General features: G+C 42.2%; 3 protein-coding genes and 2 long non-coding RNA genes across 8 annotated transcripts; 3 read left to right on the plus strand and 2 right to left on the minus strand.

Annotated features, from left to right (window-relative positions):
• Positions 1-2,923: 2,923 nt before the first annotated feature.
• LOC142381825 (L-rhamnose-binding lectin ELEL-1-like) lies at positions 2,924-9,502 on the minus strand. The gene is made up of 6 exons (XM_075467081.1): positions 8,983-9,502; positions 8,362-8,397; positions 6,543-6,593; positions 5,739-5,880; positions 4,919-5,073; positions 2,924-3,167 (listed from the first exon to the last, which is right to left on the minus strand). Exons 1-6 carry the CDS (start codon positions 9,011-9,013, stop codon positions 3,139-3,141), a joined length of 444 nt encoding a protein of 147 aa, XP_075323196.1. The 5' UTR covers positions 9,014-9,502; the 3' UTR covers positions 2,924-3,138.
• Positions 9,503-24,327: 14,825 nt separating this feature from the next.
• On the minus strand, positions 24,328-43,415 carry LOC142381823 (uncharacterized). 4 transcript variants are annotated; one of them, XM_075467078.1, is made up of 8 exons: positions 43,290-43,415; positions 42,483-42,570; positions 42,265-42,308; positions 39,572-39,628; positions 39,058-39,111; positions 36,685-37,314; positions 31,857-33,014; positions 24,328-26,977 (listed from the first exon to the last, which is right to left on the minus strand). In XM_075467078.1, exons 3-8 carry the CDS (start codon positions 42,281-42,283, stop codon positions 24,909-24,911), a joined length of 3,987 nt encoding a protein of 1,328 aa, XP_075323193.1. In that variant the 5' UTR covers positions 42,284-42,308; positions 42,483-42,570; positions 43,290-43,415; the 3' UTR covers positions 24,328-24,908. The 4 variants fall into 4 exon arrangements, with proteins under 4 accessions (XP_075323193.1, XP_075323192.1, XP_075323191.1 ...); XM_075467077.1 differs by having other exon boundaries at positions 42,265-42,361; XM_075467076.1 differs by having other exon boundaries at positions 42,409-42,570.
• A 13,569-nt stretch (positions 43,416-56,984) lies between these two features.
• Positions 56,985-90,016, plus strand: LOC142381833 (uncharacterized). The gene is made up of 8 exons (XR_012769903.1): positions 56,985-57,000; positions 60,504-60,524; positions 62,554-62,574; positions 64,404-64,424; positions 77,635-77,655; positions 79,676-79,696; positions 82,927-82,947; positions 90,002-90,016. It is a non-coding gene; the product is annotated as an uncharacterized LOC142381833 (long non-coding RNA).
• Positions 90,017-96,254: 6,238 nt separating this feature from the next.
• On the plus strand, positions 96,255-108,337 carry LOC142381835 (uncharacterized). The gene is made up of 4 exons (XR_012769904.1): positions 96,255-97,147; positions 98,968-98,988; positions 106,038-106,052; positions 107,864-108,337. It is a non-coding gene; the product is annotated as an uncharacterized LOC142381835 (long non-coding RNA).
• Positions 108,338-127,737: 19,400 nt separating this feature from the next.
• Positions 127,738-141,468, plus strand: LOC142381836 (GTPase IMAP family member 2-like). The gene is made up of 5 exons (XM_075467090.1): positions 127,738-127,774; positions 132,972-132,989; positions 136,889-136,909; positions 137,397-137,444; positions 139,195-141,468. Coding segments are annotated over exons 4-5 (549 nt in total). The 5' UTR covers positions 127,738-127,774; positions 132,972-132,989; positions 136,889-136,909; positions 137,397-137,443; the 3' UTR covers positions 139,743-141,468.
• Positions 141,469-144,179: the final 2,711 nt, after the last annotated feature.

Consider the following 144,179-nt stretch of genomic DNA (forward strand, 5'->3'; position numbering starts at 1 on the left):
TGGCTCTTTTGGATTAAATAAAGAGTTTATGATAATAATAATAATAATAATTTATTTATATAGCACCTTTCATACACAAAATGTAGCTCAAAGTGCTTTACAAATAAGATCAATATACAAAGTAAATAAAGTAAAATAACTACAAGAATAACAAAATAGAGTACAATAGAACATGTTGCGGGGGGGGGGGGGGGGAATAGATATAAATTAAAGATAAAGTACTAAAAATAGAAAAATTAATTTGCCAATAAAATAGAGAAACAATAATGTAATATATAAATAGTAATAATAATAATAGTTTGACAGTTTGATTCTATATAATTTTTGTGATGTCATCCTTTTTATTTTCAGATCTGTGAATAATATTTACATGTTTTGTTTTTAGGAATACGTTAAATATGAGCACAAATATTAAAGGATTAATTTGCTTTTTTCCCAATCTTGGTTATCCTGCTGCTTAACACAGCAAAAAAAAAGGCCTCGAAATCAACGACAAAAAACACTTAAACATGTAAATAAGATGAACCTGAAGTGGGGGAAAACGACTGATCTGAAATATGATTTGAGGGGAGACGGTTCTCCTCCATCAGGTTTAAAGCAGCAGGTGGGGACATTAAATGGGACAAAAAGTAAGAGAGTAAGTAAGTAAGAGAAGCAACACATCTGGAGTTCAGACTCTGGTGATGGATGAGCCCAGAGTAGGAGGCCCACATCGGACGGAGGGTGTTTCCTGGGGGTCTTTCTGCCTGCTTCTGACCCCCGGAGGAGGGCACGGCTGCAGGCCTCTGCCCCATTAAACACATTTCATGTAAAACCTACATTTTAAAGGGATGAACATGAATATTTAACCCTTGTGCGGTCTTAACATTGTGTTTACTCCCCTTGTCCTACGGGTCAAAAATGACCCGCCCTACCAAAGCCCCAAAATAAAGCAACTTAATTGAATTTTAAATCCAAAATCTATTTTGTATGATGAAACCACCTGTTATTTATCTATTCAACTCAATTCAATACATTTTTTTATCATGTATTTTATGTTACACAATACAAAAAGACAATCACCAGTTTTCAGGATTACACTTTCTTTAAAAACCACAAACCAACTGACAGTTGGACCAACAGTTTTCTTGTTTTCTCAGTTTTCTTTTACATAATAAAGGTTTATTATTGCTATTATATGAATGTGAAGTAATTACTTCTGAATTAATTATATTGAAAGGGAAAAAAACAGTGAACTTTTTTCTGGTGTTTAAATGTTTTTATAATTCACGGGTTAAAAATGACCCATAAGACAATCTTTGTGTCCTAGTGGTGTACAGCCCACATGGAAACATAAACAAAAATAAAGTATGACTTTTTCTAATGATGGGGTCCCTTTAGGAAAAGGCATAACAATTCAAGTTGGAAAAAGATAGTTTGAGGTATTTTTTCTACAGCTAAACATTGTAGTGGCTCACTTTTTGACCCGCAAGACAACAGGAGGGTTAAAGGGACAGTTCGCCTCTTTAAAGGGACAGTTCGCCTCTTCTGACATGAAGCTGTATGACATCCCATATCAGCAACATCATTTATGAACATCTTCTTACCCCCTGCTGCGTCCTGTGAGCAGAGTTCCAGCCTCGTTTTGGTGTTGATGAAGGTAGTCCGGCTAGTTGGCTGGGGTTTAAAAAATAAAGCGTTTTGCTTCTCAAAACAATATGCGTTCAACAGAGTAATACATTTGCATCACAAAATCGTTACGGTGTTTGCTGCTCAGTCTGCACTTCGGTCTGCACGGTCTGCACAGCAGGCAGTGATACTAAGGGAGAGAAAATAGGGCCAAGCGATTGTGAGGTCTGACTTTTTCCTGGAGAACGATTTTGTGATGCAAATGTATTACTCTTATACATGAATTACTCTTATGTATTACGAATCTAATTTATTATTTAATAAATTAATGATTTTGTATTTATTATCTAATAAATGTTTTTATAATTTAACAAATAATATTAAATTATTATTTAATAATAATGATAAAAAATATTTTAATTGTTATTATTATATTAAAATATATTAAAATACTATAATATTATTATAAAATATATTATTATAAAATATATTTTATACATGCTCTAGCCGGATTAGAGAAAATAGCGCCAAGCGATTGTGAGGTCTGACTTTTTCCTGGAGAACCATTTTGTGATGCAAATGTATTACTCTGTTGAACGCATATTGTTTTGAGAAGCAAGACGCTTTATTTTTTAAACCCCAGCCAACTAGCCGGACTACCTTCATCAACACCAAAACGAGGCTGGAACTCTGCTCACAGGACGCAGCAGGGGGTAAGAACATGTTCATAAATGATGTTGCTGATATGGGATGTTATACAGCTTCATGTCAGAAGAGGCAAACTATCCCTTCAGTCAGTATCCACAGCTGTTTTTCTGTTTTTCTTCCTGTAGGAGCTCCTGATTCTCCACCCGGTTTCCCCACAGATGTCACCTGTGTTGGTGGTGTTTTCCATCTCCTCCTTCCTAAAAACTGATGAATCTGCAGTTTCATGCACGAGGATGTGAGACTTTTCCATCATTTGAGGTAAATAACTTTAACAGGTAAAGAAATGCAACTTAAAAAGAGGAAAAACTGTCTTTACCCTGTTAGAACAGCACCACCTGCTGGAGAATCTGTTACACTCTGAGTGAGTTTAAAGAAGTAAAAAACAGGAAGTTTCTTTATGAAAATACCTTTCAGTCGGCTCATATTGTTGGTAGTTGTCCTGCCGAGTTACTGTCAACATCAAACTGATTTAAATCAAAAGAATCACCTGATAATGAGTCTAAATGTGATCAGATCAACATCAAGCTGCACCTTTAATGAAGGGTTTTAGATTAAACACTGAGGTCACACTCTTTTTTTATATTAAAGTTTATTATAACTGCTGACTGAAGTCATTCAGACTGAAGATACAAAGTTAGAAAATAAACAAAAATCACTTTATTTGAAAAGGTGAAACCCTTCTGGAGTAAATAAGCTCAGGTATCTTTTATGCATTTATAAAGTCAAACGGTCTTAATCTTTACAAGTTGGTTAAATAAATCTGAAAGCTTAGTCACAGGAATTTTGGAAAGAATAAACAGATGTGACGGGTGAAGTGGTGCTTCAGGCTTCCTCGGTTTCCTTCGGTTCACCTGCAGAGACACAAAGTAACTGTCAGCATCATTTCTTCCAGACTGCCTTAGAATCTCTAAAGTCTCCTGATCAGCAGTTCTCCAGCTTTCTAAAGCTCTTTCAGAGCTTTTCTTTGCACATTTTCTGCTTTTTCCCTCATCTTCACTCCAGGGTTCAGGCTGTGTTGAAGAATAAAAGGTGCTCAGAATTGTTCAAACTCACATTTTTAATCTTATTTGTGTTTGAACATGTTTCAGTAAATCCGACATAGAAAGAAATGTGGCTGGATCAGGACTTTTCCACTGTGCTAGACATGAACATAAACTAAATAGATCAGCTCAAGTCCTTCTCCTCTCAGTCCTCCCCCGTCACTTCAGGTGTTCCCCAGGGCTCCGTCCTGGGGCCCCTCCCCTTCATCATCTACCTCCTCCCACTTGGCAATATTTTCCAAAAAATTGGTATACATTTCCACTGCTTCGCAGATGACACCCAGCTCTATCTGTCCAGTAAACCTGACTCCCCTCTCCCTCCCTCCCTCCTCCCTCACCCACTGCCTCTCTGAGATTAAATCCTGGTTCACCTCAAACTTTCTTAAACTCAACAGTGATAAAACAGCCTCGTCACCTCCCGCATAGATTATTGCGACTCACTCCTTTTCGGTGTCCCTCACAAATCCCTTCATAAGCTTCAACTGGTCCAAAACTCTGCAGCCCGCATCATCACCAGTATTCCCTCCTTTCACCGTATCACCCCCGTCCTCCAGCAGCTTCACTGGCTCCCGTTCAAACTACTTTCAAATTACTTTCAAAACCCTACTTTACACATTCAAGGCCATCCACAACCTCGCCCCCACATATCTGTCTGATCTCCTCTCCGTTGTCATCCCATCTCGCTCCCTGAGGTCTTCCTCCTCCCTCCACCTCTCTGAGCCCTCTGCCCTCTCAGCACCCACCAAACATCCGCAATATTGACTCTTCAAATCAAAACTCAAAACCATCTGTTTCAAGCTGCATTCTCCCTCTAGCCTCTTTTTAACTTGTGTTATTTTATTTATTGTGTTTTTAATGTGTTGTAAAGTGTCCTTGAGTGTTGAGAAAGGCGCTTTTTTAAAAATTAAATGTATTATTATTATTATTATTATTATTATTATAGGTCTGTTCTCGGCCGCATTATGAAGGACAAACACCGAGTTTATTTACAGAGTGTGCGGTTATGCACTGAAAAAAGTGACTTTTTGGTGAAGTAAACTCTATTAGAGTAACTGTCATAATGTCTACCTTGTATTTTTAAGATTCAGTAAGAACTAGAGCTTCTTAAGTAAAATTAAACATTTTATTAACGTAATACATGAATTATGGGGGAAGAGTAAGTTTTACTTAGGTTTCCTCATACAATTTAAATGTTTAATAGTTGTATGTGCGTAAACCTAGAAATACTACATAAACTTTACTCTGAAAGTGTATCATTAAAATCTACTAAGTTACTTTATAACAGCAAATACTACAGATATATTGAATTTACTTAAAATTTTGAGTAAAATGATGTTCCTGCCTATGAAAAACAAGTATACTTTACTTAATTTGTTTAGATAAATATAACTTAAAACTTAGATGTAATTAAGTAAATGTTACTTAATATCTTCAGAACTGTTATGTTTTTTTTTATTTACTTGATATTGCAGCATTAAATATTACTTAAATCATTTGAGAGCAAATACTTACAAAGGTTTTTTTAAGTAAATCTTATGAGTTGTTTTTTTCAGTGTACGTACAGTCAGGTTTGAGCGGAGCCGGGGGAGGCGGCGGCGGCGGCATTGGCTCGACACAGGTGAAGGACACCTCCAGGTACCTGGTCTGCTCCTTACAGGGATACTCCCCGAACACCAGCTCGGTGTTGGGCACCAGGCAGGATCTCCTGTGACCACAGCTGCAGAAACACACAGGACCAGAGGATGCAGTCATCATGCAAATAACTTCTGCAAGGCAAGCACTACATTACCCATGATCCTCCACTGCTTCCAAAGAGAAGATGACGTCAGAGGCATGGATCAGGTTTGTAATACATTTAGAGATTTTTCTTTATCCGTATTTATTTTATATTTTATTCATTTCAACTTCGTAATGTGCAATATTATTTATACTAGGTCACGAGTACTTTTTGGTCACTTTACTTTTTAGTACTTTTTAGTACTTAATGTCGACATTAATCTCGACAGGCAAAATATTATTATTTTTTCTTATGCCTGGCCCTAATACTCTTCCGTAGTTGTTGCTACTGTGGCAAGTGAATTTCCCCGTTGTGGGATAAATAAAGTATAATCTAATCTAATCTAAACAGATTAAAATCCCTCCCACAGTTAAACAGAGTCAGAACAAAAGCAGATTAAATATAAATATGAAGCTCTGTGATTGGATGTTTTTTCCCAACTGTACGTTGGGAGTTGTAGTTCATTTCTCGCCTTCTAGCTGTTCAATTTCTGTTCCTTCAAAGACTTGAGGACAGAGAACAAAATGTATGGCGTGTTTTCCCCAAACACCCTCCCAGAAGCTGATTTATCTCTGTTTTCCGCTGTGTTTAATGAGTTTCCTTACAGATCCTCCACCACCATCTCAGCCCAGGGGAAGGAGCAGAAGACGTCGGGCCCGTCGTCTGGGTGCTGCTTTCCCTCTCCACACCTCGTCCCCACCCCGACCTTATACAGGATGTGATCCAGGTTTATTTTACTGCCGGCATCTGGAGGAGGAGAAGTCACAAGTAGTTGGGCTAACAGGAAACATAATGTTAACATAATGCTAGCAGGTGGGATGAGCTTCACAGAGTCGTTTCCGTTCTCCCTGATGTGCATCAAGTCGTCTTTGAAACAATAAGAAAACGCCTTGAGAAGTGTTTTCACTCCGTTTCTGTCTTTGCATGCAGGCTGAATAGAAACCCAGCTGATGAAACGGGTTCACAGAGCAGACTTTATGCACCCCCTCCAACAGTAAAACAGTTTTATTAACCATCTCAGGTTGAGAGTACACTTAATTATTCATCACAAACATGAATATTTGCCTTCTTCTTGGGGGGCCGAGGGCTGATTTATAGCACCACCCGGATGCTAATGTGAAGCTACGGCTAACAGCTGGTTATCTCAGCGTAGAATAAATACCTGAAAAGGTGGAAACAAGCTTTAAAGTGTTTAATGCGGACAGAAATCAAAGCTACACATGTTTTTAGCTCTGTTGCTGGTTTCAAACGGCTTTTAGGGTCAAATTTGGGTGTTTAAAAGAAGTTTTTATTTCTGATAACAGCTGAAGCCAAAACAGCAAAAAGAATGAACCAGAGCAGGAGATTCTGTAGCGTTTCCACTTCACCTCGTTGTTTTCATTTAATCCATATTTATTACACTGACTTACCACACGACATGTGAATAGTGTCATTGAGACAAGCGTAGACGACCTCTCCCTCTGTAAACAAACACAGAGGTCACAGGTCACAGCATCATCCATCTTCCTTTACTGGTCAGAGGCTGTGTTCAAAACCGCATTCTACATACTGCATACTACATACTACATACTGCATATTGATCGATCAGACAGTAGCGTTTACCCACAATGCATTTCGCTCCTACCCGAGCCGAAATCAGCCGGCCTGAAGCCGATTTCGCTTAAGCTCTAAACTCTGTAAACTTTAGCAACATTTGAAACATTTTCAGGTGAGAAAGTAGTCGTTTAGATCCCCAACGTGTTGAAAACCTGACAAAATACCGGCTGTTTACAATTTTGTTCCCATGAATTCGGTGCTACTAAAGCTAGCCGCAGTGAGCTAACGCACTTCTGGTTATTTTCACAAAATCAAATACCCGTTGCCTTTTATCATAGGGGAAGCCATTACGATACAATTGGTGCTTTTGTTTTGAAAACAGGAAGTGAACCTACCCTCGTTGTAGCTAGCTTGAAACTGCCGCTTTGACAGGAAATGACGATCGGCGACGTCACGTTACGTTGCATCTTGGGTAGTTTGAGTATGAGTAGTAACCTCATGATGCATACCCAACATTTTGGTGAATCTAGTATGCATCCGGGAACTTCTCGCTTACTCAAACTCACATACTAACTCAAAAAGTTAGTAGGAGAAGTAGGAGAAGTATGCAGTTTCAAACACAGCCAGTGTCTCAGTTTCTAACTTCAGGTCAAAGCATCACATCATCTTCAGTGAATCCCAAATTAATAAAACCTACAGATCAAAGTTCTTCATTTTAATAGGAGAATTTCTAACATTTATCACGTTGGTGTAGAGTCTCAGATTTCCAGGTCACAGTAATCAAAGAGCTCGAATAGGAGCAGCTGGACTTGTTCTTGGATCTTAAAGACTTCTTCAGTTCTTCGGGCTCGTGGAAACATTTATTTCTCTTCTTCATATTTAAATGAGGGGGTGTGGTTATGTGACTGAATCCCAGCTGCACATCTGGGTGGATCAGAGGCGAAGACTTTCCATCTTTTCTCTGCTCCTCTGATCTTTCTTTAACCCCCTCAGACTCAGAGCATTTTACTCATCAGCATCTGACGCTTCTTCCAACCAAAGTGGGCAGATCTCCTGCCACAGCTGGGCAGATGTGAGGAAGCTTTCCCTTTAAGTGCAGCTCTGACTCTGCTTTAATGTGACATCTTCCCTCAGGGCTAATGTTTAGTTCGGTTTACAACCAGTTAACAGATTAAAGGACGTTAGGAAGTCATTTTTAAGATTTTAGAGATGAAAATAAAATAAAAGTTTACAAATCTTACAATCCAACTTTAATTCAAAGTCAGTCAAACACCTTCAGTGTGTTTCTGATGTCAGCATAGATTAAACATCTAAAAGCATCCCGTCCTGTCTCTGCTTCAGTCAGATAATCACATCCCCGTGTCCCTGAAATGAATCAAATCTCTTATTTATTTATATATTCTATATATTTGTAGTTACCTCTTTATCTCTCTCAGGATTTATTTCACAGCTACGTGTATTTATTTATCAATCTATTGAAAAACATGACTCCCTCTGAGCTTCGTGAGTCCAGTTTAACGACATTTTGATCCGTTATTCATGAAAAACTATTAAAACTAAGATTGAAACTTCAGGACGACAAAAACAAACTTTCAGCTGTTTTCTTCAGAGCAGTCGAGCTTCATTTCTATAGTTTTAACTCCCAAAAACACAGCTGCAGCTACAACTTAATGTGTTGTGTGGAAAACTTACCGACAACGTGAGTGAAACACCAAGCTGCAGCCAGCACTGAAAACACAGCGTAAAGAACCGTGAAACACACCTGAGACATAATTTCTTCTGAATGAAACAACCGTCGCAGGGAAGGAGTCTCTTAGGAGCCATTAAGTTAAGAAGCTGCTTTAATAATTTCACTTTCTGCCGCAACAAATTATACTTTATACATAAAAAGCTAAACAGATATCAAATCAAATCAAATCAAATTTATATATATATAGCACATTTCATGTACAAACAGTTCAAAGTGCTTTACATGAAATAAAAACATTGCAGCAGGGAGTGGAAGAAGCATTAAAATACATAAAAGAATATAAAGAAAAACAAATGAAATCATTTAAATGAATTTAAAAACAAGCAACAGTCCAGATAAGTTCAAAGATATCGTGCAGATTTCATGCATAGACACATGAGAACAGAAATGTTTTTAACCTGGATTTAAAAATGTCTCCATTTGATATATGAAAATTGCTGGAACAGTAACTGTAGCCAAGCAAAAACCTTGTAATTAGGAGTTAAAAAAAAAGGTTAAAAGTAGAATTAGAAGAAGATGCGTTGCCTGGACACGACATGGAACCGAGCCGGGAGGATACTCACAGCCGAAGGCGACCAGCCTCAGAGGGACCATGTTGCCGTCTCTCAGCCTCCTCTTCTGTGCTCCACCTGCAGACGGTCTGACAGTGAAGGCAGCGCCTGGACGCCCACGTATTTATGCGCCCGTGCTGACAGCAGACATGCCGACGCCTGCCCCGCCGCTGGGGGCCCGCGGGGCCTCCGCTCCCAGATGTGACGAACCTGTAAAACCCTGCAGAGCTGCAGGAGACGCATCTATAAATCCACGGGTTCCAGGACCTGCGCCGCTTTGAGGCCCAGCTGCTCCTCATTCTCCTTCACATCTCTCATTAAGGAGCTCAAAGCTTAAAGGGAAAACATCTGGATGAGGGAGCCAGAGGTGGAATCTGTGCTGCTAACAGCCCGCATTTACGAAGTGAGCTTGTTTTGAACAGACGACAACTCTGTCCATACTTGAGCGTAAACAAGGTCTACATCTGGACTTTAATCTTTGTGAGAGTCAGAAACAGACTCTGCAGCAACACAAAGAAGAATCCTTTCCACCGGTGCCAGACCTCTAAAGTTCAGACAACAACTTTCTGTCCAACAGCTCCAACTGTGAGGCTGAAATAAACAGCAGTGAGCTCCGTGGATCAGGAGCAAGATCCAAAAAACCAATGAAACCTGACATTTCAACACCAAATTAAGTCACAACAGACTGGATTTAGGTTCAGTTTAGTTTGTGCCACATTAAAGTCAGGTCAGGTTAAACTGGTTTTAAACTGGGTTAAACCTCATCATTCTGGGTTAAACTGGTTTTAGACTGGGTTAAACCTCATCAGACTGGGTTAAACTGGTTTTAAACTGTGTTAAACTGGTTTTAGACTGGGTTAAACCTCATCAAACTGGGTTAAACTAGTTTTAGACTGTGTTAAACTGGTTTTAGACTTGGTTAAACCTCATCAGACTGGGTTAGGCTGGTTTTAGACTGGGTTAAACTGGTTTTAGACTGGGTTAGGCTGGTTTTAGACTGTGTTAAACTGGTTTTAAACAGGGTTCAACCTCATCAGACTGGGTTAAACTGGTTTTAGACTGTGTTAAACTGGTTTTAGACTTGGTTAAACTTCACCAGGCTGGGTTAAATTTGTTTAAACAAGGTTAAACTGGTTTAAACAGGGTTAAACCTCATCAGACTGGGTTAAACTGCTTTTAAAAAGGATTTAACTGGTTTTAAACAGGGTTAAACATCATCAGACTGGGTTAAACTGGTTTTAGACTGGGTTAAACCTCATCAAACTGTGTTAAACTGGTTTTAAACAGGGTTAAACATCATCAGACTGGGTTAAACTGGTTTTAGACTGGGTTAAACCTCATCAAACTGTGTTAAACTGGTTTTAAACAGGGTTAAACATCATCAGACTGTGTTAAACTGCTTTTAAAAAGGATTAAACTGGTTTTAAACAGGGTTAAACATCATCAGACGGGGTTAAACTGGTTTTAGACTGGGTTAAACCTCATCAGACTGTGTTAAACTGGTTTTAAACTGTGTTAAACTGGTTTTAAACAGGGTTAAACATCATCAGACTGGGTTAAACTGCTTTTAAACAGGGTTAAACCTCATCAGACTAGGTTAAACTGGTTTTAAACTGTGTTAAACTGGTTTTAAACAGGGTTAAACATCATCAGACTGGGTTAAACTGCTTTTAAAAAGGATTAAACTGGTTTTAAACTGGTTTTAAACAGGGTTAAACCTCATCAGACTGTGTTAAACTGGTTTTAAACTGGGATAAAAGGGTTTGTCTTTATTTTCATGGTGTTTTCTATGATGTGTGAACATATCAACACATCTGCTTTCATTATGAAGCGGGTAGTGTTGTTCTGGGAGAGGTCAGACCTGATTAATGATGAGCCAGTCTTTAGGTATATGGCACTAAGAGGTTTAAGGAAAACATGTGGACATGGAACTGAGATCTCTGGACTTTCCTGATAGAAACCCAACAACAACAACACCTGCAGACAGACGTGTTGTTCTGCAGGTACCTCAGAGAACAAAAAGGACCTGGTTCCTTTGTTCCAGGCCTGACCTCTGATGCACGTATGACCCGGTGTAATACAGCCGCCCGTTAAACCTCACACAAGTCTTTGATTGGATGATTGTATCATCTCTAACCCGTCTTTTTTTAGTTTTTTGTTATTTTCTCACTGTGAGGCTTTACCAGCTCCAGTCCTCAGTTACACCAACACGCTGATATTTAGCATTTCCCTGCAGGTGAAGCCGAGCAGAGTCTCAGTTTTAGAGACACGTGGTCATGAATGGCTGTTATTCTCTGGTGTTTTTACCTCTTAGAGACTGAAGCCACCTGGTTACGTTCAGAAAATCTAATATCTGGTTATGGTTGATGGGACCGTCAGAGGCTCTGATGACACCTGGTCATAAATTAAATGACGAAGCGACAGGAGATCAGCAGAGATCATCCTCTGGAATTTAAACATGTGTCGACACTTTCATCCCAAAAACAAGCCGAGAAACTTACAAAGTGTTTAACTGAATGTAGAAGATGAGAATAAACTGCAGCATGTTGAATCTATAAAATATGTTATTCGTTCAACAGCTGATGACTCAGGATGGAGGTCACCGGTGATTTAAGACTGGAAAGTGTTGAAGTTAAAGCAGTCAAAGTGATGGGTTCCCTTCAGCATACAGCTGAGCTGAAAGCCAAAACATGATCAGCTGCTGAGGAGCGCAGGGGGCTGAGGACCCACCAAGACACCAGGAAGTGTCCCAACATGCATCAGCAGCCCCTCGGGCTCTGAAATACCAGAGTCCAGCTCAGCAGGTCATAACTCAGCGACGTTAACACGTTCCACGTGTTGCACCATGTTGAGCTTCAACAGCAGAAACCAAACAAAGTGATCAGATTCTGCTTTCAGTCAGAGACCTGTGAGCTCAGCAGACCTGGTTCTGACCCGGGAGCCGAACCAAAGCCATGTGGACTCTCTATGCTCCGGATCCTGCAGGAACCTCTGCAGCAGGAACCTCTGCAGCAGGAGCCTCTGCAGCAGGAACCTCTGCAGCAGGAACCACTACAGCAGGAACCACTGCAGCAGGAACCTCTGCAACAGGAGCCTCTGCAGCAGGAACCTCTGCAAAAGGAGTCTCTGCAGCAGGAGCCTCTGCAGCAGGAACCTCTGCTGCAGGAAACTCTGCAACAGGAGCCTCTGCAGCAGGAGCCTCTGCAGCAGGAGCCTCTGCAGCAGGAAACTCTGCAACAGGAGCATCTGCAGCAGGAACCTCTGCAGCAGGAGTCTCTGCAGCAGGAGCCTCTGCAGCAGGAGCCTCTGCAGCAGGAACCTCTGCAGCAGGAACCTCTGCAGCAGGAACCTCTGCAACAGGAGCATCTGCAGCAGGAAACTCTGCAACAGGAGCATCTGCAGCAGGAACCTCTGCAGCAGGAGTCTCTGCAGCAGGAACCTCTGCAGCAGGAGTCTCTGCAGCAGGAACCTCTGCAGCAGGAACCTCTGCAACAGGAGCCTCTGCAGCAGGAAACTCTGCAACAGGAGCATCTGCAGCAGGAACCTCTGCAGCAGGAGTCTCTGCAGCAGGAGCCTCTGCAGCAGGAGCCTCTGCAGCAGGAGTCTCTGCAGCAGGAGCCTCTGCAGCAGGAGCCTCTGCAGCAGGAGTCTCTGCAGCAGGAGCCTCTGCAACAGGAGCCTCTGCAGCAGGAGCCTCTGCAGCAGGAGCCTCTGCAGCAGGAACCTCTGCAGCAGGAACCTCTGCAACAGGAGCATCTGCAACAGGAACCTCTGCAGCAGGAACCTCTGCAGCAGGAACCTCTGCAGCAGGAACCTCTGCAGCAGGAACCTCTGCAACAGGAGCATCTGCAGCAGGAACCTCTGTAGCAGGAACCTCTGCAACAGGAACCTCTGCAACAGGAACATCTGCAGCAGGAACCTCTGCAGCAAGAACCTCTGCAACAGGAGCATCTGCAGCAGGAGTCTCTGCAGCAGGAACCTCTGCAACAGGAGCATCTGCAGCAGGAGTCTCTGCAGCAGGAACCTCTGCAACAGGAGCATCTGCAGCAGGAACCTCTGCTGCAGGAACCTTTCCAGCAGGAACCTCTGCAGCAGGAACCTCTGCAACAGGAGCATCTGCAGCAGGAACCTCTGCTGCAGGAACCTTTCCAGCAGGAACCTCTGCAACAGGAACCTCTGCAACAGGAACCTCTGCAGCAGGAGTCTCTGCAGCAGGAACCTCTGCAGCAGGAACCTCTGCAACAGGAACCTCTGCAACAGGAACCTCTGCAACAGGAGCATCTGCAGCAGGAACCTCTGCAACAGGAACCTCTGCAGCAGGAACCTGTGTAGGAACCTCTGCTTTAGGAACCTCTGCAGCAGGAACCTCTGCTTTAGGAACCTCTGCTGCAGGAGCCTCTGCAGCAGCAGGAGCCTCTGCAGCAGCAGGAGCCTCTGCAGCAGCAGGAACCTCTGCAGCAGCAGGAACCTCTGCAGCAGGAAACTCTGCAACAGGAGCATCTGCAGCAGGAACCTCTGCAGCAGGAGTCTCTGCAGCAGGAGCCTCTGCAGCACGAGCCTCTGCAGCAGGAGCCTCTGCAGCAGGAGCCTCTGCAGCAGGAACCTCTGCAACAGGAGCATCTGCAACAGGAGCCTCTGCAGCAGGAACCTCTGCTGTAGGAACCTCTGCAGCAGGAACCTCTGCAGCAGGAGCCTCTGCAGCAGGAACCTCTGCAGCAGGAACCTCTGCAACAGGAGCCTCTGCAGCAGGAACCTCTGCTGCAGGAACCTCTGCAACAGGAGCATCTGCAGCAGGAACATCTGCAGCAGGAACCTCTGCAACAGGAACCTCTGCAACAGGAACATCTGCAGCAGGAACCTCTGCAGCAGGAACCTCTGCAGAAGGAACCTCTGCAACAGGAGCATCTGCAGCAGGAGTCTCTGCAGCAGGAACCTCTGCAACAGGAACCTCTGCAACAGGAGCATCTGCAGCAGGAGTCTCTGCAGCAGGAACCTCTGCAACAGGAGCATCTGCAGCAGGAACCTCTGCTGCAGGAACCTTTCCAGCAGGAACCTCTGCAACAGGAACCTCTGCAACAGGAGCATCTGCAGCAGGAGTCTCTGCAGCAGGAACCTCTGCAGCAGGAACCTCTGCAGCAGGAGCCTCTGCAGCAGGAGTCTCTGCAGCAGGAGCCTCTGCAGCAGGAGCCTCTGCAGCAGGAGTCTCTGCAGCAGGAGCCTCTGCAGCAGGAGCCTCTGCAGCAGGAACCTCTGCAGCAGGAACCTCTGCAACAGGAGCATCTGCAACAGGAACCTCTGCAGCAGGAACCTCTGCAGCAGGAACCTCTGCAACAGGAGCATCTGCAGCAGGAACCTCTTTAGCAGGAACCTCTGCAACAGGAGCATCTGCAGCAGGAACCTCTGCAGCAGGAACCTCTGCAGCAGGAACCTCTGCAACAGGAGCATCTGCAGCAGGAGTCTCTGCAGCAGGAACCTCTGCAACAGGAGCATCTGCAGCAGGAGTCTCTGCAGCAGGAACCTCTGCAACAGGAGCATCTGCAGCAGGAACCTCTGCTGCAGGAACCTTTCCAGCAGGAACCTCTGCAACAGGAATCTCTGCAACAGGAGCATCTGCAGCAGGAGTCTCTGCAGCAGGAACCTCTGCAGCAGGAACCTCTGCAACAGGAACCTCTGCAACAGGAACCTCTGCAACAGGAGCATCTGTAGCAGGAACCTCTGCTGCAGGAACCTCTCCAGCAGGAACCTCTGCAACAGGAGCATCTGCAGCAGGAACCTCTGCAACAGGAGTCTCTGCAGCAGGAACCTCTGCAGCAGGAACCTCTGCAACAGGAGCCTCTGCAGCAGGAAACTCTGCAACAGGAGCATCTGCAGCAGGAACCTCTGCAGCAGGAGTCTCTGCAGCAGGAGCCTCTGCAGCAGGAGCCTCTGCAGCAGGAGTCTCTGCAGCAGGAGCCTCTGCAGCAGGAGCCTCTGCAGCAGGAGTCTCTGCAGCAGGAGCCTCTGCAACAGGAGCCTCTGCAGCAGGAGCCTCTGCAGCAGGAGTCTCTGCAGCAGGAGCCTCTGCAGCAGGAGCCTCTGCAGCAGGAACCTCTGCAGCAGGAACCTCTGCAACAGGAGCATCTGCAACAGGAACCTCTGCAGCAGGAACCTCTGCAGCAGGAACCTCTGCAGCAGGAACCTCTGCAACAGGAGCATCTGCAGCAGGAACCTCTGTAGCAGGAACCTCTGCAACAGGAACATCTGCAGCAGGAACCTCTGCAGCAGGAACCTCTGCAACAGGAGCATCTGCAGCAGGAGTCTCTGCAGCAGGAACCTCTGCAACAGGAACCTCTGCAACAGGAGCATCTGCAGCAGGAGTCTCTGCAGCAGGAACCTCTGCAACAGGAGCATCTGCAGCAGGAACCTCTGCTGCAGGAACCTCTGCAACAGGAGCATCTGCAGCAGGAACCTCTGCTGCAGGAACCTTTCCAGCAGGAACCTCTGCAACAGGAACCTCTGCAACAGGAACCTCTGCAGCAGGAGTCTCTGCAGCAGGAACCTCTGCAGCAGGAACCTCTGCAACAGGAACCTCTGCAACAGGAACCTCTGCAACAGGAGCATCTGTAGCAGGAACCTCTGCTGCAGGAACCTCTCCAGCAGGAACCTCTACAACAGGAGCATCTGCAGCAGGAACCTCTGCAACAGGAACCTCTGCAGCAGGAACCTGTGTAGGAACCTCTGCTTTAGGAACCTCTGCAGCAGGAACCTCTGCTTTAGGAACCTCTGCTGCAGGAGCCTCTGCAGCAGCAGGAGCCTCTGCAGCAGCAGGAGCCTCTGCAGCAGCAGGAACCTCTGCAGCAGCAGGAACCTCTGCAGCAGGAAACTCTGCAACAGGAGCATCTGCAGCAGGAACCTCTGCAGCAGGAGTCTCTGCAGCAGGAGCCTCTGCAGCACGAGCCTCTGCAGCAGGAGCCTCTGCAGCAGGAGCCTCTGCAGCAGGAACCTCTGCAACAGGAGCATCTGCAACAGGAGCCTCTGCAGCAGGAACCTCTGCTGTAGGAACCTCTGCAGCAGGAACCTCTGCAGCAGGAGCCTCTGCAGCAGGAACCTCTGCAGCAGGAACCTCTGCAACAGGAGCCTCTGCAGCAGGAACCTCTGCTGCAGGAACCTCTGCAACAGGAGCATCTGCAGCAGGAACCTCTGCAGCAGGAACCTCTGCAACAGGAACCTCTGCAACAGGAACATCTGCAGCAGGAACCTCTGCAGCAGGAACCTCTGCAACAGGAGCATCTGCAGCAGGAGTCTCTGCAGCAGGAACCTCTGCAACAGGAACCTCTGCAACAGGAGCATCTGCAGCAGGAGTCTCTGCAGCAGGAACCTCTGCAACAGGAGCATCTGCAGCAGGAACCTCTGCTGCAGGAACCTTTCCAGCAGGAACCTCTGCAACAGGAACCTCTGCAACAGGAGCATCTGCAGCAGGAGTCTCTGCAGCAGGAACCTCTGCAGCAGGAACCTCTGCAGCAGGAGCCTCTGCAGCAGGAGTCTCTGCAGCAGGAGCCTCTGCAGCAGGAGCCTCTGCAGCAGGAGTCTCTGCAGCAGGAGCCTCTGCAGCAGGAGCCTCTGCAGCAGGAACCTCTGCAGCAGGAACCTCTGCAACAGGAGCATCTGCAACAGGAACCTCTGCAGCAGGAACCTCTGCAGCAGGAACCTCTGCAACAGGAGCATCTGCAGCAGGAACCTCTTTAGCAGGAACCTCTGCAACAGGAGCATCTGCAGCAGGAACCTCTGCAGCAGGAACCTCTGCAGCAGGAACCTCTGCAACAGGAGCATCTGCAGCAGGAGTCTCTGCAGCAGGAACCTCTGCAACAGGAACCTCTGCAACAGGAGCATCTGCAGCAGGAGTCTCTGCAGCAGGAACCTCTGCAACAGGAGCATCTGCAGCAGGAACCTCTGCTGCAGGAACCTTTCCAGCAGGAACCTCTGCAACAGGAACCTCTGCAACAGGAGCATCTGCAGCAGGAGTCTCTGCAGCAGGAACCTCTGCAGCAGGAACCTCTGCAACAGGAACCTCTGCAACAGGAACCTCTGCAACAGGAGCATCTGTAGCAGGAACCTCTGCTGCAGGAACCTCTCCAGCAGGAACCTCTGCAACAGGAGCATCTGCAGCAGGAACCTCTGCAACAGGAACCTCTGCAGCAGGAACCTGTGTAGGAACCTCTGCTTTAGGAACCTCTGCTTTAGGAACCTCTGCTGCAGGAGCCTCTGCAGCAGCAGGAGCCTCTGCAGCAGCAGGAACCTCTGCAGCAGCAGGAACCTCTGCAGCAGGAAACTCTGCAACAGGAGCATCTGCAGCAGGAACCTCTGCAGCAGGAGTCTCTGCAGCAGGAGCCTCTGCAGCACGAGCCTCTGCAGCAGGAGCCTCTGCAGCAGGAGCCTCTGCAGCAGGAACCTCTGCAGCAGGAACCTCTGCAGCAGGAACCTCTGCAACAGGAGCATCTGCAACAGGAACCTCTGCAGCAGGAACCTCTGCTGCAGGAACCTCTGCAACAGGAGCATCTGCAGCAGGAACCTCTGCAGCAGGAACCTCTGCAACAGGAACCTCTGCAACAGGAACATCTGCAGCAGGAACCTCTGCAGCAGGAACCTCTGCAACAGGAGCATCTGCAGCAGGAGTCTCTGCAGCAGGAACCTCTGCAACAGGAGCATCTGCAGCAGGAACCTCTGCTGCAGGAACCTTTCCAGCAGGAACCTCTGCAACAGGAACCTCTGCAGCAGGAACCTCTGCAACAGGAACCTCTGCAACAGGAACATCTGCAGCAGGAACCTCTGCAACAGGAGCATCTGCAGCAGGAACCTCTGCAGCAGGAACCTCTGCAACAGGAACCTCTGCAACAGGAACATCTGCAGCAGAAACCTCTGCAGCAGGAACCTCTGCAACAGGAGCATCTGCAGCAGGAGTCTCTGCAGCAGGAACCTCTGCAACAGGAACCTCTGCAAAAGGAGCATCTGCAGCAGGAGTCTTTGCAGCAGGAACCTCTGCAACAGGAGCATCTGCAGCAGGAACCTCTGCTGCAGGAACCTTTCCAGCAGGAACCTCTGCAACAGGAACCTCTGCAACAGGAGCATCTGCAGCAGGAGTCTCTGCAGCAGGAACCTCTGCAGCAGGAACCTCTGCAGCAGGAGCCTCTGCAGCAGGAGTCTCTGCAGCAGGAGCCTCTGCAGCAGGAGCCTCTGCAGCAGGAGTCTCTGCAGCAGGAGCCTCTGCAGCAGGAGCCTCTGCAGCAGGAACCTCTGCAGCAGGAACCTCTGCAACAGGAGCATCTGCAACAGGAACCTCTGCAGCAGGAACCTCTGCAACAGGAGCCTATGCAGCAGGAACCTCTGCAGCAGGAACCTCTGCAACAGGAGCATCTGCAGCAGGAACCTCTGTAGCAGGAACCTCTGCAACAGGAGCATCTGCAGCAGGAACCTCTGCAGCAGGAACCTCTGCAGCAGGAACCTCTGCAACAGGAGCATCTGCAGCAGGAGTCTCTGCAGCAGGAACCTCTGCAACAGGAACCTCTGCAACAGGAGCATCTGCAGCAGGAGTCTCTGCAGCAGGAACCTCTGCAACAGGAGCATCTGCAGCAGGAACCTCTGCTGCAGGAACCTTTCCAGCAGGAACCTCTGCAACAGGAACCTCTGCAACAGGAGCATCTGCAGCAGGAGTCTCTGCAGCAGGAACCTCTGCAGCAGGAACCTCTGCAACAGGAACCTCTGCAACAGGAACCTCTGCAACAGGAGCATCTGTAGCAGGAACTTCTGCTGCAGGAACCTCTCCAGCAGGAACCTCTGCAACAGGAGCATCTGCAGCAGGAACCTCTGCAACAGGAACCTCTGCAGCAGGAACCTGTGTAGGAACCTCTGCTTTAGGAACCTCTGCTTTAGGAACCTCTGCTTTAGGAACCTCTGCTGCAGGAGCCTCTGCAGCAGCAGGAGCCTCTGCAGCAGCAGGAGCCTCTGCAGCAGCAGGAGCCTCTGCAGCAGCAGGAGCCTCTGCAGCAGCAGGAACCTCTGCAGCAGCAGGAACCTCTGCAGCAGGAAACTCTGCAACAGGAGCATCTGCAGCAGGAACCTCTGCAGCAGGAGTCTCTGCAGCAGGAGCCTCTGCAGCACGAGCCTCTGCAGCAGGAGCCTCTGCAGCAGGAGCCTCTGCAGCAGGAACCTCTGCAGCAGGAACCTCTGCAGCAGGAACCTCTGCAACAGGAGCATCTGCAACAGGAACCTCTGCAGCAGGAACCTCTGCTGCAGGAACCTCTGCAGCAGGAACCTCTGCAGCAGGAACCTCTGCAGCAGGAACCTCTGCAACAGGAACCTCTGCAACAGGAACATCTGCAGCAGGAACCTCTGCAGCAGGAACCTCTGCAACAGGAGCATCTGCAGCAGGAGTCTCTGCAGCAGGAACCTCTGCAACAGGAGCATCTGCAGCAGGAACCTCTGCAGCAGGAACCTCTGCAACAGGAACCTCTGCAACAGGAACATCTGCAGCAGGAACCTCTGCAGCAGGAACCTCTGCAACAGGAGCATCTGCAGCAGGAGTCTCTGCAGCAGGAACCTCTGCAACAGGAGCATCTGCAGCAGGAACCTCTGCTGCAGGAATCTTTCCAGCAGGAACCTCTGCAACAGGAGCATCTGCAGCAGGAGTCTCTGCAGCAGGAACCTCTGCAGCAGGAACCTCTGCAACAGGAACATCTGCAACAGGAACCTCTGCAACAGGAACCTCTGCAACAGGAGCATCTGTAGCAGGAACCTCTGCTGCAGGAACCTCTCCAGCAGGAACCTCTGCAACAGGAGCATCTGCAGCAGGAACCTCTGCAACAGGAACCTCTGCAGCAGGAACCTGTGTAGGAACCTCTGCTTTAGGAACCTCTGCTTTAGGAACCTCTGCTTTAGGAACCTCTGCTGCAGGAGCCTCTGCAGCAGCAGGAGCCTCTGCAGCAGCAGGAGCCTCTGCAGCAGCAGGAACCTCTGCAGCAGCAGGAGCCTCTGCAGCAGCAGGAACCTCTGCAGCAGGAACCTCTGCTGCAGGAGCCTTTGCAGCAGGAACATCTGCAGGAACCTCTGCAGCAGGAACCTGACAGAACCGCCTTTCTGCTGTGTGCAGAACTCAGAAACTTCACCTCAAATGGAAACACAACCAGTTGGGATGATGTTTAATTGATTTAATTGAACCAATTTCATCTTGATTTATGATGTAAATTGAAGCTTCTGGTTGGTCCTCACAGTCGTTTCACTGCCGTTATTCAGTACTAAGCTAACGCTGTCGGTGCAAACTCGTTCTCAGCTCACACTGAACACGAGGAATAAAGGTGAGATATGAATTTATTAAGTGGAGGGGCAAGAGCAGGATCCAGGAGGACGTGGGACGCTGTGGGAGGAGGTGAATTTGTCAGATTCACTTCTGTCCTTAAGTGTTTTCCTGAGGGGTTCCAGGTAGGAGGGGAGGATGCAGACCAACAGAATCCAACCAAAGATGATGATACGGGGACGAGGAAACCAGAGCATGGGGGAAGGGTGGAGGGAGGCGAACGCTGGGAAACAAAAGGTAAGAATACAAAAACACTCAGAGTGAAGTAACGCACTGCAGTCAGACTAATTACCAAGAGGACCGGTCGCTCCGGCAGCTCCTATAAGGACGTCCTGATGAGGGCAGATGGGAGGCAGGTGTGACAGCAGGAGCCACCCAGACTCCGCCCAGGAAGCCTCAGACACCCAAACAACCACACAGCCAGCACCATGGTGACAGCATGAATGAACAGAACAGGGAAGGTCTGTTTTGTTTGAAGTCTTTCCATGAATGCGCCAACCGGTGATAAATTCCAACCAGCAAATGCTTCCACACATTCGACCTTATAGACCTGATAGACCAGAGATCCTCACTGCGCGGCTGCTTAAGGTTTAACTGGCGGCTCGCACTCCCATAGTAGCTTATAACAATATGGTAACAATAACAATACATTTTTACAAATAACATACAGCGAATACTGCACAGTATTAAGTATTTTTATTATGTTTCCATTTTTGTAGTATTAAGTATTTTTATTAAGTATTAATTAAGGCTTAATGGTGTTTCCTAAAGGGGGCACACTGTTAAACCTGGCAACGCAGCCCGCTTAAACCACCTCACACCTGACCGCAGAGCATGCTAGCTCCTTTAGGCAAGGCAAAAACCCATTAAAATAATCATTAATTAATTAAAAAGTGAAGAGTGCAGATAAAATACTTTCAGTTGCCATATGCACAGCTAAACAGAACTGTTTTCAGCCTGGATTTAAACATTGTCAGAGTTGAGGCCTGTCTCCCATCTTCTGGAAGACTGTTCCAGATGTTAGGAGCATAAAACTGAAACACAGCCTCACCTTGTTTAGTCCTGACTCTGGGCCCCAGCAGGAGACCCCTCCCTGAGGTTCTCAGAGCCCGAGTTGGTTCATATGGCTCTAACATGTCAGAGATGTACTTTGGCGCTTGACCATGAAGAGACTTGTACACAAGCAGAGCTGTTTTAAAGCGGCAGTAGGCAACTTTTTTTTAGTCATATTAGCTTGAACTGTCATGGGATTCTGGAAGTAGAATATTAAATAGGCTGTTTAGGAAAAATAACGAAATCTGTAGCTCCCTCTGAAGCCTGTGTAGGAACCTCTGCTTTAGGAACCTCTGCTTTAGGAACCTCTGCAGCAGGAACCTCTGCAGCAGGAGCCTCTGCAGCAGCAGGAACCTCTGCAGCAGCAGGAACCTCTGCAGCAGGAACCTCTTGCAAAAACCGAGCGCTCCCGGCTGTTTTTAACCAATCAAGCTAGGGTGGAGGAATCCTACCTGTCAATCACAGCTTGTGCACACGCTGCTGAGCGTGAGTCTGCCCCAGCTTGTGTGCGCTCACACTGGTGTGAACTCACGTGCACATCCTCGTCCACAGAGGGGGAGGGGTTTGGGGGGCGATTCGGAGCTTGTTAGAGGTTGGGGGAGGGACCTGGAAGTTGAATCAGTTCGAATTTTCCGACTTTAGACTCGGAATTTTGAAAACTTGCCGACTGCAGCTTTAAAGTCTATTCTCTGAGTGACAGGAAGCCAGTGCAGAGACCTGAGCACTGGACTAATATGGTCGTATTTCCTGGTTCTAGTCAGGACTCGAGCAGCAGCGTTCTGGATGTACTGCAGCTGTCTTATAACCTGTTTAGAGAGCCCAGTGAGCAGGCCTTTACAGTAGTCTAACCTGCTGGAGACAAACGCATGGATCAGTCTTTCTAAGTCTAGTTTAGACACTATTCCTTTGATTCCAGCAATGTTTTTTAGATGGTAAAAAGCTGCTGTTACAGATTTAATGTGGCTGTTAAAGTTCAGGGCCCTCATTTATCAAGCGTTCTTAGGAACAGATCTGTGCGTAAAGCGTGCGTGCGATCATTCCTGAGCAAAGTGTGGGATTTATGAACATGTACTTGAACTTAGAAATGTGCCTAAATCTACGCACAGTTTTGACCATGCCTACGCACATTGCCTAGTGGTAGAATTACGAAACTGCAAATGGTGTTGATCGCTGCACAGGGGAATATTACAATGTTCATTCAATTGTTGCATTACAGTATGTCTGACGGCATTTGGGTCCGCGTAGCCTATGCAATTCCAAAGCACGGTGCATTAGACCTTCCTGGCGTTCATTGCATTTCATTCAGAGTGTAACAATAATTGTTTCACCAGAAGACCTGACAATAATCAGCCTAGTTTAATTGATATGGGTATAAAAGGCACACGTAGGACATGCCATTCAGAACGCAACATGGCCCATCTTGCATTGCTTGAGGATCTGGAAAACCGCGCGCTACGGAGGGAGCGCATGTTTAGGGAGCGTGCAGATTTATTGGCAGAAAGTAGTGAGTGGCTTCTAAGCAGGTTCAGATTTCCAAAACATATATTGCTCGACCTCTGCCGTGAATTGGGGCCATCGATGCGGCATTTCTCAGCCGTCCATGAGCCGAATTCTGCCCACAGTGTTGGATGCGATTATTTCTTTGGCCCCGACATACATTCGATTCCCTTATGGGGGTCCACGCCAGGCAGACATTAAGCGAGGGTTTTTATGGTATCGCGCAGTTCCCCAACGTCATAGGAGCAATAGACTGCACTCACGTCGCACTAAAAGCACCATCACAGCACGAATACAACCTCGTGAATAGGAAGGGGAAGCGCTCCATTAATGTACAGCTTATATGCGACAGTGATATGCTGCTTCTCAATGTCGTTGCCCGATGGCCAAAAAATATTGGCAAAATGTGATTTCCCCTAATGATTTATGATTGCAGACGCGATGCATGTGTGGAGGTGTGGAGCCTGTGTGCGTAATTGGCATAAAGCTGTGCTGTCCGCCGCGTATGATTCTGTATTGCTTCTCATGTGTTTTCGAGATCCGCGCTCTGAGTCAAGCGCAAGCAAGCACGTTCCGGTGGCTTTTAAAGGGAATGTTGGTGCCATATATGGTTACTTGGGGGCGTTCCATGATGCAAATGAGTCTGCTCGTGCCCGCGCAAGGTGAACTGGCAGGTGTGGTATTTATCATTGCAGATTACCTACCAGTGTGCGTACGACCTGTCTAAGAACGTTTGATGAATGCCGATTTTTTTGTACTTGGGCACATTCTAAATTTCACTCCTACGACAGGATTTAGAAGGGATTCTACGCACTAATGATAAATGAGGGCCCAGGTCTGAGTCCAATATTACCCCGAGATTTCTAACTTGATAGTTAGGTTTTAGAGAGAGAGTCTCAAGGTGACTGATAACACTTTCTCTTTGTTTCTGTGGGCCACAGACAATGATTTCAGTTTTGTCTGAGTTTAGCTGGAGGAAATTGTTTTGCATCCACACACTGATCTGTTCGATGCTGTGACACAATGTATCTACAGGCCCGTGTTCTCCCGCCGTCAGTGACACGTAGATCTGAGTGTCATCTGCATAGTTGTGGTAGGACACATTATAGCTGCGTATTAGCTGGCCTAGTGGAAGCATGTACAGCTTGAACAATACAAATATCTCATTTGTAAAAAAAATTGTTTTACAGTAGATGCCATTTGTATCCAAAGCGCCGCTCACCGTATAAACACTGAATTCATAGACTGCAGCTGGTTGCCATCATATTAACAAACTGACTTTCAAACATTCAAACTAACAAAGTAAAACAATGTATAAGATAAGTTTAGTTAGTTAGTTTTTTAACCAGGAATTAGTTAGTTAGATCAAATACTATCATATTATACAAAATAATATTTTGTTTAGCATAGGTTATATTTAGCTGTTCATTTGACTCATAATTCATCAAATGTACCTATTTCTGAATCAGTCATCACACAGATGGGCTTCAGGTTTGTTTATTTCTACGAACAATAATACATTCCAGATTGTACGCTGAGTACAACATAAAAAACACAAAAGTACACGAGGAATAAATTGATCACAGGTCAGTAAATGTAGGACGGGTGAAGACAGCCTGAAACCTTTGCCAATTAAAAAAGCTGAATCAGTAGACACGGCTGTGTCACTGTCACCGGGATCGTACAAACTTGAGCACCTGTGAGCCAACTTGTTGATGGTGTTGAATAGTCAGCTGTGCTGTGTCCTCACACTGACTGCTGAGAAGCAGATCATCCCACCATCTCTCACATAAAACAAGCCTGCACAGGCTGATGCTGTTAAAGCGAAATCAGACTTACCATCAGGGCCTGATTTCATATCTACATGCATGAAAATGTCACATTTAGCTTTTCAGTGATGCTCCGTCTCTGACGGTGAAGGTAGCTCATGTCTTCACTTTCACGTGGTCTGAAAATGATCTAAGAAGAGCCAACAAAACAATGTGGTAAAAAGTTAGCTTTCCAGCACAGAGTCATTGTAAAGGACTCTATGTGTCTCTCAGCTGTACCACTTCAGGTTTGCTCATGCAACAAAGCAGGACGGTTTCTCCTCTCGAATCAAAAGTTTTCCTTTCAGCTCATTCATTTCTTTTTCATGTTTCTTCTGCAGTTCATCCAGTTCGCCTCTGCAATCTTCTTCATCTTGGGGCAACACTTGTTTTAACTTTTTAACTTCTTTTTCTTGTTTCTTCTGCAGTTTGTCCATTTTTTCTTTTTCATTTCTTTCATTGTCCTGCAGAAGCTTTTGTTTGAATTGGTCCAGTTGTTCCTCGTGCCGTTTCTGGAGCTGATCCACTGGCTGCTTCATGTTTTGTTGCTGCTGCTTCAGAAGTTTCAGTTTCAGCTCATTCACTTCTTGGTCCTGTTCTATGGATCGCTTGTCTAATTCTACCCTCGTGTCTTCTTTGTTTAGGTTTGAATATTCCTTTCCAAAATCTTGATTTTCTTCTTTGTGTTTTTTCTTTAACTTCTTGATTTCTTCCATCTGTTCTTTTCTGTTTTCAGCTGACAGGCCTTTTTTAAGGTTCTCCATCTCTTTCCTTTGTGTTTCCTGCATCGATGCTAATTTTTTCCTGTTTTCCTTCTTCTGAGTCAGAAGCCCCAGTATTAAGTCAGCCAGCTCTTCTTTATGTTTGTTTTGCAGTTGATCCAGTTTTTGCTTCAGATCTTTTTCTTTGTGTTCTGACAGATCCTGAGATCTTTTATGTTCCTCCTGCATCTCTTTCTGCAGATTCCTCGCCTCCTCCATGTGTTTTTCTATCTGAGCTGCAAAGTCTCTGTCTTTTGTCTCCATGAATTCATTGAATCTTTCAGCTTCTTTTCTTGCCTCCTCTTCAAACTCCTTCTGGAGCTTTTGAATTTCTTTCTTGTATTTCTCCTCCAACTCCTGCCGCTCCTTCTCTTCCTGTTCTTTTCTTATTCTATCCTCTTCTTTTCTGTTGTGTTCAGATTTTTTTCTTTCACACTCGTATTTTTCTTGGAGCTTTCTGAGCATCTCTTGTTTCTCGAAGTCTTCTTGCATTCGTTTTTCCTTTAATTCGTTTCCTTCCTTCTCCCAGGATTCCTGTTGCGTCCTCATCTCTGTTTTACACTTTGCCAGATCTCTGTCAATCGTTTCCTTTGATTCAGACTCCGTTCTGAGTTTTTCCTCCAGATATTCAATTCTTTGTTGCAGTTCATGGTGTTGGTTTTCTTCCTTTTTCTTCTTCTGCAAGTCTTCTTCAGCTCTCTTTTCTAGTTCTTGCTTCCTCTCTTCAGACAGCCTGTTGATCTCTTCCTGCATTTCTCTGAGTTGTTTGTCTGTCAGTTTTCTCTCGAGTTCAGTTTCTGCTTCTTGTTCTTGCATTCTTCTTTCCATCGCTTGCATTTCTTCTTTGTGTTTTGTTTCAAGTTCCTCCTTCAGACTCTTCATCTCTTCTTCCTTCTCCTTCAGGATCTTCTCCACCTCCTTTTTTATCCCTGCCTCAGCTTCTTGCAGCATCTCATTGGTGTAGAAGCTGCCTCCGTTTTTTTTCACCATGTTGTCGATCTTCATGATCAGCTCGCTGACTTGTGTGTTTTCATGATCTTCACGGTTATTAAACACATGGTATCTTCCTCCACAGTCAGAGATCAGCTTCTTACAGGAATCATCACATTTTTCAGCCATGTATTTTTCGATTGACAGCCCATCATGTTTCAGATCATCTCCTTTTGTGAAAAGAATGATGGTGAACTGGTCTGAATTTTTCCCAAAAACCTTCTTAATGAGTGTTAAAGTCTCCTTGTCCTCTGGTGTGAGTCGACCGATCTGTAACACCAGCAGGAAGACATGTGGTCCTGGAGCCAGAAGACTCATACATTTCACCAACTCCTCACCAACCTGTTCATTGGACAAACTACTGTCGAACAGACCAGGAGTATCAACCACAGCAACATGACGACCGTCCACTTCACTTTGTTCTTTCTGACAGTTCTTTGTGACTGATGTTTGACTCGGCTCAGCTTTGAACTCTTTCCTTCCCAGAATGGTGTTTCCTGAGGAGCTCTTCCCACTGCCGGTCTTCCCGATCAGAACAATCCTGAGACTCTCTGAGCTCTGCTGCTCAGCATCTGTGGAAGAAAACAAAGAGTGAGCTTTAAATGTAGATAATCGTAACAGCTGTAAAGGAATTTTATTATCCTGTTTACTGCATTATAAATCTCACGTGTGTATGCAACATAACTAAGTGTGAAAGCATTGTGTAAGCCTTTAAATGTATCAGCAGCCCCTTTCACACTGAGGAATAACCCACGTTTAATCCGCAAATTATTCCTGAGTTGACCCGGGCTGCCGCGTCAACTCGACTCGCCTTTCGACCCGCGTCGGACCCTAGTCTTTTTGCCGAGCCGAGTTTGATGTGAACACAATCGACGCGGGTCGGACGTGGGCGTGGCGTGACGTGAGGAGTTTAAAAGAGAATGGACAGCTGATTCAGAACAACAACGACAGGTGAGGACAAGTTTCACTCTGTTTTAGCCTACATCAAGTTGGAGACATTTTTTAATATGGCCAACTGGGGAGACAAGGAGGTCCGCGAGCTCCTCAGCCTCCAAGCAGAGGACGTTATTTACCGCCACATTTCGGGGACTATAGTGCTCTTGTATTTTCCGCATATCGTCGCTGTCCGATACAGACAACGTATCTCCATTTTTTTTGATTTTGAGTTTTTTCGACCAATAGAATCTCCAAGTTCATGTCCTTATACCGTACACGTCACGTATGTACATGACCAATGAAAGATTGTGAAATCACGTCACGAGTTTTTCGCGTAAATCCATTTGATGACAAAGCTGTCCGTCATGCCACGTAAGTCCCTCCTCCTCCTCCTCTCCCTTTCCATGGTGCGTGCGTCAAGCTGAAGCGAACGAAAATATTTCTCAGAAATTATTGTTTTAAATATTCACAAACCTCGTGTGTTGTTTAAGGTGATAAACTCTGCTCTGAATGCACCACAGACTGTGGGAATTGAGCCCTCCCCTTCTGTGTGTGAAAACTTTCTGCAATTCTTCAATGCAAAAGTCTCTTCTATCAGAGCACTTATTTCACTTCCTGCTTACGACCCCTCAGTTTTCGTCCCCTGTTCTGCTGTTTTTGAATCCTTTGAACCTGTGACCATCGTTTGTGCAGGAGATTATGGGACATTTAAAGCCATCAGGCTCGCCCAACAACCCTGTTCCTCCTCAACTTTTTAAGGAGGTTTTCCCCACTGTTGGGCCATATTTACTCTGCATCATTAACAGCAGCCTGTCCTCAGGAGTAGTTCCTGTACATTTTAAGCATGCAGTTGTGCAGCCACTGATTAAAAAACCTGGACTGGATCCTACTGCTATGGGTAACTTTAGGCCCATATCTAAACTGTCCTTCGTTTCTAAAATCTTAGAGAAGATTGTCTACTCTCAGCTCATGGACTTTTTAAATAAACAAAATGTTCTTGAAATTTTCCAATCTGGTTTTAAAACATTTCACTGCACAGAATCAGCGCTTTTAAGAGTTTTTAACGACGTCTTTTTAGCTACTGACTCTGGTCACTGTGTAATCCTTGTGCTTTTAGACCTAACTGCTGCATTTGATACAGTGGACCATGACATCCTGATTAATTGCTTGGAGCAGTGGGTGGGCATCAGGGGCTCGGCGTTGGAATGGTTCAGGTCCTATTTGTCGCATCGGACATTCTGTGTCAGCCTTGGTGACTCCATATCTTCCACTGCTCCTCTCCCATGTGGGGTTCCACAGGGTTCAGTGCTAGGCCCTCTTTTATTTTCTTTGTATCTTCTCCCACTGGGTTCCATTCTCAGGAAGCACGGCATTTTATATTCCACTGTTATGCTGATGACAGCCAGATTTATGTACCGCTTAAAAAGGCTGATTCTTTCTCCCCCAAGACTTTGTTAAACTGTTTAGAGGATTTCAAGGCCTGGATGGCTCTAAACTTTTCAAATTTAAATGAAAAAAAGACTGCAATAATGGTGTTTGGTGGCACCTCTGTGACCCCCTCAGTCGATTTGGGTTTCTTAGCACAGTATGCCAAACCCATACTCAATGATCTGGGGGTAAAAGTAGACTCAGATCTTAAGTTCGACTGCCAGATTAAAGCTGTGGTGAAAGCAAGTTTTTTCCAGTTGAGACAGTTGGCAAAAATAAAACCTTTTCTGCACAGACAGCACCTTGAAGCAGTAATTCACGCCTTTGTGACCACACGGCTGGATTACTGCAACGCACTATATATGGGGGTTAGTGGGTCCTCCATCGCACGTCTCCAACTACAGAACGCAGCTGCGCGTCTTTTAACTGGCACAAGAAAGTTTGAGCACATTTCACTGATTTTAGCCACACTCCACTGGCTACCTGTCCATTTTAGAATTTATTTTAAAATTCTTTTATTTGCTTTTAAATCCCTAAATGGTCTTGCCCCCATGTACCTCTCTGAACTCCTGCACCCCTACACACCCAGCCGATCCCTCAGGTCAGCTGACCAGCTGCTCCTGAGGGTTCCCAAAACCAGGCTGAAGCTCAGAGGGGACCGAGCATTCTCGGTTGCAGCTCCCAAATTGTGGAATGACCTGCCACTGCACATTAGACAGGCCTCCTCACTGTCTAACTTTAAAACTCTTCTTAAAACGCACCTCTTTTCCTTGGCTTTTAATACTACGTAGGCTGTTGATTTTATGTTCACAGATATTTTATTTGGGGTGGGGTTGTCAGTCTATTTATTTATTATGTTTTATTGTATTTATTTTATTGTACAGCACTTTGGAAACCTTTGTGTTTATTTAAACTGTGCTTTATAAATAAAGTGGATTGGATTGGATTGGATTGTCACAAAAGTAGCGTCTCCAAAAGGCCAGCTTTCACCACAGATAGCGAGCTAGCTATCTAGCTTGCTAAGGCCTGGTGAAAATAACACCGGTCTCGTTTAGATTTAGTCCTTACTCACACTTATCAAATTACTTTGTGTAATATTCGTGGATTAAAGTTTTCTGTTACTGTGACAGATTTCCGTCAACTGTCAATTTACTTTCCATCAGCTGAACTCAAATGGGATATCAGTGCTGATCGGAGACTGGGGGGCGAGAGGTGGTGACTGGTAGTGTTTACTTGTTTTAATCTGTTCTAGGTACAACATTGATGGCAGCATGGAGTACAAATTGCTCCACTCCGATCCCTGGCAGCCCTAATCCGTCCCATCGCTGAGGAAACCATGCCTCATGTGGTGCAATTGTTGAAAGTGTTTTTATACTTTGAAATATCCACATGTGAATGTTGTTTTGATGTTTTCTTAATAAAATGTAGGCAATTTATTTTATGAATGGAATGTCTAGCCTTAGTTTTTTCTTAAGCAATGTAATTGTGTTCAAGATAATGTAGCCAAACTTGTTTGATTGCCATCAACCAAGTGTTTAATGTCAGCCTGTTTTACCTTTTTACACAATGTGTTAGCAGTGTTGACCCTAATTTCTTGCTCGCTTTATTCACATGAAGTACAAATTATTCAACTCTGAATTTCCTGATGCAATTTCAATGTTACTCGTCTTGCAATAAGCGCAAAATAAATTACGGAGAGTCAGTTTAAAATTGCTAATGCCTTGACGTACGTTGACAGTGCCAAGGTTACTCGTCTTGCAGTACGAGCTAAATAAACGTTTCTTTGATTGTCCTGGACATAACTTTAGTCTAACTCTAAACCAGTCGATAGAAACATTTTTCATCCTGATGTCTGAAACCCAGGAGTGCCGAAAATCACGGTGAGTCAGTTTAAAATTGTCAATGCGGACGGCGCGCCTTTCCGTTATCCAAGTGCAGTGCATAAAAGCACATATTAGCGACCACCTTTGATTTTTTTTTAAAGTATATTTTAGCAAAATGATGATTATATTCCCACGCTACAATAGGCTACATGTAGGCCTATGACAGATTGATTTGTCATATCACACAGCGCAGCTTGACTACTTTGGAATACCGTGTTTTCATCAGGGGAAATGGATGTTATGGTTATACGTGTTTTTAATCGGACAGAAACAGTATCGGATGTGCACGTATATCCTTTTATACTCTATTTAGGTACAGTGACGATTAAATTACCACACCAACAAGAATATGATGCCAATTAAAGGCATTAAACCAAGTATGGCAACGCTGACCTCCACTGTTGTGGAGTTTCGCTGTTTTTTTCACCTCCTGAAAAGTAGCGTTTTTGGACATACGTGTTCTGCATCGGACAGCGACGATATGTTCTTCAGCGGCATCCCACGTTGTAACCATACACACCCCGTAAAATAACATCTCTATGAACTGCATATACAATTGCAAAAACAAGTCCTCAAGGTGTATTTAACCCTACCTCTGACGCAGTGCTTGTGCCTACGTCATTGTACACGCCCAGCATTTTCTGTGTTTCATGTGACGCTCTGCCACTAGGCAACGCCCCCTGAACTCGGCTTCAGGCGACACGGATCACCAACATGCCAAGCGTTCACATTGCTCGACACGGGTCGAAGGTGCAATTTGGACCCACTAAAGTAGCGGGTTGCGGTGTGAAAGGGGCTATAATCAGTATGGAACATATGTCTTCATGGTGTGAACTGTCTTTGGCCGACCTGGAAAGGCATGAGATGTAACGACTTTCATTACTCTCATCTACTATCACATGCACACACATCCTGTTTGCAACAGCTACAGAAAAGTCCATTCCGAGGAGCAGTTGTGCTGATTAGCAGATGTGGGACGCGCCCTGCAGTCACACTATAAAAGACCAGCATTGAGCCCACTTGAGCTAGAGATCTCTCTGCATGCTCAGTAATGAACATGTATCTGTGTGTTTAATAAATCTATGAATGCTGCAACGACTTTGTTAAATTCTTCTGCCGTGCATTGAAAATTCCTCAACACAGCTGAGCAGCAGCTTATACCCAACGAGTTTTTAAAGACTAATTATATAAAAGAAGAGCTTACCAGGGACTGTGTTTTGTGTCTTCAGGTCTGAAAGTTCAGCCTGTAGTCTGCTGATGTTTTTCTCCTGTTGTATGATTTTATCCATCTGGGCATGTGTAAACGTTTCTGATGTGTAGCTGTTTGGTTTCTTCTCTGACTGTCTCATCTTTTGCACAGCCTCCAGCAGCTCTGGGATCTGCTGCCTGTCTTTGATGTTCAGAACAACAGATCTTCCTCCACAGCTCTGACGGAGCTCCTGGATATCTTTGTCACCTCTTATAAAGTCAACAACAGCTGGAGCTGTAGGATCTGACTCCACAGTGAACAGAATCATGGTGAAGTCATTGACTCGAGGGCTGAATGTGTCCTGGATGGTCTGTAACTCTGCCTTGTCTTCATCAGTGAGGGGACCCACAGGGAGGACCAGGATGAAGGCATGGACGCCCTCAGGATCACAGAGGGAGACGCACCTGAGTGATTCCTCCATCACTGCCTCCAGAGGTTTCCCACACAAGGCAGGCAGCTCCACCAGAGAAACCCGACGTCCACACACCTCTGCCTGATGTTTAACACACTCTGATGAGTTGGAGCCTGAATGGAGCTGCGTCTGACCTAAAATGGCCTTGGCTGCTGAAGTCTTCCCTGCTCCTCTCCTCCCACACAGAACCAGGTTTAAAGATGGTTTCCTGTGATCCTGCACTATGTTCTCAATCTTCTCCATTAGCTGCTGATGGTTATTCTCAGACATTTGATACTTTTTTCCGCCACATTCATTCAGGAGCTGATTGATATTTGCTTCACTCTTCTTTTCTGTCAGGATGACCATTGAGTATTTAAAGGCATCTTCACCAAACAAACTCAGGATGAACTTCAGTCTTTCTTTCCTCTTCTCATTAAACTCAGAAGGCTCCACTACCAGCAGCAGAACATTTGGCCCAGGGAAGCAGAGACCCATGCACCTCTTCACTTCCTTTCTCACCATCTTTTCAGACAGACTGAACATATCTAGAGTTTTCACGACGATAATAGAATCTTCTTTCCACTCTCCACAGGTGGCCACGCAGTGTTTTACAGGGAGAAATTTCTGAAAATGAGAATCTGGATTCTTTAGGATGAAGTTGACAAGTTTTGCCTTTTTGTCCTCATTTTTCCCCACGAGTACGATCCTGAGAGCACACACTGGAATGAAAAAGATGACAACAGAGTTAGTGTAACAGGTAAAGGGCTCTGATTCACGACTCTTACACATCACAGCTTGGATGATTTCCCAAACAGAACTCTGTCAGATTCTGTCTTAGGAAGGTTTTGTCACATTAAGGCTGAATTCATGCGGTCGTGTTTCCGCTACTCATTCACTGTGAATTGACTGATGCCGTGTGTTACTGAACTGAAATCTGGGTCGGTTGCCTTGCTTTGTCAGCTAAGCTTGCAGTTGAGAACATTTCCACTTTTCAAATTGCCTGACGAATGATGTGCCTGATCATGACGCTGATTGTTGATGCAGTTACAAGCATCAGGCCAGCCCACCATTGACTGTTAAAGTGTTTTGTCTGTGTGAATCCTGCTTTAAGCTGGTATTTGCAGTTAATGGTGAGATGCAATTTGTGACCTGAGTTTTAAGTTTGTAAGAAGACATTGACCTTAGTTACAGCAGATACGTTTCTTCTTAGATCTGCATATAATGGGAAGAAGGGCTCGTATAGTTGTGTGGTTTAGTTTCTAACTGACTAATCAGTATGCTGTGATCAGCAGGGTCAGACTTGTACAGTGCAGCTGCTTCAAACTCAACAACAAGGTGTTAAATCCTGCAGCAGTAACAGGAATCAGTGTTTGTGAACGCCACAATGGAAGCTCAATTGTTTAAATGTTGCTCTGTTCCATATTCATTACTGTAGGTGTTATGGTGCCAGTTCAAATTGATCTGTCCTGGTACTGAATAGCATTTTGTTATCTTAAATGCTCTTTGTGTGCACTCTTATCTGTATCATGTTTGGAGGGTAATTCTTTTATAGAGTGAAATATTGGCTACAAACGTGTGTTACACAATTCACAAATGAATACAACAACTTGTGAGTAACTCTGGGTACTTGTTCAAACTGCACAAATACCAAACAAAGTGAAATAATTCTACACATGTACACTTTAAAAACTGTGCATACACATACGTGTGCGCACATGTCCTGATGCACAAAGACCAGGTTACATTTGGAAATGTATCAGCTTTCCTGTGCATGTGGACTTTGGATTCTCCTCACAGCTCCTCACAGATCCAGAAACACATGCTGCGTTTAGGTGCCGGTGGAAAGCTGGGTCATCTGGAGTTTAATCAGATTCCAGTGTTATTTCACTCTTCAGTTAACTCGAAGTGGGGGAAACGCAGGGGTGAGAGTAGTTTTCATTTCTTACCGGTGCTACAATGTCCGGTGTGTCCCTCACTGTATTATTTTTTAACTCCGTTTTACAGGGGGGGGGGGGGTGTTCAGAGGCGATTCACACCAATTTCATGACTTTTTAATATTCTTAACTACTTCACATTCTTGTGGGCCTACCTAAGTGTTCTATGTGAAAAAATGACAATACAAAATATTTCAGTTTGTAAATGTTTAACTGTGAGTACTTTATTTTCAGTACATTTGGAACTGGACTGAAAAATGCAAAAATGATGGAGAAAAACAAAAAAAATATTTAAAAAAAATCAAAGTAGGCCTAATTGTCTTTTTCAGGGTGCTGGTGAGCCATTCCACATGAAAACACGTGATAATGTAAATATTACAGGGAGTGAGAGGGCTCATATGAATACTTTTTAGGGTGTCAGGAAAACGCGTGCTTACTTTACAAAGCATGCTCACATTTAAATCACAAGCTTACGGTCCTGTAGCTCACTAAAGCGGACACAGGCCTGCGCTCTATGCTCAGCTGTGCCCCGTTACAAACAGCGTGAACAGCCTATTTGAAGAAGAGTAATTTATTATTTGTCCGAGTAGAAGACATGTCTCAGTATGCCAATCAATCACAAAAACATGCAGTTTTTGAAAAGCCGATTTAACATTTCGCTGATACAGTTTTAAAGACGAGAGTCGAGACGACTTCATTCACTAGAACTAACTGCGGAGCGAGCGCGGGCAGGAGATGGAAACAAATGGAACGCAAGCTCCAGAAAGGCACCAACAGAAAGACCAAAATATATGGGACATTTGCAGACGTTTTGAAAACTGATTACCATAGGCTACTGGATGGCTTTCCCATTAGTAAAATTTAGTACCATTATTTCCAAATATGTTTTGTTGGGGTCTGAATAGGGGTGGATTTGAAAGCGTCAGTCGATGCAATTGGAAGCTGGCGCACGCCGGAGATCCTTTGACTATTTTAAGCAAGCCAAGCTGTTATCTTCATCGGAGCTGGTCAAAAATAACATATTGTGGGTAGCCTAGATATGTTTTCTTCTTAAAAGGCGAGCGTTACTGCATTTTTTGTATTTTTTTTTTTTTTTGTATTCAGCATAATAAACCCTTATCAAATCTTACCGGTGCGCTGCACCGCCCCCAAATCTTTTACAGGAACGCAGCACCGCCTCGCACCAGCTTACTTTCAAGGCTGGGGAAACGTTTTTCCGTGGAGACAGAAGTAGGTAAGCAAATACTACATATGTATTCATCATGATGGTCAGACGAGTTCAGTACCGCTTTGGACCCATAGCCAACACTGTGTACACTGACCAGAGATAATCTCTGCGTCTCTTAAATCTGAGATAGTAGCGTGACAAATGAATTTATGTCTATATCTATGTCTGTCTCCACAGAAAACATATTTTCCACTTGAGATAACTATACAGGGAAATAATTCTCAAATCCAGTTAAAATACAAATAGCCCAGCTTTCCATCAGCACTTAAATGCAGCATCTGTGAGGAGTTGTGGGGCGTGTAAATAGTCTCTAAAACCCACAAGCAAACTGATCTGTGTGCAATGGAATGTGATCTGTTAGGACATGCGTGCACATGCTTTTAACAACGCGTACGCACAGGAAGCTTTTTTAACATGAAAATGACTGTTTCTGTGCGGTTGCAGGTAAAATGTAAAATTAATGCTTGTGCAGTTTGTAACGTGTGAGCTGATTTCACACGTCTTCAAATTACTACGTGTTTGTGGGTTACTCAAACTGTTGAACACGTTTGTAACAACCATGAAACTGATTTCACTCCATAATTCTTGGTTACTCAGGCTAATATCCTGATATCCCTGCACCGTTGCCGATGCACCACAGCTGTTACACTCTCCAATGCGTTTGTACTTGAGAGACATTTAAGCCAGAGAAACAGGTCAAATTTTGGAAAACTTTCTTGAAAGGATGTTTCAGTTCTTTTGGAGTTGGGCTGTGTGATGTCACCTTGCTTACTAACAGCAGTCTGAGCGCTCTCTGACTGCAGAATCAGAGGGTTTTTCTGGCACAGCTGAGCCACAATAACTCAAGCATCAAAACTTCATTTGAGCTACATTGTAGAGTTTTTCCTCTGCATTCAGGCTTAAATAGTTTTAGACCGTAAAAATGTGCTCTTATGACCTACTTCTCTGGGTAGCTTTAGCTTCTCCAAACTCTTTGACTGCTGTTTACTGCAGCTTCCAGTGACTACAACTCATCCTTAAAGAAACTTTAACATTAAAGGACTCAGTGAGTAAATCAAGGTGATCCACTGGCATTCACAACTGTGTTTTTATTCCTCTGGAAGGACCTATTCAAAACCAAAAAACAGTCATAACACTGTGCAGAGTCACTAAACTGGCTCAGGATGCACAAACCGAGTCACTACATCCAACACACTGGTCAGTGCTCATGAGTTTCCAGTGTCTTACCTTTAATCGGATCCTTGTTGATTGTGACACTTTGTTCATGTGTCAGGCTTTGGTGACCACATCGTACAACAGATGGCATGGTTTTAAACACGTGATTCCCATTGTTCTGCTTCACTATTTTGCCAATGGCAGTTAACAGCTCTCGTTGATTTTCAAGGTTCCTCTGCCACAAAATCTTGTGTCTACATAGTTTGGCAATGTCGTCCAGCTGTGGATATTGCATCTGTCTTTGAACAGAACCTGAACTCTCATTTCGTAGAGTTGGAACCAGCACCAGCGAGTGATGGACAGCTTTGCCACTGAAGTCTCCAAGGATTGACTGTAGCCTCTTTGTTTGTTGGTCGGTGAAGTGTTCAGGCTGCAGAACCAGCAGGAACACATGTGGCCCAGGAGCACAGAGTGCCACACAGTTTCGATTAAACTCTCTCAGTTTGTCATCAGAAATGTCAGGATGAAGCATATCTGGGGTGTTGATGAGAATTATATGTTTTTCCTTCAACTGTCCTCTGACTGTCTGACAACAGCTTGGTTCTTCTTCAGTGTTAAACTCTGTGGTTCCCAGTATGAGGTTCCCCACTGAACTCCTCTCAGTCCAGCTGTTCCCCAGCAGAACAACCCTCAGCTCAGACACTGGAAACAAAAAGTTCAACTATTTAAGTGGTAATCATTGTTAGCACAATAACTTTGTTATGCTGTAAATCTTTTCGGGGGTACTGGAGAGGAGGATCCGCCGGATAGTCGAATCTCGGATTCAGGAGGTGCAGTGTGGTTTTCGTCCTGGCCGTGGAACAGTGGACCAGCTCTATACCCTCCGCAGGATCCTGGAGGGAGCATGGGAGTTCGCCCAACCGGTCTACATGTGTTTTGTGGACTTGGAGAAGGCGTTCGACCGTGTCCCTCGGGAACTCTTGTGGGGGGTGCTCCGGGAGTATGGAGTGCCGGACTCCTTGATATGGGCTGTTCGGTCTCTGTATGACCGGTGTCAGAGTTTGGTCCGCATTGCCGGCAGTAAGTCGGACATGTTTCCTGTGAGGGTTGGACTCCGTCAGGGCTGCCCTTTGTCACCGATTCTGTTCATAATTTTTATGGACAGAATTTCTAGGCGCAGCCAGGGCGTTGAGGGGGTCCGGTTTGGCGACCTCAGAATTGGGTCTCTGCTTTTTGCGGACGATTTGGTTCTGTTGGCGTCGTCGGGCCGTGACCTTCAGCTCTCACTGGAGCGGTTCGCAGCCGAGTGTGAAGCGGCTGGGATGACCATCAGCACCTCCAAATCCGAGACCATGGTCCTCGGCCGGAAAAGGGTGGAATGCTCTCTCCGGGTCGGGAATGAGATCCTTCCCCAAGTGGAGGAGTTCAAGTATCTCGGGGTCTTGTTCACGAGTGAGGGTCGAATGGAGCAGGAGATTGACAGACGGATCGGTGCGGCGTCTGCAGTGATGCGGGCTCTGCACCGGCCCGTCGTGGTGAAGAAGGAGCTGAGCCAGAAGGCCAAGCTCTCGATTTACCGGTCAATCTATGTTCCTATCCTCACCTATGGTCACGAGCTGTGGGTAGTGACCGAAAGAACGAGATCGCGAATACAAGCGGCCGAAATGAGTTTCCTCCGCAGGGTGTCTGGGCTCTCCCTTAGAGATAGGGTGAGAAGCTCGGTCATCCGGGAGGGGCTCGGAGTAGAACCGCTGCTCCTCCGCATCGAGAGGAGTCAGATGAGGTGGCTCGGGCATCTAGTGAGAATGCCTCCTGGACGCCTCCCCGGTGAGGTGTTCCGGGCCCGTCCCACGGGGAGGAGGCCCCGGGGAAGACCCAGGACACGATGGAGAGACTATGTTTCTCGGCTGGCCTGGGAACGCCTCGGGGTCCCCCCAGAAGAGCTGGAGGAAGTGGCCGGGGACAGGGACGTCTGGGTCTCTTTGCTCAAGCTGCTGCCCCCGCGACCCGATCCCCGGACCAGCGGAAGATGATGGATGGATGGATGGATGCTGTAAATCATTTATGATCCCAGTCTTATTTACAGCAGTCAATTCTTAGTCCTCCAAACTTTCTGCTCTTCTCTTCTACCTTTTTGGCTTGTATGGAAATGTCACCCACCGTAACCACATGGACAATGACTTAAGTTACTGTGACTGCTTTAAAATCTGCATATGAAAGTACACTCGGTCATTACACAGTTGAGTTTTAATCAGTAAAGAAAGACTTAATGCAGCCTGAAAGATGGACTTCAGGGAGTATTTGGAGTTGAAAAACTGCTTTCACCAGCTAAACAAGTAGTGTAATAACTATAAAATCATTTTAACTCTCTGGAAAAGAACAGCCACAATTAACTGTGAATAATCAAACACTTGATTCAGTTTTAGTTTCTTAAGTTTGACTTACTGGATGGAGGCAGAAATTCATAGCTGCTGCTGCGCTTCAGAGGATGATCTGCAACTACACATAACCAGAAATAGGTTTCAGTGATGGTTTTCTTACATTTAAAAGTAAAATACTATTCCAAATTACTTCTGTGCATTACGTTTTTGATGATCCAGTCTAAAATTCCAGGCATTTATCAGCTTTAAAAGAAACTTGGTATCATTATGGCAGAAATGCCTTCATTGGGAAGCTTTTGTACCAAATAATCCAAATTCCCTGACAAAGGTGAGGTGAGAACTGTACTTTTAACAAAGCTGATGCAGGATTTTAAAACAAGTTGTAGAAAGCAAGACAGGAACTTTTTAATTTGCTCATCTAATACTGTTTCCTATTTGTTTTTGTGATACCAACCATGGAATCACTGAATCTGAAAATTACTGTGGTTGAAAGTTTGCACCTGACTTTTCTCACTACATGTTCTTATAAGCTCTTCTTTTTGTATTTACAGTGTTGTTGAAGGTAGAGTTTGACTCACAGTTGGGGCGTGTAAAGTCAGGGCTGCCACTTCGTTGGGATTCTAAGTCCTCATTGCCTGTAAAACCATGGTTTCCATGAGTACACCTCACACATATTCAAAAAGCTGAAGATTTTAAAAGACATTTAACTGTAGAAAATAGACGGAAAACATCTAAAATTTCAAGCAAACTCGAGGCACATTAGTTTAACTGCCAATGTAACACAGAGCGTTTGTGGAGTGTTGAAGCAGCATTCAGATGACACTCAAATGCATTTGATTGACGCTTCAGGCTTGATTAACTAAATCAGCATGTAGCCTACTCATAGTTAATCTGATATAAACATGACTCCTGTTCCTCTGTTCAGCTGAGCTGAAAGTTCACCGCATGGTATTTGTACAGCATAGCAGATACGTTCAGTCTGTGCTGCTATGTGGGGAATGTCAAAAATACGGAAAACCACCTCGAACGATGGCTACCCCTGTTTGGGGTCAGAGGTGTGACCAGAATGGCATGTGTGGGGGGGCAGTTAGCTTATGTGGGGGGTCAGAAAACAATACCTGAAATAAATCGGTAGAAAACCACTACTACAACTTCAAGCATAATAATAATAATTAAATTCGGTAATGAAAATATGGTCACACTAGCATAAATCATGACCGTCAGTTTTGTTTACAGTGTGCAATTTTTTCCAGGACTTTAGGATGCAATAGCTTTTGTTTAACATGCTCCACATTCTCCATTGAGGGTTTAAATTCAAGTAGATACTTGGGGCAAGACATCCAGCCAACTCCAGCTTTTTATTACCTTCATTAAGTCTACATTTCAGATCATTATATACAACAAAAACATCCGAAAATGTGAAAATCGCCTTTTTTTTTCAGCAGCAAGGGGTTAAGGTTACGGAGGGGGGGAAACACGATAACAAAAAAATAAATAAAGTTATAAACATTAGCCCCCCCGTAGGCACGCCCCTGTTTGGGGTGTTTGTTGGTCCTTTAGCTTTGCCCCGCCTTGGAAAAGACAGAAGTCACAGTGGACAGAAAGTAAAATGCACAGGTATATTGATCTTGTTCTTCACCGCAGCAAAAGCCTAAGTGGAGGTATGTGGTAACTGCCGTTTGTTTGTCTGTTTGTCAGCAAGATTATTCCAAAACGAGAGATGGTGAAATTCTCTGAATTCAGGGGAAAAGGAGCTTCGGTGCTTCTTTTATCTTCAACCAGGAAACACTGAAGCATCCTTTACGAAAGAGATTCCTGCGACTTTCAGAGGGATGAGATTCACGTAAATGAAAAGGAGAAAATGAGGGTGACTGTGAGAGGACAATGATGGATATATATTTCTACCTATGATGAAGTAATGTTTTCTATATATATATATATTATTAACACAGCTCAGGTTTCACAGATGCATAATAACAGCAGATTTAAGGTTAATGTTGTCAGAATCTCTTTGCAGTCTGGTCATCTTATCCAGAGTCCTTCCACCTTCCCTTAAAGGGACAGTTCGCCTCTTTTGACATGAAGCTGTATAACATCCCATATCAGCAACATCATTTATGAACATCTTCTTACCCCCTGCTGCGTCCTGTGAGCAGAGTTCCAGCCTCGTTTTGGTGTTGATGAAGGTAGTCCGGCTAGTTGGCTGGGGTTTAAAAAATAAAGCGTCTTGTTTCTCAAAATAATATGCGTTCAACAGAGTAATACATTTGCATCACAAAATCGTTCTCCAGGAAAAAGTCAGACCTCACAATCGCTTGGCCCTATTTTCTCTCCCTTCGTATCACTGCCTGCTGCCACCTGCCGACAGCCGCGCCTGTTACGGTGTTTGCTGCTCGGTCTGCACTTCGGTCCTCTCGGTCTGCACAGCAGGCAGTGATACGAAGGGAGAGAAAATAGGGCCAAGCGATTGTGAGGTCTGACTTTTTCCTGTAGAACCATTTTGTGATGCAAATGTATTACTCTGTTGAACGCATATTGTTCTGAGAAGCAAAACGCTTTATTTTTTAAACCCCAGCCAACTAGCCGGACTACCTTCATCAACACCAAAACGAGGCTGGAACTCTGCTCACAGGACGCAGCAGGGGGTAAGAAGATGTTCATAAATGATGTTGTTGATATGGGATGTCATACAGCTTCATGTCAGAAGAGCCGAACTATCCCTTTAACCCCATAACATTTGCTGATGAGATCAAGGAAAAGTGCAGAGTAAAAGAGGACATGAGGAAATCTGAAGAAGATAAATATTATCTTACTGTAGCCCAGAGGAACGTGCACGGGTATATCTTCATAGTCTGTGCAGTGATTTAATCATTATGCTTTTCTTGTTTATAAAATGCTTACTGAGAGACCAAAGTGTCAAAGCTTTTTATCGGCACCATAACACACAATATTCAGCTGTTTTACGTGAGTGAACAAGGGCCAGTCACTGAAACAAGCTGAATCATGGGACAATCCTTTGGGCATGTTTCCATCTAATCCTTTATAGATACAATCAGAAGTTTAGAAACATGTTTTAACTTTGGGTTTTGTGTTAAACCTTATCTGATCCTAAATGAAACAGTCTGAGTTCTGGTTAGTTTTGCTGTGTGGTAGAGCTGAGTCTGTCTGTCCTGCTGCTGTCAGAGTTAACACGCTGTGTGTTGGGTGAAACATGTGGGCAGTCAGAGAAGACAGAGAGTTATCCAGACAAACAGAGTCTGCCTGAACTCACCAGGTTCTGCAGCTGCCATGATGTCGCTTCTGAGACCCCAGAGACTGGACAGAAGGATGAACACACTTCAGCTTCTCTGGAACTAAACTTTTACTCACTCACACGCAAACAAATGTATATTTAGTGAGTGTTACTTTGATGCACCTCAGCAGTTGTATAAAATTCTCTCTCTGACTGGCGGTTCAGAGCGCTGCCCTCGTCTTATGTCTGTGTTTTACCTCCTCGGTCCTTATCTTCTCCTGCATGCGTGGCAGCTCAGACCAGAGGTGAGAACAAAGGCATGATCAGAGCCATCTGTCAGCAACCCTGAAACAAAATCACATCACAAGGACGTGGTTCTCCAGTTAAGGTTAGTTTCACAGGATGGAAAATGTAACCAGAGGGATTTCATTTGTTTTTTTGCTTCCTGGTTTTCACCCAGGCAGCCCGGGTTCGACTCTTGTAAGAGACCCTGGGTCTCAATGAGATTTTACCTGTATAAATAAAGGTCAATAAAAAATAAAAAATTAGATATTCATTTAAATAGTTTTCACATTTTAATTAAAATTCTAGAAATATTTTGTGTTCAATTAGTGGAAGAATGCATTGTTCCTCAGGCTGCTCTGTAAATCCCTGATATAGCTACTATTCATCCCACAATTAATGGATATGAAGGATGTGGAACGCACTTATTGTAAGTCGCTTTGGATAAAAGATGACCGTAATGTAATGTAATACTTTCATGATTTAAATCTGTACCGATCTCTCTTCCTGCTTTTTTAACCGAGGGGATCTAAAATGGCGGATAAGTCTTATAAGCTCTTTATCGACCTTTATTGAACAGTTAAAACTCTGATTTGCCCAGAAAAAAATTGACCGGACCTTCATTTTTAAAATAATTTCTGCGCAGTTTTTCTAAAATGAGAAACTTAAAACTGGTTGTTCGTTTCTCATCATGACATGCTTCTCACTTCAGCGCGCCTCAACTAAAGTCCGCCGATTTCTGTTTAAAGCAGCACGAGCTCATTTACTGACCAGAAACTCACCAATCAGTGACCACTGTGACGCAAATGTGTCCATTTAGCGACAGATTGTAGATGAAATCCTCCATTAAGCCAGAGTTTGGTGAAACGCAACAGCTCTCACATGCCAACACATGAAACTGAAAGTAAACGCCCACAGAATAAATAAAATGGAGAAATTCAGAGGTGAACATGGTCATATCTGTGCAGAGACAACATGAAGGTGGAAATTAAAATTCCATGTGAACTGCATCAGAGAACAAGTCGAATCTCTGAAACTAACTTATATACTTATATACTACAATACAAAGCCAGGGGTCACGTAATACAAAACAGTGATACATTATTTCATAAAAATATTATATAAAGTGCATAGTTCAGTGGTTTTGATGGCTTTTCTATTCATAGAGTTTTGGATTGTTGTCATACTGCTTGAGCTCCTTCTCAAAAATGAAAAAAGATGGTTTGTGATTACAGAATTTGGATTTGAAATAATTATCTGAAATCCCATTTAGTCCATAACCACAAACTCGAAAAGTATGGCACCACAACCAACCTGACCAGGGAGGAACGTTACAGACCAGTTATGGAGGGCATTAATCAGGGAAGCAACAAAGAGAACAGCATCCCCACAGTGAAGCATGGTGGTGGCAGCATCATGCTGGGGGATTGTTTTTCATCTGGCTATTGGTCAGCGTTGGGGGATTGATGGATGGTGCTAAATACAGAGAAGAAACAAGAGGACAAGTCTTCCAGAGACCTGAGACTGGGACGGGGGTTCACCTTCCAGCAGGAGGTGGCCCTCAGCATGCTGCTACAGCAGCACTCCAACAGTTTAAAAGGAAACGTTTAAATGTGTCGGAATGACCCATCAAAGCCCAGACCTCAATCCACCTGTTATATGACTAAAAGGCTGCTGAACACCAGCAGAACCCAACACGAATGCAGTTTCTATACATTTTGTTTTCAATTCTTTATACGATTTATTCTCGCTTCATGTCACTTAATCAGTTTGGACAATTTCAGATTTTTTGGGGGGGTTTTAACCCCCCACCACCAAAAAAATCGAATTAAATACAGTTACATTACAGGTTGTAGTGCAAAAAAATAGGAAGAACTTTTCCTCTGTATGGTTTTTATAGGTATAAGTTCCATATTTAGATGTTTCTATTCTCAGTGTAAATGTGTTTAATTTAGCATCATTCACTTTGTGTTGCTGTCATTACAGTGTCTGAGCTCAACATTGTTCTGTTGGGAAACAGCTGCTCTGAGAGGGAAAAGGTGACAGACTTCATAAAGAGTGCATCTGACGGGCAACGTGAGCGTGACGTCAGAGGTTGTCGGAGATTTGATTTCCAAGTGAAGGGGGAAGAAATATTTGCCATCAACCCCCCAAATCTGACATCAAATCTGAGTCCTGACATCTCCCAAAAGGAAATAGAAGAACATGTAGAAACCAGTCTGAGTCTCAGTGAGCCTGGACCCCACGTGTTGCTGCTGGTTCTGCAGCCTGAAGACCTCACAGAGGATCAGAAAGAGAAGCTCTGCGGAATCCTTAAACTCTTCGGCGATCCACCATTTGATCATTCGCTGGTACTGATATCAACACCAAGAGAAGAGAAGCCAGGATTCATGGAAGAGTACAGGCAGCGTCCGGCCCTAAAGGACATGATCAAAATGTGTAGCTACAGATATTTGTGGTTTAAAAACCTTGAAGTGCCAGAGCTGTTGGCACGAATAGGTCAGATTGTAAAAGAGAACAGAGGAGAGCATCTGAAACGTTAAGGATCTGTCTTCTGGTTTCAGTAAAACATCTCATCTTTACAGCCGATGAGAAGAAGAATTCTAATTCTTAGAATTTAACAATAATTCTGCTGAAAAGAGGAGATTCACGAGAACAGGCTGAGCTTCTGGTTTAAGAAAACACTTGTTTTATAACTTTGATTAATGCATCTATTTAATTTTCAGAAAACATATATTTACTTTGAGGTTTACTGTCATTTTTCGTATTTTTTTGTGACATAATGTCACTTTTTTAATTTAGTGAATGTATTTCCATCATGCTTTAATCATGTAAACAAACAAATACAATTTATTATGATTTTTCCTAAATGTAAATTTGAGTTATTAGTTGGACAGTAAATAAAGTTACAGCTACTTCTAAACTAATCAAAGAAAAAGTTGCTGCATTTTTTATTAGTGATAATAACAATAACAGTTTATTAGTTATACGTTTTAATGAGGTAAATGAACATTTACAGATGATAATTTGACATCTCTTGATGATCTTGACATACCACACAAAGGTTAAAATAAGCAAAGTCAGTCCGGAACATTGAATCAACTTAACATCAAACACTAATAAAAGTGTCTGTGATGAGGCGTAGAAACATCGATATCTGACCAAGAAGCACAGAGATGGAGTGCAGTGCAAGGTTTAAAAAACCAGAAGCTGCTCTGGATTCAGCCGGATGAACAGAGAATCTTCAAAGCGCTCACCCTCTTTGTCTGCCACAGGTCATGAAATGTGCAGGTGAGTAGAGTGAGACCACTCCTCCTGTGTCAGTTAAAGACAGGAACACGACCAGCTGTGCTGCCCCAACACATGAACACACAGAAACACCCACTGTGACTCCTACAGAGTGAAAGAGAAACAGTTTGTGAGGTGAAAAATGTCATATTTTCACATGTTTGGGTTGATTTACTCGTAACTAATTGTGTATTTGATGAAAAGTTTGCTTCACATCAGCACAAAGTACAGCCTTTAAAAGCTCCATCAACACCTCTGATGGAAAAACATCATTAAAGTAGAGCAGCTGGACACAGAGAGAACAAGCTCAGCTGAAAGCTTGTTCCTCCTCACATCCACCGAACCGTCCCTGCTGTGTCCAGCAGGGGGCGCTCAGCATCAGCTGAAGTGCGTTTCCGCTTTCTAATCCTGCAGTTTTACACTTATCTTGGATTTATGATACTTTTGGTGCATTGGAGTGGTCAAAGTAAGTTTATTAATCCCAGACAAAACATCTTTTTGATGTAATGTCCATGATCTGAGAACTGCTCACTCCATTTGATCTGTTTAAAAGTTTAAATATTAAGTTCACTGATCATAAAAAGGTAAGAAAATGAATGTTTGACAGATGATTTAAAATAGAAACTATTGAACACTGAAGTGATGCTCATTTATGTACATTTATACACAATATATTATTATTTTAACCAGATGTTTGCTGTTTCATTCTGTTATTGCTGTTGATATTCTTCATATTGTTGCCACACAAACTGTGGAAGGACACTGGGTTCTGTTCTCCTGCCAGGTGCCATGTTGGACTGATGGAGCTCTTTCTTTTTGTGGCAGAACACAGTTTCCTCCTCAAATACAGGGCTGATCAGACTATATTAAAAAAAGGGACATAAAAACACCCCCATAAAACCTGACATTATCAAGCTGTTTATTATGAGCCGCTTCTGTCTCTGCTTTCTCCTGCCGAGTTAAATATATGAACACATTAAAGCAAAAAAAGGTGTCAACAGAAGTCACAATCTCTTCCACATGAACTGTAATGAAGGAAGATTAAGGAAGCATGCAAAAACCAGACAGATACAGTTAGTTTATCCTGGTGCCAAATGAGGAGCAGATCCAGCAGAAAGAGTTTTAAAAGTTTAGCTTCAGAATCCAGAACAAACTGAAGACTTTCAGTCGAAGAAGGAAGAAACCAGAAAATATATATTTTAAATTAAAGTCTTCAGTGTGGCCGTTCGTGTTTCAATAAAACGAAATGATAGAAAAAGTAGGATCATATCAAGATGAAAAGGTGGCTTCTTCTCTGTGATGGTGGCTCCACAGCGCCCCCTGCAGGTAGGGAGGCCGCATGAAAATCTTAGATATTAAATCTGCTTTCGATTTCGTCCGTGGCGCATTTAGGACTGAGTTGGTGAGTAAAATCTCTCAAACTAAATATAGAAAGACATATAAAGTTATTCTGCTGTAACAGCCGTGTTCTGAGTGTGTGAAGTGAAACGGATGATGAATCCTAACTGATGGACTGAACTGAAAAGCTTCAGAATAGTTTAAACATTCAGGCCTATTTGCTCCGGCTGCTTTTCTTGAGGCCTTCATAGTCCTGCTGCACTGAAAAAAAGAGATTTTCTCAACCAGCTTAAATTAATTTTTTCAATTGGTGACGGGTAATCGAAGTGAATTCATTACGATTGTTTACTCGACTAGTTGAAGTCAGACTTACTCAAATAATTTAATTCTTTAAAAAAACAAAAAAAACAATTTGAATAACTGAGGCTCAATTTTATTGAAAGACAGCTTAAAACTTTAAAGTTATTACAAATTAAATATTTGCTGTAACTATAAGTAAGTGAATAGTCGCCCCACATTTAACCGTATAAATGCAATCAATAAGTACATTGAGTTAGTTTCTGATCACTCTCACACACAATGTTCCTTTTCTCTTTAAGTGGGGTTATGTTTGTCTCTTCACTTGTGAGTCACAAACAAGGCTCGGTGGGTTTCAGCTTCTTTTATTTAACACCTCGGACAGATCCCATTAAATTATATTCCCTGACTAGCAGTTCTCTCTGCTTATATCCATTCCTTGTGTCCCACTGCCTCCAGGCATCATGGGTAATGTAGTTCCTAGACAATAACAACAGGGGTTGAGAGTTCTGGGAGAATTCCTGATAAGAAAAGCCAGAAGTAGGAGTTGTTCATGCTTCTGGTACGAAACAGTTCAAAGCTCATAATTAAGCGTAATGTGGAAGTTTACGTTCACCTTCAGCATGTAACTATATTTTCTGATCCACAAAGTGCTGCTAAACCACGTTGCTGCCCAGATTCTGTTACACAGGCCGTCTGTTGCCAGAATGATGCTGAGTAACTATAAAGGTTATGGAGTTCAAACTGCTCTGACATTTCAGGTGGGAATGGTTTCAGATTGTGTGAAATGTGATTTTGTCCTGGCTGCGTTCCAGAAGCCGTCAGGTTTGGCTCGGCTCGCTGTCAGAAATCCTGAGGAGAGCGAGTAGCTCTAAATGAAGAGCTTTAGATTCTTTAACAAAGAAAGTCTCGTCTGCAGTTGATGCTCAAACATAGTGGCAGCTGAACTGCAACCTGTAGTGTGGACCTGTGAATCTGGAGAAGAGTGGGGTCATCACGGCGCCATGATGTCAGACGTAGGACAGTAAAGCCATGTTAGACTGAAGTGTTGAACTCTGAAAGTACAAAACTAACTTCAGGTGATAAACTGTGATTTTCATGTTAGCTGGATGCACAACAGTTAGTTGTTATCTCTAAACCAAAAAACAAAGTGAGATTCATGTAAAAAGCTGCTTCACATCCACTGCAGCCTGAATCCTCTTTTCATAGTGAGCAGCTTATAGTTCTGCTCACATCTTTTATATGTTCTCTCTGAACTCTGAGCAGGACTCAGGCCGCTCCTTTAGTGAATGTTTAAGCCATTTATCCACCACTCTTTACCTCCTGCATGGACTTTGTTACTCTGCTGTACTCACCTGATCTGGCCAACATGTCTTGTTACAGCACAAACTTTATTTGGCCTTGAGACAAAGCCAAGAGCAAATAAATAAATAATGCACTCACAGTTTGCCATAAAAAAGACTTTCCTTTGGAAGCAGCTGGCATCACTCTGCCCTGGACACATGGTTGCTTATAACATTAAAGGAGAGTTTCATGTTTTATTAAGTAAACATTTTGATTAGTCACAGCTGGAAAGTGACAGATGAAATTCATAACAATTTTTACCAAGTGTCACATTGAAAGTGGTTCATTTTACCGTCATTAACAGATGTTCAGAATCAGGCAGCCGCCATTTCATACCACAGCCAAACTACCGGAAGAGGACTCAGAAGACTTAGATAACGAGTTAATTATTGATGTTATTAACCCTCTGAACAGTAAAGATCTCAAACGTCTTCACTTGGATTCCACAGCCTGAACAGGATTAGTGTTATCAGGTAGTTTCAGGACGTCTTTATCCGATAAAGTTTATCCATCAGTTCAGGCCTTTCACTGACAAAAAGCCTGAGCGATCAGATATCACTGCGTTAAACATTCTGTCATATTAATATTATTATTACTGTGACCAACAACTGCTGTTTGGGACATTTAACAAAGACCAGACTTTTAAACACTGAGCTGTTTAAATATAATATACATCATGGCTGATTGTTCATATTGTTCAATGAAGTTGTACTGTACCCCTATTTCTGAGAGTGTATCGCACAAGCCAGGAGTTGGAGCTTTGCAGTTGTTGTTGAGTTTCAGTCCCCTAAATTGCTTTTATTGACATCCATCACAGCAGCAGGAGACATCTGACCACCCTGAGGTCTTATTTTCCTGTGACAGAGAACCTAAAGGGAGTCACAAAGACCACAAGAACACCTGCAACAGAAGGTGTGTCCCAGCTGGAGTCAGTGTGAAAATACATGAAGAGGCAGAAAGATCTGAGACAGCCTTCATGCACAGGAGAATTTGGACAGTTTCTTTCTGCTATCCATCTAGTTTATTCAATCTTTTAAAGTTGATGATTATAAAAATCATTGATATATTTTATATTGAACCCATGTTTGATAATAATCAGAGACCATTTTATCAGAGGATGATACCAGAGAGCTCCCTGGTTATTTATTTACTCATCCTTTCTTCTTCTGTGAGGACTCTGACTGCTGTGGTGGTTCTTCAAAAGAAGAAAAACGAGGTGGAAAAATAAATCCAAAAGACCAAACTGTAAATAACCACACGCCCACCCCGGTGCATGCTGGTCCTATACCTGCCTGAGAGCCCATAGCAGCAGATGGCACTCACAACTAAACCAGGAAACTGTGAACATTTTTCTCAGAACAAAGTTTCACCTGACTAACAAGACCTCATTTAACTGTAATAACACCCACTCAGAGTGTTGCATCACTTCTGATGCCCCTCTCATGGTACAACTCAAAGAGTCTTTGGGGTGGACGTCAGGTTTGCGTGCATGTTGGGTATTTATTGTTTTCTATTGTTAGAAAAGGCTGCAGCAGACAAATTGAACAACAGGTTAACATTTTATAACTCTGTGTTTCAGGTTTTTACTGCAGAGTGACACAATTGCAGATTCATCCTCTGGTGAGTTCAGTCAAACTTCAGAATGCTTTTACACTGAGGATGGAGGGGGTCCACCACCGCTGCTTGCTCTGGACGTCTGTTAGGTCTATAAGAGCTTTTAGGTGGTTCTGTTAAGATGGACCGCAGCAGTGTGTGAACTCAGCTTTCATTTTGATCTAATCTGTATGTGGCCGACACGTGCAAACGGATTGCAAATGGCAAAACAAATCCAACAGTAAAACGCTGCAAACTTCAATGCAGATGTCAGGTGGGACGTTGGTGACAGCCTGTTTGAGGCTTTTGGGTTCATTGGTACTAAGTGGTGACATTTCTTTGACGTTTGAGTGTTATGAAAAGTGCTATATAAAACTGATTCATTATTATTATCATTGCATCCTGAAAGGCAACAATAATTCCCAAGTGTTTCCACTGAAGCACACTATTTCATACAAAAAATAAGAAAAGGTAACACAATACACTTAAATTTAACACGAACCTAAACGAGAAGGATTTGCGCTTGACTCGCATTATTGTGAAACTTCAACGGTAGGCTACATCAAACAACAACAACAAAGACAGCAAAATTCGATTTTACGCCATTCTTTATTGAAGAACTGTTATGAACGTCTCAGCGCAGTTTTCTCTAAAACAAAAGTGGAGCAGCCACTAACAAGTAGCCTACTCAATAGTTCACCTGACTACTATAGCTTCCTGCAAAATAAAAACTCAAAATAAAAAAGGATACATATACTGGTCGACTGTATTTAGCCTATGTCAGCTGTTTAGAAGCGCTGTGGAGAAAGAGAATGGAATCCACGGTGTCTGGATTTAGCCTATTTCTGCGCGCTTCCAACACGCGACCTGCCGAACTGAACGCACAGCAGACCCACGGCATGAATGTCGTAGTCTGCAATGGTGTCATCGGACAGGACGACTTGTCCAAATTTATGCCACACCTTGCTCTTTTGGTCGCCATTTCGCACAACCTTTGCATCGCCTTTTTTTTTTATCTCTTATCAAGCCATTCATCCGAGTCCTCCTAGAAGTTTGGCGGTGTAGACAAAAACTACGGATAGCTGTTGGGATAAACTGTTCCAAACGAGCTGAAAAGCTCTTGAACTACCGTTTTAAAAGGTAACATTTTACAGAATATAAAGTATAGAATAAAATGTGAGGTGGACACCCAGGTTATGTAATTTAGACGACAACTGCATGAGTGAGAGCTTTGAATGCAATGACTTTGTGACAGCGGGATGTATGCAATTGATAAGTTCTGTAACTCAAAATTGCGATAAAAGACTCTTCAATGGAAAAGTTTTCTGTTTTTCTTGTTTTTAAATTCAGACATTCAAAATACACATTTTAGAGCTTTAATCATAATACTGTGAAACCGTGATATTTTTGCCTAAAGTTATCATACCGAAAGAATCTCATGCCTAGTTTCTAAGTCTTTGTTTTGTTCGGAAATCCAGTGTTGTGTAGATGGTCGACACAAAGCACATTTTATTCAAATATTTTCAGTTCTCTGAACAGTGATCAAGCTGCAACTTGATCAGAGTTTACAGATTCTCTTCAGTCCACCTTAAAGAAAGAGAGAGTTTAATTTCAGCTTGTTTATGGTGTGTTGTTTTTAATATGAAATATTCACTTTGTTTCTTCTTCTTTTCTCTCCATTTATGTGTGTCGGACCATGATGAACAAATACCTCCTGCAGATATGGGTGAGTAACTGTTTTGTTCTCCAGGTGTAACCAGCCCCTTAACTGATATAAAATGGAATATGTTTCAGTCTTCACCATCTTGAATAGGAGACATGATTTGGGTTATTGATCTATGGAGGAATGTTTGATTGATAACAGAGTAGTTTTTATGGAACTTGATATCCATAAGTGCTAATCATTTTCCACAGCAGCTGGTCCCAAAAACAGATGTTGCCTCCTTGTAATCCTCTATTGTAAAATATTTGCTGCATACAGAAGTTAAAGTGAACTGACTCAGATCTTCTTTTTACTTGGTGTGAGAGACAAAGTCCTGCTTTTTTCTTAATCCTTTAAAGTTCAGCAGTCAGTTATCAGGTCTGAAGTCCATCATGCTTTCCAGTTTAATTCAGTCCACCTTGAAGCATCTGGGACTGGTTGTTAGTCTAACTCAGTGGTCCCCAAACTTTTTCTAAAGAGGGCCGGCTCGCTCTGCATGGCTCTTTGAGAGGGCCGGAGGCCGGAGATTTTCCGTGTAAATTACAGTAAATATGCCTACTGTATGCAGCAGATCTATCTTAGCTGAATTTTAGCCCATTCAGTGTGGGCTGTTGTTATTATTTCTGTTAGGCTGCTATCATGTTAAAATGATATAACACAGTTTTAAATGGAAATAGCTGAAATCACAAAATAAGAATAATTAACATGAATAATTTTAGATAAAAGCCTGTTTAAACATTTTTAAAAATCATATTTTATTCCAATATTTGTGAACTCACACAATTCGATTTGGGATAAAAACTTCCAAGAATGAACAACAATTAAGAACATTTTAATGCCATATAAAACCATGGCTTAGAATCGTTTTGTTTTGACAATTGAAAGTTACAATCTTCTTTCACATTGTTAATCAATAAATCAATAGGCCAACATATTGCAAAACGAATTTTGCAAATAATTAGTCTAATTTACTATTACTCAGCTTATTTAAGAACACAACGCATTCAAACATTTTGCAAAATATGTTTTAATAAAATAATTTTTAAAAAAAGCTTTTATTTTTACACACAATACTGAATTGAGAGCAGTGTGAACGTTATGTTATGATGACTGCATAGGATTCTAAATACGGTGACCATAAGAGGACAAAAATGTGTTTATGTTATTACATTTGCAGCATTCGATAAATCGGCCAGAGTCCGTCTCTGAAAAAGGCTGCACAACAGCGCCAAAACCTACCAGTGGCCAACAAAGGAATTACACATGTACTCGCCATAGAGAATAAACAGGAAGAAATGAGATTAATGGTGTTAAAGTCCGGTGTGGGAGGGATGGAATACATTACGGACACATTTTGGAGGGCCAAAAAAATATGATGAGGCGGGCCGTAGTTTGGGGACCATTGGTCTAACTTAAAGAGGACATGAAACAAATCCCCTTTTTCTGTGCTTGAGAGCACATGTTTGGGTGTCTGAAGTCACTACAAGTCAAGAAGTAAGAAAATACAACCCTGTCACTTTGTTTTGGGCCCATAGATGTGAAAATGTGTCATTCAGTGTGTGGTTGAGATTTGAGTAGTGATGCTCCGATCGATCGGCTGCCGATCATGATCGGCCGATAATGCCCAAAAATAGCCTGATCGGTGATCGGAAAAATATGCAGATCAAAAAAATGATCACGCGACGTAAATTACTGGTGACCACTTTCTAATGTGGTACGTGACGTGCAGTGTTGTGCGTGAACGAGTTCAAAAGAACGCGTTCATTGAACACGCTCATTTTTTCGTGAACGTTGAACTGAACACATTTTTTAATAAAGAACTTGAACGTGAATTAGTTCACATTATGTGTCATGAACGGCAGACATCACTGTAAATGAACGTTGGAATTTGTTTTCCATTGAAAACTGAGTGACATCTGTTTTCTCTTTTGAAACGCAACGAGAGAAAGTTCCTCCCTCCTGTATTCTCGCTGGTGCCGCTTAAATCATGTATCACCAGACAGAAATGGTTTTGATTGTGTGCGCAATGCATTGCGGGCAACGTAGTGTCCGGCTGAGAATAGTTGAATAACATACTGGCTTCCACGACGTTACCCGTGATGAATTACAGCAGAGCGGGGTAGGCATAGCAACGCGGCGTAGCAGGCAACGACGAGAGCGCGGAGGGCTGGAGGAGCGAGCGAGAGAGAGAGAGAGAGAGTGAGAGAGAGAGAGAGAGAGAAAGCGCGCTGCAATTAAAAAAAAAAGGCTAGTGGAAGTGATGGCACGGAGACAGACACCGATTCTCCTTATGAACATTTAAAACAATTTTACACTCTTGCAAACCAAGACCCCGACGGCATTTCATATTATATATTCTTTTTTTAATTAAATGCTGGTAGATTTCATTGCACTAAGTATAGAACTGGTCTACCTTGTCTGTACTGCTGTAAGTTTCATCACCTGGTAAGAAACCCACAATTACAGTGTCATGAGCAAATGTCTACAATGAGCAGTTTCAAAGAAAGTATAGTGATTTCTAGCTCGTAGTGTGAAAAAAAGTATTTATTTGAATATCTCACGAAAAAAGTTAAATGAACTGAACTTTGAACTAGTTCAGAATTAAAATTGTGAACTTTGAACATGAACTGTTCACTTTGAACATGTATGAACTGAACTTGAACTAGTTCAGAAAAGCTGTGAACTGGCACAACACTGGTGACGTGTACAGAACCGAACAGGCAAAACCTCTACAGTGCATCTCGACAACATGACCTCTCCTGTCTGGAATTTCTTCAAAGTGTGTCAGAAAGATGTGAAACTTACTGCGGTCACGCCATCTGCGCTTCGGAGAGGCACGGTCGCGCTAGCTACACTTGAAAATCTAGTGCCCGTTTACATCGCGTTGTACGGTAAAGCGTGTGAGCGGATTTATGGTGCATTCAAGTGCACCCCGTAAACTCAGAAATCTATATCGAAGTTGATTTTTCATTTGTTGGAATACATACACCTGTCATTACTTGTTTTTTTTTTTTTACTACATTCTTTTTAATGATTAAAACAAAATGATAGAACAAAATTATTGAAGCATATTCTGAATCAAACTAATTTCTGCATAGTCAGATTTGACAACTTAATTTAGAACCAAATCAAAATGTTCTCTGCCGACTCCACCAGATTCTTGTTCTACATGTCCCCAGCTACCTCTGTGGTGATTTTCAAGTCATTTCACTGCATCATTGTTTAATAATCTGATGCTGAAATCATACCCAATGGATGATGTATATGGGCAGATTAAAATATTAATAGAAAATAAAAAAAAACAATTGTTTTCTGCAAACTCCACCAGATTCTTGTTCTACATGTCCCCAGCTACCTCTGGTGGTTTAATTTCTATAAATGATGCACTCTCTGCTAGATGAAAGGCATGGAAATGTCAGATTCCTTCCATGATCGGCAATCGGGCAGATCATGATTTTGGTGATCAGTGATCGGTCCAAAAAATGCTGATCGGAGCATCACTAGATTTGAGGGTAAAGTTAGGTCACTTTCCAAGAGGTGACTTTGTTCTTCTTAAAGATTGTATATTATGATCCAGGATATTAAAGGTCAGCAGTGGATAAGTTTCATGTCTTTAAAGGGGAACTCCGGGGCATTTGAAGCGCATTTCCATTGCTAGAGGTTGTCAAATACTGACAGTAGGACACAGACCGGTGCAAATCTGCGCTCCCTGTGTGAAGATAGCGCTGTTTGCGCAGCCTGTCATCCGAGGCTAATACGTGGTGGCTAAGGGGCAAGCTCTAACCCTTCCACGTAAAACAACAACTTGCACATTGCAGAAACGTCACACCACTTTATAAACCATCCGACAATAAAGTCACAAGCCTTACCATCAAAACCATATGCATGGTTCTCACATTACTGGCATGGGGACGTTACAAAACAACTTTATAAACAGCATGTAAGTCACCGGTTAGTTGTAGGCTCGCGCATGTGAAAGCCCAAAAGAGTCGATGGACGATACTCCCATATACAAAACAATTATCTTCTCTAGAAAAACTGCGTTCAAGTATTTAAAACATTACAACAATATTACTGGGCATGTATTGTTGTAATGTTTTAAATACTTGAACGCAGTTTTTCTAGAGAAGATAATTGTTTTGTATATGGGAGTATCGTCCATCGACTCTTTTGGGCTTTCACATGCGCGAGCCTACAACTAACCGGTGAGTTACATGCTGTTTATAAAGTTGTTTTGTAACGTCCCCATGCCAGTAATGTGAGAACCATGCATATGGTTTTGATGGTAAGGCTTGTGACTTTATTGTCGGATGGTTTATAAAGTGGTGTGACGTTTCTGCAGTGTGCAAGTTGTTGTTTTACGTGGAAGGGTTAGCGCTTGCCCCTTAGCCACCACGTATTAGCCTCGGATGACAGGCTGCGCAAACAGCGCGATCTCCACACAGGGAGCGCAGATTTGCACCGGTCTGTGTCCTACTATCAGTATTTGACAACCTCTAGCAATGGAAATGCGCTTCAAATGCCCCGGAGTTCCCCTTTAACAGCTGAAGGATTCCTTTAGTCGGCCTTTTAGCTGTTACTGATTCAGTTCAAAGTCATCCTGGCAGCAGTTTCATTTCCCGTCACCTCTCAGCAAATTGAACTGGAACAACTGGGAAAACTTCCCTGAACAGACAGAATAACAGTGTTGTAGATGGTCGACACAAAGCACATTTTATTCAAATATTTTCAGTTCTCTGAACAGTGATCAAGCTGCAACTTGATTAGAGTTTACAGATTCTCTTCAGTCCACCTTAAAGAAGGAGAGAGTTTAATTCCAGCTTGTTTATGGTGTGTTGTTTTTAATATGAAATATTCACTTTGTTTCTTCTTCTTTTCTCTCCATTTATGTGTGTCGGACCATGATGAACAAATAGGTAATTCAGGTTCTGGTGAGTAACTTGTTTGTTCTCCAGGTGTAACCAGCCCCTTAACTGATATAAAATGGAATATGTTTCAGTCTTCACCATCTTGAATAGGAGACATGATTTGGGTTATTGATCTATGGAGGAATGTTTGATTGATAACAGAGTAGTTATTATGGAACTTGATATCCATAAGTGCTAATCATTTTCCACAGCAGCTGGTCCCAAAAACAGATGTTGCCTCCTTGTAATCCTCTATTGTAAAATATTTGCTGCATACAGAAGTTAAAGTGAACTGACTCAGATCTTCTTTTTACTTGGTGTGAGAGACAAAGTCCTGCTTTTTTCTGAATCCTTTAAAGTTCAGCCGTCAGTTATCAGGTCTGAAGTCCATCATGCTTTCCAGTTTAATTCAGTCCACCTTGAAGCATCTGTGACTGGTTGTTAGTTTAACTCAGTGGTCCCCAAACTTTTTCTAAAGAGGGCCGGCTCGCTCTGCATGGCTCTTTGAGAGGGCCGGAGGCCGGAGATTTTCCATGTAAATTACAGTAAATATGCCTACTGTATGCAGCAGATCTATCTTAGCTGAATTTTAGCCCATTCAATGTGGGCTGTTGTTATTATTTCTGTTAGGCTGCTTTCATGTTAAAATGATACAACACAGTGTTAAATTGAAATAGCTGAAATCACAAAATAGAGACTATGTCTCTCGGCTGGCCTGGGAACGCCTCGGGGTCCCCCCAGAAGAGCTGGAGGAAGTGGCCGGGGACAGGGACGTCTGGGTCTCTTTGCTCAAGCTGCTGCCCCCGCGACCCGATCCCCGGACCAGCGGAAGATAATGGATGGATGGATGGACAAAATAAGAATAATAACTTTAGATAAAAGCCTGTGTAACCAACCTGCTCATCAGCATTGTATGGCGTTAAGCTATTAACGGTCTAGAGATGATTATTCACTTTACCAGAGGCCTGGGGTAAACAGTAGAAATGTTTACTGATGACTGCTGTGCGTTCTAAGGTTGTGCTCTCGAGCCCCCACTCTGAATTACACCTCAGAGATTCATTTAAAGCTATGGTAGGTAATCCTAGAGAGCTAGCAAGAGAGCTAGCAAGATTCGAAAGTGTCCCCTCCTCTAAGCTCCACCCCCCCCTCCCCATTCCGTCAGTGCTTCATCCAAAGCCGGTAGAACCGCATGCGCACATGGAGCAGGGAGCCGACAGAGGGGGGCGTAGGCAGAAAGCAGAGGCATCTGATTGGTTTTTGTAGGCGCTCCAATCCGAGATCAGCGGGACGCTGATCTCGGATTGGTCAGCTTTTTCTCAGTCCTGCAGCTGCCACAGAGGTCTGATTATTTTCGTCCCTTTTTCTAAATACATCTTGTATAGATTTCTCTCAGGACAGACGGACCATTTCACCCAGTATTACAAAATGTGTTTCTGAACAGGATTACCAACCATGCCTTTAACACACACTGCTCATATTTTAGCTGATAAATCACACATAAATAAAACAGAGTGAAACATTACATAAGTTATATTAAACTGATAATCATTTATTTGAGCCTATAGTTGAAAATGATAAGCCCAAACACAATGGCAAGAAATGCAGGACACTGACAAAACAATACACAAACAAGAAAAAGAAAAATACCCGGCCGGGGTTAAGCAAAGTTATTGTGGGTACCCTGATGGCGCGCGTTGGAGCTCATACCGTCTATTGACCTGAAGCGCTTACTCACAGAGAGCCGACATGTAATCCACACTCGTATCCACAAACGCAACATCCACACATGTCACCCGAGTACCGACTCCATGACCATCCAAGGTAACGGTTTTCTGACACGAAGAAGCCTCCTCTGTTGGTCTTAACCCCGCGATCCGGTCTTAACAGGCTAGCAGAGTCTCCGTTGTTGCCCGTTCGTTTGATAGCATTATCCAACTGTCAGTGTCCAACGGTAGAAAGTATCCAACTGTCAAACGGTGGAAAGTGAACTAAACTTCTCAAACGAAACATAACTCAAGAACTGAAACCAAACGGACACAGAAAGACAGTGTGTCGAACTGCTCTTTCTCCTAAAACGTCTGTAGTTGACATGTTGACTTAAAAATAACTCATTAAACTCTTTTCCAACTCCGTATCGTCCGATGTCTCTCCCGTTCACCTCTCCTCCGCACGCTTCTCCTTTCGTTTCCATGACAACCTCGTTACCCTGTCAACCGAACAGCAGGCCGTATAGGAAGCTATAATACTCCGTCAACAGAATAAAAGTTCATATGACAAGTTGTCTACAATGTTAGAAATACAATACATTACATTAGATGCTTATTAAAACTCTTGTTTAAAACATATATTAGCGCACCAAAACATATTAACACATACTTGGCTTTAGCCAATATTTCAGGTGTGTTACACCTGTTTAAGCATTTTTAAAAATCACATTTTATTCCAACATTGGTGAACTCACACAATTCTATTTAGCATAAAAAACTTCCAAGAATGAACAAAAATTAACAACATCTTAATGCCATATAAAACCATGGCTTAGAATTGTTTTGTTTTGACATTTGAAAGTTACACAACTTCTTTCACATTGTTAATCAATAAATCAATAGGCCTATATATTTCAAAACTTATGTTGCAAATAATGAGTCTAATTTTCTATTACTCAGCTTATTTAACAACACAACGCATTCAAACATTTTGCAATGTATGTTTTAATAAAATCTTTTAAAAAAAGCTTTTATTTTGACACACAATACTGAGGTGAGAGCAGTGTGAACGTTATGTTATGATGACTGCATAGGATTCTAAATACAGTGGCCATAAGAGGACAAAAATGCGTTGATGCTATTACATTTGCAGCATTCGATAAATCGGCCAGAGTCCGTCTCTGACAAAGGTTGTGCAACAGCGCCAAACCTATCAGTGGCCAACAAAGAAATTACACATGTACTCGCCATAGAGAATAAACAGATAGAAATGAGATTAACGGTGCTAAAGTCCGGTGCGGGAGGGATGGAATACATTACGGACACATTTTGGAGGGCCAAAAAAAATGATGTGGCGGGTCACTTTCCAAGAGGTGACTTTGTTCTTCTTAAAGACTGTATATCATGATCCAGGATATTAAAGGTCAGCAGTGGATAAGTTTCATGTCTTTAACAGCTGAAGGATTCCTTTAGTCGGCCTTTTAGCTGTTACTGAATCAGTTCAAAGTCATCCTGGCAGCAGTTTCATTTCCCGTATCCTCTCAGCAAATTGAACTGGAACAACTGGGAAAACTTCCCTGAACAGACAGAATAACAGTGTTGTGTAGATGGTCGACACAAAGCACATTTTATTCAAATATTTTCAGTTCTCTGAACAGTGATCAAGCTGCAACTTGATTAGAGTTTACAGATTCTCTTCAGTCCACCTTAAAGAAAGAGAGAGTTTAATTCCAGCTTGTTTATGGTGTGTTGTTTTTAATATGAAATATTCACTTTGTTTCTTCTTCTTTTCTCTCCATTTATGTGTGTCGGACCATAAAGAACAAAACCGTTGTGAAGAAGGTAGGTGTGAGTAACTGTTTTGTTCTCCAGGTGTAACCAGCCCCTTAACTGATATAAAATGGAATATGGTTCAGTCTTCACCATCTTGAATAGGAGACATGATTTGGGTTATTGATCTATGGAGGAATGTTTGATTGATAACAGAGTAGTTTTTATGGAACTTGATATCCATAAGTGCTAATCATTTTCCACAGCAGCTGGTCCCAAAAACAGATGTTGCCTCCTTGTAATCCTCTATTGTAAAATATTTGCTGCATACAGAAGTTAAAGTGAACTGACTCAGATCTTCTTTTTACTTGGTGTGAGAGACAAAGTCCTGCTTTTTTCTGAATCCTTTAAAGTTCAGCAGTCAGTTATCAGGTCTGAAGTCCATCATGCTTTCCAGTTTAATTCAGTCCACCTTGAAGCATCTGTGACTGGTTGTTAGTCTAACTCAGTGGTCCCCAAACTTTTTCTAAAGAGGGCCGGCTCGCTCTGCATGGCTCTTTGAGAGGGCCGGAGGCCGGAGATTTTCCATGTAAATGACAGTAAATATGCCTACTGTATGCAGCAGATCTATCTTAGCTGAATTTAACAAATTCAATGTGGGTTTTTGTTATTATTTCTGTTAGGCTGCTATCATGTTAAAATGATATAACACAGTTTTAAATGGAAATAGCTGAAATCACAAAATATTAATAATAACATGAATAATTTTAAATAAAAGCCTGTTTAAGCATTTTTAAAAATCATATTTTATTCCAACATTTGTGAACTCACACAATTCTATTTGGCATAAAAAACTTCCAAGAATGAACAACAATTAAGAACATTTTAATGCCATATAAAACCATGGCTCAGAATTGTTTTGTTTTGACATTTGAAAGTTACACAACTTCTTTCACATTGTTAATCAATAAATCAATAGGCCTACATATTGCAAAAGTTATTTTGCAAATAATGAGTCTAATTTACTATTACTCAGCTTATTTAACAACACAATGCATTCAAACATTTTGCAATGTATATTTTAATAAAATCTTTTTAACAAAAGCTTTTATTTCGACACACAATACTGAGGTGAGAGCAGTGTGAACGTTATGTTATGATGACTGCATAGGATTCTAAAAACAGTGGCCATAAGAGGACAAAAATGTGTTTATGTTATTACATTTGCAGCATTCGATAAATCGGCCAGAGTCCGTCTCTGAAAAAGGCTGCACAACAGCGCCAAAACCTACCAGTGGCCAACAAAGGAATTACACATGTACTCGCCATGGAGAATAAACAGGAAGAAATGAGATTAACGGTGTTAAAGTCCGGTGCGGGAGGGATGGAATACATTACGGACACATTTTGGAGGGCCAAAAAAATATGATGAGGCGGGCCGTAGTTTGGGGAACATTGGTCTAACTTAAAGGGGACATGAAAAAATCCCCTTTTTCTGTGCTTGAGAGCCCATGTTTGGGTGGCTGAAGTCACTACAAGTCAAGAAGTAAGAAAACACAACCCTGTCACTTTGTTTTGGGCCCATAGATGTGAAAATGTGTCATTCAGTGTGTGCTTGAGATTTGAGGGTAAAGTTAGGTCACTTTCCAAGAGGTGACTTTGTTCTTCTTAAAGACTGTATATTATGATCCAGGATATTAAAGGTCAGCAGTGGATAAGTTTCATGTCTTTAACAGCTGAAGGATTCCTTTAGTCGGCCTTTTAGCTGTTACTGAATCAGTTCAAAGTCATCCTGGCAGCAGTTTCATTTCCCGTATCCTCTCAGCAAATTGAACTGGAACAACTGGGAAAACTTCCCTGAACAGACAGAATAACAGTGTTGTGTAGATGGTCGACACAAAGCACATTTTATTCAAATATTTTCAGTTCTCTGAACAGTGATCAAGCTGCAACTTGATTAGAGTTTACAGATTCTCTTCAGTCCACCTTAAAGGAAGAGAGAGTTTAATTCCAGCTTGTTTATGGTGTGTTGTTTTTAATATGAAATATTCACTTTGTTTCTTCTTCTTTTCTCTCCATTTATGTGTGTCGGACCATAAAGAACAAAACCGTCGTGAAGAAGGTAGGTGTGAGTTCCTGTTTTGTTCTCCAGGTGTAACCAGCCCCTTAACTGATATAAAATGGAATATGTTTCAGTCTTCACCATCTTGAATAGGAGACATGATTTGGGTTATTGATCTATGGAGGAATGTTTGATTGATAACAGAGTAGTTTTTATGGAACTTGATATCCATAAGTGCTAATCATTTTCCACAGCAGCTGGTCCCAAAAACAGATGTTGCCTCCTTGTAATCCTCTATTGTAAAATATTTGCTGCATAAAGAAGTTAAAGTGAACTGACTCAGATCTTCTTTTTACTTGGTGTGAGAGACAAAGTCCTGCTTTTTTCTGAATCCTTTAAAGTTCAGCAGTCAGTTATCAGGTCTGAAGTCCATCATGCTTTCCAGTTTAATTCAGTCCACCTTGAAGCATCTGTGACTGGTTGTTAGTCTAACTCAGTGGTCCCCAAACTTTTTCTATAGAGGGCCGGCTCGCTCTGCATGGCTCTTTGAGAGGGCCGGAGGCCGGAGATTTTCCATGTAAATTACAGTAAATATGCCTACTGTATGCAGCAGATCTATCTTAGCTGAATTTTAGCCCATTCAATGTGGGTTTTTGTTATTATTTCTGTTAGGCTGCTATCATGTTAAAATGATATAACACAGTTTTAAATGGAAATAGCTGAAATCACAAAATATTAATAATAACATGAATAATTTTAAATAAAAGCCTGTTTAAGCATTTTTAAAAATCATATTTTATTCCAACATTTGTGAACTCACACAATTCTATTTGGCATAAAAAACTTCCAAGAATGAACAACAATTAAGAACATTTTAATGCCATATAAAACCATGGCTTAGAATTGTTTTGTTTTGACAATTGAAAGTTACACAACTTCTTTCACATTGTTAATCAATAAATCCATAGGCGTACATATTTCAAAACTTATGTTGCAAATAATTAGTCTAATTTTCTATTACTCAGCTTATTTAACAACACAATGCATTCAAACATTTTGCAATGTATGTTTTAATAAAATCTTTTTAACAAAAGCTTTTATTTTGACACACAATACTGAGGTGAGAGCAGTGTGGACGTTATGTTATGATGACTGCATAGGATTCTAAATACAGTGGCCATAAGAGGACAAAAATGTGTTTATGTTATTACATTTGCAGCATTCGATAAATCGGCCAGAGTCCTTCTCTGAAAAAGGCTGCGCAACAGCGCCAAAACATAGCAGTGGCCAACAAAGGAATTACACATGTACTCGCCATAGAGAATAAACAGGAAGAAATGAGATTAACGGTGTTAAAGTCCGGTGCGGGAGGGATGGAATACATTACGGACACATTTTGGAGGGCCAAAAAAAAATGATGTGGCGGGTCACTTTCCAAGAGGTGACTTTGTTCTTCTTAAAGACTGTATATTATGATCCAGGATATTAAAGGTCAGCAGTGGATAAGTTTCATGTCTTTAACAGCTGAAGGATTCCTTTAGTCGGCCTTTTAGCTGTTACTGATTCAGTTCAAAGTCATCCTGGCAGCAGTTTCATTTCCCGTCACCTCTCAGCAAATTGAACTGGAACAACTGGGAAAACTTCCCTGAACAGACAGAATAACAGTGTTGTGTAGATGGTCGACACAAAGCACATTTTATTCAAATATTTTCAGTTCTCTGAACAGTGATCAATTTTCAACTTGATCAGAGTTTACAGATTCTCTTCAGTCCACCTTAAAGAAAGAGAGGGTTTCATTCCAGCTTGTTTATGGTGTGTTGTTTTTAATATGAAATATTCACTTTGTTTCTTCTTATTTTCTCTCCATTTATGTGTGTCGGACCATAAAGAACAAAAACGCCGTGAAGACGGTAGGTGTGAGTAACTGTTTTGTTCTCCAGGTGTAACCAGCCCCTTAACTGATATAAAATGGAATATGTTTCAGTCTTCACCATCTTTAATAGGAGACATGATTTGGGTTATTGATCTATGGAGGAATGTTTGATTGATAACAGAGTAGTTTTTATGGAACTTGATATCCATAAGTGCTAATCATTTTCCACAGCAGCTGGTCCCAAAAACAGATGTTGCCTCCTTGTAATCCTCTATTGTAAAATATTTGCTGCATACAGAAGTTAAAGTGAACTGACTCAGATCTTCTTTTTACTTGGTGTGAGACAGTGTTGGGCAAGTTACTTCACATACGTAATGCATTATTTATTACTTATTACTGTCATTTCAAAGTAATGCCTTACATTACAATATTACTGTCTTTGAATTGTAAGGCATTACACTACTTTTGCATTACTTTTACATTACTTTCATCAAAATAACTGGAAATATGGATTTGGCGTTCTCAATAGATCTTATTGCATTCAATCCAGCTCATTAAGACATCCAGTAGGAGGTGATGAGGTATGGCATAATGAGTGAGCTAGGCTTAAGGCTAACCACAGTACAATATAATGGCCGCAGTTATGGCTCATGGCACAATACATATTGTGATATATACACTGTTACTTTATAGCCTGGCTGACGCGTCCACAATCTCGATGAGATGGTGGTCTGGGAACTAGGTGTGCATTTTCTCGTATTTGAGGCCTGGTTTACGAATGCTTAGAGCCGTTTATTGGGCGCTACGAATGTCTATCAAATGACGTCAGGTTCTTCCCATGCTGCTTTGCGCGCGATTCATAGCCAATTGTATCACTTATACCAGATGACGACAGAAATTCGACGAGGAAGAAGAAAAAAATGGAAAATAAAAGTAAACTTGCGCTCTAAGCTACTTAAATTGACAACAAAGTAGGCCTATATGCTATATTCTACATGAATTTTTATGTTGTAGAGTTGTGAATTTATTTTAATAATGGAGAAATTGAGCAGCCTTGCTTTGTTGTCTACAGTAGTAGATCAACCCTCATCTTACTTTGAAGCTCCCAGCTCCCAGAAGTGACGTCAACGAAGCTTTAGCAGCAGAAAAGCTATCAGGCTTGTGTTGATGATAATAATGAACTCCTGGACTATGTACAAACTTCCAAATGCATCGTTTTGTGAGTACAGACCATATTTGTACAACTGTAGAAGTTTGGTGTCATGACATGTGATTTTAGTGTGGTAATTTTGGAGATACTGCCAGGGTCCGTTAGCGCTTGTGCTAAGCTATTCGGGATAACTCGGTAACTCAGCTGATGTTCAGCCAATATCGGAAAAACTTTGGGTGGGCTACTTGGCTGGATGTCACGGTTCAAATGACCCTAGGGTGAATCTACTCCGAAACACTTTCTAAGGCTGCATTGAACGGTAACGTTGTGTCCGCTGTCATGTTGGATTAACGCTCTACAAGCTTCGGTGTAGCGCATAGACGTCGTCATCGTCTTGCTGCCCCCCCCCCCGTTCTGTGATTGGTTCCCAAACTCTAGCAAAAATAAGGGCGGTGGTTTCCAGGCTGACTTTGCAGTGAGAATGAAATCGAGCGCAAAGCAGCATGGGAATTCCCAGGCTAGTTACTTTAGGCAAATTCATATTGAAAGCTAGAGCCTACTACTGTATATTTGAACCTAACACCTAAAGACATGACAAGATGCACAACCCTTTTTACATTTCTCTCCCGTTATTATCTTTCATTCACAGAAAAAAACAAGTTTTTCCTCCGCTCTCGTCCTCAGTTTGCTTTCTTTTGGTTACTAGCTTGATGTTAGCATGGCACCGCGCTAGATGCTTCGTTAAATTACTTGTGCTATTTCGCGAGGTAGAGAGTTGTTTTGGTTTCGCACACAAAGTGCACTTAACTGTAATGTTCTTTGTATCCTCCTTGTCTCTGACATACTGAAAATAATGAGCGTATGTATGCCCATCTCCCGAATACTTCTCCTCAATCGATAGTTCTCTAGTAGTAGCCGGAGCAGGAAGTAAACATTGCGTGGATATTTCCCCCCCTCTGCTAATCTCGCAGGCTGGGAATTTGTATTTAAAAAAAAAAAATGCATTGTAACGTGCGTTACTGAGATTTGTACCGAGTAAAATATTACCAATATTATTTTTGTAATGCCTTACATTACCACGTTACAGCAAAACGTAATGCATTACAGTAATGCATTACTTTTGTAACTCGTTACTCCCAACACTGGTGTGAGAGACAAAGTCCTGCTTTTTTCTGAATCCTTTAAAGTTCAGCAGTCAGTTATCAGGTTTGAAGTCCATCATGCTTTCCAGTTTAATTCAGTCCACCTTGAAGCATCTGTGACTGGTTGTTAGTCTAACTCAGTGGTCCCCAAACTTTTTCTAAAGAGGGCCGGCTCGCTCTGCATGGCTCTTTGAGAGGGCCGGAGGCCGGAGATTTTCCATGTGAATTACAGTAAATATGCCTACTGTATGCAGCAGATCTATCTTAGCTGAATTTTAGCCCATTCAATGTGGGCTGTTGTTATTATTTCTGTTAGGCTGCTATCATGTTAAAATGATATAACACAGTTTTAAATGGAAATAGCTGAAATCACAAAATATTAATAATAACATGAATAATTTTAAATAAAAGCCTGTTTAAAGACCAACTTCCATCGTCATTTCATTGTGTTCACCATTGTTATTGAATGCATTAGGCGTCGATTCTGTTTAAAAAAACATTATGGTTGCTTTGCTTCAAGCTGTTTTTGTGGGCAGGAAGAATGGCTTGACAAGAAACGACAGGGTTTTCCGGTATTTCTCCTGCATATCCGTGACGCGATAATGAGGCGTCTCTGATTGGCTCCCCCCCAATGAATAAAGGAACCCCCCCCCCCCCCCCCTCACCGCTCTGTGTGTATCCGAGAGCGCGCAGCACTGAAAATTGCGCGATTGTTCGTGGCTGGAATATACAACCAAAATGAAAAGGCACAACCCTATTTTTGAATATTTAAAAGCAAAACAAGTAAAAAGCACAGCATCATCTGATGGGAAAGCTTTTTGCCGAGCGGAGTTTGATGTGACAGCAATTGACGCGGGTAGGAGTGGCGTGACGTAACGTGAGGACAGAATGCACAGCTGATTCAGAACAACAGCGACATGTGAGGACTAGTTTCACTCTGTTTAACATCAAGTTACACAGGTCACCTAACACGCCAAGCTTTCACATTGCTCGACGCGGTCGAAGTGGCAATTTGGACCCGCGATGGTAGCGGGTCTCAGTGTGAAAGGGGCTAGTGACGAATGTTCTTCAACTACTACGCTAATCGAACCAAAGCTCGCTGAGGCTAGCAATGGGCACTGTTCAAGTGAGTGCTGCAGGGATCTTACGCCTCATCAACCAAGCAATTCCGATGTGCTAAAAAGAACCAGGAAGGTGCAAGGGACAGGTTTTTCACAACGAGAGGGGCGCTTCGACCAGCGTGATTTCGGAGTAGTGGTGGACAACATTTTGACGCAGGCAAGCCTTTGGGAAGTTTTAAGGGTAAGTCAATGTTTTTATTAGCACCGCTGTGTGCCAGCCATTATCTGCCGCTTTTCCTGGGATCGGGTCGCGGGGCAGCAGCTTGAGCAGAGAAACCCAAACGTCCCTGTCTGTCCCTCTTCTTTTTATTCTGCATTGTACAAGCGAGTTTAAATTGAGTTAACATCTTACAGGACGTGCACTTCTCTGGGTTCAGTGTTTCTCATAGTGCTTTAGTACTGGTACAAGCAAGCAGCTTCAGTTGCGTTACTACCGACCATCGAGGTACCTTTCTGTGCATTTTGTTCTGCGCTGTTCCGTGCTGGCTGACTGATGGCATTACGTGCGTGTCTGTGTATACTGTGCAGAGCCTCGGCTATGCATCATGCCCGACCTAAAATTTTGGTGACCCCTGTTGTGTACGGGATCTAGCTATGCTAGGTTGAGGTTGCTACACGGACCTGTTTATGTGATGCACACTTGAGTTGAGAAGAAAAACATGAGTTAACTGAACTCCGCTCTCCGTCTCGTCATTGTTATCAGCCAATGTAAGAGATAACACAACATGGTGTCAGAAGTGGGATAGTGAACTCAGAGGACAAACTAAACCTGAAAAAAAAAAAAAAAAAAAAAAAAGAGGAGAGCGAGAACGAGGGAAATATGCAAGCAGCGGCAGCAGCGGCAACAGCGGCCGCACCGCCAGCCCCACCGCCAGCTCCACCGCTAGCACCACAGCTAGCCCCACCAGGCAAGTTTGACTTCAAGGACGCTAATGAATGGCCGAGATGGATGAAACGCTTCGAACGCTACAGAATAGCGTCAGGACTGGATAAACAGTCGGAGGAGTTTCAGGTGAATGCTTTCATGTATGCGGCTGGTGACGACGCCGAAGACATTCTGAATGTACTACCTCTGACAGACACAGAGAAAAAGTCATACAAGCGCGTCACAGAAGCTTTCAATGCGCACTGTGTCAGCAAGCGGAACGTTATATTTGAAAGAGCATGCTTCAACAGACGGAGCCAGGAGCCCGGAGAGAGTGTGGAATCTTTCATTACTGCAGTACACACACTGGCTGAACACTGTGAATTCGGGGTCCTGAGAGAAGAGTTAATAAGGGACCGGATAGTTGTAGGCATACGAGATGCCAGGCTATCAGAAAGCTTGCAGTTAGATGCAGATTTAACATTAGAAAAAGCCATTACAAGAGTGAAACAGAGTGCAACAGTAAAAAAACAACAGCCAGTGATAAGGGGGACAGAGCAAGCAACTGGACAAGTGGAGGTCATATATAAAAAGACTAGCAGGGGGCAAAAAGAGAAAAAATGACACACAGTCTTCAGGATGTGGCCGGTGTGGACACTCAAAGAAACACCTGTGGAAAGACTGTCCGGCCCGTGATGCTGAGTGCAGGAAATGTCACAAAAAAGGACATTTCGCAAAGAAATGCAGGTCAGGCAGTGTTGTACATGACATTACACAGGTGCAGATAGAAAATAATGAAAATGAGGATTTCACTTTCTTAGGAGAAATGTGCTCGAAAGAAGCCAGTGAGTGGATTGAACTGCTACATTTGAACGGGAATGAGACTGTTTTCAAACTGGACACTGGGGCCGAGGTCACAGCAATCCCAAGCAGCATGCATTCCATTAAAAAGCATGGGACACTGCAACCAACGCCAAAAGTACTGTATGGACCAGGCAGGCACAAGTTGGATGTTAAAGGCTGCTTTAAGGGGAAACTGACCATAAAAGGGAGAGCAACAGAACAACTTGTTTATGCTGTTAGAGATCTGTCTAAGCCCCTACTTGGCCTCCCTGCAATAGAAGCCCTCAAACTAATAAGCCGTCTCCACACGGTAGAAGGGAAAAAGGAGGATGTCAAAACTCAATACCCCACAGTGTTCTCTGGCTTAGGGAAATTAAAGGAACCCTACACCATTGAACTGGAGCCAGATGCAGTTCCCTACGCCCTGTCAACGCCACGCCGAGTACCCCTGCCACTTCGGGACAAGGTACGTGCAGAGCTGGAGCGTATGGAGAACATGGGCGTGATTTCAAAAGTGACACAACCCACACCATGATGCGCTGGTTTGGTCACGGTCCCCAAACCTCGTGAGAAGATTAGGTTGTGTGTGGACCTGACGCACCTAAATAAGTGGGTGCGACGAGAGAGACACATCCTCCCTACAGTCGACCACACACTAGCCATAATGACGGGATCAAAGGTGTTTACAAAGCTGGACGCAGCTTCCGGTTTCTGGCAAATCCCGTTGTCGGAGGAGAGCTCACTCCTAACGACCTTCATCACCCCATTCGGGCGATATGCCTTCAACCGCCTGCCCTTCGGGATCTCATCGGCCCCTGAGCACTTCCAGCGTCGCATGTCACAGATGCTAGAGGAGTGTGCAGGTGTGGTGTGTCATGCTGATGATATTTTGGTGTATGGAGAGGATGTACATCAACACAATGAGAGACTTCATCAGGTATTGAAAAAGCTGGAGCGTGAGGGACTGACCCTGAATGCTGAAAAATGTGAGTTTGCAAAGAGCAGCATCACGTTTCTGGGCCACAAAGTCACAGCAGAGGGTGTGATGGCGGATCCAGGCAAGATCAGAGCTATAATGGAGATGCCAGAACCAACAGACGTTGAAGGGGTGAAAAGAGTAATGGGGATGGCCAACTATCTCAGCAAGTTTTTACCCCACCTGGCCTCATACACCCGCCCAATCAAAGATCTGCTGTGTGAAAAAAATGAATGGTGCTGGGAGGCGCCACAGAAGGAGGCATTTCAGAGACTTAAGTCAGAACTGAGTTCCTCACAAGTGCTAGCCACATATTCTCCTACAGCAGAGACATGTGTTTCGGCGGATGCCTCATCTTTTGGGCTCGGGGGTGTCTTGACCCAGAAACAGACGGACGACACATGGAAGCCCGTCATGTTCATTTCAAGAGGACTGTCAGAGACAGAAAAACAGTACGCACAGATCGAAAAAGAGGCTCTGGCGGCTACGTGGGCTTGCGAGCGTCTCTCATCATACCTCTTGGGACTGAAGTTCAGGTTAGAAACTGACCACAAGCCTCTAGTGCCACTGCTCAGCACCAAAGCACTAGATGAGCTCCCGCCAAGAGTGATGAGGTTCCGACTGAGGCTGCTCAGATTCAGGTTTGACATTGTGCATGTTCCTGGTAAAAATCTGATAACTGCAGACACATTATCAAGAGCTCCTGCGAAACACACATGGACACAAAAAGAGAAAGACGATGAGGCAGAAGTCAAAGTGTTCGTGGATACAGTCATTCAAAGCCTCCCTGCAACAGAAGCGAGGTTAACAGCTATACAGGTGAAACAAAAAGCTGACCCTGTCTGTGCTAAGCTCATCAGTTACTGCAAAACTGAGTGGCCTGAAAAACATGCCCTCCCACCAGACCTGGGGCCATACTGGCCTGAAAGAGAAAGTCTCACTGTGGCTGGAGAGTTGCTACTCAGGGGCCAAAGGATTGTGGTTCCCCACTGCATGAGACAGGAAATTCTCCATAATCTTCACAGTGGACATCAAGGGATTGTCAAGTGCAGAGCTAGGGCCCGCCAGTCAGTGTGGTGGCCTGGTCTGTCTGTACACATCAGTCAGATGGTGGAAAACTGCAGTACATGTTCACAGCACAGAGCAGAACACAGAGAGCCCTTGCTGACTACACCAGTGCAGGACAGACCCTGGCAGAGAGTTGGCACGGACTTGTTTTTCTGGGAGAAAAAGACTTATCTTTTGATAGTGGACTATTTTTCACGCTACATAGAGGTGGCCCATCTCAACGTGGCCTCTTCTGAGACTGTTGTGGCGGCTCTGAAGGATGTGTTTGGGCGTCATGGAGTGCCGGAAACAGTCATGTCTGATAACGGGCCGCAGTACAGTGGGGCTCCCTTCAAGGCCTTTGCTACAGAGTATGGGTTCACCCACATCACCAGTAGCCCGCATTATCCTCAAGCGAATGGGGAGGCCGAGCGTGCTGTGGCTACGGTCAAAGGACTGTGGAAAGGAGGAGGTGAGAAGGCAAAGGCTTTGTTGTCGTACCGGGCCACACCTCTGGAAAGCGGCTACTCACCGGCACAACTTCTCATGGGAAGACAGATACGCTCTACCATACCACAGCTCCCAACATCTCTACGGCCTCGTTGGCCCAACATAAAAAGTTACAGGAAATCAGAGGAACAGGCAAAGAAGAAACAACAACAGCGTTACAACTTACGCCACAGAGCACGTCCTCTGCACCTGCTCCAACCTGGTCAAAATGTGTGGCTCCCAAGAGAGAACAAAAAAGGGACTGTCATACAACATGCAACAACACCCAGGTCATACATCATACACACTAATGAGGGACAGGTCAGAAGAAATCGCACACACATGCGCACCATACAACACCCTCAACCCTGTCAGACAACACCGGATACACCCGAAAAAAATCCAGAGCCGGGTAACACAGATACACTCACTCCTGTCGTCAGAGAGACTATCAGACACATGATTACTGATGGCTCTAATACACCATATGTCACTTTCTCAGGCAGAGTCTCACGCCCTCCAGTACGCCTGGATTTATAAGTGACTGTGTCAAAGAAAAGAAGAAGGGAAAAGTGTTTTATGGATGTTTATAAGTGTTCATAAATATTGTGTTCAGATTTGGAAATAACCGAGTTTACTGTAGGAGTCAGTACTACGTAAAAAGGTTAAAGAAATGGGGGTTCTTACTTAAAGGGGGAGGTGTTGTGTACGGGATCTAGCTATGCTAGGTTGAGGTTGCTACACGGACCTGTTTATGTGATGCACACTTGAGTTGAGAAGAAAAACATGAGTTAACTGAACTCCGCTCTCCGTCTCGTCATTGTTATCAGCCAATGTAAGAGATAACACAACAACCCCCTCTTGCGATTGTGGCCCCCCCTTGTTCAAACACGTTCCCCGGTCTATGTAATTTGCCATGGTGGCTGTGAAGTCTCTGTGTGCAGCGTTAGTATTAGGTTAGCCAGGGAAAGGTTAAACTAGTTATTTGCTTGTTTTTTTTTTAGCAACTCCTGAAAATAACATTCTGTATATGCTCAGTGTCAAATGTAGTTTATGGAAAGGTGGTAGTGAGAGGCTCGATGAGGAGGAATGAGGAGCCCCACAGACTACAGGTTTCTGCTTAGTTATAGGGCCCGTCCGAGGGGGGCGGGCATAATCCCAAGTGGGCAACGCCTTTTTTCAGTTCTACGTAGAATGTACAGGCTTTTCTGATTCGCTCGTGGCTCTGCATTGTTTCTGTAAATTCGGGAAAACAGCCTGTGGAGGTGACGCAACACTTGGAAGCCTAGTACGTGTATGTAACTAGGGGTGAGCCTCCCTTTTTCAGAAGGAGCGAGTAAAACCGGTTTTTAGTGGAAGTTGGCCTTTAAGCATTTTTAAAAATCATATTTTATTCCAACATTTGTGAACTCACACAATTCTATTTGGCATAAAAAACTTCCAAGAATGAACAACAATTAAGAACATCTTAATGCCATATAAAACCATGGCTTAGAATTGTTTTGTTTTGACATTTGAAAGTTACACAACTTCTTTCACATTGTTAATCAATAAATCAATAGGCCTACATATTGCAAAAGTTATGTTGCAAATAATGAGTCTACTTTTCTATTACTCAGCTTATTTAACAACACAATGCATTCAAACATTTTGCAATGTCCATCCATCCATCCATTATCTTCCGCTGGTCCGGGGATCGGGTCGCGGGGGCAGCAGCTTGAGCAGAGAGACCCAGACGTCCCTGTCCCCGGCCACTTCCTCCAGCTCCTCTGGGGGGACCCCGAGGCGTTCCCAGGCCAGCCGAGAGACATAGTCTCTCCAACGTGTCCTGGGTCTTCCCCGGGGCCTCCTCCCAGTGGGACGGGCCCGGAACACCTCACCGGGGAGGCGTCCAGGAGGCATTCTCACCAGATGCCCGAGCCACCTCATCTGACTCCTCTCGATGCGGAGGAGCAGCGGTTCTACTCCGAGCCCCTCCCGGATGACCGAGCTTCTCACCCTATCTCTAAGGGAGAGCCCAGACACCCTGCGGAGGAAACTCATTTCGGCCGCTTGTATTCGCGATCTCGTTCTTTCGGTCACTACCCACAGCTCGTGACCATAGGTGAGGGTAGGAACATAGATTGACCGGTAAATCGAGAGCTTCGCCTTCTGGCTCAGCTCCTTCTTCACCACGACGGGCCGGTGCAGAGCCCGCATCACTGCAGACGCCGCACCGATCCGTCTGTCAATCTCCTGTTCCATTCGTCCCTCACTCGTGAACAAGACCCCGAGATACTTGAACTCCTCCACTTGGGGAAGGATCTCATTCCCGACCCGGAGAGAGCATTCCACCCTTTTCCGGCCGAAGACCATGGTCTCAGATTTGGAGGTGCTGATGGTCATCCCAGCCGCTTCACACTCGGCTGCGAACCGCTCCAGTGAGAGCTGAAGGTCACGGCCCGACGACGCCAACAGAACCAAATCGTCCGCAAAAAGCAGAGACCCGATTCTGAGGTCGCCAAACCGGACCCCCTCAACGCCCTGGCTGCGCCTAGAAATTCTGTCCATAAAAATTATGAACAGAATCGGTGACAAAGGGCAGCCCTGACGGAGTCCAACTCTCACAGGAAACATGTCCGACTTACTGCCGGCAATGCGGACCAAACTCTGACACCGGTCATACAGAGACCGAACAGCCCATATCAAGGAGTCCGGCACTCCATACTCCCGGAGCACCCCCCACAAGAGTCCCCGAGGGACACGGTCGAACGCCTTCTCCAAGTCCACAAAACACATGTAGACCGGTTGGGCGAACTCCCATGCTCCCTCCAGGATCCTGCGGAGGGTATAGAGCTGGTCCACTGTTCCACGGCCAGGACAAAAACCACACTGCACCTCCTGAATCCGAGATTCGACTATCCGGCGGATCCTCCTCTCCAGTACCCCCGAAAAGACCTTACCAGGGAGGCTGAGGAGTGTGATCCCCCTATAGTTGGAACACACCCTCCGGTCCCCCTTTTTAAAGAGGGGGACCACCACCCCGATCTGCCAGTCCAGAGGCACTGCCCCCGATGTCCACGCGATGCTGCAGAGGCGTGTCAACCAAGACAGCCCCACAACATCCAGAGCCTTGAGGAACTCAGGACGGACCTCATCCACTCCTGGGGCCTTGCCACCGAGGAGTTTTTTGACCACCTCGGCAACCTCAGCCCCAGAAATGGGAGGTCCCACGTCCGAGCTCCCCAACTCTGCTTCCTCATCGGAAGGCGTGTCGGTAGGATTGAGGAGGCCCTCGAAGTATTCCCCCCACCGACTCACGACGTCCCTAGTTGAAGTCAGCAGAGCCCCGCCCTCACCATACACGGTGTTGACGGTGCACCGCTTCCCCCCCCTGAGCCGCCGAATGGTGGACCAGAATCTCCTCGAGGCCGTCCGGAAATCGTTCTCCATGGCCTCCCCGAACTCCTCCCAAGCCCGAGTTTTTGCCTCAGCAACCGCCGAGGCTGCGTTCCGCTTGGCCTGTCGGTACCCATCAGCTGCTTCCAGAGTCCCACTGGCCAAAAAGGCCCGATAGGACTCCTTCTTCAGCTTGACGGCCTCCCTCACCACTGGGGTCCACCAGCGGGTTCGGGGATTGCCGCCACGACAGGCACCGACCACCTTGCGGCCACAGCTCCGGTCGGCCGCCTCAACAATGGAGGCACGGAACATGGCATTTTGCAATGTATATTTTAATAAAATCTTTTTAACAAAAGCTTTTATTTCGACACACAATACTGAGGTGAGAGCAGTGTGAACGTTATGTTATGATGACTGCATAGGATTCTAAATACAGTGGCCATAAGAGGACAAAAATGTGTTTATGTTATTACATTTGCAGCATTCGATAAATCGGCCAGAGTCCGTCTCTGAAAAAGGCTGCGCAACAGCGCCAAAACATAGCAGTGGCCAACAAAGGAATTACACATGTACTCACCATAGAGAATAAACAGGAAGAAATGAGATTAACGGTGTTAAAGTCCGGTGCGGGAGGGATGGAATACATTACGGACACATTTTGGAGGGCCAAGAAAAATGATGTGGCGGGCCGTAGTTTTGGGACAATTGGTCTAACTTAAAGGGGACATGAAAAAAATCCCCTTTTTCTGTGCTTGAGAGCACATGTTTGGGTGGCTGAAGTCACTACAAGTCAAGAAGTAAGAAAACACAACCCTGTCACTTTGTTTTGGGCCCATAGATGTGAAAATGTGTCATTCAGTGTGTGCTTGAGATTTGAGGGTAAAGTTAGGTCACTTTCCAAGAGGTGACTTTGTTCTTCTTAAAGACTGTATATTATGATCCAGGATATTAAAGGTCAGCAGTGAATAAGTTTCATGTCTTTAACAGCTGAAGGATTCCTTTAGTCGGCCTTTTAGCTGTTACTAATTCAGTTCAAAGTCATCCTGGCAGCAGTTTAATTTCCCGTCACCTCTCAGCAAATTGAACTGGAACAACTGGGAAAACTTCCCTGAACAGACAGAATAACAGTGTTGTGTAGATAGGGTGACCAACCGTCCCGCGTAGCGCGTGCGCGTACAGCGTTTGAGGCCAAAATAGTCCGTCCCGCAAATTCAGAGCTTGTCCCGCATAATTGATTCTTGCTGGGGTTGTCACTTTCCCCGCGCCACCCAGATAGCCAAACGAGCGTTACTTGACATTTCAGAACAGCACAGTCGCCGCAGACTGTAGAGCTACAACAGATCCACACACGCGCGCACACACACACACCCCTTGCAGTCGCATCTGACAGGCTGGCTGTTATCAAATATTTGTTGTTGCCATGACAATTGACTCAACGTTCGCAGTGATGATGAACGTCAATTCACGCGCCTCATCACTAGGCACTTCAGTCAGTCAGTTGGCGCGGCATACTTGGCTAGAACTAGTTGTGGATTGTGGTTTGTGGATAAAAAAAACACAGGGGAAAATGGCAGGTGAGGCACCTCCAATTAAAAAGCGAAAATGTATGTACCGGAAAGAATGGGAAAATGTGTATGAATGGGTGAAATTCGTTGAGGGGTACGTACGCCGAGAGGGCATTTTGTGACTTGTGTAAATCATCCTTCTCAATCGGACATGGGGGTGAATACGACGTCAAACGCCATCATTGAATGTTCAAAATATTATTGTTATCATTATTATTGTTATATATTACATCACCAATAACAGAGGAATCAATATATATAGGCTATATATATATAAATTGATATACCATGTAAGGTAGTATGTGCTAGAAATGGGTAAACCACTAAGAGTCTGGCGGCGGGGCGGCGTCCCCCCTTGTCCCCCATAAACATACCCCTTGTCCCCCCTTGTCCCCCATAAACATACCCCTTGTCCCCCCTTGGGCTTATGAGCAGGTGGTCACCCTATGTGTAGATGGTCGACACAAAGCACATTTTATTCAAATATTTTCAGTTCTCTGAACAGTGATCAAGCTGCAACTTGATTAGAGTTTACAGATTCTCTTCAGTCCACCTTAAAGAAAGAGAGAGTTTAATTCCTGCTTGTTTATGGTGTGTTGTTTTTAATATGAAATATTCACTTTGTTTCTTCTTCTTTTCTCTCCATTTATGCGTGTCGGACCATAAAGAACAAAAACGCCGTGATGAAGGTAGGTGTGAGTTTCTGTTTTGTTCTCCAGGTGTAACCAGCCCCTTAACTGATATAAAATGGAACATGTTTCAGTCTTCACCATCTTTAATAGGAGACATGATTTGGGTTATTGATCTATGGAGGAATGTTTGATTGATAACAGAGTAGTTTTTATGGAACTTGATATCCATAAGTGCTAATCATTTTCCACAGCAGCTGGTCCCAAAAACAGATGTTGCCTCCTTGTAATCCTCTATTGTAAAATATTTGCTGCATACAGAAGTTAAAGTGAACTGACTCAGATCTTCTTTTTACTTGGTGTGAGAGACAAAGTCCTGCTTTTTTTCTGAATCCTTTAAAGTTCAGCAGTCAGTTATCAGGTTTGAAGTCCATCATGCTTTCCAGTTTAATTCAGTCCACCTTGAAGCATCTGTGACTGGTTGTTAGTCTAACTCAGTGGTCCCCAAACTTTTTCTGAAGAGGGCCGGCTTGCTCTGCATGGCTCTTTGAGAGGGCCGGAGGCCGGAGATTTTCCATGTAAATTACAGTAAATATGCCTACTGTATGCAGCAGATCTATCTTAGCTGAATTTTAGCCCATTCAATGTGGGCTGTTGTTATTATTTCTGTTAGGCTGCTATCATGTTAAAATGATATAACACAGTTTTAAATTAAATCACAAAATAATAATAATAACATGAATAATTTTAGATAAAAGCCTGTTTAAGCATTTTTAAAAATCAGATTTTATTCCAACATTTGTGAATTCATACATTTCTATTTGGGATAAAAACTTCCAAGAATGAACAACAATTAAGAACATTTTAATGCCATATAAAACCATGGCTTAGAATTGTTTTTTGTTTTGACAATTGAAAGTTACACAACTTCTTTCACATTGTTAATCAATAAATCAATAGGCCTACATATTGTAAAATTATGTTGCAAGTAATGAGTCTAATTTACTATTACTCAGCTTACTTAACAACACAACGCATTCAAACATTTTGCAATGTATGTTTTAATAAAATCTTTTTTAAAAAAGCATTTATTTTGACACACAATACTGAGGTGAGAGCAGTGTGGACGTTATGTTATGATGGCTGCATAGGATTCTAAATACAGTGGCCATAAGAGGACAAAAATGTGTTTATGTTATTACATTTGCAGCATTCGATAAATCGGCCAGAGTCCGTCTCTGAAAAAGGCTGCGTAACAGCGCCAAACCTACCAGTGGCCAATAATGGAATTACACATGTTCTCACCATAGAGAATAAACAGGAAGACATGAGATTAACGGTGTTAAAGTCCGGTGCGGGAGGGATGGAATACATTACGGACACATTTTGGAGGGCCATAAAAAATGATGTGGCGGGCCGTAGTTTGGGGACCATTGGTCTAACTTAAAGGGGACATGAAAAAAATCCCCTTTTTCTGTGCTTGAGAGCACATGTTTGGGTGTCTGAAGTCACTACAAGTCAAGAAGTAAGAAAACACAACCCTGTCACTTTGTTTTGGGCCCATAGATGTGAAAATGTGTCCTTCAGTGTGTGTTTGAGATTTGAGGGTAAAGTTAGGTCATTTTCCAAGAGGTGACTTTGTTCTTCTTAAAGACTGTATATTATGATCCAGGATATTAAAGGTCAGCAGTGGATAAGTTTCATGTCTTTAACAGCTGAAGGATTCCTTTAGTCGGCCTTTTAGCTGTTACTGATTCAGTTCAAAGTCATCCTGGCAGCAGTTTCATTTCCCGTCACCTCTCAGCAAATTGAACTGGAACAACTGGGAAAACTTCCCTGAACAGACAGAATAACAGTGTTGTGTAGATGGTCGACACAAAGCACATTTTATTCAAATATTTTCAGTTCTCTGAACAGTGATCAACCTGCAACTTGATTAGAGTTTACAGATTCTCTTCAGTCCACCTTAAAAAAAGAGAGAGTTTAATTCCAGCTTGTTTATGGTGTGTTGTTTTTAATATGAAATATTCACTTTGTTTCTTCTTCTTTTCTCTCCATTTATGTGTGTCGGATCATAAAGAACAAAAACGTCTTGATGAAGGTAGGTGTGAGTAACTAGTTTGTTCTCCAGGTGTAACCAGCCCCTTAACTGATATAAAATGGAATTTGTTTCAGTCTTCACCATCTTGAATAGGAGACATGATTTGGGTTATTGATCTATGGAGGAATGTTTGATTGATAACAGAGTGGTTTTTATGGAACTTGATATCCATAAGTGCTAATCATTTTCCACAGCAGCTGGTCCCAAAAACAGATGTTGCCTCCTTGTAATCCACTATTTTAAAATATTTGCCGCATACAGAAGTTAAAGTGAACTGACTCAGATCTTCTTTTTACTTGGTGTTCGAGACAAAGTCCTATATGCAGCAGATCTATCTTAGCTGAATTTTAGCCCATTCAATGTGGGCTGTTGTTATTATTTCTGTTAGGCTGCTATCAGGGCTGGACTGGGACCAAAAAATGGCCCGGGCATTTTTTGGTCATGGCGGCCCACCATGAATATTTATACGATCACATAAGTAATCTCATCACTTTCTGTGAAAAATGCAATTAAATCCTAACACAAATGTATTCATTTAAATAAATCTCCTCACCTTACAAAAGCAGTTTTTTTCATTAAATCGCTCTTCTCTGCCACTCTGTCAACCACTGTGTGTCGGTATCAAGGGACACAAGAACATCTTACTCGGTGGCCATCAACATAAAGACTTCCAGTTTGCTAGCAGAAAGGCAACTCCTCAGTCTGTGTTTGATGTAGCGGAGGGTTGAAAATGACCGAAAATGACAGAGGCAGGAATATTAATTTCGTATTTCTCCGGTTACCTACTAATCCATTTCATCAAAGCAATGTTTCACTAATATTACATGAACAACTGTAACCTGTAACACCTGCAAACAATATAGTTATCACAAGCTAAAATAACACTGAACACTTTGGTGTCTACATGAGAGTGTCATAAACATTAATGACACACTTGATATCTATGACCGATGTCATTGGGTATTTGCAATATCTGCACACCAGTCAACTTTACATAAGCCTACAAAATGGAATGGCACTAGATACGTTTTAGCCTTGTCTACACACATTCAAATAAAGTAAATCTACTCATAGTATTAGTTGAAAATAAAGACTCTGAATGATCTCTGTGACAGAAACGCGCACGAGCACACACGCACACACACACACACAGACACAGACACACACCTCCTAACCAACAAGGTTGTGCAAAAAAAACAGGCTAGGTTTTTTTATTCGTCTTCCAGCCTGACTGGAAAAAATAAGTAATAATTTCAGCATGATCAATTCCCCCCATACTGATGTAGTGAAGATGTAGCCTACCAGTCGTTTATCTATAAATACCTAATTTAAGTCTCCACGCACACGGAGAGCCCTCAGTCCTCCCATTATAAAAACATGTCGTCATTCTGCTAACATTTCGCCTAACATTAGCCTACTTCTTACCGGGCTGGCTATTCTGACCTCCTCAATGTGTCCCTGGGTCACGTCTGTCTCCTCCTCCACCTCTGAATCCACCTCGATAGCTTCTTCCTCTGTGTTTGGCCTACACTGTTCTACGGAGACACTCGTGCACTGGGGGCTGCTGATGAGGTTGACGGCCCTGGCCCTGCACTTGATGGCCCTGCACCCGGTGCTGTGGTCGGGGTGGAAGCACTTGCAAACATGTCAGTAAGCTTCGCACATTTTGCTGCTTGTAGGCTTTTTAGCCTTTTATCTCGCAGCTTCTGTGCACCACCCTTTCGTTTCTGTTGTTTATCCATTTCGGTTTTTAACTGTTCTCTCCTAGTCCGTTCAGCTCAAATGGTAGGATTGATGACCTGGGTAAACGGTGAGGGGAGGGGCGGGCCAAAGAGGTGCTGAGAGATTTCATTGGACTAGCCCCGTCAATATGAAATCGTGGGCCGCCCGCCGGTCACTTTATTTTTATTTTTATTTTTTACATCAATAAAAAAAAACAAAAAAAACGACATCACCGGCCCTCGAGGGGCGTCGGCCCACCGGAAAAATGTCCGGTATGCCCGACGGTCAGTCCAGCCCTGGCTGCTATCATGTTAAAATGATATAACACAGTGTTAAATGGAAATAGCTGAAATCACAAAATATTAATAATAACATGAATAATTTTAGATAAAAGCCTGTTTAAGCATTTTTAAAAATCATATTTTATTCCAACATTTGTGAATTCATACATTTCTATTTGGGATAAAAACTTCCAAGAATGAACAACAATTAAGAACATTTTAATGCCATATAAAACCATGGCTTAGAATTGTTTTTTGTTTTGACAATTGAAAGTTACACAACTTCTTTCACATTGTTAATCAATAAATCAATAGGCTTACATATTGTAAAATTATGTTGCAAATAATGAGTCTAATTTTCTATTACTCAGCTTATTTAACAACACAATGCATTCAAACATTTTGCAATGTATGTTTTAATAAAATCTTTTTAACAAAAGCTTTTATTTCGACACACAATACTGAGGTGAGAGCAGTGTGAACGTTATGTTATGATGACTGCATAGGATTCTAAATACAATGGCCATAAGAGGACAAAAATGCGTTTATGTTATTACATTTTCAGCATTCGATAAATCGGCCAGAGTCCGTCTTTGAAAAAGGCTGCACAACAGCGCCAAACCTACCTGTGGCCAACAAAGGAATTACACATGTACTCGCCATAGAGAATAAACAGGAAGAAATGAGATTAACGGTGTTAAAGTCCAGTGCGGGAGGGATGGAATACATTACGGACACATTTTGGAGGGCCAAGAAAAATGATGTGGCGGGTCACTTTCCAAGAGGGGACTTTGTTCTTCTTAAAGACTGTATATTATGATCCAGGATATTAAAGGTCAGCAGTGGATAAGTTTCATGTCTTTAACAGCTGAAGGATTCCTTTAGTCGGCCTTTTAGCTGTTACTGATTCAGTTCAAAGTCATCCTGGCAGCAGTTTCATTTCCCGTCACCTCTCAGCAAATTGAACTGGAACAACTGGGAAAACTTCCCTGAACAGACAGAATAACAGTGTTGTGTAGATGGTCGACACAAAGCACATTTTATTCAAATATTTTCAGTTCTCTGAACAGTGATCAACCTGCAACTTGATTAGAGTTTACAGATTCTCTTCAGTCCACCTTAAAGAGAGTTTAATTCCAGCTTGTTTATGGTGTGTTGTTTTTAATATGAAATATTCACTTTGTTTCTTCTTCTTTTCTCTCCATTTATGTGTGTCGGACCATAAAGAACAAAAACGCCGTGAAGACGGTAGGTGTGAGTTTCTGTTTTGTTCTCCTGGTGTAACCAGCCCCTTAACTGATATAAAATGGAATAGGTTTCAGTCTTCACCATCTTGAATAGGAGACATGATTTGGGTTATTGATCTATGGAGGAATGTTTGATTGATAACAGAGTAGTTTTTAATGGAACTTGATATCCATAAGTGCTAATCATTTTCCACAGCAGCTGGTCCCAAAAACAGATGTTGCCTCCTTGTAATCCTCTATTGTAAAATATTTGCTGCATACAGAAGTTAAAGTGAACTGACACAGATCTTCTTTTTACTTGGTGTGAGAGACAAAGTCCTGCTTTTTTCTGAATCCTTTAAAGTTCAACAGTCAGTTATCAGGTCTGAAGTCCATCATGCTTTCCAGTTTAATTCAGTCAACCTTGAAGCATCTGTGACTGGTTGTTAGTCTAACTCAGTGGTCCCCAAACTTTTTCTAAAGAGGGCCGGCTCGCTCTGCATGGCTCTTTGAGAGGGCCGGAGATTTTCCATGTAAATTACAGTAAATATGCCTACTGTATGCAGCAGATCTATTTTAGCTGAATTTTAGCCCATTCAATGTGGGCTTTTGTTATTATTTCTGTTAGGCTGCTGTCATGTTCAAATTATATAACACACTGTCACGGCAGTCTTTAACTGGACACACTAGTTCAGACACAAACCAAAAGGATCAGAGGTGGTGATAAACCGGTTTATTGCCAAGACACGGGTAACAGGTGGAAACAGAGGCGCAGGATAATGGAGATGGACCAGTAACCAGAAGGTGGGGAATCCAGGGGAAAACAGGGACTGATCGTCTGTGAGGGAGGCTGGCGGCTTAGAGGTAGGAGGATTCCAGGGAGACCATGGCAGGGCAGGTGAGTAGCTGAGACCAGGAGCTGAAGACAGGGACATAAAGGTTCAGTAATATGCACAGACAATACTGTAGAAAAGACCAGAGTCAAGGCTCAATACCACTGAGGACAAGCAGACGATCTGGCGGCGAGTGAAGGACTGAACCAGGGCTTTATGGGTGAAGAGAGTAGATGTAGATGAGGCTCCATTGATTGCAGGTGTGTGTAGATAATTGGTTCCAGCTCCAGACCAACCTCCAGTCAGGAAACACAGGAAATCCTGACAGTACCCCCCCACTAATGGGTCGCCTCACGGCGACCCCTAGGCTTGGAAGGATGAGCTGCATGGAACTCCCTCACCATTGTAGCATCCAGGATCAAGGACCGTGGCACCCAAGACCGCTCCTCCGGGCCATAACCTTCCCCATCAACCAAATACTGGAGGCCTCTTCCCCTTCGCCGCACATGCAGCAGGCGCCGAACTGAATGCAGGGTGGTTGTCGATGAGCCGGGGAGGAGGCGGGGGTAAGGCCGGAGGGCAAAGAACACTGTGGCGAACAGGCTTTAACTGAGACACATGGAATGTAGGATGGACCCTGAGAGGCCTGGGCAGTTCTAGACGGACAGCAGTGGGACTGATAATCTTCGAAATCTTGAAGGGACCAAGATAACGAGGCGACAGCTTACGAGAATCTGTCTTCAGCGGTATATCTTTAGAAGATAACCAAACTGACTGACCTGCTTGGTACTGAGGAGCGGGAGTCCGATGGCGGTCAGCTGCCTGCTTGGTCCGGGCAGAGGAATGAAGAAGAGATGAGCGGGCCTTTTCCCATACCCTCTGACAGCGTATTAGATGCTGCTGGATGGATGGCACAGCCAGCTGCTTCTCATGACAGGGGAACAGAGGGGGCTGGTAACCCAGTGAGGCTTCAAATGAGGACATACCTGTAGCAGATGAGACCAGGGAGTTGTGGGCATATTCAATCCACAGAAGGTATGTGCTCCAGGAAGCTGGGTTGGCTGTCACCATGCAACGGAGGGATGTTTCCAGGTCCTGGTTAGCCCTCTGTCTGGCCGTTTGATTGGGGATGGAAACCCGAAGAAAGGCTTGCTGTAGCCCCGAGATCCTGACAAAAGGTTCGCCATACCTGCGATACAAACTGAGGTCCCCTGTCAGACACAATGTCCACTGGGATGCCATGTAAACGAATGACATGGTAGGTAAGTAGATCAGTAGTTTCTTTGGCTGATGGCAGTTTGGGTATGACAATGAAATGTGCTGCTTTAGAAAAACGATCTACCACAGTAAGGATGGCAGAATTACCTTGAGAATTTGGAAGTCCAGTCACAAAGTCCAGAGCAATGTGGGACCACGGTCGACCTGGGATGGGCAGCGGCTGGCGAACTCGAGGACTTCCCTCTAGCACAGACAGAACAAGCCAAAACATAGGAGCGTGTGTCTTGATCCATAGCGGGCCACCAGAAGTTGCGTCTCAGAAGGGATAATGTTCTATTGATTCCAGGATGGCAGGAGAATTTACTATTATGTATCCATTGAAGCACTTGGGCTCGGGCTGCCTCAGGGACAAACTGAAGGCCAGGGGGACCCGTACCTGGATCAGGTTGGGTGCGAAGAGCTTCTTGGATACAGGACTCAATCTCCCAGGTGATGGGGGCGATGATATAGGAGGAAGGGAGAATAGTATTAGATTTGACAGGGACCTCCTCCTGGCTGAACTGGCGGGATAGGGCATCAGGTTTTACGTTGCGTGAACCAGGACGATAGGTAAGGGTAAAGTTGAATCTGCTGAAGAAAAGGGCCCACCTCGCTTGTCGGGGATTTAATCTCTTGGCTGACTGGATATATGCTAGATTCTTTTAGTCAGTCCATACCACAAATGGCTGTTCAGCGCCCTCCAGCCGATGTCGCCATTCCTCTAAGGCCATCTTCACCGCCAGCAACTCCCTGTCGCCAACATCATAGTTCCGTTCTGCCGGTGACAGCTGTTTAGAGAAGAATGCACAGGGGTGGAGCTTGTTCCCAGCACCGCAGCGCTGAGAGAGGACAGCTCCCACTCCTGCCTCCGAAGCATCCACCACGAATGGCAGGGATGAATCAGGGTGAACAAGGACCGGGGCTGTGGTGAAGAGTCTCTTGAGACGACGAAAGGCAGCATCAGCTTCTGGGGACCACTGGAATGACACTGCAGAAGAGGTTAGGCGGGTAAGAGGGGTGATCACAGTGCTAAAGTTCCTAATGAACCTTCTATAGAAGTTGGCAAAGCCAATAAATCTTTGCAGCTCCTTACGGTTGCCAGGAATGGGCCACTTAGTCACTGCTTCCACTTTCTCTGGGGCGGTCCTGAACTGTCCTTCCTCAATAATAAACCCCAGAAAACTGACCTTTTTGGCATGAAATTCGCACTTAACAGCCTTAGCATAGAGTTTGTTTTCCAGAAGACGCTGAAGGACGGCCCGCACATGCTCCTGGTGCTCCTCTCGGGATCGGGAAAAGATCAGGATATCATCCAGATACACAAAGACAAATCTGTTCAAGAAATCTCGTAGTACGTCATTTATTAACGCCTGGAAGACTGCAGGGGCATTGGTGAGCCCAAAAGGCATGACACGGTACTCAAAATGGCCCAAAGGGGTGTTGAATGCAGTCTTCCATTCGTCCCCTTCCCTAATCCGTACCAAGTGATAGGCATTTCGGAGGTCTAGCTTCGTGAATATGGTAGCTCCGTGGAGTGGAGTAAATGCTGAATCGATGAGGGGTAGAGGATATTTATTCTTTACTGTGATGTTGTTCAACTGTCTGTAATCTATGCAAGGTCTCAATGTAGAGTCTTTCTTAGACACAAAAAAGAATCCGGCTCCTAAGGGGGACGAGGAAGGCTGGATGATCCCTGCAGCCAGGGAATCCCCAATGTATTTCTCCATAGCCTCATGCTCAGGTCAATAGAGCAATCATAGGGCCGATGAGGGGGCAGAGAGAGTGCTTTGGACTTGCTAAACACCTGCTGCAGGTCATGATATGCCTCAGGGACACCATCAAGGTCTGGTGGTTCAGGAGGGGGATCCACTCCATCTGTAGGCAGATCTCAAACAATTTTCAAAACAAAAGGTGCTCCAGCTCAGGACCTTACCACTAGCCCAATTTATGTTGGGGTTGTGTAATCTTAACCAGGGGAGCCCAAGACTGAGTGGCGTGCTGGGTGTGGAAGCGTATGGATTCCCTGTGGTTACCAGAAATAACAAGCAAGAGTGGCTGGGTGCAGTGTGTTACTCGGGCCAGGACTCTCCCATCCACAGCAAGAGCAGTCCGAGGCTCCTCCAAAAGCTCCAGTGTTAGACCTGCTTGTTCTGCCACCTGTTGGTCGAGGAAGTTCTCTTCGGCCCCCCGAGTCCACCAACGCCAATATGGGTAGAGAGAAGGAGTTACAACAGAGAGAGGCAGGCAACCGGAAACCGTTTAGCTTCTTCTGGGGGGACTTGGTTTGGCCCACCAGTACCCCCACAGTTACTGGTGAGCTCGGTCTTTTGGCCGCACGGGACAGACGGCAATAAAATGTCCTCTTCTGCCACAATATAGGCACTCACCTGCCTGACGCCTCCGTAGCCTCTCCTCAGGAGTTAGGTGAGCCCGACCCAGCTGCATAGGCTCCTCCGAGGTCCTGGAAGGTAAGGCAAGAGCTGCAGCAGGAGTTGGGCTGGAGGTCGGTAGAGACAGAGGAGGCCTAGACCTGGGAGCAGGAGCAGGAGTCTTCCCCCGAAGATGAGAGCGAAGCCGGTTATCAATCCTGTTAAAGAAATCAAGGCGTCCAAGTTATCAGGTTCATCTCTGGAGACTAGCTCAGTCTTCAACTGTTCATTCAATCCCTTTACAAAAGCAGTTCTTAATGCATCGTTGGTCCAGTCTACTTCTTCTGCCAGCGTCCAGAATTCAATGGTGTACTCAGAGATGGGCCTGGAACCCTGGGATAAATTCATTAACTTCATGGACGCATCATTTTGATAATCTGGATGATCAAACACTCGCTTGAACTCCTCCAAGAAATCATCAAAACTCAGTTTACGGGCTGAACGGCAGGAGAAACGGGCCTCGGCCCAGGCTAGTGCTTTTCCCCTTAATGAACTACAAACATACTGAATCTTAGAGAAATCAGAGGCGAAAGACACAGGTCTTAGCTGGAAAACAGTGGAGCACTGGAAAAGAAAACCTCTGCACAGACTTGGCAGGCCAGAGTACGGTTCCGGGTCGGGGGCCTTGGAGTCCCTGGGCTCAGGACTCGCAGGAACAACGGCAGCTGTGGGGGGAGACAAGGGCTGCAAGGTGAGAAGAGCAGAAACCTGAGAGGTTAGTTGGGATACTTGTTGAATTAAACTCTGGTTGTGTTCGTAAAGAGCCCGAATGCACTGTTCGTGTTGTCCGAGTAGGTTCCCTTGCTGGGAAACTGCATGATGGAGGGGGCTTGGTTTGGGGTCTGTGTCTGATGTGTCCATCTTGTGGCCAGATCGTACTGTCACGGCAGTCTTTAACTGGACACACTAGTTCAGACACAAACCAAAGGGATCAGAGGTGGTGATAAACCGGTTTATTGCCAAGACACGGGTAACAGGTGGAAACAGAGGCGCAGGATAATGGAGATGGACCAGTAACCAGAAGGTGGGGAATCCAGGGGAAAACAGGGACTGATCGTCTGTGAGGGAGGCTGGCGGCTTAGAGGTAGGAGGATTCCAGGGAGACCATGGCAGGGCAGGTGAGTAGCTGAGACCAGGAGCTGAAGACAGGGACATAAAGGTTCAGTAATATGCACAGACAATACTGTAGAAAAGACCAGAGTCAAGGCTCAATACCACTGAGGATAAGCAGACAATCTGGTGGCGAGTGAAGGACTGAACCAGGGCTTTATGGGTGAAGAGAGTAGATGTAGATGAGGCTCCATTGATTGCAGGTGTGTGTAGATAATTGGTTCCAGCTCCAGACCAACCTCCAGTCAGGAAACACAGGAAATCCTGACACAGTTTTAAATGGAAATAGCTGAAATCACAAAATATTAATAATAACATGAATAATTTTAGATAAAAGCCTGTTTAAGCATTTTTAAAAATCATATTTTATTCCAACATTTGTGAACTCACACAATTTTATTTGGCATAAAAAACTTCCAAGAATGAACAACAATTAAGAACATCTTAATGCCATATAAAACCATGGCTTAGAATTGTTTTTTTTTGACAATTGAAAGTTACACAACTTCTTTCACATTGTTAATCAATAAATCAATAGGCGTACATATTTAAAAACTTATGTTGCAAATAATTAGTCTAATTTACTATTACTCAGCTTATTTAACAACACAATGCATTCAAACATTTTGCAATGTATGTTTTAATAAAATCTTTAAAAAAAAACGCATTTATTTTGACACACAATACTGAGGTGAGAGCAGTGTGAACGTTATGTTATGATGACTGCATAGGATTTTAAATACAGTGGCCATAAGAGGACAAAAATGTGTTTATGTTATTACATTTGCAGCATTCGATAAATCGGCCAGAGTCCGTCTCTGAAAAACAGCGCCAAAACCTATCAGTGGCCAACAAAGGAATTACACATGTACTCGCCACAGAGAATAAACAGGAAGAAATGAGATTAACAGTGTTGAAGTCCGGTGCGGGAGGGATGGAATACATTACGGACACATTTTGGAGGGCCAAAAAAAATGATGTGGCGGGTCACTTTCCAAGAGGTGACTTTGTTCTTCTTAAAGACTATATTATGATCCAGGATATTAAAGGTCAGCAGTGGATAAGTTTCATGTCTTTAACAGCTGAAGGATTCCTTTAGTCGGCCTTTTAGCTGTTACTGATTCAGTTCAAAGTCATCCTGGCAGCAGTTTCATTTCCTGTCACCTCTCAGCAAATTGAACTGGAACAACTGGGAAAACTTCCCTGAACAGACAGAATAACAGTGTTGTGTAGATGGTCGACACAAAGCACATTTTATTCAAATATTTTCAGTTCTCTGAACAGTGATCAAGCTGCAACTTGATTAGAGTTTACAGATTCTCTTCAGTCCACCTTAAAGAAAGAGAGAGTTTAATTCCAGCTTGTTTATGGTGTGTTGTTTTTAATATGAAATATTCACTTTGTTTCTTCTTCTTTTCTCTCCATTTATGTGTGTCGGACCATAAAGAACGTCGTAGAGAAGGTAGGTGTGAGTTCCTGTTTTGTTCTCCAGGTGTAACCAGCCCCTTAACTGATATAAAATGGAATATGTTTCAGTCTTCACCATCTTGAATAGGAGACATGATTTGGGTTATTGATCTATGGAGGAATGTTTGATTGATAACAGAGTAGTTTTTATGGAACTTGATATCCATGTGCTAATCATTTTCCACAGCAGCTGGTCCCAAAAACAGATGTTGCCTCCTTGTAATCCTCTATTGTAAAATATTTGCTGCATACAGAAGTTAAAGTGAACTGACTCAGATCTTCTTTTTACTTGGTGTTAGAGACAAAGTCCTGCTTTTTTCTGAATCCTTTAAAGTTCAGCAGTCAGTTATCAGGTTTGAAGTCCATCATGCTTTCCAGTTTAATTCAGTCCACCTTGAAGCATCTGTGACTGGTTGTTAGTCTAACTCAGTGGTCCCCAAACTTTCTAAAGAGGGCCGGCTCGCTCTGCATGGCCCTTTGAGAGGGCCGGAGGCCGGAGATTTTCCATGTAAATTACAGTAAATATGCCTACTGTATGCAGCAGATCTATCCTAGCTGAATTTTAGCCCATTAATTGTGGGCTGTTGTTATTATTTCTGTTAGGCTGCTATCATGTTAAAATGATATAACACAGTTTTAAATGGAAATAGCTGAAATCACAAAATAAGAATAATAACATGAATAATTTTAGATAAAAGCCAATTTAAGCATTTTTAAAAATCATATTTTATTCCAACATTTGTGAACTCACACAATTCTATTTGGCATAAAAAACTTCCAAGAATGAACAACAATTAAGAACATTTTAATGCCATATAAAACCATGGCTTAGAATTGTTTTGTTTTGACAATTGAAAGTTACACAACTTCTTTCACATTGTTAATCAATAAATAAATAGGCGTACATATTTCAAAACTTATGTTGCAAATAATTAGTCTAATTTACTATTACTCAGCTTACTTAACAACACAACGCATTCAAACATTTTGCAATGTATGTTTTAATAAAATCTTTTTTAAAAAAGCATTTATTTTGACACACAATACTGAGGTGAGAGCAGTGTGGACGTTATGTTATGATGACTGCATAGGATTCTAAATACAGTGACCATAAGAGGACAAAAATGAGTTTATGTTATTACATTTGCAGCATTCAATAAATCGGCCAGAGTCCGTCTCTGAAAAAGGCTGCGCAACAGCGCCAAAACCTACCAGTGGCCAACAAAGGAATTACACATGTTCTCACCATAGAGAATAAACAGGAAGAAATGAGATTAACGGTGTTAAAGTCCGGTGCGGGAGGGATGGAATACATTATGGACACATTTTGGAGGTCCAAAAAAAATGATGTGGCAGGTCACTTTCCAAGAGGTGACTTTGTTCTTCTTAAAGACTGTATATTATGATCCAGGATATTAAAGGTCAGCAGTGGATAAGTTTCATGTCTTTAACAGCTGAAGGATTCCTTTAGTCGGCCTTTTAGCTGTTACTGATTCAGTTCAAAGTCATCCTGGCAGCAGTTTCATTTCCCGTCACCTCTCAGCAAATTGAACTGGAACAACTGGGAAAACTTCCCTGAACAGACAGAATAACAGTGTTGTGTAGATGGTCGACACAAAGCACATTTTATTCAAATATTTTCAGTTCTCTGAACAGTGATCAACCTGCAACTTGATTAGAGTTTACAGATTCTCTTCAGTCCACCTTAAAAAAAGAGAGAGTTTAATTCCAGCTTGTTTATGGTGTGTTGTTTTTAATATGAAATATTCACTTTGTTTCTTCTTCTTTTCTCTCCATTTATGTGTGTCGGACCATGATGAACAAATACGTCCTGCAGCTCTTTTGAGTGAGTAACTGTTTTGTTCTCCAGGTGTAACCAGCCCCTTAACTGATATAAAATGGAATATATTTCAGTCTTCACCATCTTGAATGGGAGACATGATTTGGGTTATTGATCTATGGAGGAATGTTTGATTGATAACAGAGTAGTTTTTATGGAACTTGATATCCATAAGTGCTAATCATTTTCTACAGCAGCTGGTCCCAAAAACAGATGTTGCCTCCTTGTAATCCTCTATTGTAAAATATTTGCTGCATACAGAAGTTAAAGTGAACTGACTCAGATCTTCTTTTTACTTGGTGTGAGAGACAAAGTCCTGCTTTTTTCTGAATCCTTTAAAGTTCAGCAGTCAGTTATCAGGTCTGAAGTCCATCATGCTTTCCAGTTTAATTCAGTCCACCTTGAAGCATCTCTGACTGGTTGTTAGTCTAACTCAGTGGTCCCCAAACTTTTTCTGAAGAGGGCCGGCTTGCTCTGCATGGCTCTTTGAGAGGGCCGGAGGCCGGAGATTTTCCATGTAAATTACAGTAAATATGCCTACTGTATGCAGCAGATCTATCTTAGCTGAATTTTAGCCCATTCAATGTGGGCTGTTGTTATTATTTCTGTTAGGCTGCTTTCATGTTAAAATGATATAACACAGTTTTAAATTAAATCACAAAATAATAATAATAACATGAATAATTTTAGATAAAAGCCTGTTTAAGCATTTTTAAAAATCAGATTTTATTCCAACATTTGTGAATTCATACATTTCTATTTGGGATAAAAAACTTCCAAGAATGAACAACAATTAAGAACATCTTAATGCCATATAAAACCATGGCTTAGAATTGTTTTTTGTTTTGACAATTGAAAGTTACACAACTTCTTTCACATTGTTAATCAATAAATCAATAGGCCTACATATTGTAAAATTATGTTGCAAATAATGAGTCTAATTCACTATTACTCAGCTTACTTAACAACACAACGCATTCAAACATTTTGCAATGTATGTTTTAATAAAATCTTTTTTAAAAAAGCATTTATTTTGACACACAATATTGAGGTGAGAGCATTGTGAACGTTATGTTATGATGACTGCATAGGATTCTAAATACAGTGGCCATAAGAGGACAAAAATGTGTTTATGTTATTACATTTGCAGCATTCGATAAATCGGCCAGAGTCCGTCTCTGAAAAAGGCTGCGTAACAGCGCCAAACCTACCAGTGGCCAATAATGGAATTACACATGTTCTCACCATAGAGAATAAACAGGAAGAAATGAGATTAACGGTGTTAAAGTCCGGTGCGGGAGGGATGGAATACATTACGGATACATTTTGGAGGGCCATAAAAAATGATGTGGCGGGCCGTAGTTTGGGGACCATTGGTCTAACTTAAAGGGGACATGAAAAAAATCCCCTTTTTCTGTGCTTGAGAGCACATGTTTGGGTGTCTGAAGTCACTACAAGTCAAGAAGTAAGAAAACACAACCCTGTCACTTTGTTTTGGGCCCATAGATGTGAAAATGTGTCCTTCAGTGTGTGTTTGAGATTTGAGGGTAAAGTTAGGTCATTTTCCAAGAGGTGACTTTGTTCTTCTTAAAGACTGTATATTATGATCCAGGATATTAAAGGTCAGCAGTGGATAAGTTTCATGTCTTTAACAGCTGAAGGATTCCTTTAGTCGGCCTTTTAGCTGTTACTGATTCAGTTCAAAGTCATCCTGGCAGCAGTTTCATTTCCCGTCACCTCTCAGCAAATTGAACTGGAACAACTGGGAAAACTTCCCTGAACAGACAGAATAACAGTGTTGTGTAGATGGTCGACACAAAGCACATTTTATTCAAATATTTTCAGTTCTCTGAACAGTGATCAAGCTGCAAGTTGATTAGAGTTTACAGATTCTCTTCAGTCCACCTTAAAGAAAGAGAGAGTTCAATTCCAGCTTGTTTATGGTGTGTTGTTTTTAATATGAAGTATTCACTTTGTTTCTTCTTTTCTCTCCATTTATGTGTGTCGGACCATAATGAACAAAAACCTCCTGCAGTTGGTAGGTGTGAGTAACTGTTTTGTTCTCCAGGTGTAACCAGCCCCTTAACTGATATAAAATGGAATTTGTTTCAGTCTTCACCATCTTGAATAGGAGACATGATTTGGGTTATTGATCTATGGAGGAATGTTTGATTGATAACAGAGTGGTTTTTATGGAACTTGATATCCATAAGTGCTAATCATTTTCCACAGCAGCTGGTCCCAAAAACAGATGTTGCCTCCTTGTAATCCACTATTTTAAAATATTTGCTGCATACAGAAGTTAAAGTGAACTGACTCAGATCTTCTTTTTACTTGGTGTTCGAGACAAAGTCCTATATGCAGCAGATCTATCTTAGCTGAATTTTAGCCCATTCAATGTGGGCTGTTGTTATTATTTCTGTTAGGCTGCTATCAGGGCTGGACTGGGACCAAAAAATGGCCCGGGCATTTTTTGGTCATGGCGGCCCACCATGAATATTTATACGATCACATAAGTAATCTCATCACTTTCTGTGAAAAATGCAATTAAATCCTAACACAAATGTATTCATTTAAATAAATCTCCTCACCTTACAAAAGCAGTTTTTTCATTAAATCGCTCTTCTCTGCCACTCTGTCAACCACTGTGTGTCGGTATCAAGGGACACAAGAACATCTTACTCGGTGGCCATCAACATAAAGACTTCCAGTTTGCTAGCAGAAAGGCAACTCCTCAGTCTGTGTTTGATGTAGCGGAGGGTTGAAAATGACCGAAAATGACAGAGGCAGGAATATTAATTTCGTATTTCTCCGGTTACCTACTAATCCATTTCATCAAAGCAATGTTTCACTAATATTACATGAACAACTGTAACCTGTAACACCTGCAAACAATATAGTTATAACAAGCTAAAATAACACTGAACACTTTGGTGTCTACATGAGAGTGTCATAAACATTAATGACACACTTGATATCTATGACCGATGTCATTGGGTATTTGCAATATCTGCACACCAGTCAACTTTACATAAGCCTACAAAATGGAATGGCACTAGATACGTTTTAGCCTTGTCTACACACATTCAAATAAAGTAAATCTACTCATAGTATTAGTTGAAAATAAAGACTCTGAATGATCTCTGTGACAGAAACGCGCACGAGCACACACGCACACACACACACACAGACACAGACACACACCTCCTAACCAACAAGGTTGTGCAAAAAAAACAGGCTAGGTTTTTTTATTCGTCTTCCAGCCTGACTGGAAAAAATAAGTAATAATTTCAGCATGATCAATTCCCCCCATACTGATGTAGTGAAGATGTAGCCTACCAGTCGTTTATCTATAAATACCTAATTTAAGTCTCCACGCACACGGAGAGCCCGCAGTCCTCCCATTATAAAAACATGTCGTCATTCTGCTAACATTTCGCCTAACATTAGCCTACTTCTTACCGGGCCGGCTATTCTGACCTCCTCAATGTGTCCCTGGGTCACGTCTGTCTCCTCCTCCACCTCTGAATCCACCTCGATAGCTTCTTCCTCTGTGTTTGGCCTACACTGTTCTACGGAGACACTCGTGCACTGGGGGCTGCTGATGAGGTTGACGGCCCTGGCCCTGCACTTGATGGCCCTGCACCCGGTGCTGTGGTCGGGGTGGAAGCACTTGCAAACATGTCAGTAAGCTTCACACATTTTGCTGCTTGTAGGCTTTTTAGCCTTTTATCTCGCAGCTTCTGTGCACCACCCTTTCGTTTCTGTTGTTTATCCATTTCGGTTTTTAACTGTTCTCTCCTAGTCCGTTCAGCTCAAATGGTAGGATTGATGACCTGGGTAAACGGTGAGGGGAGGGGCGGGCCAAAGAGGTGCTGAGAGATTTCATTGGACTAGCCCCGTCAATATGAAATCGTGGGCCGCCCGCCGGTCACTTTATTTTTATTTTTATTTTTTACATCAATAAAAAAAAACAAAAAAAACGACATCACCGGCCCTCGAGGGGCGTCGGCCCACCGGAAAAATGTCCGGTATGCCCGACGGTCAGTCCAGCCCTGGCTGCTATCATGTTAAAATGATATAACACAGTGTTAAATGGAAATAGCTGAAATCACAAAATATTAATAATAACATGAATAATTTTAGATAAAAGCCTGTTTAAGCATTTTTAAAAATCATATTTTATTCCAACATTTGTGAATTCATACATTTCTATTTGGGATAAAAACTTCCAAGAATGAACAACAATTAAGAACATTTTAATGCCATATAAAACCATGGCTTAGAATTGTTTTTTGTTTTGACAATTGAAAGTTACACAACTTCTTTCACATTGTTAATCAATAAATCAATAGGCTTACATATTGTAAAATTATGTTGCAAATAATGAGTCTAATTTACTATTACTCAGCTTATTTAACAACACAATGCATTCAAACATTTTGCAATGTATGTTTTAATAAAATCTTTTTAACAAAAGCTTTTATTTCGACACACAATACTGAGGTGAGAGCAGTGTGAACGTTATGTTATGATGACTGCATAGGATTCTAAATACAATGGCCATAAGAGGACAAAAATGTGTTTATGTTATTACATTTTCAGCATTCGATAAATCGGCCAGAGTCCGTCTCTGAAAAAGGCTGCACAACAGCGCCAAACCTACCTGTGGCCAACAAAGGAATTACACATGTACTCGCCATAGAGAATAAACAGGAAGAAATGAGATTAACGGTGTTAAAGTCCAGTGCGGGAGGGATGGAATACATTACGGACACATTTTGGAGGGCCAAGAAAAATGATGTGGCGGGTCACTTTCCAAGAGGGGACTTTGTTCTTCTTAAAGACTATATTATGATCCAGCATATTAAAGGTCAGCAGTGGATAAGTTTCATGTCTTTAACAGCTGAAGGATTCCTTTAGTCGGCCTTTTAGCTGTTACTGATTCAGTTCAAAGTCATCCTGGCAGCAGTTTCATTTCCCGTCACCTCTCAGCAAATTGAACTGGAACAACTGGGAAAACTTCCCTGAACAGACAGAATAACAGTGTTGTGTAGATGGTCGACACAAAGCACATTTTATTCAAATATTTTCAGTTCTCTGAACAGTGATCAAGCTGCAACTTGATTAGAGTTTACAGATTCTCTTCAGTCCACCTTAAAGAGAGTTTAATTTCAGCTTGTTTATGGTGCGTTGTTTTTAATATGAAATATTCACTTTGTTTCTTCTTCTTTTCTCTCCATTTATGTGTGTCGGACCATAAAGAACAAAAACGCCGTGAAGACGGTAGGTGTGAGTTTCTGTTTTGTTCTCCTGGTGTAACCAGCCCCTTAACTGATATAAAATGGAATATGTTTCAGTCTTCACCATCTTTAATAGGAGACATGATTTGGGTTATTGATCTATGGAGGAATGTTTGATTGATAACAGAGTAGTTTTTATGGAACTTGATATCCATAGATACTAATCATTTTCCACAGCAGCTGGTCCCAAAAACAGATGTTGCCTCCTTGTAATCCTCTATTGTAAAATATTTGCTGCATACAGAAGTTAAAGTGAACTGAGTCAGATCTTCTTTTTACTTGGTGTGAGAGACAAAGTCCTGCTTTTTTCTGAATCCTTTAAAGTTCAGCAGTCAGTTATCAGGTCTGAAGTCCATCATGCTTTCCAGTTTAATTCAGTCCACCTTGAAGCATCTGTGACTGGTTGTTAGTCTAACTCAGTGGTCCCCAAACTTTTTCTAAAGAGGGCCAGCTCGCTCTGCATGGCTCCTTGAGAGGGCCGGAGGCCGGAGATTTTCCATGTAAATTACAGTAAATATGCCTACTGTATGCAGCAGATCTATCTTAGCTGAATTTAACCAATTCAATGTGGGCTGTTGTTATTATTTCTGTTAGGCTGCTATCATGTAAAAATGATATAACACAGTTTTAAATGGAAATAGCTGAAATAAAAAAATGTTAATAATAACATGAATAATTTTAAATAAAAGCCTGTTTAAGCATTTTTAAAAATCATATTTTATTCCAACATTTGTGAACTCACACAATTCTATTTGGCATAAAAAACTTCCAAGAATGAACAACAATTAAGAACATTTTAATGCCATATAAAACCATGGCTTAGAATTGTTTTGTTTTGACAATTGAAAGTTACACAACTTCTTTCACATTGTTAATCAATAAATCAATAGGCGTACATATTTCAAAACTTATGTTGCAAATAATGAGTCTAATTTACTATACTCAGCTTATTTAACAACACAATGCATTCAAACATTTTGCAATGTATGTTTTAATAAAATCTTTTTAACAAAAGCTTTTATTTTGACACACAATACTGAGGTGAGAGCAGTGTGAACGTTATATTATGATGACTGCATAGGATTCTAAATACAGTGGCCATAAGAGGACAAAAATGTGTTTATGTTATTACATTTGCAGCATTCGATAAATCGGCCAGAGTCCGTCTCTGACAAAGGCTGCGCAACAGCGCCAAAACATAGCAGTGGCCAACAAAGGAATTACACATGTACTCGCCATAGAGAATAAACAGGAAGAAATAAGATTAACGGTATTGAAGTCCGGTGCGGGAGGGATGGAATACATTACGGACACATTTTGGAGGGCCAAGAAAAATGATGTGGCGGGTCACTTTCCAAGAGGTGACTTTGTTCTTCTTAAAGACTGTATATTATGATCCAGGATATTAAAGGTCAGCAGTGGATAAGTTTCATGTCTTTAACAGCTGAAGGATTCCTTTAGTCGGCCTTTTAGCTGTTACTGATTCAGTTCAAAGTCATCCTGGCAGCAGTTTCATTTCCCGTCACCTCTCAGCAAATTGAACTGGAACAACTGGGAAAACTTCCCTGAACAGACAGAATAACAGTGTTGTGTAGATGGTCGACACAAAGCACATTTTATTCAAATATTTTCAGTTCTCTGAACAGTGATCAAGCTGCAACTTGATTAGAGTTTACAGATTCTCTTCAGTCCACCTTAAAGAGAGTTTAATTCCAGCTTGTTTATGGTGTGTTGTTTTTAATATGAAATATTCACTTTGTTTCTTCTTCTTTTCTCTCCATTTATGTGTGTCGGACCATAAAGAACAAAAACGCCGTGAAGACGGTAGGTGTGAGTAACTGTTTTGTTCTCCTGGTGTAACCAGCCCCTTAACTGATATAAAATGGAATAGGTTTCAGTCTTCACCATCTTGAATAGGAGACATGATTTGGGTTATTGATCTATGGAGGAATGTTTGATTGATAACAGAGTAGTTTTTATGGAACTTGATATCCATAAGTGCTAATCATTTTCCACAGCAGCTGGTCCCAAAAACAGATGTTGCCTCCTTGTAATCCTCTATTGTAAAATATTTGCTGCATACAGAAGTTAAAGTGAACTGACACAGATCTTCTTTTTACTTGGTGTGAGAGACAAAGTCCTGCTTTTTTCTGAATCCTTTAAAGTTCAGCAGTCAGTTATCAGGTCTGAAGTCCATCATGCTTTCCAGTTTAATTCAGTCAACCTTGAAGCATCTGTGACTGGTTGTTAGTCTAACTCAGTGGTCCCCAAACTTTTTCTAAAGAGGGCCGGCTCGCTCTGCATGGCTCTTTGAGAGGGCCGGAGATTTTCCATGTAAATTACAGTAAATATGCCTACTGTATGCAGCAGATCTATTTTAGCTGAATTTTAGCCCATTCAATGTGGGCTTTTGTTATTATTTCTGTTAGGCTGCTGTCATGTTCAAATTATATAACACACTGTCACGGCAGTCTTTAACTGGACACACTAGTTCAGACACAAACCAAAAGGATCAGAGGTGGTGATAAACCGGTTTATTGCCAAGACACGGGTAACAGGTGGAAACAGAGGCGCAGGATAATGGAGATGGACCAGTAACCAGAAGGTGGGGAATCCAGGGGAAAACAGGGACTCATCGTCTGTGAGGGAGGCTGGCGGCTTAGAGGTAGGAGGATTCCAGGGAGACCATGGCAGGGCAGGTGAGTAGCTGAGACCAGGAGCTGAAGACAGGGACATAAAGGTTCAGTAATATGCACAGACAATACTGTAGAAAAGACCAGAGTCAAGGCTCAATACCACTGAGGACAAGCAGACGATCTGGCGGCGAGTGAAGGACTGAACCAGGGCTTTATGGGTGAAGAGAGTAGATGTAGATGAGGCTCCATTGATTGCAGGTGTGTGTAGATAATTGGTTCCAGCTCCAGACCAACCTCCAGTCAGGAAACACAGGAAATCCTGACAGTACCCCCCCACTAATGGGTCGCCTCACGGCGACCCCTAGGCTTGGAAGGATGAGCTGCATGGAACTCCCTCACCATTGTAGCATCCAGGATCAAGGACCGTGGCACCCAAGACCGCTCCTCCGGGCCATAACCTTCCCCATCAACCAAATACTGGAGGCCTCTTCCCCTTCGCCGCACATGCAGCAGGCGCCGAACTGTGAATGCAGGGTGGTTGTCGATGAGCCGGGGAGGAGGCGGGGGTAAGGCCGGAGGGCAAAGAACACTGTGGCGAACAGGCTTTAACTGAGACACATGGAATGTAGGATGGACCCTGAGAGGCCTGGGCAGTTCTAGACGGACAGCAGTGGGACTGATAATCTTCGAAATCTTGAAGGGACCAAGATAACGAGGCGACAGCTTACGAGAATCTGTCTTCAGCGGTATATCTTTAGAAGATAACCAAACTGACTGACCTGCTTGGTACTGAGGAGCGGGAGTCCGATGGCGGTCAGCTGCCTGCTTGGTCCGGGCAGAGGAATGAAGAAGAGATGAGCGGGCCTTTTCCCATACCCTCTGACAGCGTATTAGATGCTGCTGGATGGATGGCACAGCCAGCTGCTTCTCATGACAGGGGAACAGAGGGGGCTGGTAACCCAGTGAGGCTTCAAATGAGGACATACCTGTAGCAGATGAGACCAGGGAGTTGTGGGCATATTCAATCCACAGAAGGTATGTGCTCCAGGAAGCTGGGTTGGCTGTCACCATGCAACGGAGGGATGTTTCCAGGTCCTGGTTAGCCCTCTGTCTGGCCGTTTGATTGGGGATGGAAACCCGAAGAAAGGCTTGCTGTAGCCCCGAGATCCTGACAAAAGGTTCGCCATACCTGCGATACAAACTGAGGTCCCCTGTCAGACACAATGTCCACTGGGATGCCATGTAAACGAATGACATGGTAGGTAAGTAGATCAGTAGTTTCTTTGGCTGATGGCAGTTTGGGTATGACAATGAAATGTGCTGCTTTAGAAAAACGATCTACCACAGTAAGGATGGCAGAATTACCTTGAGAATTTGGAAGTCCAGTCACAAAGTCCAGAGCAATGTGGGACCACGGTCGACCTGGGATGGGCAGCGGCTGGCGAACTCGAGGACTTCCCTCTAGCACAGACAGAACAAGCCAAAACATAGGAGCGTGTGTCTTGATCCATAGTGGGCCACCAGAAGTTGCGTCTCAGAAGGGATAATGTTCTATTGATTCCAGGATGGCAGGAGAATTTACTATTATGTATCCATTGAAGCACTTGGGCTGCCTCAGGGACAAACTGAAGGCCAGGGGGACCCGTACCTGGATCAGGTTGGGTGCGAAGAGCTTCTTGGATACAGGACTCAATCTCCCAGGTGATGGGGGCGATGATATAGGAGGAAGGGAGAATAGTATTAGATTTGACAGGGACCTCCTCCTGGCTGAACTGGCGGGATAGGGCATCAGGTTTTACGTTGCGTGAACCAGGACGATAGGTAAGGGTAAAGTTGAATCTGCTGAAGAAAAGGGCCCACCTCGCTTGTCGGGGATTTAATCTCTTGGCTGACTGGATATATGCTAGATTCTTTTAGTCAGTCCATACCACAAATGGCTGTTCAGCGCCCTCCAGCCGATGTCGCCATTCCTCTAAGGCCATCTTCACCGCCAGCAACTCCCTGTCGCCAACATCATAGTTCCGTTCTGCCGGTGACAGCTGTTTAGAGAAGAATGCACAGGGGTGGAGCTTGTTCCCAGCACCGCAGCGCTGAGAGAGGACAGCTCCCACTCCTGCCTCCGAAGCATCCACCACGAATGGCAGGGATGAATCAGGGTGAACAAGGACCGGGGCTGTGGTGAAGAGTCTCTTGAGACGACGAAAGGCAGCATCAGCTTCTGGGGACCACTGGAATGACACTGCAGAAGAGGTTAGGCGGGTAAGAGGGGTGATCACAGTGCTAAAGTTCCTAATGAACCTTCTATAGAAGTTGGCAAAGCCAATAAATCTTTGCAGCTCCTTACGGTTGCCAGGAATGGGCCACTTAGTCACTGCTTCCACTTTCTCTGGGGCGGTCCTGAACTGTCCTTCCTCAATAATAAACCCCAGAAAACTGACCTTTTTGGCATGAAATTCGCACTTAACAGCCTTAGCATAGAGTTTGTTTTCCAGAAGACGCTGAAGGACGGCCCGCACATGCTCCTGGTGCTCCTCTCGGGATCGGGAAAAGATCAGGATATCATCCAGATACACAAAGACAAATCTGTTCAAGAAATCTCGTAGTACGTCATTTATTAACGCCTGGAAGACTGCAGGGGCATTGGTGAGCCCAAAAGGCATGACACGGTACTCAAAATGGCCCAAAGGGGTGTTGAATGCAGTCTTCCATTCGTCCCCTTCCCTAATCCGTACCAAGTGATAGGCATTTCGGAGGTCTAGCTTCGTGAATATGGTAGCTCCGTGGAGTGGAGTAAATGCTGAATCGATGAGGGGTAGAGGATATTTATTCTTTACTGTGATGTTGTTCAACTGTCTGTAATCTATGCAAGGTCTCAATGTAGAGTCTTTCTTAGACACAAAAAAGAATCCGGCTCCTAAGGGGGACGAGGAAGGCTGGATGATCCCTGCAGCCAGGGAATCCCCAATGTATTTCTCCATAGCCTCATGCTCAGGTCAATAGAGCAATCATAGGGCCGATGAGGGGGCAGAGAGAGTGCTTTGGACTTGCTAAACACCTGCTGCAGGTCATGATATGCCTCAGGGACACCATCAAGGTCTGGTGGTTCAGGAGGGGGATCCACTCCATCTGTAGGCAGATCTCAAACAATTTTCAAAACAAAAGGTGCTCCAGCTCAGGACCTTACCACTAGCCCAATTTATGTTGGGGTTGTGTAATCTTAACCAGGGGAGCCCAAGACTGAGTGGCGTGCTGGGTGTGGAAGCGTATGGATTCCCTGTGGTTACCAGAAATAACAAGCAAGAGTGGCTGGGTGCAGTGTGTTACTCGGGCCAGGACTCTCCCATCCACAGCAAGAGCAGTCCGAGGCTCCTCCAAAAGCTCCAGTGTTAGACCTGCTTGTTCTGCCACCTGTTGGTCGAGGAAGTTCTCTTCGGCCCCCCGAGTCCACCAACGCCAATATGGGTAGAGAGAAGGAGTTACAACAGAGAGAGGCAGGCAACCGGAAACCGTTTAGCTTCTTCTGGGGGGACTTGGTTTGGCCCACCAGTACCCCCACAGTTACTGGTGAGCTCGGTCTTTTGGCCGCACGGGACAGACGGCAATAAAATGTCCTCTTCTGCCACAATATAGGCACTCACCTGCCTGACGCCTCCGTAGCCTCTCCTCAGGAGTTAGGTGAGCCCGACCCAGCTGCATAGGCTCCTCCGAGGTCCTGGAAGGTAAGGCAAGAGCTGCAGCAGGAGTTGGGCTGGAGGTCGGTAGAGACAGAGGAGGCCTAGACCTGGGAGCAGGAGCAGGAGTCTTCCCCCGAAGATGAGAGCGAAGCCGGTTATCAATCCTGTTAAAGAAATCAAGGCGTCCAAGTTATCAGGTTCATCTCTGGAGACTAGCTCAGTCTTCAACTGTTCATTCAATCCCTTTACAAAAGCAGTTCTTAATGCATCGTTGGTCCAGTCTACTTCTTCTGCCAGCGTCCAGAATTCAATGGTGTACTCAGAGATGGGCCTGGAACCCTGGGATAAATTCATTAACTTCATGGACGCATCATTTTGATAATCTGGATGATCAAACACTCGCTTGAACTCCTCCAAGAAATCATCAAAACTCAGTTTACGGGCTGAACGGCAGGAGAAACGGGCCTCGGCCCAGGCTAGTGCTTTTCCCCTTAATGAACTACAAACATACTGAATCTTAGAGAAATCAGAGGCGAAAGACACAGGTCTTAGCTGGAAAACAGTGGAGCACTGGAAAAGAAAACCTCTGCACAGACTTGGCAGGCCAGAGTACGGTTCCGGGTCGGGGGCCTTGGAGTCCCTGGGCTCAGGACTCGCAGGAACAACGGCAGCTGTGGGGGGAGACAAGGGCTGCAAGGTGAGAAGAGCAGAAACCTGAGAGGTTAGTTGGGATACTTGTTGAATTAAACTCTGGTTGTGTTCGTAAAGAGCCCGAATGCACTGTTCGTGTTGTCCGAGTAGGTTCCCTTGCTGGGAAACTGCATGATGGAGGGGGCTTGGTTTGGGGTCTGTGTCTGATGTGTCCATCTTGTGGCCAGATCGTACTGTCACGGCAGTCTTTAACTGGACACACTAGTTCAGACACAAACCAAAGGGATCAGAGGTGGTGATAAACCGGTTTATTGCCAAGACACGGGTAACAGGTGGAAACAGAGGCGCAGGATAATGGAGATGGACCAGTAACCAGAAGGTGGGGAATCCAGGGGAAAACAGGGACTGATCGTCTGTGAGGGAGGCTGGCGGCTTAGAGGTAGGAGGATTCCAGGGAGACCATGGCAGGGCAGGTGAGTAGCTGAGACCAGGAGCTGAAGACAGGGACATAAAGGTTCAGTAATATGCACAGACAATACTGTAGAAAAGACCAGAGTCAAGGCTCAATACCACTGAGGATAAGCAGACAATCTGGTGGCGAGTGAAGGACTGAACCAGGGCTTTATGGGTGAAGAGAGTAGATGTAGATGAGGCTCCATTGATTGCAGGTGTGTGTAGATAATTGGTTCCAGCTCCAGACCAACCTCCAGTCAGGAAACACAGGAAATCCTGACACAGTTTTAAATGGAAATAGCTGAAATCACAAAATATTAATAATAACATGAATAATTTTAGATAAAAGCCTGTTTAAGCATTTTTAAAAATCATATTTTATTCCAACATTTGTGAACTCACACAATTTTATTTGGCATAAAAAACTTCCAAGAATGAACAACAATTAAGAACATCTTAATGCCATATAAAACCATGGCTTAGAATTGTTTTTTTTTGACAATTGAAAGTTACACAACTTCTTTCACATTGTTAATCAATAAATCAATAGGCGTACATATTTAAAAACTTATGTTGCAAATAATTAGTCTAATTTACTATTACTCAGCTTATTTAACAACACAATGCATTCAAACATTTTGCAATGTATGTTTTAATAAAATCTTTAAAAAAAAACGCATTTATTTTGACACACAATACTGAGGTGAGAGCAGTGTGAACGTTATGTTATGATGACTGCATAGGATTTTAAATACAGTGGCCATAAGAGGACAAAAATGTGTTTATGTTATTACATTTGCAGCATTCGATAAATCGGCCAGAGTCCGTCTCTGAAAAACAGCGCCAAAACCTATCAGTGGCCAACAAAGGAATTACACATGTACTCGCCACAGAGAATAAACAGGAAGAAATGAGATTAACAGTGTTGAAGTCCGGTGCGGGAGGGATGGAATACATTACGGACACATTTTGGAGGGCCAAAAAAAATGATGTGGCGGGTCACTTTCCAAGAGGTGACTTTGTTCTTCTTAAAGACTATATTATGATCCAGGATATTAAAGGTCAGCAGTGGATAAGTTTCATGTCTTTAACAGCTGAAGGATTCCTTTAGTCGGCCTTTTAGCTGTTACTGATTCAGTTCAAAGTCATCCTGGCAGCAGTTTCATTTCCTGTCACCTCTCAGCAAATTGAACTGGAACAACTGGGAAAACTTCCCTGAACAGTCAGAATAACAGTGTTGTGTAGATGGTCGACACAAAGCACATTTTATTCAAATATTTTCAGTTCTCTGAACAGTGATCAAGCTGCAACTTGATTAGAGTTTACAGATTCTCTTCAGTCCACCTTAAAGAAAGAGAGAGTTTAATTCCAGCTTGTTTATGGTGTGTTGTTTTTAATATGAAATATTCACTTTGTTTCTTCTTCTTTTCTCTCCATTTATGTGTGTCGGACCATAAAGAACGTCGTAGAGAAGGTAGGTGTGAGTTCCTGTTTTGTTCTCCAGGTGTAACCAGCCCCTTAACTGATATAAAATGGAATATGTTTCAGTCTTCACCATCTTGAATAGGAGACATGATTTGGGTTATTGATCTATGGAGGAATGTTTGATTGATAACAGAGTAGTTTTTATGGAACTTGATATCCATGTGCTAATCATTTTCCACAGCAGCTGGTCCCAAAAACAGATGTTGCCTCCTTGTAATCCTCTATTGTAAAATATTTGCTGCATACAGAAGTTAAAGTGAACTGACTCAGATCTTCTTTTTACTTGGTGTTAGAGACAAAGTCCTGCTTTTTTCTGAATCCTTTAAAGTTCAGCAGTCAGTTATCAGGTTTGAAGTCCATCATGCTTTCCAGTTTAATTCAGTCCACCTTGAAGCATCTGTGACTGGTTGTTAGTCTAACTCAGTGGTCCCCAAACTTTCTAAAGAGGGCCGGCTCGCTCTGCATGGCCCTTTGAGAGGGCCGGAGGCCGGAGATTTTCCATGTAAATTACAGTAAATATGCCTACTGTATGCAGCAGATCTATCCTAGCTGAATTTTAGCCCATTAATTGTGGGCTGTTGTTATTATTTCTGTTAGGCTGCTATCATGTTAAAATGATATAACACAGTTTTAAATGGAAATAGCTGAAATCACAAAATAAGAATAATAACATGAATAATTTTAGATAAAAGCCAATTTAAGCATTTTTAAAAATCATATTTTATTCCAACATTTGTGAACTCACACAATTCTATTTGGCATAAAAAACTTCCAAGAATGAACAACAATTAAGAACATTTTAATGCCATATAAAACCATGGCTTAGAATTGTTTTGTTTTGACAATTGAAAGTTACACAACTTCTTTCACATTGTTAATCAATAAATAAATAGGCGTACATATTTCAAAACTTATGTTGCAAATAATTAGTCTAATTTACTATTACTCAGCTTACTTAACAACACAACGCATTCAAACATTTTGCAATGTATGTTTTAATAAAATCTTTTTAAAAAAAGCATTTATTTTGACATACAATACTGAGGTGAGAGCAGTGTGAACGTTATGTTATGATGACTGCATAGGATTCTAAATACAGTGACCATAAGAGGACAAAAATGAGTTTATGTTATTACATTTGCAGCATTCAATAAATCGGCCAGAGTCCGTCTCTGAAAAAGGCTGCGCAACAGCGCCAAAACCTACCAGTGGCCAACAAAGGAATTACACATGTTCTCACCATAGAGAATAAACAGGAAGAAATGAGATTAACGGTGTTGAAGTCCGGTGCGGGAGGGATGGAATACATTACGGACACATTTTGGAGGGCCAAAAAAAATGTGGCGGGTCACTTTCCAAGAGGTGACTTTGTTCTTCTTAAAGACTGTATATTATGATCCAGGATATTAAAGGTCAGCAGTGGATAAGTTTCATGTCTTTAACAGCTGAAGGATTCCTTTAGTCGGCCTTTTAGCTGTTACTGATTCAGTTCAAAGTCATCCTGGCAGCAGTTTCATTTCCCGTCACCTCTCGGCAAATTGAACTGGAACAACTGGGAAAACTTCCTTGAACAGACAGAATAACAGTGTTGTGTAGATGGTCGACACAAAGCACATTTTATTTAAATATTTTCAGTTCTATGAACAGTGATCATGATTAGAGTTTACAGATTCTCTTCAGTCCACCTTAAAGAAAGAGAGAGTTTAATTCCAGCTTGTTTATGGTGTGTTGTTTTTAATATGAAATATTCACTTTGTTTTTTCTTCTTTTCTCTCCATTTATGTGTGTCGGACCATAAAGAACTAAAACGTCTTAAAGGTAGGTGTGAGTTTCTGTTTTGTTCTCCAGGTGTAACCAGCCCCTTAACTGATATAAAATGGAATATGTTTCAGTCTTCACCATCTTGAATAGGAGACATGATTTGGGTTATTGATCTATGGAGGAATGTTTGATTGATAACAGAGTAGTTTTTATGGAACTTGATATCCATAAGTGCTAATCATTTTCCACAGCAGCTGGTCCCAAAAACAGATGTTGCCTCCTTGTAATCCTCTATTGTAAAATATTTGCTGCATACAGAAGTTAAAGTGAACTGACTCAGATCTTCTTTTTACTTGGTGTTATAGACAAAGTCCTGCTTTTTTCTGAATCCTTTAAAGTTCAGCAGTCAGTTATCAGGTCTGAAGTCCATCATGCTTTCCAGTTTAATTCAGTCCTCCTTGAAGCATCTGTGACTGGTTGTTAGTCTAACTCAGTGGTCCCCAAACTTTTTCTAAAGAGGGCCGACTCGCTCTGCATGGCTCTTTGAGAGGGCCGGAGGCCGGAGATTTTCCATGTAAATTACAGTAAATATGCCTACTGTATGCAGCAGATCTATCTTAGCTGAATTTTAGCCCATTCAATGTGGGCTGTTGTTATTATTTCTGTTAGGCTGCTATCATGTTAAAATGATATAACACAGTTTTAAATGGAAAAAGCTGAAATCACAAAATAATAATGATAACATGAATAATTTTAGATAAAAGCCTGTTTAAGCATTTTTAAAAATCATATTTTATTCCAACATTTGTGAACTCACACAATTCTATTTGGCATAATAAACTTACAAGAATGAACAACAATTAAGAACATCTTAATGCCATATAAAACCATGGCTTAGAATTATTTTGTTTTGACAATTGAAAGTTACACAACTTCTTTCACATTGTTAATCAATAAATCAAAAGGCCTACATATTGCAAAACTTATCTTGCAAATAATGAGTCTAATTTACTATTACTCAGCTTATTTAACAACACAATGCATTCAAACATTTTGCAATGTATGTTTTAATAAAATCTTTTTAAAAAAGCATTTATTTTGACACAATACTGAGCTGAGAGCAGTGTGAACGTTATGTTATGATGACTGCATAGGATTCTAAATACAGTGGCCATAAGAGGACAAAAATGTGTTTATGTTATTACATTTGCAGCATTCAATAAATCGGCCAGAGTCCCTCTCTGAAAAAGGCTGCGCAACAGCGCCAAAACCTGCCAGTGGCCAACAAAGGAATTACACATGTTCTCACCATAGAGAATAAACAGGAAGAAATGAGATTAACGGTGTTAAAGTCCGGTGCGGGAGGGATGGAATACATTACGGCCACATTTTGGAGGGCCAAAAATATGATGTGGCGGGCAGTATTATGGGGACCATTGATTTAACTTAAAGGGGACATGAAAAAAATCCCCTTTTTCTGTGCTTGAGAGCACATGTTTGGGTGTCTGAAGTTACTACAAGTCAAGAAGTAAGAAAACACAACCCTGTCACTTTGTTTTGGGCCCATAGATGTGAAAATTTGTCATTCAGTGTGTGGTTGAGATTTGAGGGTAAAGTTAGGTCACTTTCCAAGAGGTGACTTTGTTCTTCTTAAAGACTGTATATTATGATCCAGGATATTAAAGGTCAGCAGTGGATAAGTTTCATGTCTTTAACAGCTGAAGGATTTCTTTAGTCGGCCTTTTAGCTGTTACTGATTCAGTTCAAAGTCATCCTGGCAGCAGTTTCATTTCCCGTCACCTCTCAGCAAATTGAACTGGAACAACTGGGAAAACTTCCCTGAACAGACAGAATAACAGTGTTGTGTAGATGGTCGACACAAAGCACATTTTATTCAAATATTTTCAGTTCTCTGAACAGTGATCAAGCTGCAACTTAATTAGAGTTTACAGATTCTCTTCAGTCCACCTTAAAGAAAGAGAGAGTTTAATTCCAGCTTGTTTATGGTGTGTTGTTTTTAATATGAAATATTCACTTTGTTTCTCCTCCTTTTCTCTCCATTTATGTGTGTCGGACCATGATGAACAAATACGTCCTGCAGGTTCTCTGCGTGAGTAACTTGTTTGTTCTCCAGGTGTAACCAGCCCCTTAACTGATATAAAATGGAATATATTTCAGTCTTCACCATCTTGAATGGGAGACATGATTTGGGTTATTGATCTATGGAGGAATGTTTGATTGATAACAGAGTAGTTTTTATGGAACTTGATATCCATAAGTGCTAATCATTTTCCACAGCAGCTGGTCCCAAAAACAGATGTTGCCTCTTTGTAATCCTCTATTGTAAAATATTTGCTGCATACAGAAGTTAAAGTGAACTGACTCAGATCTTCTTTTTACTTGGTGTGAGAGACAAAGTCCTGCTTTTTTCTGAATCCTTTAAAGTTCAGCAGTCAGTTATCAGGTCTGAAGTCCATCATGCTTTCCAGTTTAATTCAGTCCACCTTGAAGCATCTGTGACTGGTTGTTAGTCTAACTCAGTGGTCCCCAAACTTTTTCTAAAGAGGGCCGGCTCGCTCTGCATGGCTCTCTGAGAGGGCCGGAGGCCGGAGATTTTCCATGTAAATGACAGTAAATATGCCTACTGTATGCAGCAGATCTATCTTAGCTGAATTTTAGCCCATTCAATGTGGGCTGTTGTTATTATTTCTGTTAGGCTGCTATCATGTTAAAATGATATAACACAGTTTTAAATGGAAATAGCTGAAATCACAAAATAATAATAATAACATGAATAATTTTAGATAAAAGCCTGTTTAAACATTTTTAAAAATCATATTTTATTCCAACATTTGTGAACTCACACAATTCTATTTGGCATAAAAAAACTTCCAAGAATGAAAAACAATTAAGAACATCTTAATGCCATATAAAACCATGGCTTAGAATTGTTTTGTTTTCACATTTGAAAGTTACACAATTTCTTTCACATTGTTATCAATAAATCAATAGGCCTACATATTGCAAAAGTTATGTTGCAAATAATGAGTCTACTTTTATATTACTCAGCTTATTTAACAACACAATGCATTAAATAGTTTTTGCAATGTATGTTTTAATAAAATCTTTTTAACAAAAGCTTTTATTTCGACACACAATACTGAGGTGAGAGCAGTGTGAACGTTATGTTATGATGACTGCATAGGATTCTAAATACAGTGGCCATAAGAGCACACAAATGAGTTTATGTTATTACATTTGCAGCATTCGATAAATCGGCCAGAGTCCGTCTCTGAAAAAGGCTGCGCAACAGCGCCAAAACCTACCAGTGGCCAACAAAGGAATTACACATGTTCTCACCATAGAGAATAAACAGGAAGAAATGAGATTAACGGTGTTGAAGTCCGGTGCGGGAGGGATGGAATACATTATGGACACATTTTGGAGGGCCAAAAAAAATGATGTGGCGGGCCGTAGTTTTGGGACCATTGGTCTAACTTAAAGGGGACATGAAAAAAATCCAGTTTTTCTGTGCTTGAGAGCACATGTTTGCGTGTCTGAAGTCACTACAAGTCAAGAAGTAAGAAAACACAACCCTGTCACTTTGTTTTGGGCCCATAGATGTGAAAATGTGTCATTCAGTGTGTGGTTGAGATTTGAGGGTAAAGTTAGGTCACTTTCCAAGAGGTGACTTTGTTCTTCTTGAAGACTGTATATTATGATCCAGGATATTAAAGCTGCAGTAGGCAAGTTTTCAAAATTACGAGTCTAAAGTCGGAAAATTCGAACTGATACAACTTTTAGGTCCCTGCCCCAACCTCTAACAAGCTCCGAATCGCCTCCCAAACCCCTCCCCCTCTGTGGACGAGGTTGTGCACGTGAGTTCACACCAGTGTGAGCGCACACAAGCTGGGGCAGACTCACGCTCAGCAGCGTGTGCACAAGCTGTGATTGACAGGTAGGATTCCTCCACCCTAACTTGATTGGTTAAAAACAGCCGGGAGCGCTCGGTTTTTGTAAGCATGATTACAGGCTTCAGAGGGAGCTACAGATTTCGTTATTTTTCCTAAACAGCCTATTTAATATTCTACTTCCAGAATCCCATGACAGTTCAAGCTAATATGACTAAAAAAAAGTTGCCTACTGCCGCTTTAAAGGTCAGCAGTGGATAAGTTTCATGTCTTTAACAGCTGAAGGATTCCTTTAGTCGGCCTTTTAGCTGTTACTGATTCAGTTCAAAGTCATCCTGGCAGCAGTTTCATTTCCCGTCACCTCTCAGCAAATTGAACTGGAACAACTGGGAAAACTTCCCTGAACAGACAGAATAACAGTGTTGTAGATGGTCGACACAAAGCACATTTTATTCAAATATTTTCAGTTTTCTGAACAGTGATCAAGCTGCAACTTGATTAGAGTTTACAGATTCTCTTCAGTCCACCTTAAAGAAAGAGAGAGTTTAATTCCAGCTTGTTTATGGTGTGTTGTTTTTAATATGAAATATTCACTTTGTTTCTCCTCCTTTTCTCTCCATTTATGTGTGTCGGACCATGATGAACAAATACCTCCTGCAGTTCTTTGTGGTGAGTAACTTGTTTGTTCTCCAGGTGTAACCAGCCCCTTAACTGATATAAAATGGAATATATTTCAGTCTTCACCATCTTGAATGGGAGACATGATTTGGGTTATTGATCTATGGAGGAATGTTTGATTGATAACAGAGTAGTTTTTATGGAACTTGATATTCATAAGTGCTAATCATTTTCCACAGCAGCTGGTCCCAAAAACAGATGTTGCCTCCTTGTAATCCTCTATTGTAAAATATTTGCTGCATACAGAAGTTAAAGTGAACTGACTCAGATCTTCTTTTTACTTGGTGTGAGAGACAAAGTCCTGCTTTTTTCTGAATCCTTTAAAGTTCAGCAGTCAGTTATCAGGTCTGAAGTCCATCATGCTTTCCAGTTTAATTCAGTCCACCTTGAAGCATCTGTGACTGGTTGTTGGTCTAACTCAGTGGTCCCCAAACTTTTTCTAAAGAGGGCCGGCTCGCTCTGCATGGCTCTTTGAGAGGGCCGGAGGCCGGAGATTTTCCATGTAAATTACAGTAAATATGCCTACTGTATGCAGCAGATCTATCTTAGCTGAATTTTATCCCATTCAATGTGGGCTGTTATTATTTCTGTTAGGCTGCTATCATGTTAAAATGATATAACACAGTTTTAAATGGAAATAGCTGAAATCACAAAATAATAATAATAACATGAATAATTTTAGATAAAAGCCTGTTTAAACATTTTTAAAAATCATATTTTATTCCAACATTTGTGAACTCACACAATTCTATTTGGCATAAAAAAACTTCCAAGAATGAAAAACAATTAAGAACATTTTAATGCCATATAAAACCATGGCTTAGAATTGTTTTGTTTTCACATTTGAAAGTTACACAATTTCTTTCACATTGTTATCAATAAATCAATAGGCCTACATATTGCAAAAGTTATGTTGCAAATAATGAGTCTACTTTTATATTACTCAGCTTATTTAACAACACAATGCATTAAATAGTTTTTGCAATGTATGTTTTAATAAAATCTTTTTAACAAAAGCTTTTATTTCGACACACAATACTGAGGTGAGAGCAGTGTGAACGTTATGTTATGATGACTGCATAGGATTCTAAATACAGTGGCCATAAGAGCACACAAATGCGTTGATGTTATTACATTTGCAGCATTCGATAAATCGGCCAGTCCGTCTCTGAAAAAGGCTGCGCAACAGCGCCAAAACCTACCAGTGGCCAACAAAGGAATTACACATGTTCTCACCATAGAGAATAAACAGGAAGAAATGAGATTAACGGTGTTAAAGTCCGGTGCGGGAGGGATGGAATACATTACGGACACATTTTGGAGGGCCAAAAAAAATTATGTGGCGGGCCGTAGTTTGGAGACCATTGGTCTAACTTAAAGGGGACATGAAAAAAATCCCGTTTTTCTGTGCTTGAGAGCACATGTTTGCGTGTCTGAAGTCACTACAAGTCAAGAAGTAAGAAAACACAACCCTGTCACTTTGTTTTGGGCCCATAGATGTGAAAATGTGTCATTCAGTGTGTGGTTGAGATTTGAGGGTAAAGTTAGGTCACTTTCCAAGAGGTGACTTTGTTCTTCTTGAAGACTGTATATTATGATCCAGGATATTAAAGCTGCAGTAGGCAAGTTTTCAAAATTACGAGTCTAAAGTCGGAAAATTCGAACTGATACAACTTTCAGGTCCCTGCCCCAACCTCTAACAAGCTCCGAATCGCCTCCCAAACCCCTCCCCCTCTGTGGACGAGGTTGTGCACGTGAGTTCACACCAGTGTGAGCGCACACAAGCTGGGGCAGACTCACGCTCAGCAGCGTGTGCACAAGTTGTGATTGACAGGTAGGATTCCTCCACCGTAACTTGATTGGTTAAAAACACATGGGAGCGCTCGGTTTTTGTAAGCATGATTACAGGCTTCAGAGGGAGCTACAGATTTCGTTATTTTTCCTAAACAGCCTATTTAATATTCTACTTCCAGAATCCCATGACAGTTCAAGCTAATATGACTAAAAAAAAGTTGCCTACTGCCGCTTTAAAGGTCAGCAGTGGATAAGTTTCATGTCTTTAACAGCTGAAGGATTCCTTTAGTCGGCCTTTTAGCTGTTACTGATTCAGTTCAAAGTCATCCTGGCAGCAGTTTCATTTCCCGTCACCTCTCAGCAAATTGAACTGGAACAACTGGGAAAACTTCCCTGAACAGACAGAATAACAGTGTTGTGTAGATGGTCGACACAAAGCACATTTTATTCAAATATTTTCAGTTCTCTGAACAGTGATCAAGCTGCAACTTGATTAGAGTTTACAGATTCTCTTCAGTCCACCTTAAAGAAAGAGAGAGTTTAATTCCAGCTTGTTTATGGTGTGTTGTGTTTAATATGAAATATTCACTTTGTTTCTTCTTCTTTTCTCTCCATTTATGTGTGTCGGACCATGATGAACAAATACGTCCTGCAGATCGTTTGGGTGAGTTTCTGTTTTGTTCTCCAGGTGTAACCAGCCCCTTAACTGATATAAAATGGAATATATTTCAGTCTTCACCATCTTGAATGGGAGACATGATTTGGGTTATTGATCTATGGAGGAATGTTTGATTGATAACAGAGTAGTTTTTATGGAACTTGATATCCATAAGTGCTAATCATTTTCCACAGCAGCTGGTCCCAAAAACAGATGTTGCCTCCTTGTAATCCTCTATTGTAAAATATTTGCTGCATACAGAAGTTAAAGTGAACTGACTCAGATCTTCTTTTTACTTGGTGTGAGAGACAAAGTCCTGCTTTTTTCTGAATCCTTTAAAGTTCAGCAGTCAGTTATCAGGTTTGAAGTCCATCATGCTTTCCAGTTTAATTCAGTCCACCTTGAAGCATCTGTGACTGGTTGTTAGTCTAACTCAGTGGTCCCCAAACTTTTTCTAAAGAGGGCCGGCTCGCTCTGCATGGCTCTTTGAGAGGGCCGGAGGCCGGAGATTTTCCATGTAAATGACAGTAAATATGCCTACTGTATGCAGCAGATCTATCTTAGCTGAATTTTAGCCCATTCAATGTGGGCTGTTATTATTTCTGTTAGGCTGCTATCATGTTAAAATGATATAACACAGTTTTAAATGGAAATAGCTGAAATCACAAAATAATAATAATAACATGAATAATTTTAGATAAAAGCCTGTTTAAACATTTTTAAAAATCATATTTTATTCCAACATTTGTGAACTCACACAATTCTATTTGGCATAAAAAAACTTCCAAGAATGAAAAACAATTAAGAACATCTTAATGCCATATAAAACCATGGCTTAGAATTGTTTTGTTTTCACATTTGAAAGTTACACAATTTCTTTCACATTGTTATCAATAAATCAATAGGCCTACATATTGCAAAAGTTATGTTGCAAATAATGAGTCTACTTTTATATTACTCAGCTTATTTAACAACACAATGCATTAAATAGTTTTTGCAATGTATGTTTTAATAAAATCTTTTTAACAAAAGCTTTTATTTCGACACACAATACTGAGGTGAGAGCAGTGTGAACGTTATGTTATGATGACTGCATAGGATTCTAAATACAGTGGCCATAAGAGCACACAAATGCGTTGATGTTATTACATTTGCAGCATTCGATAAATCGGCCAGTCCGTCTCTGAAAAAGGCTGCGCAACAGCGCCAAAACCTACCAGTGGCCAACAAAGGAATTACACATGTTCTCACCATAGAGAATAAACAGGAAGAAATGAGATTAACGGTGTTGAAGTCCGGTGCGGGAGGGATGGAATACATTACGGACACATTTTGGAGGGCCAAAAAAAATTATGTGGCGGGCCGTAGTTTGGAGACCATTGGTCTAACTTAAAGGGGACATGAAAAAAATCCCGTTTTTCTGTGCTTGAGAGCACATGTTTGCGTGTCTGAAGTCACTACAAGTCAAGAAGTAAGAAAACACAACCCTGTCACTTTGTTTTGGGCCCATAGATGTGAAAATGTGTCATTCAGTGTGTGGTTGAGATTTGAGGGTAAAGTTAGGTCACTTTCCAAGAGGTGACTTTGTTCTTCTTAAAGACTGTATATTATGATCCAGGATATTAAAGCTGCAGTAGGCAAGTTTTCAAAATTACGAGTCTAAAGTCGGAAAATTCGAACTGATACAACTTTCAGGTCCCTGCCCCAACCTCTAACAAGCTCCGAATCGCCCCCCAAATCCTCCCCCTCTGTGGACGAGGTTGTGCACGTGAGTTCACACCAGTGTGAGCGCACACAAGCTGGGGCAGACTCACGCTCAGCAGCGTGTGCACAAGTTGTGATTGACAGGTAGGATTCCTCCACCGTAACTTGATTGGTTAAAAACACATGGGAGCGCTCGGTTTTTGTAAGCATGATTACAGGCTTCAGAGGGAGCTACAGATTTCGTTATTTTTCCTAAACAGCCTATTTAATATTCTACTTCCAGAATCCCATGACAGTTCAAGCTAATATGACTAAAAAAAAGTTGCCTACTGCCGCTTTAAAGGTCAGCAGTGGATAAGTTTCATGTCTTTAACAGCTGAAGGATTCCTTTAGTCGGCCTTTTAGCTGTTACTGATTCAGTTCAAAGTCATCCTGGCAGCAGTTTCATTTCCCGTCACCTCTCAGCAAATTGAACTGGAACAACTGGGAAAACTTCCCTGAACAGACAGAATAACAGTGTTGTGTAGATGGTCGACACAAAGCACATTTTATTCAAATATTTTCAGTTCTCTGAACAGTGATCAAGCTGCAACTTGATTAGAGTTTACAGATTCTCTTCAGTCCACCTTAAAGAAAGAGAGAGTTTAATTCCAGCTTGTTTATGGTGTGTTGTTTTTAATATGAAATATTCACTTTGTTTCTTCTTCTTTTCTCTCCATTTATGTGTGTCGGACCATGATGAACAAATACGTCCTGCAGATCGTTTGGGTGAGTAACTGGTTTGTTCTCCAGGTGTAACCAGCCCCTTAACTGATATAAAATGGAATATGTTTCAGTCTTCACCATCTTGAATAGGAGACATGATTTGGGTTATTGATCTATGGAGGAATGTTTGATTGATAACAGAGTAGTTTTTATGGAACTTGATATTCATAAGTGCTAATCATTTTCCACAGCAGCTGGTCCCAAAAACAGATGTTGCCTCCTTGTAATCCTCTATTGTAAAATATTTGCTGCTTACAGAAGTTAAAGTGAACTGAGTCAGATCTTCTTTTTACTTGGTGTGAGAGACAAAGTCCTGCTTTTTTCTGAATCCTTTAAAGTTCAGCAGTCAGTTATCAGGTTTGAAGTCCATCATGCTTTCCAGTTTAATTCAGTCCACCTTGAAGCATCTGTGACTGGTTGTTAGTCTAACTCAGTGGTCCCCAAACTTTTTCTAAAGAGGGCCGGCTCGCTCTGCATGGCTCTTTGAGAGGGCCGGAGGCCGGAGATTTTCCATGTAAATGACAGTAAATATGCCTACTGTATGCAGCAGATCTATCTTAGCTGAATTTTAGCCCATTCAATGTGGGCTGTTGTTATTATTTCTGTTAGGCTGCTATCATGTTAAAATGATATAACACAGTTTTAAATGGAAATAGCTGAAATCACAAAATAATAATAATAACATGAATAATTTTAGATAAAAGCCTGTTTAAACATTTTTAAAAATCATATTTTATTCCAACATTTGTGAACTCACACAATTCTATTTGGCATAAAAAAACTTCCAAGAATGAAAAACAATTAAGAACATCTTAATGCCATATAAAACCATGGCTTAGAATTGTTTTGTTTTCACATTTGAAAGTTACACAATTTCTTTCACATTGTTATCAATAAATCAATAGGCCTACATATTGCAAAAGTTATGTTGCAAATAATGAGTCTACTTTTATATTACTCAGCTTATTTAACAACACAATGCATTAAATAGTTTTTGCAATGTATGTTTTAATAAAATCTTTTTAACAAAAGCTTTTATTTCGACACACAATACTGAGGTGAGAGCAGTGTGGACGTTATGTTATGATGACTGCATAGGATTCTAAATACAGTGGCCATAAGAGCACACAAATGCGTTGATGTTATTACATTTGCAGCATTCGATAAATCGGCCAGAGTCCGTCTCTGAAAAAGGCTGCGCAACAGCGCCAAAACCTACCAGTGGCCAACAAAGGAATTACACATGTTCTCACCATAGAGAATAAACAGGAAGAAATGAGATTAACGGTGTTGAAGTCCGGTGCGGGAGGGATGGAATACATTATGGACACATTTTGGAGGGCCAAAAAAAATGATGTGGCGGGCCGTAGTTTTGGGACCATTGGTCTAACTTAAAGGGGACATGAAAAAAATCCAGTTTTTCTGTGCTTGAGAGCACATGTTTGCGTGTCTGAAGTCACTACAAGTCAAGAAGTAAGAAAACACAACCCTGTCACTTTGTTTTGGGCCCATAGATGTGAAAATGTGTCATTCAGTGTGTGGTTGAGATTTGAGGGTAAAGTTAGGTCACTTTCCAAGAGGTGACTTTGTTCTTCTTGAAGACTGTATATTATGATCCAGGATATTAAAGCTGCAGTCGGCAAGTTTTCAAAATTACGAGTCTAAAGTCGGAAAATTCGAACTGATACAACTTTTAGGTCCCTGCCCCAACCTCTAACAAGCTCCGAATCGCCTCCCAAACCCCTCCCCCTCTGTGGACGAGGTTGTGCACGTGAGTTCACACCAGTGTGAGCGCACACAAGCTGGGGCAGACTCACGCTCAGCAGCGTGTGCACAAGCTGTGATTGACAGGTAGGATTCCTCCACCCTAACTTGATTGGTTAAAAACAGCCGGGAGCGCTCGGTTTTTGCAAGCATGATTACAGGCTTCAGAGGGAGCTACAGATTTCGTTATTTTTCCTAAACAGCGTATTTAATATTCTACTTCCAGAATCCCATGACAGTTCAAGCTAATATGACTAAAAAAAAGTTGCCTACTGCCGCTTTAAAGGTCAGCAGTGGATAAGTTTCATGTCTTTAACAGCTGAAGGATTCCTTTAGTCGGCCTTTTAGCTGTTACTGATTCAGTTCAAAGTCATCCTGGCAGCAGTTTCATTTCCCGTCACCTCTCAGCAAATTGAACTGGAACAACTGGGAAAACTTCCCTGAACAGACAGAATAACAGTGTTGTAGATGGTCGACACAAAGCACATTTTATTCAAATATTTTCAGTTCTCTGAACAGTGATCAAGCTGCAACTTGATTAGAGTTTACAGATTCTCTTCAGTCCACCTTAAAGAAAGAGAGAGTTTAATTCCAGCTTGTTTATGGTGTGTTGTGTTTAATATGAAATATTCACTTTGTTTCTTCTTCTTTTCTCTCCATTTATGTGTGTCGGACCATGATGAACAAATACGTCCTGCAGGTTCTCTGCGTGAGTAACTGTTTTGTTCTCCAGGTGTAACCAGCCCCTTAACTGATATAAAATGGAATATGTTTCAGTCTTCACCATCTTGAATAGGAGACATGATTTGGGTTATTGATCTATGGAGGAATGTTTAATTGATAACAGAGTAGTTTTTATGGAACTTGATATCCATAAGTGCTAATCATTTTCCACAGCAGCTGGTCCCAAAAACAGATGTTGCCTCTTTGTAATCCTCTATTGTAAAATATTTGCTGCATACAGAAGTTAAAGTGAACTGACTCAGATCTTCTTTTTACTTGGTGTGAGAGACAAAGTCCTGCTTTTTTCTGAATCCTTTAAAGTTCAGCAGTCAGTTATCAGGTCTGAAGTCCATCATGCTTTCCAGTTTAATTCAGTCCACCTTGAAGCATCTGTGACTGGTTGTTAGTCTAACTCAGTGGTCCCCAAACTTTTTCTAAAGAGGGCCGGCTCGCTCTGCATGGCTCTTTGAGAGGGCCGGAGGCCGGAGATTTTCCATGTAAATTACAGTAAATATGCCTACTGTATGCAGCAGATCTATCTTAGCTGAATTTTAGCCCATTCAATTTGGGCTGTTGTTATTATTTCTGTTAGGCTGCTATCATGTTAAAATGATCCAACACAGTTTTAATTGGAAATAGCTGAAATCACAAAATAAGACTAATAATATTAATAATTTTAGATAAAAGCCTGTTTAAGCATTTCAAAAAATCAAATTTATTCCAACATTTGAACTCACACAATTCTATTTGGCATAAAAAAACTTCCAAGAATGAAAAACAATTAAGAACATCTTAATGCCATATAAAACCATGGCTTAGAATTGTTTTGTTTTCACATTTGAAAGTTACACAATTTCTTTCACATTGTTATCAATAAATCAATAGGCCTACATATTGCAAAAGTTATGTTGCAAATAATGAGTCTACTTTTATATTACTCAGCTTATTTAACAACACAATGCATTAAATAGTTTTTGCAATGTATGTTTTAATAAAATCTTTTTAACAAAAGCTTTTATTTCGACACACAATACTGAGGTGAGAGCAGTGTGAACGTTATGTTATGATGACTGCATAGGATTCTAAATACAGTGGCCATAAGAGCACACAAATGCGTTGATGTTATTACATTTGCAGCATTCGATAAATCGGCCAGAGTCCGTCTCTGAAAAAGGCTGCGCAACAGCGCCAAAACCTACCAGTGGCCAACAAAGGAATTACACATGTTCTCACCATAGAGAATAAACAGGAAGAAATGAGATTAACGGTGTTGAAGTCCGGTGCGGGAGGGATGGAATACATTATGGACACATTTTGGAGGGCCAAAAAAAATGATGTGGCGGGCCGTAGTTTTGGGACCATTGGTCTAACTTAAAGGGGACATGAAAAAAATCCAGTTTTTCTGTGCTTGAGAGCACATGTTTGCGTGTCTGAAGTCACTACAAGTCAAGAAGTAAGAAAACACAACCCTGTCACTTTGTTTTGGGCCCATAGATGTGAAAATGTGTCATTCAGTGTGTGGTTGAGATTTGAGGGTAAAGTTAGGTCACTTTCCAAGAGGTGACTTTGTTCTTCTTGAAGACTGTATATTATGATCCAGGATATTAAAGCTGCAGTAGGCAAGTTTTCAAAATTACGAGTCTAAAGTCGGAAAATTCGAACTGATACAACTTTCAGGTCCCTGCCCCAACCTCTAACAAGCTCCGAATCGCCTCCCAAACCCCTCCCCCTCTGTGGACGAGGTTGTGCACGTGAGTTCACACCAGTGTGAGCGCACACAAGCTGGGGCAGACTCACGCTCAGCAGCGTGTGCACAAGCTGTGATTGACAGGTAGGATTCCTCCACCCTAACTTGATTGGTTAAAAACAGCCGGGAGCGCTCGGTTTTTGCAAGCATGATTACAGGCTTCAGAGGGAGCTACAGATTTCGTTATTTTTCCTAAACAGCGTATTTAATATTCTACTTCCAGAATCCCATGACAGTTCAAGCTAATATGACTAAAAAAAAGTTGCCTACTGCCGCTTTAAAGGTCAGCAGTGGATAAGTTTCATGTCTTTAACAGCTGAAGGATTCCTTTAGTCGGCCTTTTAGCTGTTACTGATTCAGTTCAAAGTCATCCTGGCAGCAGTTTCATTTCCCGTCACCTCTCAGCAAATTGAACTGGAACAACTGGGAAAACTTCCCTGAACAGACAGAATAACAGTGTTGTAGATGGTCGACACAAAGCACATTTTATTCAAATATTTTCAGTTCTCTGAACAGTGATCAAGCTGCAACTTGATTAGAGTTTACAGATTCTCTTCAGTCCACCTTAAAGAAAGAGAGAGTTTAATTCCAGCTTGTTTATGGTGTGTTGTGTTTAATATGAAATATTCACTTTGTTTCTTCTTCTTTTCTCTCCATTTATGTGTGTCGGACCATGATGAACAAATACGTCCTGCAGGTTCTCTGCGTGAGTAACTGTTTTGTTCTCCAGGTGTAACCAGCCCCTTAACTGATATAAAATGGAATATGTTTCAGTCTTCACCATCTTGAATAGGAGACATGATTTGGGTTATTGATCTATGGAGGAATGTTTAATTGATAACAGAGTAGTTTTTATGGAACTTGATATCCATAAGTGCTAATCATTTTCCACAGCAGCTGGTCCCAAAAACAGATGTTGCCTCTTTGTAATCCTCTATTGTAAAATATTTGCTGCATACAGAAGTTAAAGTGAACTGACTCAGATCTTCTTTTTACTTGGTGTGAGAGACAAAGTCCTGCTTTTTTCTGAATCCTTTAAAGTTCAGCAGTCAGTTATCAGGTCTGAAGTCCATCATGCTTTCCAGTTTAATTCAGTCCACCTTGAAGCATCTGTGACTGGTTGTTAGTCTAACTCAGTGGTCCCCAAACTTTTTCTAAAGAGGGCCGGCTCGCTCTGCATGGCTCTTTGAGAGGGCCGGAGGCCGGAGATTTTCCATGTAAATTACAGTAAATATGCCTACTGTATGCAGCAGATCTATCTTAGCTGAATTTTAGCCCATTCAATTTGGGCTGTTGTTATTATTTCTGTTAGGCTGCTATCATGTTAAAATGATCCAACACAGTTTTAATTGGAAATAGCTGAAATCACAAAATAAGACTAATAATATTAATAATTTTAGATAAAAGCCTGTTTAAGCATTTCAAAAAATCAAATTTATTCCAACATTTGAACTCACACAATTCTATTTGGCATAAAAAAACTTCCAAGAATGAAAAACAATTAAGAACATCTTAATGCCATATAAAACCATGGCTTAGAATTGTTTTGTTTTCACATTTGAAAGTTACACAATTTCTTTCACATTGTTATCAATAAATCAATAGGCCTACATATTGCAAAAGTTATGTTGCAAATAATGAGTCTACTTTTATATTACTCAGCTTATTTAACAACACAATGCATTAAATAGTTTTTGCAATGTATGTTTTAATAAAATCTTTTTAACAAAAGCTTTTATTTCGACACACAATACTGAGGTGAGAGCAGTGTGAACGTTATGTTATGATGACTGCATAGGATTCTAAATACAGTGGCCATAAGAGCACACAAATGCGTTGATGTTATTACATTTGCAGCATTCGATAAATCGGCCAGAGTCCGTCTCTGAAAAAGGCTGCGCAACAGCGCCAAAACCTACCAGTGGCCAACAAAGGAATTACACATGTTCTCACCATAGAGAATAAACAGGAAGAAATGAGATTAACGGTGTTGAAGTCCGGTGCGGGAGGGATGGAATACATTATGGACACATTTTGGAGGGCCAAAAAAAATGATGTGGCGGGCCGTAGTTTTGGGACCATTGGTCTAACTTAAAGGGGACATGAAAAAAATCCAGTTTTTCTGTGCTTGAGAGCACATGTTTGCGTGTCTGAAGTCACTACAAGTCAAGAAGTAAGAAAACACAACCCTGTCACTTTGTTTTGGGCCCATAGATGTGAAAATGTGTCATTCAGTGTGTGGTTGAGATTTGAGGGTAAAGTTAGGTCACTTTCCAAGAGGTGACTTTGTTCTTCTTGAAGACTGTATATTATGATCCAGGATATTAAAGCTGCAGTAGGCAAGTTTTCAAAATTACGAGTCTAAAGTCGGAAAATTCGAACTGATACAACTTTTAGGTCCCTGCCCCAACCTCTAACAAGCTCCGAATCGCCTCCCAAACCCCTCCCCCTCTGTGGACGAGGTTGTGCACGTGAGTTCACACCAGTGTGAGCGCACACAAGCTGGGGCAGACTCACGCTCAGCAGCGTGTGCACAAGCTGTGATTGACAGGTAGGATTCCTCCACCCTAACTTGATTGGTTAAAAACAGCCGGGAGCGCTCGGTTTTTGTAAGCATGATTACAGGCTTCAGAGGGAGCTACAGATTTCGTTATTTTTCCTAAACAGCGTATTTAATATTCTACTTCCAGAATCCCATGACAGTTCAAGCTAATATGACTAAAAAAAAGTTGCCTACTGCCGCTTTAAAGGTCAGCAGTGGATAAGTTTCATGTCTTTAACAGCTGAAGGATTCCTTTAGTCGGCCTTTTAGCTGTTACTGATTCAGTTCAAAGTCATCCTGGCAGCAGTTTCATTTCCCGTCACCTCTCAGCAAATTGAACTGGAACAACTGGGAAAACTTCCCTGAACAGACAGAATAACAGTGTTGTAGATGGTCGACACAAAGCACATTTTATTCAAATATTTTCAGTTCTCTGAACAGTGATCAAGCTGCAACTTGATTAGAGTTTACAGATTCTCTTCAGTCCACCTTAAAGAAAGAGAGAGTTTAATTCCAGCTTGTTTATGGTGTGTTGTGTTTAATATGAAATATTCACTTTGTTTCTTCTTCTTTTCTCTCCATTTATGTGTGTCGGACCATGATGAACAAATACGTCCTGCAGGTTCTCTGCGTGAGTAACTGTTTTGTTCTCCAGGTGTAACCAGCCCCTTAACTGATATAAAATGGAATATGTTTCAGTCTTCACCATCTTGAATAGGAGACATGATTTGGGTTATTGATCTATGGAGGAATGTTTAATTGATAACAGAGTAGTTTTTATGGAACTTGATATCCATAAGTGCTAATCATTTTCCACAGCAGCTGGTCCCAAAAACAGATGTTGCCTCCTTGTAATCCTCTATTGTAAAATATTTGCTGCATACAGAAGTTAAAGTGAACTGACTCAGATCTTCTTTTTACTTGGTGTGAGAGACAAAGTCCTGCTTTTTTCTGAATCCTTTAAAGTTCAGCAGTCAGTTATCAGGTTTGAAGTCCATCATGCTTTCCAGTTTAATTCAGTCCACCTTGAAGCATCTGTGACTGGTTGTTAGTCTAACTCAGTGGTCCCCAAACTTTTTCTAAAGAGGGCCGGCTCGCTCTGCATGGCTCTTTGAGAGGGCCGGAGGCCGGAGATTTTCCATGTAAATTACAGTAAATATGCCTACTGTATGCAGCAGATCTATCTTAGCTGAATTTTAGCCCATTCAATTTGGGCTGTTGTTATTATTTCTGTTAGGCTGCTATCATGTTAAAATGATCCAACACAGTTTTAATTGGAAATAGCTGAAATCACAAAATAAGACTAATAATATTAATAATTTTAGATAAAAGCCTGTTTAAGCATTTCAAAAAATCAAATTTATTCCAACATTTGAACTCACACAATTCTATTTGGGATAAAAACTTCCAAGAATGAACAACAATTAAGAACATCTTAATGCCATATAAAACCATGGCTTAGAATTGTTTTGTTTTGACATTTGAAAGTTACACAACTTCTTTCACATTGTTAATCAATAAATCAATAGGCCTACATATTGCAAAAGTTATGTTGCAAATAATGAGTCTAATTTACTATTACTCAGCTTATTTAACAACACAATGCATTCAAAAATTTTGCAATGTATGTTTTAATAAAATCTTTTTAACAAAAGCTTTTATTTCGACACACAATACTGAGGTGAGAGCAGTGTGAACGTTATGTTATGATGACTGCATAGGATTCTAAATACAGTGGCCATAAGAGGACACAAATGTGTTTATGTTATTACATTTGCAGCATTAAATAAATCGGCCAGAGTCCTTCTCTGAAAAAGGCTGCACAGCAGCGCCAAAACATACCAGTGGCCAACAAAGGAATTACACATGTTCTCACCATAGAGAATAAACAGGAAGAAATTAGGTTAACGGTGTTGAAGTCCGGTGCGGGAGGGATGGAATACATTACGGACACATTTTGGAGTGCAATAAAAAATTATGAGGCGGGCCGTAGTTTGGAGACCATTGGTCTAACTCAGAGGTCTTCAACAGGGGGTCTGCGACCCCCAGGGGGTCCGCGGAGGTACTGCAGAGGGGTCGCGAAATATTTGGTTGTTTAGATCAAAAATTAAATTTTTTTTTTTTTTTTTTTTTTTTCAAACAGTTTTTTCTCACAAATCGTGTGCAAACGTTTGCCATCCACACAGGGCCGGCCCAAGCATTTATGGGGCCTTAAGCAGAATTTCATTTGGGGCCCCCCTACTACCACCTCAGCTCCAGATGCCTCATTATTCCATAGCTACACTGTTATGTGTGTAACGGACCCACAATCATTAGCATTATTTGTAATCATCTTACATTATACAGGTGTCAGCAAACTCATAAATATGGTTTAATTAACTTCTACATAAAGAGTGATGTATAAGTATGGCTCATTAATTAACTATTTGGAAGTAACATCAGCAGGCTGGAGACTGCATTTATAGTTATCACGTTAAATAGTGTAATTTCTTTCAGGTGTGCAATGGTGTGCGAAATTTTCAAAATCCAAAATAGAATCAAATGACATTCACATTATCTTACAGAAAAATAAAGTTGTAATCAAAATTAAATTCAAAATTGTTCTCGGGGCCCCCTGGTGGCGTGGGGGTCATAAGCGACCGCATAGTTGGCATATGCCTTGGGCCGGCTCTGCATCCACAGATGGTTTGAGGATTCATTGTCCCATCTACATGCATGTTTACAGTTAAAATCTGTGGATTATTTGAATAGCTCAGTGTTGTATGCAAGATGTTTGTTTATAAATGGCAGTGGCACGGCCACCCTGTACCTTGCACATGTTTAAAATAAAAACATGAATATATTAACCTGTGTATTATTTGAATAGCTTAGTACAATAACAGAGTAGCTATGTTTATACACGGCACTAGGCCCCGTTAAATAGAAAACACAATTGTATGCCATATAAATAGTAGGGGGGTCCCTGCTCCAACTCTCCATCAGTTTGGGGGTCCCTGGCCTGAAAAACGTTGAAGACCCCTGGTCTAACTTAAAGGGGACATGAAAAAAAAAAACTTTTTCTGTGCTTGAGAGCACATGTTTGGGAGTCTGAAGTCACTACAAGTCAAGAAGTAAGAAAACACAACCCTGTCACTTTGTTTTGGGCCCATAGATGTGAAAATGTGTCATTCAGTGTGTGGTTGAGATTTGAGGGTAAAGTTAGGTCACTCTCCAAGAGGGGACTTTGTTCTTCTTAAAGACTGTATATTATGATCCAGGATATTAAAGGTCAGCAGTGGATAAGTTTCATGTCTTTAACAGCTGAAGGATTCCTTTAGTCGGCCTTTTAGCTGTTACTGATTCAGTTCAAAGTCATCCTGGCAGCAGTTTCATTTCCCGTCACCTCTTAGCAAATTGAACTGGGAAAACTTCCCTGAACAGTCAGAATAACAGTGTTGTGTAGATGGTCGACACAAAGCACATTTTATTCAAATATTTTCAGTTCTCTGAACAGTGATCATGATCAGAGTTTACAGATTGTCTTCAGTCCACCTTAAAGAAAGAGAGAGTTTAATTCCAGCTTGTTTATGGTGTGTTGTTTTTAATATGTAATATTCACTTTGTTTCTTCTTCTTTTCTGTCCATTTATGTGTGTCGGACCATAAAGAACTAAAATGTCTTGAAGGTAGGTGTGAGTTTCTGTTTTGTTCTCCAGGTGTAACCAGCCCCTTAACTGATATAAAATGGAATATGTTTCAGTCTTCACCATCTTGAATGGGAGACATGATTTGGGTTATTGATCTATGGAGGAATGTTTGATTGATAACAGAGTAGTTTTTATGGAACTTGATATCCATAAGTGCTAATCATTTTCCACAGCAGCTGGTCCCAAAAACAGATGTTGCCTCCTTGTAATCCTCTATTGTAAAATATTTGCTGCATACAGAAGTTAAAGTGAACTGACTCAGATCTTCTTTTTACTTGGTGTGAGAGACAAAGTCCTGGGCCCTCATTCATCATTAGTGCGTAGAATCCCTTCTAAATCCTGTCGTATGAGTGAAATTTAGAATGTGCCCAAGTACAAAAAAAATCGGCATTCATCAAACGTTCTTAGACAGGTCGTACGCACATCTGCAATGATAAATACCACACCTGCCAGTTCACCTTGCGCGGGCACGAGCAGACTCATTTGCATCATGGAACTTCCCCAAGTAACCATATATGGCACCAACATTCCCTTTAAAAGCCACCGGAACGTGCTTGCTTGCGCTTGACTCAGAGCGCGGATCTCGAAAACACATGAGAAGCAATACAGAATCATACGCGGCGGACAGCACAGCTTTATGCCAATTACACACACAGGCTCCACACCTCCACACACGCATCGCGTCTGCAATCATAACTCATTAGGGGAAATCACATTTTGCCAATATTTTTTGGCCATCGGGCAACGACATTGAGAAGCAGCATATCACTGTCGCATATAAGCTGTACATTAATGGAGTGCTTCCCCTTCCTATTCACAAGGTTGTATTCGTGCTGTGATGGTGCTTTTAGTGCGACGTGAGTGCAGTCTATTGCTCCTATGACGTTGGGGAACTGCGCGATACCATATAAACCTTGCTTAATGTCTGCCTGGCGTGGACCCCCATAAGGGAATCGAATGTAAGTCGGGGCCAAAGAAATAATCGCATCCAACACTGTGGGCATAATTCGGCTCATGGACGGCTGAGAAATGCCGCATCGATGGCCCCAATTCACGGCAGAGGTCGAGCAATATATGTTTTGGAATTCTGAACCTGCTTAGAAGCCACTCACTACTTTCTGCCAATAAATCTGCACGCTCCCTAAACACACGTTCCCTCCGTAGCGCACGGTTTTCCAGATCCTCAAGCAATGCAGGATGGGCCATGTTGCGTTCTGAATGGCATGTCCTACGTGTGCCTTTTATACCCATATCAATTAAACTAGGCTGAATATTGTCAGGTCTTCTGGTGAAACAATTATTGTTACACTCTGAATGAAATGCAATGAACGCCAGGTAGGTCTAATACACCCTGCTTTGGAATTGCAGAGGCTACGCGGACCCAAATGCCGTCAGACATACTGTAATGCAACAATTGAATGAACATTGTAATATTCCCCTGTGCGCCGATCAACACCATTTGCAGTTTCGTAATTCTACCACTAGGCAATGTGCGTAGGCATGGTCAAAACTGTGCGTAGATTTAGGCACATTTCTAAGTTCAAGTACACGTTCATAAATCCCACACTTTGCTCAGGAATGATCGCACGCACGCTTTACGCACAGATCTGTTCCTAAGAACGCTTGATAAATGAGGGCCCTGCTTTTTTCTGAATCCTTTAAAGTTCAGCAGTCAGTTATCAGGTCTGAAGTCCATCATGCTTTCCAGTTTAATTCAGTCCTCCTTGAAGCATCTGTGACTGGTTGTTAGTCTAACTCAGTGGTCCCCAAACTTTTTCTAAAGAGGGCCGGCTCGCTCTGCATGGCTCTTTGAGAGGGCCGGAGGCCGGAGATTTTCAACGTAAATTACAGTAAATATGCCCACTGTATGCAGCAGATCTATCTTAGCTGAATTTTAGCCCATTCAATGTGGGCTGTTGTTATTATTTCTGTTAGGCTGCTATCATGTTAAAATGATATAACACAGTTTTAAATGGAAATAGCTGAAATCACAAAATATTAATAATAACATGAATAATTTTAGATAAAAGCCTGTTTAAGCATTTAAAAAAAATCATATTTTATTCCAATATTTGAACTCACACAATTCTATTTGGCATAAAAAACTTCCAAGAATGAACAACAATTAAGAACATCTTAAAGTGATACTCCGGAGTAGATTCAACCTGGGGTCATTTGAACCGTGATATCCAGCCAAGTAGCCCACCCGCAGTTTTTTCGATATTGGCTGAACATCAGCTGAGTTACTGAGTTATCCCGAATTGCTTCGTACAAGGGTTAATGGATCCAGGTCCGTATCTCCAAAATTACCACACTAAAATCACATGCCATGACACCAAACTTCTACAGGAGTACAAATATGGTCTGTACTCACCAAACGATGCATTTGGAAGTTTGAAAATAGTCCAGGAGTTTATTATTATCAACACAAGCCTGATAGCTTCTCTGCAGCTAAAGCTGCGTCGACGTCACTTCAGAGAGCTGGGAGCTTCAAAGTAAGATGAGGGTTGAGCTACTACTGTAGACAACAAAGTATATGCTATATTCTACATGTTTTTTTATGAATTTTTATGTTGTAGAGTTGTGAAGTTATTTTATCAATGGAGAAACTGAGCAGCCTTGCTTTGTTGTCTACAGTAGTAGATCAACCTTCATCTTATTTTGAAGCTCCCAGCTCTCTGAAGTGACGTCGACGCAGCTTTAGCTGCAGAGAAGCTATCAGGCTTGTGTTGATAATAATAAACTCCTGGACTATTTTCAAACTTCCAAATGCATCGTTTGGTGAGTACAGACCATATTTGTACTCCTGTAGAAGTTTGGTGTCATGGCATGTGATTTTAGTGTGGTAATTTTGGAGATACGGACCAGGATCCATTAACCCTTGTACGAAGCAATTCGGGATAACTCAGTAACTCAGCTGATGTTCAGCCAATATCGAAAAAACTGCGGGTGGGCTACTTGGCTGGATATCACGGTTCAAATGACCCCAGGTTGAATCTACTCCGGAGTATCACTTTAATGCCATATAAAACCATGGCTTAGAATTATTTTGTTTTGACATTTGAAAATTACACAACTTCTTTCACATTGTTAATCAATAAATCAATAGGCGTACATATTTCAAAACTTAGGTTGCAAATAATTAGTCTAATTTTCTATTACTCAGCTTATTTAACAACACAATGCATTCAAACATTTTGCAATGTATGTTTTAATAAAATCTTTTTAACAAAAGCTTTTATTTCGACACACAATACTGAGGTGAGAGCAGTGTGAACGTTATGTTATGATGATTGCATAGGATTCTAAATACAGTGGCCATAAGAGGACAAAAATGTTTTTATGTTATTACATTTGCAGCATTCGATAAATCGGCCAGAGTCCGTCTCTGAAAAAGGCTGCACAACAGCGCCAAAACCTACCAGTGGCCCACAATGGAATTACACATGTTCTCACCATAGAGAACAGTGACGCGCCGGTCGACGAAAAAACATCCCGCAACCGACCACTTTTTCCACTAACCCGCCCGTTAACTCAGACCGCAAGAAATATTCATGAAAAAATGTTGACCCGACCCGCTTTTAAAAAAAGTAGCCAATGGTCTTAATGAACATCCTAGATCTTTGATCTCGGCGAATGAGTCCCAAACCTTACTTTTTCTGCTTGTGTGTTTGCGGAGCTTCCACTCTCCCAACTTGACCTTCCCTCTTGCTGTCTCCATACCTACTGTACTTCTGACCACGTACGTCATCTCTACGGAAGTTATTCAGCCAATAAAGTGTATTTATTTAATAGAACATTGTCTACTGTTTGAATTACAAACGTTTAACACGTTATTTTTTAATGTTTATCTTAAAACACAAAACGACCCGACCGATTGCAACCCGAATATTATTAAAAATATTTTTTTATGACCCGCAACTGCGGGTGATCGCGGATGCCTGCAGGCACCCGCTGGCTTCGGGTCAGCCCGCGCATCACTGATAGAGAATAAACAGGAAGAAATTAGATTAACGGTGTTAAAGTCCGGTGCGGGAGGGATGGAATACATTACGGACACATTTTGGAGGGCCATAAAAAATGATGTGGCGGGCCGTAGTTTTGGGACCATTGGTCTAACTTAAAGGGGACATGAAAAAAATCCCCTTTTTCTGTGCTTGAGAGCACATGTTTGGGTGTCTGAAGTCACTACAAGTCAAGAGGTAAGAAAACACAACCCTGTCACTTTGTTTTGGGCCCATAGATGTGAAAATGTGTCATTCAGTGTGTGGTTGAGATTTGAGGGTAAAGTTAGGTCACTTTCCAAGAGGTGACTTTGTTCTTCTTGAAGACTGTATATTATGATCCAGGATATTAAAGCTGCCGTAGGCAAGTTTTCAAAATTACGAGTCTAAAGTCGGAAAATTCGAACTGATACAACTTTCAGGTCCCTGCCCCAACCTCTAACAAGCTCCGAATCGCCCCCCAAATCCTCCCCCTCTGTGGACGAGGTTGTGCACGTGAGTTCACACCAGTGTGAGCGCACACAAGCTGGGGAAGACTCACGCTCAGCAGCGTGTGCACAAGCTGTGATTGACAGGTAGGATTCCTCCACCCTAACTTGATTGGTTAAAAACAGCCGGGAGCGCTCGGTTTTTGTAAGCATGATTACAGGCTTCAGAGGGAGCTACAGATTTCGTTATTTTTCCTAAACAGCCTATTTAATATTCTACTTCCAGAATCCCATGACAGTTCAAGCTAATATGACTAAAAAAAAGTTGCCTACTGCCGCTTTAAAGGTCAGCAGTGGATAAGTTTCATGTCTTTAACAGCTGAAGGATTCCTTTAGTCGGCCTTTTAGCTGTTACTGATTCAGTTCAAAGTCATCCTGGCAGCAGTTTCATTTCCCGTCACCTCTCAGCAAATTGAACTGGAACAACTGGGAAAACTTCCCTGAACAGACAGAATAACAGTGTTGTGTAGATGGTCGACACAAAGCACATTTTATTCAAATATTTTCAGTTCTCTGAACAGTGATCAAGCTGCAACTTGATTAGAGTTTACAGATTCTCTTCAGTCCACCTTAAAGAAAGAGAGAGTTTAATTCCAGCTTGTTTATGGTGTGTTGTTTTTAATATGTAATATTCACTTTGTTTCTTCTTCTTTTCTGTCCATTTATGTGTGTCGGACCATAAAGAACTAAAATGTCTTGAAGGTAGGTGTGAGTTTCTGTTTTGTTCTCCAGGTGTAACCAGCCCCTTAACTGATATAAAATGGAATATGTTTCAGTCTTCACCATCTTGAATGGGAGACATGATTTGGGTTATTGATCTATGGAGGAATGTTTGATTGATAACAGAGTAGTTTTTATGGAACTTGATATCCATAAGTGCTAATCATTTTCCACAGCAGCTGGTCCCAAAAACAGATGTTGCCTCCTTGTAATCCTCTATTGTAAAATATTTGCTGCATACAGAAGTTAAAGTGAACTGACTCAGATCTTCTTTTTACTTGGTGTGAGAGACAAAGTCCTAGGCCCTCATTCATCATTAGTGCGTAGAATCCCTTCTAAATCCTGTCGAATGAGTGAAATTTAGAATGTGCCCAAGTACAAAAAAAAATCGGCATTCATCAAACGTTCTTAGACAGGTCGTACGCACATCTGCAATGATAAATACCACACCTGCCAGTTCACCTTGCGCGGGCACGAGCAGACTCATTTGCATCATGGAACTTCCCCAAGTAACCATATATGGCACCAACATTCCCTTTAAAAGCCACCAGAACTTGCTTGCTTGCGCTTGACTCAGAGCGCGGATCTCGAAAACACATGAGAAGCAATACAGAATCATACGCGGCGGACAGCACAGCTTTATGCCAATTACACACACAGGCTCCACACCTCCACACACGCATCGCGTCTGCAATCATAACTCATTAGGGGAAATCACATTTTGCCAATATTTTTTGGCCATCGGGCAACGACATTGAGAAGCAGCATATCACTGTCGCATATAAGCTGTACATTAATGGAGTGCTTCCCCTTCCTATTCACAAGGTTGTATTCGTGCTGTGATGGTGCTTTTAGTGCGACGTGAGTGCAGTCTATTGCTCCTATGACGTTGGGGAACTGCGCGATACCATATAAACCTTGCTTAATGTCTGCCTGGCGTGGACCCCCATAAGGGAATCGAATGTAAGTCGGGGCCAAAGAAATAATCGCATCCAACACTGTGGGCATAATTCGGCTCATGGACGGCTGAGAAATGCCGCATCGATGGCCCCAATTCACGGCAGAGGTCGAGCAATATATGTTTTGGAATTCTGAACCTGCTTAGAAGCCACTCACTACTTTCTGCCAATAAATCTGCACGCTCCCTAAACACGTGCTCCCTCCGTAGCGCACGGTTTTCCAGATCCTCAAGCAATGCAGGATGGGCCATGTTGCGTTCTGAATGGCATGTCCTACGTGTGCCTTTTATACCCATATCAATTAAACTAGGCTGAATATTGTCAGGTCTTCTGGTGAAACAATTATTGTTACACTCTGAATGAAATGCAATGAACGCCAGGTAGGTCTAATACACCCTGCTTTGGAATTGCATAGGCTACACGGACCCAAATGCCGTCAGACATACTGTAATGCAACAATTGAATGAACATTGTAATATTCCCCTGTGCAGCGATCAACACCATTTGCAGTTTCGTAATTCTACCACTAGGCAATGTGCGTAGGCATGGTCAAAACTGTGCGTAGATTTAGGCACATTTCTAAGTTCAAGTACACGTTCATAAATCCCACACTTTGCTCAGGAATGATCGCACGCACGCTTTACGCACAGATCTGTTCCTAAAAACGCTTGATAAATGAGGGCCCTGCTTTTTTCTGAATCCTTTAAAGTTCAGCAGTCAGTTATCAGGTCTGAAGTCCATCATGCTTTCCAGTTTAATTCAGTCCACCTTGAAGCATCTGTGACTGGTTGTTAGTCTAACTCAGTGGTCCCCAAACTTTTTCTAAAGAGGGCCGGCTCGCTCTGCATGGCTCTTTGAGAGGGCCGGAGGCCGGAGATTTTCCATGTAAATTACAGTAAATATGCCTACTGTATGCAGCAGATCTATCTTAGCTGAATTTTAGCCCATTCAATGTGGGCTGTTGTTATTATTTCTGTTAGGCTGCTATCATGTTAAAATGATATAACACAGTTTTAAATGGAAATAGCTGAAATCACAAAATATTAATAATAACATGAATAATTTTAGATAAAAGCCTGTTTAAGCATTTAAAAAAATCATATTTTATTCCAATATTTGAACTCACACAATTCTATTTGGCATAAAAAACTTCCAAGAATGAACAACAATTAAGAACATCTTAATGCCATATAAAACCATGGCTTAGAATTATTTTGTTTTGACATTTGAAAGTTACACAACTTCTTTCACATTGTTAATCAATAAATCAATAGGCGTACATATTTCAAAACTTAGGTTGCAAATAATTAGTCTAATTTTCTATTACTCAGCTTATTTAACAACACAATGCATTCAAACATTTTGCAATGTATGTTTTAATAAAATCTTTTTAACAAAAGCTTTTATTTCGACACACAATACTGAGGTGAGAGCAGTGTGAACGTTACGTTATGATGATTGCATAGGATTCTAAATACAGTGGCCATAAGAGGACAAAAATGTTTTTATGTTATTACATTTGCAGCATTCGATAAATCGGCCAGAGTCCGTCTCTGAAAAAGGCTGCACAACAGCGCCAAAACCTACCAGTGGCCCACAATGGAATTACACATGTTCTCACCATAGAGAACAGTGACGCGCCGGTCGACGAAAAAACATCCCGCAACCGACCACTTTTTCCACTAACCCGCCCGTTACCTCAGACCGCAAGAAATATTCATGAAAAAATGTTGACCCGACCCGCTTTTAAAAGAAGTAGCCAATGGTCTTAATGAACATCCTAGATCTTTGATCTCGGCGAATGAGTCCCAAACCTTACTTTTTCTGCTTGTGTGTTTGCGGAGCTTCCACTCTCCCAACTTGACCTTCCCTCTTGCTGTCTCCATACCTACTGTACTTCTGACCACGTACGTCATCTCTGCGGAAGTTATTCAGCCAATAAAGTGTATTTATTTAATAGAACATTGTCTACTGTTTGAATTACAAACGTTTAACACGTTATTTTTTAATGTTTATCTAAAACACAAAACGACCCGACCGATTGCAACCCGAATATTATTAAAAATATTTTTTTATGACCCGCAACTGCGGGTGATCGCGGATGCCTGCAGGCACCCGCTGGCTTCGGGTCAGCCCGCGCATCACTGATAGAGAATAAACAGGAAGAAATTAGATTAACGGTGTTAAAGTCTGGTGCGGGAGGGATGGAATACATTACGGACACATTTTGGAGGGCCATAAAAAAATGATGTGGCGGGCCGTAGTTTTGGGACCATTGGTCTAACTTAAAGGGGACATGAAAAAAATCCCCTTTTTCTGTGCTTGAGAGCACATGTTTGGGTGTCTGAAGTCACTACAAGTCAAGAAGTAAGAAAACACAACCCTGTCACTTTGTTTTGGGCCCATAGATGTGAAAATGTGTCATTCAGTGTGTGGTTGAGATTTGAGGGTAAAGTTAGGTCACTTTCCAAGAGGTGACTTTGTTCTTCTTAAAGACTGTATATTATGATCCAGGATATTAAAGGTCAGCAGTGGATAAGTTTCATGTCTTTAACAGCTGAAGGATTCCTTTAGTCGGCCTTTTAGCTGTTACTGATTCAGTTCAAAGTCATCCTGGCAGCAGTTTCATTTCCCGTCACCTCTCAGCAAATTGAACTGGAACAACTGGGAAAACTTCCCTGAACAGACAGAATAACAGTGTTGTGTAGATGGTCGACACAAAGCACATTTTATTCAAATATTTTCAGTTCTCTGAACAGTGATCAAGCTGCAACTTGATTAGAGTTTACAGATTCTCTTCAGTCCACCTTAAAGAGAGAGAGAGTTTAATTCCAGCTTGTTTATGGTGTGTTGTTTTTAAAATGAAATATTCACTTTGTTTCTTCTTCTTTTCTCTCCATTTATGTGTGTCGGACCATAAAGAACAAAAACGTCGTGAAGCAGGTAGGTGTGAGTAACTGGTTTGTTCTCCAGGTGCAACCAGCCCCTTAACTGATATAAAATGGAATATGTTTCAGTCTTCACCATCTTGAATAGGAGACATGATTTGGGTTATTGATCTATGGAGGAATGTTTGATTGATAACAGAGTAGTTTTTATGGAACTTGATATCCATAAGTGCTAATCATTTTCCACAGCAGCTGGTCCCAAAAACAGATGTTGCCTCCTTGTAATCCTCTATTGTAAAATATTTGCTGCATACAGAAGTTAAAGAGAACTGACTCAGATCTTCTTTTTACTTGGTGTGAGAGACAAAGTCCTGCTTTTTTCTGAATCCTTTAAAGTTCAGCAGTCAGTTATTAAGCTGTTTTTTAAATCCATCAAACTCTAATAACCAACATTTATAACCATGGGATGTTTGAATGGTCGCTGCAATTAACAGATTAATTACTTTTTTTAAATCATTTATATCTGCATTTTCTCATTGCAGATCCGTCTGTGAAACTCAGCAGCAGTCTTGAATGGCTGCCACCTGACAGTAAGTTATTCTAAACTGAACTGAACTCTTTATTATGGTGATACATAGATTCACAGAAGATTTCCAACATGACTCACCCCCTCTGTGCTTTTCCTATTTTCTTGCTTTACAACCTATAATTTACAATAAAATGTTCCACAATGGTGAAGTGGAGAAAGAAACCTGTTCTGAAAGCCCCCAGAGTCTGCAACACCACTGATCAAGAAGCAGCATGAAGACTGAGGTGTAAAGTGGTGGAGAATTACAAATCAGGGTTTGGTCATGGAAATAATTATCTGAAATCCCATTTAGTCCATAACCACAAACTGGAAAAATATGGCACCACAACCAACCTGACCAGGGAGGAACGTTACAGACCAGTTATGGGGGGCATTAATCAGGGAAGCAACAAAGAGAGCAGAGGTAACCCTGAAGGAGCTGGAAAGCTCCACAGAGGAGACTGCTTTATCTGTCCATCAGACCACTAGAAGCTGTACACTCCACAGAGCTGAGCTTTAATGAAGAGTGGGCAGAAAAAGACACTGCTTACAGAAAGCTTCCCTAAAAGTCATGTGGGAGACTCCCCAAACATCTGGAAAAGGGTTCCCCTGGGCAGATGAGACTACAATTGAACTTATTCTCCATCATGGATGTCTGGAGCAAACCCAGCACCTCTCATCACCCCAAGAACAGCATCCCCACAGTGAAGCATGGTGGTGGCAGCATCATGCTGGGGGATTGTTTTTCATCTGGCAATTGGTCAGAGTTGGCTGGGACGGGGGTTCACCTTCCAGCAGGAGGTGGCCCTCAGCATGCTGCTACAGCAGTACTCCAACAGTTTAAAAGGAAACGTTTAAATGCGTCGGAATGACCCATCAAAGCCCAGACCTCAATCCACCTGTTATATGACTAAAAGGCTGCTGAACACCAGCAGAACCCAACACGAATGCAGTTTCTATACATTTTGTTTTTAATTCTTTATACGATTCATTCTCGCTTCATGTCACTTAATCAGTTTGGACAATTTCAGATTTTTGGGGTTTTTAACTAGCCTGACTACGTCATACTCACGATTCTAGTCAGAATGTGAGTCTGATACTGTTGGATAGAGATTTGGGTATGGGGCGTGTTTCAGCCGAACCAGGAGAAAAAATGCCTCTTCGCTCAATTGGATAGACCTACAACCAATCAGAGCAACGTAGTATGTGACGTAGTTTAAGCAACACACACTTGTTGTTGGAAGGACGGCAAAAACATATTTTCTATCGATAAAAGCCTTTATCCCGTTCCTCTGTTCGTCTTTCAAAATGAATGCAATGTGGAGATCCTGTAGAACAGACTCGATGGCAGAATCTACACACCCTAGCTCTCCAGCGGCAGCCATGTTCAGCTCTTTAGTGACGTAGTCGATAATGTCCCTGTTGATCATCTGTCCATCATCGTATAAAGCCCGCCCTGGCAATCTGATTGGTCCGACCAATTCTTGGTCGGGCATAATGATTTCCCAACTGAGCAGAGCCAGACCGAACTTCCCGACCAAAACTTTTATGGGCGGGGCTAAGTTCGGCTGGCACCCAGGCTAGTTTTTAACCCCCCACCACCAAAAAATCGAATTAAATACATTTACATTACAGGTTATAATGCAAAAAAATAGGAAGAACTTTTCCTCTGTATGGTTTTTATAGGTATAAGTTCCATATTTAGATGTTTCTATTCGCAGTGTAAATGTGTTTAATTTAGCATCATTCACTTTGTGTTGCTGTCATTACAGTGTCTGAGCTCAACATTGTTCTGTTGGGAAACAGCTGCTCTGAGAGGGAAAAGGTGACAGACTTCATAAAGAGTGCATCTGACGAGTATAGTGAGCGTGACGTCAGAGGTTGTCGGAGATTTGAATTCCAAGTGAAGGGGGAAAAAATATTTGCCATCAACCCCCCAAATCTGCTGAGTCCTGACATCTCCCAAAATGAAATAGAAGAACATGTAGAAACCAGTCTGAGTCTCAGTGAGCCTGGACCCCACGTGTTGCTGCTGGTTCTGCAGCCTGAAGACCTCACAGAGGATCAGAATGAGAAGCTCTGCGGAATCCTTAAACTCTTCGGCGATCGACCATTTGATCATTCGCTGGTACTGATATCAACACCAAGAGAAGAGAAGCCAGGATTCATGGAAGAGTACAGGCAGCATCCGGCCCTAAAGGACATGATCGAAATGTGTAGATACAGATATTTGTGGTTTAAAAACCTTGAAGTGCCAGAGTTGTTGGCACGAATAGGTCAGATTGTAAAAGAGAACAGAGGAGAGCATCTGAAACGTTAAGGATCTGTCTTCTGGTTCCAGTAAAACATCTCATCTTTACAGCCGATGAGAAGAAGAATTCTAATTCTTAGAATTTAACAATGATTCTGCTGAAAAGAGTAGATTCACGAGAACAGGCTGAGCTTCTGGTTTAAGAAAACACTTGTTTTATAACTTTGATTTATGCATCTATCCAATTTTCAGACAACATATTTACTTTGAGGTTTACTGTCATTTTTCGTATTTTTTTGTGACATGATGTCACTTTTTTAATTTAGTGAATGTATTTCCATCATGCTTTAATCATTTAAACAAACCAAATACAATTTATAATGATTTTTCCTAAATGTAAATTTGAGTTATTAGTTGGACAGTAAATACAGTTACAGCTACTTCTAAACTAATCAAAGAAAAAGTTGCATTTTTTATTAGTTATAATAACAATAAGAGTTTATTAGTTATACGTTTTAATGAGGTAAATGAACATTTACAAATGTTAATTTGACATCTCCTGGTGATCTTGACATACCACACAAAGGTTAAAATAAGCAAAGTCAGTCCGGAACATTGAATCAACTTAACATCAAACACTAATAAAAGTGTCTGTGATGAGGTGTAGAAACATCGATATCTGACCAAGAAGCACAGAGATGGAGTGCAGAGCAAGGTTTAAAAAACCAGAAGCTGCTCTGGATTCAGCCGGATGAACAGAGAATATTCAAAGCGCTCACCCACTTTGTCTGCCACAGGTCATGAAATGTGCAGGTGAGTAGAGTGAGACCACTCCTCCTGGGTCAGTTAAAGCCAGATGTGACAGGAACACGACCAGCTGTGCTGCCCCAACACATGGACACACAGAAACACCCACTGTGACTCCTACAGAGTGAAAGAGAAACAGTTTGTGAGGTGAAAAATGTCATATTTTCACATGTTTGGGTTGATTTACTCGTAACTAATTGTGTATTTGATGAAAAGTTTGCTTCACATCAGCACAAAGTACAGCCTTTAAAAGCTCCATCAACACCTCTGATGGAAAAACATCATTAAAGTAGAGCAGCTGGACACAGAGAGAACAAGCTCAGCTGAAAGCTTGTTCCTCTCACATCCACCGAACCGTCGGCGCTCAGCATCAGCTGAAGTGCGTTTCCGCTTTCTAATCCTGCAGTTTTACACTTTTTTTTTTTGGTGCATTGGAGTGGTCAAAGTAAGTTTATTAATCCCAGACAAAACTTATTTTTGATGTAATGTCCATGATCTGAGAACTGCTCACTCCATTTGATCTGTTTAAAAGTTTAAATATTAAGTTCACTGATCATAAAAAGGTAAAAAAAATGAATGTTTGACAGATGATTTAAAATAGAAACTATTGAACACTGAAGTGATGCTCATTTATGTACATTTATACACAATATATTATGATTTTAACCAGATGTTTGCTGTTTCATTCTGTTATTGCTGTTGATATTCTTCATATTGTTGCCACACAAACTGTGGAAGGACACTGGGTTCTGTTCTCCTGCCAGGTGCCATGTTGGACTGATGGAGCTCTTTCTTTTTGTGGCAGAACACAGTTTCCTCCTCAAATACAGGGCTGATCAGACTCTATTAAAACTGCAAAAGGGACATAAAAACACCCCCATAAAACCTGACATTATCAAGCTGTTTATTATGAGCCACTTCTGTCTCTGCTTTCTCCTGTCGAGTTAAATATATGAACACATTAAAGCAAAAAAAGGTGTCAACAGAAGTCACAATCTCTTCCACATGAACTGTAATGAAGGAAGATTAAGGAAGCATGCAAAAACCAGACAGATACAGTTAGTTTATCCTGGTGCCAAATGAGGAGCAGATCCAGCAGAAAGAGTTTTAAAAGTTTAGCTTCAGAATCCAGAACAAACTGAAGACTTTCAGTCGAAGAAGGAAGAAACCAGGAAATATATATTTTAAATTAAAGTCTTTAGTGTGGCCCGTTCGTGTTTCAGTAAAACGAAATGATAGAAAAACTTAGCCTAGCAAGCCAGACCCCTACAGCAAAAAGCTGTGCAGGGGTACCCAGGCTCCGCCCTCGCAGTGACGCAACACCTTCGGCTTGCTACACTTACTCAGGCAAACTGCTCATTCAGGTGGATTCGAGTTCCCGAAAAAATGGGAACTCCACCCACTTTGTCGGGAAGCAATCAACTTTGAGCAGCGCCAACGGCCCAGGGTAGAGGCGTGTTCAAGGTAGTGACGTGGTTGAACTGCCACTCAACCCATGGATTGTACACGGAAGCGCTTCATTCAATATCAACATGGAGCAGCATCAAGCTTTTGACACTGCTGTAGATGCTGTAATGAAAGGGTTCGACGGGAGATTCTCGTTAAAAATCGAGCAAAGAACAGCCCTTGAATCATTTCTTGACAGGAAAGACGTTTTCGCCTTGCTCCCTACTGGCTTTGGTAAGAGTTTAATCTACCAGTTAGCCCCGCTGGTAGCTAAATCATACGTCAGAGGAAAGAGTGGTGTGATTGGCTTAAGCTTAGGCACAGCCTTTTCTGGCCACAACCAGTAGCAACCCGAGGGAGGCGGGTTGACCAGGCTATTTCGAATCGTATTCGTTATGGCCTTGGTCAGACCAGAATCTCGAAGAGATTTGAAAGTCTATGTTAATCAGGCTAGTGCAGGGGTCGAGTGACGCTAGATAGCAGTGTGGGCGGGATAAACGGTTGTCTGTTAAGTTGCCTCTGCACTCAACATCACGCAATAGGATGGCGCAACAACCAATCAGAGGGATGAAGAAGGATTACGTAGTCAGCGCGACGGAAAGTACATCGTAGTTTTTTTTTTTTTTTTTTTTTTGTTTTGAAAGATTTTTATTTTTTTTATTTTTTATTTTTTATTCAAACATGTCACATAGACAAAACAACGACATACTCAGAAGTAAACAATTATTATTTTTTTTTTTAACTTTACATATTCACACCTCCACATATACATATATAAAAACAATTGAAGGATCTTAAATGCCCAAGATAAAAAAAAATAAAAAAAGGGGGATAATAAATAATAATAATAATAAAAATAAATAAATAAAATAAAATAAATAACTTCTAAACAGTTACAAGAGGTTAGGACAGGTTAAGATTTTCTATGAGTGTGTATAATTTATTTGCATGGGGATTATTTATATGTTTCAGACATTTTTGTAACGAGGATATAGTATTTTTTAATGCAAGCCATGAAGGTGGGGATTTGGCATATCGGCACTTGTGAATATAAAATTTAGTGATGATGATGAGGTTATTTATCAAGAACTCTGTTTTCTTATCTTTGAGGATTACGCCTACTTGGATATCTTGAAAAGACCAAAAATCTGTGCCTATGGAACTGGACGATAATAAGTCATGTAGAGATTTCCACAAATTTTGGACAGTCTCACATTCATAAAATAGGTGTTCTGTTGTTTCCAAATTTGTTTTGCAGTTATAACAGTTTTCTACAACAAATTTAAATCTTCTTTTTAAAAATTCATTTGAGGGATAGATGTTGTTTATATTTTTGAAATGAACTTCTTTACATTTTGGGGGAACTGGGAATTTTAAGTATTTTGTCCGAATATTTGATTTTTCACATTTGTTATAATTTCTAAGAATGAATGAGCTTCTTGCTATACCTGGGTATATGGTGTTTACTGAATACTGTCTTAAAAATTTATTGTTACATTTATCACTTACTAGGTCCAAATCATCTAATTTTATTTTATGTAAATTTGGAGTTGGAATGATCAAGATATTATTCTTTACTGATTGGATAAGGGCTTGTGGGATATTATGTATAACTTTCCTATAAGTCTCACTGGAACAACTCATGCTATATTTAGCATTAAAAATAATTCAGTTCAAGAATGTTTCCATTATCATCCATTATGTGTCTAACAGACCAAATTTGTTTAGTCATCCAGTCTTCCATAAACACAGACTTCCTTCCACTCAATATTACCCGATTATTCCACAATGGTACATTATGAGGGCTGAAATTATGCTTGAACATCAGTTTCCAATTTAACAAAAGCTGTTGATGAAATTTGGATAATTTTATGGGCAGTTTTGAGATTTCAAAATCACAGACTAAGAGAAAATCAATGCCTCCAACTTTCTTAAAAACAAGAGAAGGTAGCGAGAACCATATCTCATCATGATTTCTTAAAAAAGAACGAAGCCATTTGATCTTCAATATACCATTCATAATTTCAAAATCAATTGCTTTTAAACCACCATCCTTATAATCCTTTATCAAATCTCCATTTTTGATGTAGTGATGCTTATTTTTCCATATGAAATTAAAGTTCATTCTATTGAGAAAGTACATCGTAGTGTGTAGTCTAATGTCAGAGAGGAAAGAATATTATTTTTCTTTTCGACTTTGCCTGTGTTTTTAATACCGGCACTCCAATCTGTTAATGTAGAAACTTTACGCGA

This window comes from Odontesthes bonariensis, chromosome 6, assembly GCF_027942865.1.
Source record: "Odontesthes bonariensis isolate fOdoBon6 chromosome 6, fOdoBon6.hap1, whole genome shotgun sequence".
Taxonomy (NCBI): domain Eukaryota; kingdom Metazoa; phylum Chordata; class Actinopteri; order Atheriniformes; family Atherinopsidae; genus Odontesthes; species Odontesthes bonariensis.

Excerpts from the sequence above, each read along its gene's own strand:
- LOC142381825 (XM_075467081.1), bottom strand. The coding sequence starts at position 9,013 with ATGGTCCCTCTGAGGCTGGTCGCCTTCGGCT. Across the intron at positions 8,398-8,982 it reads GAGGCTGGTCGCCTTCGGCT|TGCTGGCTGCAGCTTGGTGT; the intron begins GTGAGTATCCTC and ends CTGTGTTTTCAG. Across the intron at positions 3,168-4,918 it reads GGCTCCGCTCAAACCTGACT|GTGAACCGAAGGAAACCGAG; the intron begins GTACGTACACTG and ends GTGTCTCTGCAG.
- LOC142381823 (XM_075467078.1), bottom strand. Across the intron at positions 33,015-36,684 it reads CAACAAGGATCCGATTAAAG|TGTGTGCTCTCAGGATCGTA; the intron begins GTAAGACACTGG and ends TTTTCATTCCAG. Across the intron at positions 26,978-31,856 it reads GACACAAAACACAGTCCCTG|ATGCTGAGCAGCAGAGCTCA; the intron begins GTAAGCTCTTCT and ends TTTCTTCCACAG.